At 43.3% G+C, this 144,179-nt stretch overlaps 1 protein-coding gene across 1 annotated transcript; it reads left to right on the forward strand.

Moving 5' to 3' along the window:
• The first annotated feature begins 5,718 nt into the window (after window positions 1-5,718).
• Window positions 5,719-92,881, forward strand: FAM83B (family with sequence similarity 83 member B). The gene is made up of 5 exons (XM_066603941.1): window positions 5,719-5,912; window positions 36,105-36,582; window positions 66,720-66,884; window positions 84,649-84,773; window positions 90,362-92,881. Exons 2-5 carry the CDS (start codon window positions 36,127-36,129, stop codon window positions 92,769-92,771), a joined length of 3,156 nt encoding a protein of 1,051 aa, XP_066460038.1. The 5' UTR covers window positions 5,719-5,912; window positions 36,105-36,126; the 3' UTR covers window positions 92,772-92,881.
• The last annotated feature ends 51,298 nt before the right edge of the window (window positions 92,882-144,179 follow it).

A 144,179-nucleotide genomic window follows, 5' to 3' on the forward strand; every position in this document is an offset into this window, starting at 1 on the left:
GGCCGTGTGCCTCTTCTCTCCTAAGCTGAGTAGTTTCAGCACGGCCTGCTGACGCTTGCCCACCGCTGTGCTGCCACGACGCGTGACACCGACTGCTGGCGACGTGCTGCTGCTGACACATCTTGATTGCGAGACAGAGGTTGCGGAGGAGGAGGAGGGTGGTTTAGTGGAGGAAGCATATACCGCCGCAGATACCACCACCGAGCTGGGGCCCGCAATTCTGGGTGTGGGTAGGATGTGAGCGGTCCCAGCCTCTGACTCTGTCCCAGCCTCCACTAAATTCACCCAATGTGCCGTCAGGGAGATATAGTGGCCCTGCCCGCCTGTGCTTGTCCACGTGTCCGTTGTTAAGTGGACCTTGGCAGTAACTGCCTTGGTGAGTGTGCGTACAATGTTGCGGGAGACGTGGTCGTGCAGGGCTGGGACGGCACATCGGGAAAAGTAGTGGCAACTGGGAACTGAGTAGCGCGGGGCCGCCGCCGCCATCATACCTTTGAAAGCCTCCGTTTCCACAACCCTATACGGCAGCATCTCCAGGCTGATAAATTTGGCTATGTGCACGTTTAACGCTTGAGCGTGCGGGTACGTGGCAGCGTACTTGCGCTCCAACACTTGCGCTAGCGACGGCTGGACGGTGCGCTGAGAGACATTGGTGGAGGGGGCTGAGGACAGCGGAGGTGAGGGTGTGGGTGCAGGCTAGGAGACGGTAGTGCCTGTGTCGTGAGAAGGGGGTTGGATCTCAGTGGCAGGTTGGGGCACAGGGGGAGAGGCAGCGGTGCAAACCGGAGGCGGTGAACGGCCTTCGTCCCACCTTGTGGGGTGCTTGGCCATCATATGTCTGCGCATGCTGGTGGTGGTGAGGCTGGTGGTGGTGGCTCTGCGGCTGATCTTGGCGCGACAAAGGTTGCACACTACTGTTCGTCGGTCGTCTGCACTGTCAGTGAAAAACTGCCAGACCTTTGAGCACCTCAGCCTCTGCAGGGTGGCATGGCGCGAGGGGGCGCTTTGGGAAACAGTTGGTGGATTATTCGGTCTGGCCCTGCCTCTACCCCTGGCCACCGCACTGCCTCTTCCAACCTGCCATGCTGCTGCACTTGCCTCCCCCTCTGAAGACCTGTCCTCAGTAGGCATAGCAAACCAGGTGGGGTCAGTCACCTCATCATCCTGCTGCTCTTCCTCCGAATCCTCTGTGCGCTCCTCCCTCGGACTTACTCCAATTACTACTACCTGAGTGATAGACAACTGTGTCTCATCGTCATCGTCCTCCTCACCCACTGAAAGCTCTTGAGACAGTTGCCGGAAGTCCCCAGCCTCATCCCCCGGACCCCGGGAACTTTCCAAAGGTTGGGCATCGGTCACGACAAACTCCTCCAGTGGGAGAGGATTCGGGACCATTGCTGCCCATTCTGGGCAGGGGCCCGAGAACAGTTCCTGGGAGTCTGCCTGCTCCTCAGAATGTGTCATTGTAATGGAGTGAGGAGGATGGGAGGAAGGAGGAGCAGCAGCCAGAGGATTCAGAGTTGCAGCAGGGGACGGCGCAGAATTCTGGGTGGTCGATAGATTGCTGGATGCACTTTCTGCCATCCACGACCTGACCTGCTCACACTGCTCATTTTCTAATAAAGGTCTACCGCGTGGACCCATTAATTGTGAGATGAATGTGGGGACACCAGAAACGTGCCTCTCTCCTAATCCCGCAGCAGTCGGCTGCGATACACCTGGATCAGAAGCTCGGCCTGTGCCCACACCCTGGATTGGGCCTCCGCGTCCTCGCCCGCGTCCACGTCCACGTCCTCTAGGCCTACCCCTACCCCTCAGCATGGTGTATTACCAGTAGTGCAGAAACAGAACGCTGTAATTAAATGTGCCGCTTATTGGCCTGTGGTTGGAGGCTGACTTCACTTACGGAACGCACCGCAGAGCCAGGAAAGAATTTTGCGCAAGCCTGCTGTAACACTTAGCTGGCTGCGTATTAATTAGGACTACTACCCCCAGCAGAGACGCAGTACACTCAGAACGGTCACAGGCAGCCCAAATAGAATTTTTTTTTTCCAAATTTTTTTGGAAAAGCCCACTGCCTATATACACAGTATATCTCTTTCACTGTCCCTGGCTCACCACTACTGGCCCTGGACTTTGTAAAATTACTGCAGACTGTTTCCCTCTGGACAGGATGACAGCGGTGATGTGTAACGCACAGCAGAGCCAGGAAAGAATTTTGCGCAAGCCTGCTGTAACACTTAGCTGGCTGCGTATTAATTAGGACTACTACCCCCAGCAGAGACGCAGTACACTCAGGACGGTCACAGGCAGCCCAAATAGAATGTTTTTTCCCAAATTTTTGGGGAAAAGCCCACTGCCTATATACACAGTATATCTCTTTCACTGTCCCTGGCTCACCACTACTGGTCCTGGACTATGTAAAATTACTGCAGACTGTTTCCCTCTGGACAGGATGACAGCGGTGATGTGTAACGCACAGCAGAGCCAGGAAAGAATTTTGCGCAAGCCTGCTGTAACACTTAGCTGGCTGCGTATTAATTAGGACTACTACCCCCAGCAGAGACGCAGTACACTCAGGACGGTCACAGGCAGCCCAAATGGAATGTTTTTTCCCAAATTTTTTTGGAAAAGCTCACTGCCTATATACACAGTATATCTCTTTCACTGTCCCTGGCTGACCACTACTGGCCCTGGACTATGTAAAATTACTGCAGACTGTTTCCCTCTGGACAGGATGACAGCGGTGATGTGTAACGCACAGCAGAGCCAGGAAAGAATTTTGCGCAAGCCTGCTGTAACACTTAGCTGGCTGCGTATTAATTAGGACTACTACCCCCAGCAGAGACGCAGTACACTCAGGACGGTCACAGGCAGCCCAAATAGAATGTTTTTTCCCAAATTTTTTGGAAAAAGCTCACTGCCTATATACACAGTATATCTCTTTCACTGTCCCTGGCTCACCACTACTGGCCCTGGACTATGTAAAATTACTGCAGACTGAGGACGCAATGCTCTGCACGGCCGATATACAAAAAAAAAAAAAGTGCAACTGCAAAAAGCAGCCTCAACAGTACTGCACACAGTCAGATGTGGCCCTAAGAAGGACCGTTGGGGTTCTTGAAGCCTAAAATCACTCCTAACACTCTCCCTATAGCAGCTCCACCATCAGCAGGACTTTCCCTGAGCTATGTCAGAATGCATCTGTGGCGAGCCGCGGGAGGGGCCGATTTATATACTCGGATGACACCTGATCTCGCCAGCCACTCACTGCAGGGGAGTGGTATAGGGCTTGAACGTCGCAGGGGGAAGTTGTAATGCCTTCCCTGTCTTTCTATTGGCCAGAAAAGCGCGCTAACGTCTCAGAGATGAAAGTGAAAGTAACTCGAACATCGCGTGGTGCTCGCCTCTAGTAACGAGCATCTCGAACACGCTAATACTCGAACGAGTATCAAGCTCGGACGAGTACGTTCGCTCATCTCTATACTTGACCAAACTGTCACGCTATTACTCACCTGCTAATGGCAGAATTCATAGACTGCCGGGCACTGGCCAGGCTGTAGTCAAACAGGTGAAAGGTGCTGAATCTGATGTATTTATGAAAAGGCTTTTCGCAGGTCAAAACTATATATATAAAAAACATTACTTTACTGAAAATTGGAAAATTGTGAATTAAAGCAATATCAAGAATAACTTGTGGACTCCAATTAAAAACAATGTGAACAGTTTTCTATAGTTGAATTCGCCATATATACATAAGGATATACCAAACATTCTTTTTAAGAACAGTCTCTTTAAGACAAGACCCTTTAAGAACAGGTACCTCCAGTAATAGGTGTATACCCTCGAGTGATAAAAGTCAATGTAAAGTCCACTCTGGCCAGGGGTTTGCACTGACTGATAGCTCCTTTAGTATACTGGAAGTATACTCTGGTTACATTTTAAGCAGTTCCTGGTAGATGCTGTCTGTACAGTAGCTTCCTATCTCTTGCAGATTGATACAATTTCCTTAGAGAAAGTCCCTATCTATATACTAACATGTGGGCACCATAGCTCAAACTGTACACTTTCCTTTATTGGTTACTCTCTATCCAAGAGTTTGGGGTACTGTAGCACAGCTTTATGCTCAGCCAGACACCCCCAAACTGGGTCTCCAGATGCTCCTATGATTAGTCTGTTTGGAAGTCACTTCGGTCTTTACGCAGAATGCGGTCCAATATTCCATATACAGTGTACCTGTAGTCTGTGCTGTCAGCTCTCGCCAGTATAGGTCTGTCTTTCTTAATCAGAAGCTGCAGCATCAGTTAGCGAGGCTCTCCTTCTCAGATACTTACAAAGTCTAGCTGGAGGTCTCTCTCTGCATTCTATAAAACTGCTGTGCCACACCAGAGCCCAGGGACAGGACCTATCTTTTATACCAAGTCTTTCAGCCAATCATTGTGCAGCCCAGGTCCTGTCAGTCCATAGTAACAAAAATCAGAATGAGTCATGTGACCTCTCTCTGAAGATACTGGCAGTGCCATATTCAAGGTACAACAGTACTATACACATATTCACACTAAACCTCTTAGAGAAGTCACAGGTAACCATATCCAGATGAAGGATGAATCAAAACAGTCAGATATCAAAGTCCAGGGAACATACCCAGGTGTAGAACCACAGGAACCAGACAATCTATCAGAAGGATTAGGGAGGTGCAATGTCAGGTACATGCCAAGGTAAGACTCCAGATAGAATAACAGATATCAGCAAACAATTCCAGAGGACAAGACAAAAGCAGAGTCCAGGAGCAAAGCAGAGTTCAAAATCAGATAAGCGTAATTATATCCAGATACGTGCTCTCAATAGTCATATATTGTTGGCTGTGCCTATATACAGTAAGTCTATGAGACCACCAAAAACAAAGGCCATCTCCATAAAGAATATATATGGACATATTCTACAAAGGATATGCTGTTATCTATCAACAACACATGCGCTAATACATAAATACATCGTTTCATAGTGGTATATATATATATATGTGATTATCCTGCAGTCGAAGCCAACTTGTGGTCACTTTCTGGATCATCATTCTCCATTTCCTATTCTCGACCGATTCTTTCAGTTCTTCCGTGTGCATGTTTGTATCTGCCTTGATTGCATCCAGCCAGTGTGTTCTTTGACATCCTCTTCTTCATGACACAGTAACTGTGCCGAGCATCAATGCTGTTTCCATTATTTATATATATATATATATATATATATATATATATATATATATATATATATATATCCCACTAAAACACAATTTCTGATCTGGAGGCCTTTATTCTTCATTATATTACTTTCTATACCTGGATTAGAAGTGACTGAGCAATCATGTGCTAAATGTCCCAGCTTCATATGAAGTAGGAGTTCACACACCACCATTAGCTACACAGTAATGCAGATTTCAACATGAAGGAAGAATATTTGCTCATTATACTATGTTGATGTTAACTTGCTTATGAAGGCAATAAAATGTAAGAAAGTACATGAGAAGCTATGTAGGACTTGACTAACACGCTAGTCATAAATGATGTCACAAGTCGTCTGGGCTTGTACTGTCATTACTTAGGAACATCTCCCTCCTCCATTATCACATCACTGACTTCCCTGTGCTCGGTGAAATCTCCAGCATTGAATTATGCTTGGGAAGGGATGGGCCTTGAGTTTAAACAGGTTTTGCACTGCTCCTACATTCAAGGCGGTTTCATATGACAAGTCATGTGCATGTTACAACAGGTAACACACCTGTCAGCCAAGCGCTCTATTCATGAGGACTAGCCAAACCCAAGCACGTTACTCTCATATCTCCACCATAGCACGTTTGATTGCTTTGAATCACACAAGCTTCTACCTGCCGGACCTTTCATTGCTTCCATTTCATGGTAAGTAACAGAACTTTATTCGCTGTGTTAACTTTATGTCTGCTAAGTTATAAGTTACATTGTATATGGACAGTGTAACAAAACTTTACAAAGTAACAAAACTTTATTCGCTGTGTTAGCTTCACATCTAATAAGGTATGTTACATTGTATATGGTACAGTACATTCATTCTGAACAGGCAAAGTACAGAGTGTTACAATGAGTATTAATCAGTTCCTCTAATCTGAGATGTTGCAAAGTGCTAAACACAAAGAAACATCTATATTCTTACCTGAAGCTGTGAAGTCACTTCTCTTCTATATACAAACTATGAGAAAAGTATTCTAAGGGGAAGTGCTATCTGTTCATTACAGATCGAAATGTCACTGGATGTCTCTGTTACATTATATGAAGACAAGAAGGCTTCTTGTTGTCACTGCAGGAATTACATGTTTTGTACATATTTTACTTTGTAAATCTGTGAAAGAACAAAATTGCAAACACTACAGAGAGATTCAAAGTGATACGCAATGTCAATACAAAAGGAAATATAGAAGATATATTTTTGTTGTGATTTTTTTAAAAGTAAGATTATTTGGAATTTAATTGTTTTCAAGCCTTTTTCAATGTAAGAGGGGTAAGAAAGTATTATATATTACGTCTGCTTTTATCAATCTTTTTAGAAATCTGCACTGTTGTGAATGTACAGTATGTGTTGTTTGTATGACCATAGCGCTTTCATGACTGGGTTATTTCGGCCTTAGTAACTAATTTAAGGACTTTAAGGACTTTCACTATATGCCAAAACAACTGGTAGAAGTTAATGAATTTTTTTCAGGCGCATGTACATTTTTACAAACAGCTAACAATGGTGGAAAATAGCAGTAATTCTCATTTTACTAATTCCCTGCCGCTCCTGTGTTAATGCTTCAGTGGTGCCCACAGCAGTCTCAGTTTACCAACTCCAGCAAGGACACATTGTGTTGACATATGACCCCTGCCACCAAGCACTGGCAGTAGCAGTGACCTGTCGACAAAACTGAGGTCCCTACTACTGAAGCCAATGACTGGTTGTAGCACCACATGTTGGGAAGAAACAACATTTCGGAGCCAAGTAAAGAGAAATGGGTGGCATACCAGGGAAGTGTCAATATGACAGCGGCAGGGAATTGATATTGATTGATTATATCATTTATGCTATTATAAGCTGTTGGTAAAAAAAAATAATGGGGTTTGAAAAACTCTAAAAACTTCTACTACGGGCAATCTCTTTTTATAAGAAGAGTCCTGGCACCAAGTTGATCACATTAAACGTTCAGTTATAATCTGATGGGGAAACTGGCAGTAAATTTCTCTACAGCACCAACGTGGGAAAATTACAATCAGTGTTATATATGTGCTTCTACTAATGCTCCAAATGTTGGCACATGTCTCTACTACATTTTCAACTCTTCTTAGCACCCCTTTCTTTTCACACTTTTCAAAGCTATCATGGTAGATTTATTTGGTGCATCCTGAATTTCATGTACTCCATCTTTTACTATAAATCTTGAGCATTTAGTAAATTCTTCACAAATGCTGTTCAATGAGACAAAACATGAAGGTTATCCCGGAGGGTACCTATCATATGTAGAGCTCTGTACATTCAAGGGCCCTCCAACTTTACTAGTACTTCCATTTCCTAGAGCAGATATTTAATAACAAATAGTTTCAACCAGATGCTCGAGTTAAGGCTCATATTTGGCTACTGTTTTTAGTTATGTAAAACGTCTTAAAAATGTACTCCTCAATATACCAACATTGCTTTAAAGTTTAATATCACAGTTAAGAACAGTACCGTTAACATTGGGGAATCGGATAATGGATAATTTGAAAAACATCTGTGTTTATTTTCATATATTTCTTTTTATATTTTTACCTCATTTTATATATAGTATTTCATTTTAGTTTTTTAGTATTACTATTTTAAAGCATATGCCACAAAAGATAAGGATAAACTTTTTATAGCTAGAGTAGCAGTGGTATTCTGTCATAAATTGAAATATTGTTAGTCCAGCTACTTTGTCTACAAATCACATTGTTAGTCTCACGGATAGCATAACACAGGCAGGAGCAAAATTCATGTCAAATAAAAAAATGTATCAATCTTTCTTAGGGACCTCCAGCTGTCTCTAAAGTTGGGCTCCTCTTGCCGTTGCATGGCTATTTGTACTGTGCATGCTGTAGAAATATAACACCATGGAATGTGGTGCTAGAGTTTCTAAATAGTCACTGTAAGGCATATTGGCGGTCAATCTTTTATAAATTAAGTAAGAAATCTATTTATTGATTTTAAACGTTTTCACTACAGTGTGCTGTAGTAATATATTAGAGTAATAAATTATTCTTATAACTGTATTTGCCGACTTGCCATTCCATCATTAGAAGCTTCAGAGAGTACGTCACACAGGGCATAACAGTAGCACCATAGTAACCCCCCAAAGAAAAAGTCAATTGTAACCTAAAGTATGGACAGAAATGTTTTGCATTCTGTTAACCAGAATATTTTCATATCTACACAGCTGTTTGAAGCCTTATTTTTTCGCTGGACGAGTTGTAGATTTTTTAGGCTCTATTTTGGTGTACATCAAAGATAGCATATAATGTATAGGAATTTTATATCATTACAGAATGGGGGGAAAAATCATTCATTATTTTTTCCAGAGGTTACCCTAATAGATGGTGTACCTATTTTTTGAGTTATTATAAAGTTTTTGAATTGTATTCATTTTTATTTGAAAAAAGGATGTTTATCGTATTTTTTTTTTCCATGGGCAGTGTTATTTTCACTAAAATGTACTCCTTTATGTCTATACATGACTGTGCATCATGCCTGTAATGTATGCAATAGTATACATGGGGATCTGTGGGGCACATCTAGAGTACAGACTCAGACCTCATTCTGTTATACAGTAACCTTTTAATGTTTGTATAATGGCCACAAATCCCAACACAACTGTGGGTCTACTGGCCAGAACGTAGAGCATCATAGATCAGTGTGAGACTGTTAGTTCACACCAGTAAACATGGACTTGTGAGCATAACGCTGGGTGTAAATGTGCTCAATTTACTGCTTTCTGAATGTGGCTTAACATATAATGTCAGAAAACAGTCTTGTGGACTTTACTTAGGATTCAGGCTATTAATCCCTTAAAGGGGTTGTCCCGCGAAAGCAAGTGGGGTTATACACTTCTGTATGGCCATATTAATGCACTTTGTAATGTACATTGTGCATTAATTATGAGCCATACAGAAGTTATCAGAAGTTATTCACTTACCTGTTCCATTGCTAGCGTCCTCGTCTCCATGGTGCCGTCTAATTTCAGCTTCTAATCTCCCGATTAGACGCGCTTGCGCAGTCCGGTCTTCTTTCTTCTGAATGGGGCCGCTCGTGCCGGAGAGCTGCTCCTTGTAGCTCCGCCCCGTCATGTGTGTCGATTCCAGCCAATCAGGAGGCTGGAATCGGCAATGGACCGCACAGAAGACCTGCGGTCCACCGAGGGTGAAGATCCCGGCGGCCATCTTAGCAAGGTAAGTACGAAGTCGCAGCAGCGCCGGGATTCGGGTAAGTACCGGACGTTTGTTTTTTTTTACCCCTGCATCGGGTTTGTCTCGCGCCGAACAGGGGGGCTATTGAAAAAAAAAAAAAAACGTTTCGGCGCGGGACAACCCCTTTAAGGACATGGCCCTTTTTTTTTTTCTTTTTTTTTTTACACTTTCGTTTTTTTCTTCCTTTCAGAAGGCCCCCCAGCTGCCATGACACCTGCATGGCTCTCTACGCTCTCACCCTGGGGGCTATACAGGACCCCGGAACATCGGCCAGGGGATTTAAATGCTGCTGTCAGAATTGACGGCAGCATTTAAAAGGTTAACAGCTCCGATGAGCCATGAGGCTTATTGGAGCTGCTGCGGGCTGAGGAGGGCTGTAAGATGCAGCTGGCACTCACATTGTATGGAGAGAGATCGCCCCGCGATCTCTCTTCATACATACCCCAACACTGCAGGACGTAACTGTATGTCCTATAGCGTTAAGGGGTTAATGCTGATGGTGAACCTGTCAATTGTGATGCCAGGGTTTACTGGAGGGGGTTAAAGGAGTGTCCTGGCTTTCTTAACACCACAATTATTATTGGTCACTTTATTTTATGGGTTTAAAAGGTTGGTCTGATTCTGGACAGTAGTGGCCGAGTGAAACTCTGAGTTACAGCTGGTTCTTCCCTGGAGATCACTGGGGCATACATATACACCTAAGGTCTCTTTGCACAGCTGTGATTTCACTGCGTATTATGCATGCGATGCATACCCACATAGTTTGTGGTGAATGAAGTCAATAAAAAGTACAGTAACTTTCATTGATCCATTCACATTATCATATATACAATGCATGGCGTATGCTCTATCACACACCAATAACCCTATTGTTCTCTATGAGTAGCGTATGCAACGCTGTCTTTATGCAATACATTGTGTATGGGCGATGTTGCATATGCAATACCGCTATGAGACAGAGTGTGGGATTTAAATAAATAAAGTCACACTGCATGATGGTGTGCGTGAGATATGCTATCATGCACAGTACACTCTCACTGCCATATGTGGCATTAGCTGGATCACCGTCGGCTCCCAGGGCGATAAAACAACTGTGTTCTATGCATTCGCTCATTGGAATGAGCGCTAAGACTATGTTTATACGGCAGAATCCACCTTGGAGTTTTTTCTCTGGAATCTGCCTTAAAATTTGTGAAAGAAATTCATGGCAGAGCAGCATATTTTGGTAACAAATTTGCTCTTCACTACTTGTGAATCTGTATGTTGATTTAGCCCTTTTCAATGAGCAAATCCACATGCGGCTTCTAGACTTGGATTATGCGTCAAGGAGTAACATGTCACTTTTTTTTTTATGCATTCGGATTTTAAATCCACATACAGAAAAAATCTGTGGCATATACGGTAGACTATGACATTAAAATCAATAGAATACTTTACTACACACGTTGCCACAGATTTAATACAGATTTTGTATGGATTCCACACAGGTTCTGTCTCAAATTTTTGATGAAATCCACCGTGAAGTATCCTAAATGCTGGGAATAATTACTTCTGAAGCAATACTTTGCAGTCTGTATGAAATGTCCTTCAGGAATATTTTTCATACTGCTTGTTCTGAAATGCAAAATCTGTATTATACAGGTGGCTACATTGTAACAGCAGATGCTGAAACCATTAAACTCATGTCTAGAGATACTGTATATCTATATATAGCAATATGCAGGTATTGCTGGAAACTCTAGCATTAGGTTCTCCAAATAATTTCAAAATACATCGTATGTGCAGATGGCAGGTCTTGTTCTGCTGAGCACAATGATGACACTCCCATTGCTGGGAGCCATTGTATTGCTACAATGCAGATGTGTGACATATACAGACCTTACTTGCTGTAGGTCATGCATGACAGGAATGAAGTTATCTCCCTTACTTCATATGGTATGTTTACTGCCGGAGGGTGCTTTGTTCAGGCCAGGATGTCTCTTTGTTTATAACAATGCAAAAATGTAATGTCAAAACTGGAGAAGGCAAGAGAAGTAGTCTAGCTGTCTGCAGACTCTAGATAACAGAAGGTATAAAGGTACCTTTACAAAAGGTGATTTTTAGCCGAATTATTGCTGGAAACAGCAAATTCAGGCAATAGTTGTCCTATGTACAAGCTGCTGCCAACAGGGCACTGAGCCAAAAATCGTGTGAACAGGCAGTTGTTCATCTCTGTTTACTGCCTGTTTACTGTGCATGGAGACGGGCTGCCAGAACGATCACCCGGCTTACTGCACCTCCATTCACAGAACAACTATCGCTCCTGTGTAAAAACACAGGAGCAATAATCGCTCGGACAGCTGTTGGGTGCTAATATGCCTGACAGTTGTCCCATGTAGAGGGAGCTTTAGCATCTGATAGAAAGGTAGAGTTCACATTTCCAATGGCATTCTCTGCTGTGCAGTATTAAAGCCCCTCTCACCACTACCAAAAGTTACTTAATATGAGAAAAGCTGCTTGCTTCTGCAGTACATCTCAGAGGAAGACATGATCAAGTTTATGTTAAGAACTCATGCACACTGCCATATAACAGAGTAAAAAGACGGTAATTTTTCACTCAGTTTATGCTCATCTAACAGTCTATGTGCATATCATTGATCTTGTAATGTACTTGCATTTAAAAAAATGTTGTTTTACCACTAGAGATGAGCGAACGTACTCGGTAAGGCCGATTTCGCAATCGAGCACCGCGATTTTCGAGTACTTCACTACTCGGGTGAAAAGTACTCAGGGGCGCTGTGGGTGAGCGGGGGGTTGCAGAGGGGAGTGGGGGGGAAAGGGAGAGAGAGCTCTCACCTGTTACGCGCTGCTACCCCCCGCTCCATCACGCCACGCCCCGCCCCACAGCGCCCCCGAGTACTTTTCACCCGAGTAGTGAAGTACTCGAAAATCGCGGTGCTCGATTGCGAAATCGGCCTTACCGAGTACGTTCGCTCATCTCTATTTACCACTGAAAATTAACTTTGAAGAGACTGCTACTAGACGTTTTCCAGCACCTTTGCAATCCACTGCCTGTTGTCAGGCATTTGGCTTCTTTAGTACCAGGGATATAGGGAAACAGCTAGTTACATCATACAACAAAGGGCTGGACATTCACATGCTGCCCTGCAGCTGATTAGAGGTGCAAGACAGCATTGTAACAGTGGGAGAGGAAGTCTCATCTGGTACAGTACTGGCAGAATGGCTGATTTACGATTTGTCCCCCACCTGTAAGTGGATTGCAAACAGCTAGGCAGAAGAAAAATAGGAAGATCTTCATGGAAAACTGAATTGACAGAGCTCAAATTGGGGGAAACAGCAGCAGAGCAGTGGCCAATGAAGCCCTAAGTTGTTTTTGAAAACACTTAAAAAAGTTAAGGGTCTTAAAATTAATAAAAAAATTGAATACTCACCCTTCGCATGGAAGCAGGAAGAAATGGCTGTCCATTGTAAACGCTCAGTCATACCCAGGCTTCCGCAGACATAGAAGAGTGGTTATAGGCACAATGACTGGTATGTAACTGCCTGATACTTTTTCTTGTTCTATGCATTGGGCATAGGGGGTACAGCGCTGGACGGGAAGCAGCCGGGTAAGTGAATATTCAATTTTCATTCATTTTAAGCCCTTTTAACTATTTTTAAGTCCTGAAAACCCCTTTAAGTAAAAATTCTACATTTAAATTCCATTAGATCACTAAGAAGACCTTCATCACTAGTTCTATGTTAATCCATTACACACTTCAGGTAAAAAATACCAGACTAAAGATGCCAATCAAATTACCGGAACTGATATATAATTGTACAACTTCAATAATCTGTGGCAAAGCTCTAAACCCCATTTTCTCCTTGTTACTAATTATATATGTAGTTTGATTTAATGCAGATCATACATGGTAATTATTTCTGCTGAATTTGTGATTATGGTGGTCCTTCTTTATTTGAACCACTATAGCACAACAAATAGAATGTTCTGCTTGCTATGTTATTGGCCCAAATCCAGTGCATGGCAAAAAGAACCAAATAAGCTCTAAGACTCATTGAAGTGTCTCCTCTCCTCCAAGCTAGAAAGACCCCGTGGCAGCTTCTCTGATTTGGTAGTTATGCCGATACTCTCAAAAGGATCTTTCTTCTTCCCAATGATTATTTTATAAAATTGGGAAATGTATCAGTTCATAAATTCCATTGGGCATCACCTGATTCATAGAAAGCTGTGAAGAAAAGCTAAAAATGGTTGCATCTGTCTCTTAAGGCTCATTCCCAAGGCCATATGCATAAAATGCTGTTTGGATCGCGCAACGTTTTTACCGCCATGGGTGGGGCGTATGGCAGCAATTGTGCACTACGCATGATAGCGTATCTCACGCACGTGGTCTTGCGCAGACTTAGTTTCTTTTCTTTTTTTAATTCTCCGCACTGTATTGCGTATCGACAGCATTGAATACACAACCCATAGAGAACAATTGGGCTGTACTATCCTTCTCGCAGATAGCAAATACTACCGAGAAAGATAGGGCAGGACCTAACCTCCTGTTTTGGTTTTTTTTCAAACTAGCGCATACTAGCGCAGAGCTTGAATAGTCAGAAAGAACCCCGATTCATGCGGTAATGTGCTATGTAGCGGCGAGTGTATTAGTGTATGCACCCATGTGTCTTTTCCCTTACACAGTGAAATCACGCTAATGGGAACGAGCCCTCAGGCTGACACTTGGAAAGTACTTATGATTGTCATTGCATTGGCAGTGCCAAACTTCAGCTTAGTACTCCTAGTATGAAGGAACTCTAGCTAATTCCATATACACATAATAAGAGTAAGGACAATACCTGGAGGCAGAAAAGTTTGAGTTCCGCCAAATGTGTACAGATAGAGAAGGGGTGAAGTCGATTCTGAAACTTGATGTAAGTACTCTGCTGACTACAGCTCTACCCAGACTTGTCAAACATTAATTGCTAGCACTGTGGTTGGAAGTTGACTTAAGCGCTATTAAACGTACCTTTGTACTTTACTGTTTGTTCTTCTTAGGAATAAAAAAAAAACTTTACCAAAAGGAGACAATGGAGTGATTTCTAGGATGATGAGTAAGGGAAGTGTTTCTGCTCTTTGCTGCTACTTGCCAATGAATTTGAAGATTAATAGTCTGTTGTGGACAACTCCCTGTCTGATGTAGCAATGCTGTGACCTGACAGACCTGAAATGTGTGTCTGTAAACTGGAAATTGATGCCACTTTCTTCCCAACACCACTAGTGCATCAAATCCCTAGTGATTACATAGATTTCTGAGAAGAATCTTGAAATTTCCCTTGTGATGTAATTCCGTATACATCAGAACTGTAGATCAAAGGCTCCAGAGCTTCATGTTGCAAAACTGTCTGACAGAAAAGTCTCCTTCTTGGATATAGCAACCCATCAGATTAAAGCCGGGTTCACACAGGGGACAAAATAGCGCAATTTTTTCACGATGCGACAGTGCTACAAATCGCATGTATGTGAAGCCCATGCTTTCCAATGGGTTCCTTCACATAAGCGATGTTTTGTAGGCTGCTACATTGTGAGAATACAAAATGGCTGTGATTGGTTCATTGAGCACTGCAGTGATTGGCATTCGAGGACCAATCACAGCCAGCCCTTGCTGGAGGCGGGGATTTTGAACCTCCAAACCCGGAAGCGCTGACTAAAAACTACAAGCAAGTATGCCGGAGCTGCAGAGGAGACGCACAGCGGAGTCAACAGCGTCTGTTAGGTAATGTATTGATTTTTTAAAATCCAGATAGGAATTATTTTGTGCAGGAAAATAAAGCATGCTCCAATTTATTTTGCGTAACTGGAAAAGATTGCGCATACGAATAGGTTCCATTCACTGCATATTGCATGGGAAAACTAAAAATACACACACGAATACACGAATGCCAGCAGTGAGCCCAGCGATGATCCTGCGTACGGTGATGTAATGTACTGCGTATGACCGTGTATTCACGCACGCGGTCATGCATAGTACACATTTTTGTTTGTTTATATTTCCTGCACCGCCCAGCGATGATGCGTGTACCCGCTGCAATGTAGGGCACAATGGGCTGTATGCCGTGCCTGCCGCTGTAAAATAGAGCATGCTGCATACTGTTTTCCGCAAGCAGATTATGGTATTCCAGTCCGCTAATGTGAGCAGAATTGTGTAATCCAATGCATTTGATTGAACAGCGTGTTACCGTGGATCATACAATCACAGAATCCGCAATGGGAGACCGGCCTAAGGTCTACCTTGCGGTCTCATGCACGACCTGAATGTCTAGCAGCTGCTACAACGTGGCGCCTTCTAGCATATCAGGCCAAGAGGCACATTCATTTTTATAGACAAAAAAAGAGGTCGGCATGCAAATAATCAATAAAAAGAACTTTTAAATTTAAATAAATAGAATAATATTAAAATATCACATTACAGAAGAGAGGAGTTCTCAAGCAAAAAGACATAATGCATCAAAAAAAGGAAGGCATTCAGCCTGTCATGTTCATAAAGTTATGTGTATGCAAGGAATATCCAATGTTATCACAATCATGTTTACAATAATGACAATTCTAAAACACAAGTATTAAATACTACATATTCACATGTAACCGCTGGAGGAGCTTGAGCGAAACGAGCAAAACACGCGTCGGGCGCAGGTTATAAGTTTGACACTATTGATATGTTCATGTTCTGATTATTGTCCTGTACATGTGAATATTGAGGCTTTTGCATGCCAGCCTCTATATTTGTCAATCCATTATGCAGCAGAGAATGTGCTGATGGTTGTAATTTATGCAAATTTGATTCATTGTATTACATTAATTTACATGTGGCTTTCACTGTAAAACAGCATCTTGACCCATTTGGTGACCTGTTTTTCAGCATGGGGAACAGCACTTAAGGCCCATTTACAATGAGCGCCGATCACTCAAAAATTGCTAAAAAGCGATCGTTTGAGCGATAATCGTTACGTCTAAACGTGCAGCCATCATGCACGTTTCGTGCACTGCTAGCTGATTGTTAAGTTCAGTCAAACCTAAAAATCGTCATTCAGCCTTATCAGCAATTCTTCACGGGTAGTGCTGATAGCATTGTTTCCCGCTGGAGAACAAAAGAACTAAAAGCAGATAAGAGCCCTCGGGCTATTAACTGCTTTCAGCTCAGGCTTCATTTACACACTTAATTGCTCTTAAGTAGCTGAGTAGCTACTTAACAGTTTATGCAAAATGATCGCTCAAAGCTGTCACTCAAACTGTCGTTTGAGCGAACTTGGAGCGATCATCGCTCCGTATAAATGGGCCTTTAGTTATTTATTTCCTGTACATATTTTTGCTTACTTAAAGGGGTCTGTCCCAAAGACAACGTTGCAGGATTATATTTCTTCTACATACTGTCGTCAGTGAAAAGTCACACTATTGTCACTCTTGCTACACTTGTAGTTTTCATCAATTTAATGGCTGTAATGAGTCACTACAAGACAGCATTATCATTTGACAACATACAGCAGACATGTTCTGGCAAGCTTAAAGAACAAGAACTTTTTATGCAATCATTTTAATGATTTAGTTTGCCATTTTTTAATTTCATCCTTATCGTTGGCTGCATTTATATAAACGCCAATTCTTTCTCTTGCATAAAACAATTGTGTTCTGCAATTTTTGACCAGTTATTACAAATTATTATTTTTCAAGCGCAATTCCAAGGCACTGTAAACTGAAGAATAGGGGTTAACTGCATTGCACTACATATAGGCAGTAACTACTACTATTACATGTATCGCCACACTACATATATAAAGTTGGAACAGTAAACATCTACTAAATAACTAACAGATTGATAGAAAGGCAGAGAGGAACCTGTGCGCAAGGGCTTACAGTGCACAGGGAAAGGGAGAGGAGAGAATAGGTATAGGTAGAAGGTGCTCATCGTATGGTGACAGCAGGGCCACTGCAGGTTGTAGGCTTGTCTAAAGACGTGGGTTTTGAGGTTCATTTTGAAGCTTTCCCAGGTTGTGGAAATCTTGATGGGTTGAGGCAGCCAGTTCAAAAGCATAGTTGATGTATGGGAGAAATCCTGGAGGTACTTACATGAGGAGTACACTGGGGGAGAGTAGAAGAGGAGGTCTTGCAAGGACCAAAGGTTACGAGTGGAGAGGTATCATGAGATTAGGTCAGAGAGGTATGGGAAGTGGGGGGGTGGGGGGGAGACATGTTGTGAACAGCCTTGTATGTCATTGATAATAATGTAAACTGGATTCTTTGGGTAGCATGCAACCAGTGATGGAATTGAGAGAGGGGAGCAGCAGGAGAGCAATGGGGAAGAAGTGGATAAACTGGGCAGAAGAGTTGAGGCTGGATTGCAGGTGTACATGGGCATTGGAAGGAAGGCCACAGAGGAGAATGTTGCAGTAATCTAGACAGGAGATGATCAGGGTATGCACCAGCATTTTTGTTGACTCGGGGTGGAGGAAAGATCATATCCAAGAGATGTTTTTGAGCTGGAGTCTACATAGTCATTTAATGAGTATTCTGGGCAGAGACTACAATTTTAAAATCTAATGTAAATCATCACAATAAGTCATTTTGTAATAGGATCACTATACCTGGTGTAGCTACTTTCTTCATTTTCTATCCATGTCACATGACGCCCCACCTGAAAAATTTCTCTACTTCCTCTGACATCTTGTCCAATTTTGCCACTCTTTCCCTTGTCCATAGCCTCAAACTTCCTGTGAGCAGTGCATGCTGGGAGGATAGGAGAGGAAGCACTTGCTGTTTTGCTCATGTGCAGTTCAGAGTGCCAGAGGATCCTGTCTGTCTGCTTCAACAGCTCTCTTCTGCACTCTGAATGAGAGGGAGGTTGGTGCTGGTAAGTTGCAGGACCTGTGGGCAGAGCTACACCATTCAAAGGTCCTGTAACTTACTATGATAATATTACTAAATATTTGCCCAAGTTATTATATAAACCAACATCTTAACAGCATTTAAAAGTGTACTTGTAACTTCAGAAAAATGTTTACATGTCATAATGACATGTCAGAAGTTTTGACGTGGTGGGGACCAGGCGCTAAGACCTCTGCCAATTACTGGAGAAAAGGGGTAGAAGCAATTATCTGAGCGCTATGTCCCTTTGGCTCTAATTGGCTTTGCTCGACTGTCTTCAGAAACCAGAGCAAAGTGGTGTACAATTTCCTAGGCTTTTTATTGATCTGTACACCACTTAGCTTTTATCTTCAAGAAGAGGCAAGAAAAAGTGATCACAGTTGAATGTGCACAGTGCTAAGATGAGCACTTCTATCCCTTTGCTTCAGCAATTGGTGGGGGTCTCAGCACCTGGACACAACTGATCAAAAGGTCTGATATATCACAACAACTTTGGAAGTTTTTTGAAGGTAGAGGTACACTTTAATATTATACTGTACAATTACATACACACACAAATTACAATGAATATACAGTGATCCCTCAAGTTACAATGGCCTCGGGATACAATATTTGCAGAACACAATGGTCTTTTCTTGGGCCATAGTAACTTGAAACCAGACCTATTATGTAATACCACAGACAGTCTGGATCGGCAGCACGTGGACTTTGCAGTAAAATCCAGGCAAAAAGCAAGGAGATTTCACTGGTAAAACCCCTGTATTATTTAGGACCCATTCAGATCTGCATCTCAGGTTCCGTTTGGTCCCTCTGGTGCAGATCCAGCAGAAAATCCTGGATGACATAGCACTGCATATGACGTTATGTCATTTGGTAAAATAACAGCCAGAATGCTGGAAGCAAAACAGATCCTGTTATAGTCAATTGGGTCAATTCGGTGCCTTTCAGCTCCATCATATCCCGGAAACGGAGGTACCAGTAGTTTTGTTGTTCAGCTATTAAGACAGAGGCGAACAATACAAACTACCCGAAACCCCAGGGCAGATGTGAATGGGGCCTTACCGAAGTATAGTGCAGCCAAAAGTTTTAGAGCACCTGCATTTTTCCAGTTATTTTTTTACATTATTACAGTTTGAATCCAGCAAATGCCATGGAATGGTTCAAAGGTTCAAAAGTAAGTTAAACATAAAAACATTATACATTTTTAACCTGAAATGCAACAATAGTCTGAATTTATGATTTTAAACACAGAGCTTATTTCAAGGAACACATCAAGGCCAGCTGCTCTGCAGCACAGAAAACAAATTATGGTTTGAAATTGTGTGAAAACTTTTCCTACAACTGTCCCAACTTTCATAGATTCTATAAAACCAATGTTGGAACAGACTGAATTACAACACTCTCCAGGGCAGGATTTGGACAGTTTTGCTCTTCAGGACAAAGCACATTGCTATCATAATGGCAAGAACAAGGCAATTAACCAAAAAAACAGACACTCAATAATAACCCTTAGAAGTGTAGGTCAGCCCTACAGAGAAATTGTCCGTACAACCAGTACAATTTTCCATATCAACAAAAGGCACTTGCAAACTGGAGGAAATTCTAACAGAAAGATATCTGTCAGAACAAAGGCCTCTACAGAATCAGATGACAAGTTTGTGAGCATCAACGGTTTGCGTAATTGGCAAACCCACAGCACAAAATCTACAAGCACAGCTTAATGAAGAAAAAAAAAAAAATAGTTTTCCTTTCAACTGTGAAGAAAAAATTTCCATTTGCATTTTTAACGGGTAGAGTATCAGTAAGGGCTCCCACCCACTGGCGTTTTTTTCTCCACTGCAATGCGATTCTAAAGTTAAAGTCTCGCATCGCAGTGCGAGAAAAACGCTGGCAGATAGCTGAAAATTGCTAGGAGATCGCTGCGACATCGCCAGCCTTTTCAATGGGGCCAGCGGCAGCAGCGCTAGCCCCATTGAAAAGATATGGAGAATGCCACGGACTTCTGCCACAGCTGTCATAGCTGTGACAGCTGTGGCAGGAGTTTCCTTCATCCCCGCGGGAATGAATACTCTGTCACAGCTGTGGCAGAAGTCCGCGGCATGCTATCCCATTGCTTTCAATGGGATCGGCACTGCTGCCGATCCCATTGAAAGCAGTAGTTTCTGGCAAGCCCCGCAGAATGATTATCGGAGAAGGGCTTGAAATATAAGCCCTTTGCCGATAATCATCAAAAAGTGGTTAAAAAAATAATAAAAAAATTACTCACCTCTCCGGCGCTCAGACGTGTCCTCCGGCTGGCTCCCCAGCACTGCTGTCCAGCACTTTCAGCAGACGGGGATTTAAAAATCCCCACCTCCTGAAAGGGCTATGCGGATTGGCTGAGGGCTCAGCCAATAGCAGCTACTGATTAGCTATTGGCTGAGCGCTCAGACAATCACACATAGCCCTTAGCTATTCATTCATGAATAGCAATATCTTAGCTATTCATGAATGAATAGCTAAGAGCTATCTGCCATTGGCTGAGCGCTCAGCCAATAGCTAAGGACTAGCTGCTATTGGCTGAGGCCTCAGCCCATCCGCACAGCCCTTTCAGGAGGCGGATCGATCTCCCAGCAATTTTCTCGCACTGCTCTGTGAGATTTTTCACTTACTCTCGCAGTGCAGTGGAGAAAAAAAACGCCAGTGGGTGGGAGCCCTGAAGGTCCTTTTAGACGGAATGATTATCGTTCAAAAAATCATTCAAATGAGCAAAAATGAATGATAATCACCCAATGTAAAGGCAGCCAACGATGAAACGCTGAACAATAAATCATTCATTTTTCGTTCATTGTTCATCTTATGCAGCATAATAATGGTTTACAGACCTTAACTTCCATTGAGCTTGTTTGGGATGAAGAGGACAGAAGGTTAAAAAGCAAAGCAACCGACAAGTGCAGCACATTTGTGGGAGCTTCTGCAACAATGTTGGGAAGAAATTTCAGAACAATATCTGAATGCACTTCTAGAACGAATGCCTCATTATTAGAGATGAGCGAACGTGTTCTTCCGAGCTTGATATTCGTGCGAATATTAGGGTGTTCGGGATGTTCGTTATTCGTAACGAACACCATGCGGTGTTCTGGTTATTTTCACTTCCTTCCCTGAGACGTTAGCGCGCTTTTCTGGCCAATTGAAAGACAGGGAAGGCATTACAACTTCCCCCTGTGACGTTCAAGCCCTATACCACCCCCCTGCTGTGAGTGGCTGGGAAGATCAGGTGTCACCCGAACATAAAAGTCGGCCCCTCCCGCGGTTCGCCTCAGATGCCGTGTGATTTAGATGAGGGACAGTGCTGTTTGTACCGGAGCTGCTGTAGGGAAAGAATTGGTAGTTAGTGTAGGCTTCAAGACCCCCCAAAGGTCCTTATTAGGGCCACTGATAGCTGTGTGTTGGCTGCTGTTAGCAGTGGCAATTTTTTTTTTCTCAAAATCGCCTCTGCAGACCGTTGCACCTGGCATTAGGGACAGAAGTGCTGCATAGGCAGGGAGAGTGTTAGGAGTGAGTGTAGCCTTCAAGAACCTCAACGGTCCTTTCTAGGGCCATATTTATCCGTGTGCAGTACTGTCCAGGCTGCTGTTAGCTGTGCTGCATTTTTTTTTGCTTCTCAAAATCGCTTCTGCAGAGCATTGCACCCTCCATTGATACTGCAGGGAAAGAATTGTATAGGCAGGGCCACAACACAGTTATTATTCATTGAATATATGCAGTGCTGCCTTTTGCTTGTAAAACAAGTGAAAATAATTCTATTTGTCCGGCCTCTGTCCGTCCTAAGGGCGGTGGACACGTGTCGGCTGCGTGTGACACCTTTAAAAATCATACGCACCCAGCTACGTTTTACTCCTGGCTTCGCCATTTGCTTTCCTTAATTGGGAAAAAAAATACCTGCTCTGCCACAGTTAATAAATCTGCTACCCTCACGTTCTGTGACACATTAGCAGGGACACAGCACAGTTATTAAACTTAGATTATTCATTCACTAGAGGCAGTGGGGCCTTTCGTTTTCAAAAAAGGGAAAAAATTATATTTGGCCTGCAGTCTTGCGCCAATTTATTTCCTGCCTGTGAAATCAAATCACTGGTAATACAGCATGCTGAGGGGTAGGGGTAGGCCTAGAGGACGTGGACGCGGCCGAGGACGCGGAGGGCCAAGTCAGGGTGTGGGCACAGGCCAAGCTCCTGATCCAGGTGTGTCGCAGCCGACTGCTGCGCGATTAGGAGAGAGGCACGTTTCTGGCGTCCCCACATTCATCGGCCAATTAATGGGTCCACGCGGGAGACGGTTATTAGAAAATGAGCAGTGTGAGCAGGTCCTGTCCTGGATGGCAGAAAGTGCTTCGAGCAACCTATCGTCTACCCGCAGTTCTGCGCCGTCCACTGCTGCCAATCCGAATCCTCTGTCTGCTGCTCCTCCTTCCTCCCAGCCTCCTCACTCCACTACAATAACACCTGCTCAGGAGCGGGAGCACTCCCAGGAACTGTTCTCGGGCCCCTGCTTAGATTGGGCAGCAGCGGTTCCTCTCCCACCAGAGGAGTTTATCGTCACTGATGCCCAACCATTCGAAAGTTCCCGGGGTCCGGGGGAAGAGGCTGGGGACTTCCGCCAACTGTCTCAACAACTTTCTGTGGGTGAGGAGGACGATGACGATCAGACACAGTTATCTTGCAGTGAGGTAGTAGTAAGGGCAGTAAGTCCGAGGGAGCAGCGCACAGAGGATTCGGAGGAAGAGCAGCAGGACGATGAGGTGACTGACCCCACCTGGTGTGCAACGCTTACTCAGGAGGACAGGTCTTCAGAGGGGGAGTCAAGGGCATCAGCAGGGCAGGTTGCAAGAGGCAGTGCGGTGGCCAGGGGTAGAGGCAGGGCCAGACCGAATAATCCACCAACTGTTTCCCAAAGGGCCCCCTCGCGCCATGCCACCCTGCAGAGGCCGAGGTGCTCTAAGGTCTGGCAGTTTTTCACAGAGACGCCTGACAACCGACGAACAGTGGTGTGCAACCTTTGTCGCGCAAAGCTCAGCCGGGGAGCCAACACCAACAGCCTCACCACCACCACCATGCGCAGACATATGATGGCCAAGCACCCCGCAAGGTGGGACGAAGGCCGTTCAGCGCCTCCGGTTTGCACCCCTGCCTCTCCCCCTGTGCCCCAACCTGCCACTGAGATGCAACCCCCCTCTCAGGACACAGGCACTACCGCCTCATGGCCTGCACCCACACCCTCACCTCCGCTGTCTTCGGCCCCATCCAGCAGTGTAGCTCAGCGCACCGTCCAGCCGTCGCTTGCGCAACTGTTGGAGCGCAAGCGCAAGTACGCCGCCACGCACCCGCACGCTCAAACGTTAACCGTCCGCATAGCAAAATTCATCAGCCTTGAGATGCTGCCGTATAGGGTTGTGGAAACGGAGTCCTTCAAAAGTATCATGGAGGCGGCGGCCCCGCGCTACTCAGTTCCCAGTCGCCACTACTTTTCCCGATGTGCCGTCCCAGCCCTGCACGACCACGTCTCCCGCAACATTGTACGCGCCCTCACCAATGCGGTTACTGCCACGGTCCACTTAACTACGGACACGTGGACAAGCACAGGCGGGCAGGGCCACTACATCTCCCTGATGGCACATTGGGTGAATTTAGTGGAGGCTGGGACAGAGTCAGAGCCCGGGACCGCTCACGTCCTACCCACCCCCAGAATTGCGGGCCCCAGCTCTGTGGTGGTATCTGCGGAGGTGTATGCTTCCTCCACTAAAGCACCCTCCTCCTCCTCCTCATCCTCCTCTGTCTCGCAATCAAGATGTGTTAGCAGCAGCATGTCGCCAGCAGTCGGTGTCGCGCGGTGTGGCAGCACAGCGGTGGGCAAGCGTCAGCAGGCCGTGCTGAAACTACTCAGCTTAGGCGATAAGAGGCACACGGCCCACGAACTGCTGCAGGGTCTGACACAGCAGACCGACCGCTGGCTTGCGCCGCTGAGCCTCCAACCGGGCATGGTCGTGTGTGACAACGGCCGTAACCTGGTGGCGGCTCTGCAGCTCGGCAGCCTCACGCACGTGCCATGCCTGGCCCACGTCTTTAATTTGGTGGTTCAGCACTTTCTGAAAAGCTACCCACGCTTGTCAGACCTGCTCGTAAAGGCGCGCTGGCTCTGCGCACATTTTCGCAAGTCCCACACGGACGCTGCCACCCTGCGCACCCTGCAACATCACTTTAAGCTGCCAGTGCACCGACTGCTGTGCGACGTGCCCACACGGTGGAACTCTACGCTCCACATGTTGGCCAGGCTCTATGAACAACGTAGAGCTATAGTCGAATACCAACTCCAACATGAGCGGCGCAGTGGGAGTCAGCCTCCTCAATTCCTTTCAGAAGAGTGGGCCTGGTTGGCAGACATCTGCCATGTCCTTGGTAATTTTGAGGAGTCTACCCAGGTGGTGAGCGGCGATGCTACAATCATTAGCGTCACCATTCCTCTGCTATGCATCTTGAGAAATTCCCTGCAAACCATAAAGGCAGCTGCTTTGCGCTCGGAAACGGGGGCGGGGGAAGACAGTATGCCGCTGGATAGTCAGGGCACCCTCCTGTCTATTTCTCAGCGCGTACAGGAGGAGGAGGAGGAGCATGAGGAGGATGAGGAGGAGGGGGAAGAGACAGCTTGGGCCGCTGCTGACGGTACACCGGCTGATTGCCTGTCATCCTTTCAGCGTGTATGGCCTGAGGAGGAGGAGGAGGAGGAGGAGGATCCTGAAAGTGATCTTCCTAGTGAAGACAGCCATGTGTTGCGTACAGGTACCCTGGCACACATGGCTGACTTCATGTTAGGATGCCTTTCTCGTGACCCTCGCGTTGCACGCATTCTGGCCACGACGGATTACTGGGTGTACACACTGCTCGATCCACGGTATAAGGAGAACCTGCCCACTCTGATTCCCGAAGAGGAAAGGGGTTCGAGAGTGTTGCTATACCACAGGACCCTTGCGGACAAGCTGATGGTAAAATTCCCAGCCGACAGCGCTAGTGGCAGAAGGCACAGTACCGAGGGCAAGGTAGCAGGGGATGTGCGTAGATCGAGCAGCATGTACATCCCAGGCAGTGCAACAGTCTTTAAGGGCCTGGCCAGCTTTATGGCTCCCCACCAAGACTGTGTCACCGCTCCCCAGTCACGGCTGAGTCGGCGGGAGCACTGTAAAAGGATGGTGAGGGAGTACGTAGCGGATCGCACGACCATCCTTGGTGACGCCTCTGCCCCCTACAACTACTGGGTGTCGAAGCTGGACACGTGGCCTGAACTCGCGCTGTATGCCCTGGAGGTGCTTGCTTGTCCTGCGGCTACCGTCTTGTCGGAGAGGGTGTTTAGTGCGGCTGAGGGAATCATCACAGATAAGCGTAGCCGCTTGTCAACCGACAGTGCCGACAGGCTAACACTCATCAAGATGAACAAAGGCTGGATTTCCCCAGACTTCTGTTCTCCACCAGCGGACAGCAGCAATACGTAAGCAATACGTAGGCTGCACCCGCGGATGGAAGCTACGTTCTCTCTCACCATCCAAAACGGGGACATTTCTGCTTCATCAATCTGTGTCTAATATTCCTCCTCCTCCTCCTGCTCCTCCTCCTGAAACCTCACGTAATCACGCTGAACGGGCAATTTTTCTTAGGGCCACAAGGCTCACTCAAATAATTTTTCTGAACAATTTTTATAAGTTTCAATGCGCTTAAAAGCGTTGGAACTTTAACTTGAACCAATTTTTCGTTACACTGGGCTGCCTCCAGGCCTAGTTACCACTTAAGCCACATTAACCAAAGCGATTCACCTGCCATCTTGGTTGGGCATGGCCAATTTTTACTGAGGTACATTAGTACTGTTGGTACACCAAATTTTTGGGGCCCTCACCTACAGTGTAATCATAGCAATTTGTATGTTCTTCGCCTGCACTCATGGTACAGAAAGGTGTGTGGGGTTGGCCTACACTTTAGCTACATAAATGTAACTTGGGCCTTGGCTATACTAAGGCTACTGAAATGGAACTAAGACTGCGCTCCCGCTATACTGCTGCTTCGGAATTGTTACTGGGGCCTGTCTTGAGTGCTACTATTGCTGACATGGAACGAAGACTGCGCTCCCGCTATACTGCTGCTTCGGAATTGTTACTGGGGCCTGTCTTGAGTGCTACTATTGCTGACATGGAACGAAGACTGCGTTCCCGCTATACTGCTGCTTCGGAATTGTTACTGGGGCCTGTCTTGAGTGCTACTATTGCTGACATGGAACGAAGACTGCGCTCCCGCTATACTGCTGCTAGTGATATGTTAGTGGGGCCTGTCCTAATGCTACGGCTGAAATGTTACGAATTCTGGCCTCTGCCTATACCGCTGCTAATGGTATGTCTCTGGGGTGTGGAAACAGAGGCTTCCCAAAGATATGATGGCAGCGAGGCCATTTCCCACCAACGCGGTTACTGTAAAGGTGCATATAACCATGGACACGTGGAGAGGACACGTAGTGCCTCAAAAACATCCCCCTCCTCCTCCAACAGGGAAAACATTCTTGGCAAATGTCTTTGCATTGGTTCGTCTGGTGGCAGTCCAAGAATTTCACCTTTACCGACACAACGAGAGCCCCCACACCATCCCCCCGCCACGGCCCACTTAATCCTGGCCGCATTCCGAAAACCAACAAAATACAACCGTGCTACTAGGTCCGCAGTCACCACCACATTACCACCAACGCGGTTACTGTAAAGGTGCATATAACCACGGACACGTGGAGAGGACACGTAGTGCCTCAAAAACATCCCCCTCCTCCTCCAACAGGGAAAACATTCTTGGCAAATGTCTTTGCATTGGTTCGTCTGGTGGCAGTCCAAGAATTTCACCTTTACCGACACAACGAGAGCCCCCACACCATCCCCCCGCCACGGCCCACTTAATCCTGGCCGCATTCCGAAAACCAACAAAATACAACCGTGCTACTAGGTCCGCAGTCACCACCACATTACCACCAACGCGGTTACTGTAAAGGTGCATATAACCACGGACACATGGAGAGGACACGTAGTGCCTCAAAAACATCCCCCTCCTCCTCCAACAGGGAAAACATTCTTGGCAAATGTCTTTGCATTGGTTCGTCTGGTGGCAGTCCAAGAATTTCACCTTTACCGACACAACGAGAGCCCCCACACCATCCCCCCGCCACGGCCCACTTAATCCTGGCCGCATTCCGAAAACCAACAAAATACAACCGTGCTACTAGGTCCGCAGTCACCACCACATTACCACCAACGCGGTTACTGTAAAGGTGCATATAACCACGGACACGTGGAGAGGACACGTAGTGCCTCAAAAACATCCCCCTCCTCCTCCAACAGGGAAAACATTCTTGGCAAATGTCTTTGCATTGGTTCGTCTGGTGGCAGTCCAAGAATTTCACCTTTACCGACACAACGAGAGCCCCCACACCATCCCCCCGCCACGGCCCACTTAATCCTGGCCGCATTCCGAAAACCAACAAAATACAACCGTGCTACTAGGTCCGCAGTCACCACCACATTACCACCAACGCGGTTACTGTAAAGGTGCATATAACCACGGACACGTGGAGAGGACACGTAGGGCCTCAAAAACATCCCCCTCCTCCTCCAACAGGGAAAACATTCTTGGCAAATGTCTTTGCATTGGTTCGTCTGGTGGCAGTCCAAGAATTTCACCTTTACCGACACAACGAGAGCCCCCACACCATCCCCCCGCCACGGCCCACTTAATCCTGGCCGCATTCCGAAAACCAACAAAATACAACCGTGCTACTAGGTCCTCAGTCACCACCACATTACCACCAACGCGGTTACTGTTAAGGTACATATTACCAGTCTGACTGGGGCATGCAGACACCTTGACAGAATGAATAGTGTGTGGCACATAGGTTCCCCATTGCTATGCCCACGTGTGCAGCTCCTGATGGCGGTGGCACAGGATTCTATTTCTCATTGCTTCTGTACAGCATTGTGGGCTATCGCCCCTCCCCTTTTAAAGAGGGCCGCTGCCTAGCCATGCCAACCCTCTGCAGTGTGTGCCAGCGGTTCCTCCTCATGGCAGACGCACTTCTAAATAGACATGAGTGTGGCGTGGCATGAGGGCAGCTGAAGGCTGCGCAGGGACACTTTGGTGTGCGCTGTGGGGGGGAGGGGGGGCGGTTGGTCAGCATGTAACCCAGGAGAAGTGGCAGCGGAGTGTCATCCAGGCAGTGATTGTGCTTTGTTGTAGCTAGTGTGGTGCTTAGCAAAGGTATGCCATGCTAATGAGGGCTTTTCAGAAGTAAAAGTTGTTGGGAGGGGGGGGGGCCCACTCTTGCCGGTATTGTGGCTTAATAGTGGGACCTGTGAACTTGAGATGCAGCCCAACATGTAGCCCCTCGCCTGCCCTATCCGTTTCTGTGTCATTCCCATCACTTTCTTGAATTGCCCAGATTTTCACACATGAAAACCTTAGCGAGCATCGGCGAAATACAAAAATGCTCTGGTCGCCCATTGACTTCAATGGGGTTCGTTGTTCGAAACGAACCCTCGAGCATCGCGGGTAGTTCGTTCCGAATAACGAACACCCGAACATTTTGGTGTTCGCTCATCTCTACTCATTATATCAGGCGGCTACTTTGAAGAGTCAAAAATCTAGATATAGTTTGGTGAAACAAAGTTAATCCATTATTTTCATCCTAACTTGTTTACTTGTTCTTTGCTTTCATTTCAACGTACTTTTGAGACATTAAACTGTTTAAACATCAATAAAAAAATAGAAAAATGTAGGTGTTCTAAAACTTTTGACCGGTAGTGTACATCTTCTGTACTGTTCTTTATCTGTGCTAGGATGAGCTGATTCTTTGGACACCAGGTGAGGCGTGTTCTGAAGCTTCTGTCCTCCACATAGAAAAAGCTTTACAGCTTCCAGCAGCTATTTCTGACTTTCTTTATAAGGATTACTTTTGTCTGTTTTAGTTATTGGCTTCTTTTTCTTTGATTTTCATTGTGTAACTTTTCACTGATAATTTGGAACCTTTTGAACATATTACCAGTTGGGAGCAGAGAAACAGAAAGCTCTTTCCATCACAAGGTAAAAAAAAATGGAACTGACCAGACCCCGTTGACTTTAACCTCTTCCCTCCCCATGATGTAAGGGTATGTCATGGGAGCGGGGTACTTCCTGCAAAATGACGTACCCTACCATCATTGGAATAGCGCGAGATCATGACTAATGTTGCGCTATTCCGCAGCGGGAACCCCGGCTGTCAGTCATAGCCGGCCTCCCGCTGCACCCCCCCCCTCCTTGCTGTTAACTCCTTGCCTGCCACGATCTATATAAATTGCGGCATGGGAAGGGTTCACAGAGGGAGCGCGCTCCCTCTGTGAAGTTGACAGGCTCTCACGATATAATCGCAGAGAGCCCTGCCTGTTGCCATGGCAACAGGACGCCACATACTGGCGTCCTGTATTGCCAGTGCCTGGGATCGCTGTATAAGCGATAAGGCATGGCAGGACAGAAGTCCTGCCATGCCTTATCACAGCGATCATAAGTGCTGTGCTTTAAGTCCCTTGAGGGACATTGATGGTGTAAAAAATGCTAATAAAAAAGGTACAAAAGAGAAAAATGTAAACAATAATGTAAAAAAAAACCCTTTTTTCATGCTTTTTCTCATATTAGCATAAAAAAAGGTAAAAAAAATTTAAATGGCACATATTTGGTATTGATGCGTCCGTAACGACATGTGCAAAAAACGTTTTAAAAAAATGCAAAAAACAGAGGCAAAATGCTAACTTTTAGTATTTTGCCTCCCAAAAAATGCAGTAAAAGTAATCAAAAAAGCCATATATTCCCCGAAATGGTACCAATAAAATCTATAGCTCGTCTCGCAAAAAATAAGCCCTCACAGAGCTCCGTACATAGAAAAAGAAAAACGTTACAGGACTTTGAATGCAGCGATATAGAAATAAAAAAGACTTTCAAAAAAAGGGTTTTTATTGCAAAAAAGTGGAAAAACCTAAAAAAAATATAATAATTTTGATATCGCTATAATCGTACGGACCTGCAGAAAAAATGTATTGTGTCATTTATGCCGCATGATTAACGCTGTAAAAAGAAAACCAAAAAATCTATGGCAGAATTGATGCGTTTTCTCTCCCTGTTATCATAAAAAAAATAATAAAAGTTTTACAATATAGTCAATGTACCCAAAAATGGCACCGATAAAAACTACAGTTCGCCACGCAAAAAACAAACCCTCATACGGCCGCGTCGACAAAAAAGTAAAAAAGTTATGACTTTCGAAAAATGGAGAAGAAAATCCGCCAAAAATTGTTGCGTCCTTAAGCCCAAAATAGGCCATGTCCTTAAGGGGTTAATGGGGTCTGTTCAGCTTCCATAACACTCTCTAGCACTTTCCTGGACAAATAGCCCAGCATGATGTACTATTTTGTCCTAGATTTTAATGGAAATCTGTGACAGAGGTTCCCAACAGAACTGCAGTCACAGATGTATAGTAAACCAGACCTTATAGTCTGGGCTTGGCATAGATTCTCACTTTGATGTCTGTAACAATTATCTTTTGTCTCCCTTCCTCTTTCAAGTGAATGCAAATAGCAATTAGTGCAACATTCTTGTGTAAATGCAAGTCAGATCCAGAAAACATTTCAGATACCTGTAAAGGGACAGTAAAAAAATATGAAAATACGCTTTTCAATTGAACAATATGTCATTGATCTAGAAGAGATTATACTTAGTACCAATTTTTTCACCTTGATTATAAAATAATTATCTCTATCCCATATATTTTTCTATATGCGGCTCATACTAACCACATATATTTTTGCTTTCATTTTCTAATGTGCATGCGCAACATGACAGCTTAAATTGGATTAGTTTCTATTTGTAAAACTCACTGTAGTTCTGCCCTACAAAGGTTGCTTGCCTGTCTGCTGACACTCTAGATTCTGCTCTAATGGTGTAGTGGAATTCGTTCCATGCAGAAAATCTGCAACAAAATCCATGTCAAATTCTACGTCAAAAGCTGTGTCAGGGCAAAAACATATGGGCTCATGTGCTATTATGCTCGCCACTACGGAGTGTATTAGTGCATGAACCAAGGATTTTTTTTTCTTTTAGACTATTCAGCGGGAGGGTAGGTCCTGCCTTGTCTTTCTCGTGTGAAGTATTAACTATGTGTGAGAAAGATAGGGCAAAGCCTATCTTTTCTTGCACGTAGTATTAATGCGCAAGAATCCTGAAAGTGGAAACAAAACCATTGAAGTCAATGATTTTGTTTCATCCTGTTTTGCCCCCATGTGTTTAAGCCATCAAAGTTCACTTATGCATATTTGAATGTAACTCTTAATGCGTATTCACAGCACACTTTACTCCTTTAATTGAAAGGGTGAAATCAGCTGTAGATCTGCATCAAAAACATCATCAAAAATACACAACGTACGGTGCAGGTTTTGACTTGCTCCTGTTGTTAGGGCAAAGTAACTGTCAACCTAACAATACCCTGTGCCAAATGACACAGAGAATAGTATATTGGCATACAGAAGTATGCTAATACGTTATACATTTAAAATAAAGATGTAAAACAGTAATTTCTTAATGGAATTAAAGGGCTACTCTGGTCATTTTTTTTCATTCATGATGTAATTATTCTCCTAGTATATATGGCCACCTGCAGACGGGCGAGTCGGATCCGGCGGCGAGAATTCTTGCTGCGGGACCCGACCCGAGCGCCTGCAGGGACCAGCGCGTACTCACCCGCGCCTGCCAGCTCCGGCTGTTTGATGTGCCAGCTTGCCGGGCAGCCGGGGCATGCGCAGACCGGAGCCGTCAGCCGGTGAGTGACGTTTCTGTCCGGGGCTCTGCGAGCCACCACAGAAATAGAGCATACCGCGATTTGTTTGCCGCGTGATATTTCACGCGGCCAAATCGCGGCCGTCTGCATAGGATTGCGTTTGTTAACGCAATCCTATGCATGCTTCCAGCAGCGGAAATTCCGTGGGAAATCCCGCTGCGGATTTCCGCTCGTGTGCAGGCGGCCTATAAGTGAGTTAGTGTTACTTTGTTTAGCTATTCCTTTCAATCTGAAACTCCCAGCCTCCTCCTCAGACGTTAAGTAATCTCAATTCTGATCAGCACAGATCTACTCGGGGTTTTGCTGTCTGAAACTGGACAATTTCGCAGTCTCTGTGACGCTGTTAAAAGGACTATCACAGAACTGCTTGGAGGGAGACACAGACAGACACTCCTACCAGTTACGGATGATGATAAAACAGTTACTGTCACGCATTTATAATAGAGGAGATCATAGCTCATTCTTCTGACTGTAGATTATTTAGGTCTTATGAAGAAGCTAATGATAAGAAAAGTACTATAGTTGTATCCTGCTGTGCTGATGCATCATAAAATTGATTTGAAACTTAAAGATAAAAAAATCTCACTATCAAGATGGTGTCTGATAAGTATCAGACAAGAGGCTCCACTGCATGGAAGAGGTTGCAATACCCAGAGGAGACCTCCACAGTGTGATAGGCCATCGGATGATTGGGGCATGGATGGAAAAATGTGTTTTTGCTGGAGTGGTCCTTTAAAGAGGTTGGCTGACAAAACAAGCTTAACGCCTATCTATAGAATTGAGGGAAAGTATCTGATTCATGAGGTTCTGAGTGCAGTACCATTCTATTCATTTTTATGTGATTATTCCCAGCAAGATAAATTAAGTAATCTTGTAGATATGATACCTTTTAATGGCTAACAAATATACATGATGTTATAGCAAGTTTTGAAACCTCTCAGGATTCTTCCTCCGGCTTAATGGAATAGATCCAAAGAGGCATGAATATATATACATACGTTCATTCATTTTTATGGAACTACCAGGGATAGCTGGGTACAAACGCATGGTTATCTCTGGAAGTTCCATTGAAGTGAACAGAGTGGTGGTGTGTATGTATGACCGCCATTCTATTGATTTTGGGACATGTGGGACCCCTATTTTCATAAACACTGGGTGTCCAAACAGTTGGAGCCTCACTAATAAGATATTGATAGATACTGTAAGAACCTCTGCCGTCTTGTGAGGTCAGAAATCCTAGTGTAAAGACTACTCAGAATTTTCATGTCATTGTTGAGAAAAATGTACAACTATTTATTTAACAGCAAAGATCATTCAAGAGGAGAGCCCACCTTACACCCCCCCAACGGAATCACCGATATATCTCACTGATACCGGCTATAACAGTGCAAACACTGAATTTCCACACTCCACTTTCTTATGTTCACTAATAAATTGATGTCCACCCTTATAACAATTGGATGCTTGAAATTATCCCTTACTATTGCCTTTCATGTATTCTGAGATGACATAATTGGAGAACGTCTGAAGCATTTTGTGACTTTTTTGTTTTTCTTTTCTTAAAACTTTCAGGCTGAAATAAGCTGAATCTCACAGCTTTTACAAAACAACAATTCAGATTTGCCAATGATGTCACATAACTGGCACTCCAAAGGAAAATGATGTTGCTGCTTTATCTTTCCCGTCTTTTAAACAATGCAGTCTGTTAATGAAATAGTTATCTACCATACACATTTCAAAGCTGCTTTGATTATTTATGATTTTAATATATAATGGCTTATTAAAATGATGCTTTGATGATTATGCTCTTTCTGAAGATTTACTTTGCTCCATTAGGGAAGGGTGCAATTAGGGTGAGGTTATCATCCCCATGTCATCATCATGTGTCATCGCCAGACTTTTAGATCAACATCTCACATTGTTGTATTCTGCTAGAAAGTAGAATATATTTTTGAAATCTATCTATCTATTTATCTACCGTATTTCCCCTAAAATAAGACAGTGTCTTATATTAATTTTTGTTCAAAAATGTTTAACTTTTTTACATGTATAGCTGCCTGGACACTATTTAAATTGACTTTTTTTAATTAACTGTTAGCAGGGCTTAATTTTGGAGTAGAGCTTATATTTCAAGCATCCTCAAAAAGCCTGAAAAATCATTTTGCATCCTCAAAAATTCTGGAAAATCATGCTATGTCTTTTTTTCAGGGTATGTCTTATTTTCAGGGAAACGGGGTATCTATCTCATATCTATCTATCTATCTATCTATCTATCTATCTATCTATCTATCTATCTATCTATCTATCTATCTCATATCTATCTGTTTCATATCTATCTATCTATCTATCTATCTAAAATATACAATATATAGACAAATTCAAAGATAGACAGATTGATTGCAATGCTGTATTCTCCCAGAATAGGCACAATAAATGGTGACAGCTGTTTTTAAGGCTTTTACATTTGTTGGGACATGATATCATACAATATATTGGACATCATTAGTCGCCTGCAGATTGTTAAGAATGTGTTTACCTGGCTATGGTATGTTGTGCTAGACATATGACACAGCGGCTAATTGACTGTCTGCCAGTGACTAGCTGCCATAGTCATGTGTAATGTACATCATGTCAAATACCAGCAAGAGAGCACAGAACTCAGTAAAAGTAAAGCAGATGTTTGCTGGATGAAAGGAACAAATATATCCGATTTGTAAATAATTATCAAATATTTAATACGGTCTCCAATAGAGATGAGCGAGCATACTCTCTAAGGCAAACTACTCGAGCGAGTAGTGCTTTATTCGAGTACCTGCCTGCTCGTCTCTAAAGATTCGGGTGCCGGCGGGGAAAGCGGTGAGTTGCAGGAGTGAGCAGGGGGGAGTGGGGGGGGGGGGGGAGAGAGTGAGGGAGAGATTTCCCCTCCATTCCTCCCCACTCTCCCCGCCGATCCCTGCCCCCCGCTGGCAGCCAAATCTTTAGAGATGAGTGGGCAGGTACTCGAATAGGGCACTACTCGCTCGAGTAGTTTGACTTAGCGAGTATGCTCGCTCATCTGTAGTCTCTAACCATATTTACTCATATTGTTTCTCATATTGTTTGTAAGAAGCAAGTCTCTGAGGTTCTCAGACAACATTTGAAAGTTGGCCTTGCTTTATAACCTAATAATATCCATTTTATGAGAATATTATATTGAACCTTGCTTCCTATGGAATCATAAAACTGGTACATGAGACTGCTTTACCATATGACTAATGAGTCTACAGTTACTGTTGATATCCAATTGTTAGAGAACCCTAGAAACTGTGTTCCTGCACATACCATCTGGAGCCATAATAGTTTATATAATGAAGCGGACTTAAAAGATTACGGCTGTTACCCTTGATTTTAGTGATAAAAATACCATAAAACTTTAGGTGTGATCAACATAAGAAATGCCTATATATTAATGAATATGAAAATAATCATTTCATGTAGCATCTACCTATAATTTATGTAAATTTTAGAATGAACTCATTATGCTGATATGCTGCCCTATATTTCAAATACGCTGTACTTATGTACTGTGTAATTACTATTAACATTAAAGTAATTCTGGTATTGATATGCCCTATAAACAAACTGCCTATTGTTTCTGCCACTTAACCACAAGCCTCTTTGAACAGGAAATAATCATGTTGTTTGAACGCATTTGTTCTCAATGAGACAGCTGCAAAGAATTTCCCACTGGCTAAAAATTAGACATAATAGCATCAATTGTCAAGTTAACAAAATACTGAAATCTGCATAATCTAATTATATTTTCTTGTATATCTCAGGTTATTGGTCTAATTTTTCAAAATGTCGGCAATAGTGGATACGCTGTCATTGCTTTCATCTTTACATGATGAAAGCCGAAGTGAAAATTTTATAGAGCCTCACTACAAAGAATGGTATCGGGTGGCCATTGATGCCCTAATTGAAGGAGGCATTGCTTCATATCAAGAGTGTCTTGTTAAGGAAAGAGCTACAGAATTTCTCGCAGAAGATGAACTCAGTTATATCACAAATCATATTAAGAAGCCGGTGGAGAGTGTGGACAATTCTCAGGGACTATCAACAGATGATAATTCATCCTCTGGAACGTATTGGCCTGTGGAGTCGGATGTAGAAGCGCCAAATCTTGACCTTGGCTGGCCATATATGTCATCGGGACAAACAGGAGCTACAGACATAAACTTATATTTTCATCCACCAAGAGGTCATCCACTCACAATCAAAGAAATGGTCAGAAAGAATATTAAGGAAGCTAGAAAGGTAAGGTATTCTTACGAATGTTACTTTAATTTTAATTAGAATTTCACTATATCTCATATACAATGGACTCCAAGTTCATAAGAAACTCTACCCACATTTGCAGCTCCAATGTTAGATGAATTACTGATTAAAGAGAATATATCATCCATTTTCATTATAATACAAGTTACTTGATAATAAATTCCCTTGAGAGAAATGAATTCATCTTTTCAGAATAAAGGATTGCCTTTTTTATGAAGGCTTAAGGGTTAGAGTTGGCTTTGAGCAATCATGTTCATTGTTAGCCAGCAGTGAATGTCAGTGAAAAGGTATATACACCTTTAACTATCTTCCACCAGAATCAATTAGACTATAATGCGGTGAGCTTAAATCATGAATACAACCATGTACCTGGATCCCAGAATGGTATGGAACTCATTAGATTAAATGGATGCTCCCTTATGACGGATATAGGCCTGGCTATGAAAATATCATTATTATATATTCATCCAAATCTCTACATTGAATATTCATATATTTCTGATTAGGTCACTGCAATTTTGTCTTCTTTAGACTAAATAAATGTAATTTTTAATTTTTGTACTTTGCTCTATCTGAAAGCTTAATTTGTATAGAAATAAAATTACATTCTATGCACACTGACCATGTGACTGATTGCCACATAAATTTAATTAAGAATCATTTTTTTTTGCATTTCAAACATTTATAAAAGAAGACTTCATGTGAATACAGCATTAGAAATTATTTATGGTGCAAAACTGAGGGCTAGGTTTGATCTATTGGCAGTTTTTGGCTGCCACAGGGGTCACACAACCAAAGATTATTGTATAGCCCTGTGACCTCGCATTGCTGCTGATGTCAATTAGAGTCATGGTGTGAATCACAGGTTGCTGCACCATGACCTACTAATTGCAAAAAATCCAATTTCATTTAACTTTTTGCTACAGATGCATTTTTTGGCTTGACTCTTAATGCAATTTGAGATGATGGTGTGCCAGGCTCTCAGGGTGGTTTATTTACACTATCAATTGCTTTAGGCTTCATGTCCATGGGCAGATCAGATTCCGCATGTGGAAGCCTGCAGCAGAATCCAACCCTGCCCGCGGTTAAGAACACTGTGGGTCTTCTGCTTACCCGTCTGGGTTTTCTATCTTCTTCACTCGGGATGTGTGTGGAAGCGCTGGCTGGCGTGCCGCCGCGCAGTGGAGTTTTTTTTCTAAACTCCTGCTTTCCCGCGGAATCCACGGCCCATCGACAATTGAATTGCAGATTGGCTGCAGATCGAACATCTTTCATTGACTTCAATGGAAGTCGTCTGTGCGGGATCCACACTGAAATGGAGCATGCTGCGACTTGTTTTCCATACCAAAAGGTCCACAAATCAAATCCGCATGCTTTATTACACCCATGTTTTCCTATGATTTGCGGATCTTCCATGCGGGTTCCCCAATTGACTTCAGTGACAAAGTACAAAGTTACTGGGCTACAGAGTCATCTTTGGTCATTCAGCCCTTGTCATGAGTAAAAGTCATCATGTAGTTCTAGCCTAATCCAGATAAACTGACAGATAGAACTATGAGCTTCTATGAGAAGTAAAAGCCATGAATGCAGTTCACTCCTTCAAAATATTTTTAGTACAAGTATCTTCTAGATTACAAAAACTTCTAATCAATACACTTACTTCAAATGATGCTGCATGTCTTTTTTTTAAAACGGACCAATTCTAAATGAACATCCATCAAGTTTCTATTTCCATATACCAGAACAATAAACATGAAATAGTCATTTATAGTTTCAACTGTTTTCAGTTGTTGCACATGTGTACTTATCCACAAACCAATAACTTTTATCATGGCACAACCACAACATCAACATGATTAACAAACATACACTAAGTTCACACTGCCATTGTTGGCTTCCTTTTGTTTGTCCCCATCCTCAGTGCCACATAACAGAAAAACTGGAAGTGCTCAGGCCAGATCTGAACAGCATAGAATGGAACCCACTGACTATAATGGAGTCCTTTTGGCTTCCAATCTGCAAGGAAAAATTCTTCCAGATGATATAGAGCAGAACGCTGCACTATTTTGTCAGGTATTTCATACTGGATCTGCTTCAGAGGATCTAAACATAGCGTCTAAAACATGTGAACCCAACCTTAGTTGGCCATATTCATATACATAATATGAGCATTAACTATGGATCCTTGGCTGAGGAATTTGTTCTATGCTGTCTGCTGATCCTGCTAACTACCTGTCCTCAAGTACAATCTTACCTAAGGATTTTCTGTAGTGTGTTTAAATACTTATGATGCATCCTGTATGACTGTGCGTCTTATTTTGCCCTATTTTGGGCCTTGTAATTTTTACTTGGCTCTGGTCATACTACCGTATAATCAGTTTCTGGTAAATTTAGTCCATATAGTAAGTCTCTCTTCATTGGCAGGTACATGCAGTTTGCCTTAGGAATAATATTTATCCACAAACTAACATGTAAGCATACTACCTTAGGCTGAATACTGTCCTTTAGGAGTCACCTCTATTCACTATTGCAGAGTAATGTTACTCCCAACCATGTACTATTTATCTGGATGCTTCAATGGTAGTTTACTTTCTAGTATTCCACACTCTGGGTCTCTCTTGGCAGTGCGCTCTGCCTGCTGATGGAGTTTGCACCTGTACACAACATACCTGTAATCCATGTTGCCAGCTCACCTTAGCACATCTTCCTTTCACAAAGCCACTAAGGCCTAATGACCACGTCCGGAAATCCGCGGCATTTCGCCACAGCTATTAGGTTCTATGGAACCTAATAGCTCAATGTACACGCTGCGGAATTCCACCGCGGAATTTCGCACGTGAAATTACCCATGGCATGTTCTTTTTGCCGCGGGCATACACATGGATGGCTTCCATTGCAGTCAATGGAAGCCGCCCATCACGCTATACTTCCGCTGCTGCGCCATATGACACTGCCGACACGCCATGCGCTGCACTGCGCATGCGCGCCGGAGCGTCATGTGGGACTTCATGCAGCAGATCTGGAGGTAAATATGGGGTCTTTGGGGGGGCGTCGTGATGGACTCCACTGCGGTATTCTGCTTGCGGAGCCCATCATGGACGTGTGCATAAGGCCCAAGTGATAGCTGTGTCACAATCCTAGCACAGGAAAAAGGGTGCCCTTTTCATAGGCTCAGGCTCTAGCCAATCAGCAGCGTGGCTTAGGTTCTAACAGTCCACAGCATCAAAATTAGAGTGAATCGAATCATATGGCTTTTCTTAAGGTCCTAGCAGGAACATATAGAAAATACAACAGTAATATATACATGGGGCATTTAACCCCTTACAGTTTTTATTTCTTGGTCTCTCAATGTGCTCTGTTCCATTTTTCACTGCTTCTCCCCATGTTTACTTGTGCAATCCATTTCCCTCTCAGTCCTAATCATCCCCAGATTATCACAAACTACACATAATCTCTTAGGCTTCTTTACCAGGGAACCAGTAAAGCCACTCAACTACTGGGCCCCATAGCATCTGCTAAGATGTTTCTTCTAGCAGTGACTCTCATGGACCTTCTTAACATTGCAAAAGGGTTTTCCTAGAGTATGAAATGGTATATGCTAGCATTGTGAGATACAAAATTGCATCAGATCAAAAAGATAATTTAGTGCAGAAAACTGAACACTTGAAGGGAGGCTCTAGCAGCCTTTTGGAATGCCTCTAGCTTGGATGCAAGATCTGGTATGGGTGGGCATGGAGGCATACAGGTTCCGTATGGTATCCTGCGGCATATAATGTAGGTCCACATTTTCTGTAACTCAGCCTCTAGATCATGTGAACTTGTAGGCTGTTGAAATTGACATCCAAGATGGTCCCATGCATGTTTTATTGGTGATAAATCTGGTGACCTGGCAGCCACGGAAGTGTGTTAGTGTTATCTAGACATTCCTGTGACATCTTTGCTGTGGGTGGCCGAGCATAATCCTGCTGAAAAATGTTTCTTGGAAGCCTGGCCATAAGAGGCAACACAGGATGTCCTAGGCATATTGCTGAGCTGGCATTGTCCCTCGTACCACTACTAGGGGTGTCTGACTGTCATATGTGATGGGTCTCAGACCATCCCACCATCAGTGGGGGCAGTGTGCCACTCCACAGCACAGGCAGGATTGAGGAGCTCCAGACACAAACACAGCAGTCAGTAATGACCAAACTAAACCTGGATTTATTGCTGAACACAAACTAGTTCCACTCTGTAACAGTCCAGTTTCTTCATTCACAACACCACTGCAAACAGAGACAATGGAGAAGAAGGAAGGTTTCCACATCAACAGAGAGGGGGGTTCTTTACTGTAGGAGCAATGAGATTATGGAACTCTCTGCCCGAGGAAGTGGTGATGGCAAACTCGCTGGCCTGGATGCCTTTCCTGAGTGTAATAATATTACATGTTATAGTCACTGATGATTTCACAGGGGTTGTTGATCGATGGATTATTCTGATTGTCAGATTAGAGTTGGGAAGGAATTGTTTTCCTCTATAATCAGGAAAATTGGTTTCTACTTTTTGTCTTTCTGTGCCTTCACATTGAGAGTGGGGGGATAGGCTGAACTAGATGGTCATATGTCTTCTTTTCAGCCTTACACACTATGTTACTATGTATGATGGTGGGTGTCAAAGGTAAAACTCGTAATTGACATCGTTAGACCAAATGTCTTTCAGCCAAGTGCCAGCAAATGGTTCCAACAGACACAGGGATCTGTACGATGGTGCCACCTGTGTCTAGATGGCAGACAACGAAACAGAGCTGCTTGTGCTTATTGGACAATCAGATGATCCACTCTATTGGTGGTTTGTCGAGGACATCCTGTGTCCTCACACATCCACTGGTTCCAACAGCTCCTAACTGTCTGGTCAGAACAGCCCAGGTGGTGAGCAATTCATCATTATGACCATCCAGCTTCTCTCATTTCAATAATGCACCCCCTCTAAAACTGGGCAAAATCACTTTAATTGCATTGTAGAGGCATATCTAGTGGTCAACCAGCTCTACACAAGTGGAAAAAGAGGTCCATTACACACATGCAGCCTCTGAGAGCCTTTTTAAAGGCCAAGAGTGGAACCACTTTTAGGGCCTCAGGTAGCAAGCATGCTCATCTAATCACACCACAACTCTTATCATTGGCATATCTGCTTGAGATGTAACTGCATACTGAGTTTTGCAGCAAAACAATTCCTTCTAGGTGCTTGATTTGAAAGAAATGTACTCATTGGAGCATTTAATTTATAGCTTAACAAGCCATACCTCCTTTATTGCAATGGTATATAACCAAATGAAACATCTACATGTAACAGTATACAGTAGTACTTGTGCCAAATTTAGCTAGTTTGCCATTACTATGAATTTCCTTCTGAAAGTTATTGGGTCTACACAGACACTTTAACAATTTATCACTCTAGATTGATGTATACTTGATGATGTTTATCTTGTCATTACAAGAGATTCTTTATATACATTATGCATTAAGGTGACTGAATGAACATATCCTTGAACTTTTAATATTATTCTCAGCTGAATTTTCTTACAACTCCATGAGAGTTATTGTCAAATGTCTCTTGTATGTTTTCTTTCTTTAAATCCATTTATGCCCTCGGAGGAATATTGTGGCACTTATGAAAGATCCTAATTATGCTCCAGCTTATTCAATCTATTGTTTACATATGTATATACTGCATCGTTACAAGGTTTGACCTTCAGTATGGAAAAAAGCAGAGGAACCCATAAAGATTAATCTACTTAATTAAATAGACAAAACTTTCTATTTAAGTTAGCTTCCCTGTATATAGTTCTAGAACTCTATTATAGATCAATGTTGTTCTCTTTTAGGTTCACAGATGTGTTCAGTCTTAACTTCGCTTGAATTTCATTAAGGAATTGTATACAAAAATAATATTTTTTTGCGCCATCCACTTAAAAACTATATTCTTAATATATTTTTAAGATGGGAGCCTAAGGGTGATGGACAGTATCTAACAGAAGCATTAGTCATAGGCTTCATTCACACGAGCGCATAAACGGCGAAGTTTTTACAGCCAACCAATATGCGCAACCATCTGAGTAATTGGTTTCCAATACATTCATTCACACGGGCGAATATACGACGCATAAATACGTTGGACCGTTAAAAATGAAACATATGCGAACAAAATACGGCCGGCGTTTATACAATGGCTAAAAAGATAGTTTTGAAACTATCTTTTGCCCAATATACGGCGGCAGCTCCCATACACTCCTATGGAAGCTGGAAAAAAAGGAGGTGGAGGCATTTTAGCAGAGTCCAACGTTGCAAAAAGCTTACAAGTGCCTCTATATAGGCATTGGAAGGTATCCAAAGGATTTTGTACTTTTTCGCTTAAAACTTTGCTCCTGGTCATGTGAATGGATGAGAAAACGCTGTCCGTGAGTGCGGAAAAACGTCCGTTCATGCAATTTTATGGTGCGGCTGAGAACACATAAAAATGCACATGGCCCAGTGAAAGAGCCCGTAGCCATGTTAAAAACTGCTTAGGTTAATCAAAATGAATGACTGTCCTCATCTTTTATTGTGAAAGGAGGCGAGCGCATGGAAGTAGTTTCTGGCTGCTTTGCCTCCATTCACCGAGCAATCATCGCTTCTGTGTGAAAGCACAGGAGAGAGAATTACTGTGATGACTGTCAGACATTTAAGCGCTCAACTGTCATCCAGTGTAAAAGGACCCTAATGCTGTGTTTAGACGTAACGATTATCAATCAAAAAAGCATTCAATCAAGTGAAAGTGAACGTAATCATTTGGTTTAAACTCGAGCCATAGACCGATCAATGAACGAGAATTGCGCATTTTTCGTTTTTCATCGTTCAGTTTCAACAGAAATAAAAATCAGTGTTGGCTCACTCACTTCTCATTGCGTTTAAACATCCGCCACTCAGTGTTTCATATAGCGAATGTTAAACACTGAACAAGAAGTGAACGATTCTCAATGATATCTGCCTGTCTGAACAGGACAAATGAGTTTGAATGAGTGTGAATGAGTTAGGGATGACCTCAGTCGCTCATTCAAACGAGAATCAGCTCGTCTAAAAGGAGCACAAGCTATTGCTTTTAATTAGTGCCTCAATTAGTCTTCAGAGACAACACACTGAGACACTAATCTCAGAGGAGATAACCATATGTTGGGAGTTTAGGATATAACATAAGCAGGAGTTGGCCATCAAGAGCCTGGACATGTCACTGCATGTAAGACTGGATACTAGGCATTTCAGCTATAGACAGTGCATTAATATATAGTAAATCATACTGCATTTAAATGAAAAGATGATGACAGATAGCAAGGTTTTTAGGCCATTGTAATACCAGACATAGGCCATGAAAAATAATGCTACTGTGTCTTAAGGTCCATTTACATGTAGCGATGATCGCTCAAAAATCGCAAAAAAGTGATCGTTTGAGCGATAATCGTTGTGTATAAACGCGTGACCATCGTGCACTTTTCATGCACTGCTGGCTGTTCGTTAAATTCAGGCTAACCTAGAAATCATTGTGCAGTCTTATCAGGATTGCCCGCTGAGTTCTTCGTGGGTAGTGCTGATAGCATTGTTTCCCGCTGGCGAACAAAGGAGCTGAAAGCAGATAAGAGCCCTCGGGCTATAAACTGCATTCGTCTAAAGGCTTCATTTGCACTCTAATAAGCTATTAAGAAGCTGAGTAGCTACTTAATAGTTTATGCAAAATGATCACTCAAAGCTGTCACTCAAACTGTCATTTGAGCGATCTATGAGCAATCATCACTCCATGTAAATGGGCCTTTAGGAGCGATTCACACAAGTGTATTTGCGCATGTATTGGCATACAAAAGATAGAACCCATTGATTTTGATGGGTTCGTTCACATGCGCCTATTTGCCGTGCGCAATTCGGTCATGCAAAAAATATGCAGCATGCTCTCTTTCAGGGCTCTTTCCTATGAGCGTATATATCAGCCCGCCGTTTTCACGGCTGGCTGCATCAGATCACATTGCCGTATTCCTGTGACGTAAAAGCGCCTGGTCGGCCAACATAGCGTTAGGCGTTTTTATGTCGGGCCCAATAGATAGTCCTGGAACTATCTTTTGAGCCAGAATACGTCGGCCACTGTATGGGCTCCTATGGGAGCGAATGACAGTGGATGGAAAAGCGAGGTGGGAGGGAGTTGAGCAGCGTGACTGCTAAACTCCCTACTTCTTCTCTTCTCACCTCTGTCTGATTCCAATGGGAGGGGGTGGAGCTAAGTGCTGCCCCCATCCCGCCTCCTCCTATTGCTGGCTGTGGACAAGGGGCATAGCTAGCTCCACCCCTCCCATTGGAATCAGCCAGAGGGGAGGAGAGAAGAGGTGAGTCGGCAATGGGGAGGGAAGGGGAAGCCTCAATGGCATGACAGCCTCGGCGTATATGCGCTGGGGCCCATGCCATGTGAACGGTCACACAAATGTTAGAGTCCATTCACAAGCTTTTATGCCCCAGATGGTAAAGTATATCGTGAAAAAGGCAGGTGATATACGCTTGTGGGAATGAAGCCTAACTGCATTTGTGCAAGGAAAAAGAACATTTTGAATTCTTGAAACCATTATCCAATTCAATAGCTGAGAGCCATGTTTTTTTTTGCAATTGCGTGCGATCCACAGGCAAATATGCAATGCCCATTCCGGAAAAACGCGAGCAAAAAACACTTACACTTGTGTAAATCTGGCCTTAGAAAAAGTCAGAGTACTTATGTATTTCATGGACACATTGGTTGCAATTATTTTGCTGGAATAAATATGTTATTCAGAAAGGATACGAATACATGCGTATGGCAATCCTTCTATTATTTTGTTCCCAGGCTGTGTTGAACAGGTCTGGTGACTAAACACTGAGAATATGAGAAAGCTAATAATGAGTGTTATATTATTGCACTCTGCAAATTCAGGGATGAATCATTAACTACACAAGCAAATTAAAAGCTAAACTAGCAATTATTCATTCCAACATTTTAATTAACAATCAGAAGTGTTTCAAAAATGTTGTGTTAGTGCCTCAACGAGTAAACATCCAGAGTGTATAGAGCAAAAGTAAGTGAACCCTTAGTTTTATTAGCTTGTAGAACCCCTTCAGCAGCAGTCATATCCACAAAACGTTTCTTGCAGCTTTAAATTAGGTTTACACAATGCTGAGGAGTTTTGAATCAACCCTACATGCAAATGTGTTTCAATTCATCAATACTTCCAGGATGTCTTGCATGCACAACCCTTTTCAGGTCATGTCATAGTATCTCAGGCTAACTTCACACGGGCGAGAGCAATATCGGGCCGTGAATCCTGCACCCATATCACACTCCCTACCATGTGAAATATAGCGCCAGGCGTTTTTATGTCGGCCCCAAAAGATAGTCCTGTAACTATCTTTTGGGCCAGTATATGTTGGCCGCTGCATGGGCTACTATGGGAGCCCATCACAGAGGACGGAGGTGGGAGGGACTTTAGCAGCGTGGCTGCTAAACTCCCTCCCTCTGCTCTCCTCCCCCCTCGCAGGCTCACCTCTGCTCTCCTCCCTGCTGGCTCTTTGCACTGGGAGAGGGCGGGGCGGAGCTACGTCCTGCCCCTCCTATGCAGCCAACAATGGGAGGAGGTGGGATGGGGCGGAGATCAGCTTTGCCATGTCCCGCCCCCCTCCCATTGCAAAGAACAAGCAGGGAGGAGAGCAGAGTTGAGCCTGTTTGGGGGATGGAGGAGAAAGGGGTAACGGCATGGTGACCTCGGCGTATATGCGCTGGGGCCTATGTCATATGAACGGGTGCACAAATGGTAGATTTGTGCGCCCAATTACCACCTTTTACGCCCCAGATGGTAGTGTATATCAACCAGACGTGAAAACGCCAGCTGATATATGATCGTGGGAAAGAAGCCCCAGAATGTGAAAATGTGTATTAAATATAATAATGCACCTTTACTTATATAGCACCAACATATTCTGCAGTGCATTTCAAGTCAGAGGTAACATACACAAAATAAGATATAAGATACAATTTGAAACTGGTAAACAGCTTCAATAATAGCGATGGACCTGCTAACGAGAGCTTACAGATTATAAGGAAATCGGGATGACACAAGAGGTTAAAACACTTGTTCTGTATAATCCAGGGAGAGAAGAAGAAAAAAAATTATATATATATATATATATATATATATATATACGGTGCTATGCAAATATATACATAAAGTTATGTGAGTTGATCACGAGATGTACTTGTGTATAAACAGGTAAGAGGTGCAATATGGTGCGTGAGTGAATAATGGGTCTGGTTAAGGGTGAGTATAGAAGCAGTGTAGATGAAGAACAGTTTAGATTAGGGAATATGGAAGGCCTCTCTAAAAAGATGTGTTTTTAGGACTCAATTAAAGCTCTGGGTGTTCAGAATTAATCAGATTGTTAGGGGTAGCACATTCCAGAGATCTGGAAAAATCTTGGAAATGAGAGTAGGAGGTTTGGGTTAAAGGGAAATTAAAGGGGTTGTCCCGTGGCAGCAAGTGGGGTTATACACTTCTGTATGGCCATATTAATGCACTTTGTAATATTAATCGTGCATTAAATATGAGCCATACAGAAGTTATTCACTTACCTGCTCCGTTGCTGGCGTCCTCGTCTCCATGGTGCCGTCTAATTTCAGCGTCTAATCGGGCGATTAGACGCGCTTGCGCAGATGGGTCTTTTCCCTTCGGCTCGGTCCGGCAGCAGCGGCGTTCTGGCTCCGCCCCCTTGTACGCGTCATCGCGTAGCTCTGCCCCGTCACGTGTGCCGATTCCAGCCAATCAGGAGGCGATTAGATGCTGAAATTAGACGGCACCATGGCGACGGGGACGCTAGCAACGGAGCAGGTAAGTGAATAACTTCTGTATGGCTCATATTTAATGCACGATGTATATTCCAAAGTGCATTAATATGGCCATACAGAAGTGCATACCCCCACTTGCTATCGCGGGACAACCCCTTTAATTCTAAGTCATTAGCAGAGCAGAGAACATGGGTTAGGGTGGAGACCTATCAGAGGCAGCTCTCAGCTGTCATTCAATAGCTGGGAGCTGCCTCTGATTGGTTACAGTGCTCAACCAAGCAGAGGCAGCCCATTCAGCAGGCGGGGATTTTAAATCCCCACCTGCTGAATACTACAGAGAGCAGTTCAGGAGAAGAGCCGGCTGGATGTGGCTGAGCCCCGGCTGCTGCAGAGAGGTGAGTATAGATTTTTTTTTATTTTTACACTCTTTTAGGATGGTTTTCAGGGAAGGGCTTATATTTTAAGCCCTTCCCCGAAAATTACTACAGCACTTGCTGGCAGCCCATTGCTTTCAATGTAGCCGGCTGTATTGCCGGCTCCATTGAATTCAAGGGGAGAACATCGCACTCCTCTGTGACAGCTGTGGCACAGCAGTGGCACAGAGGATAGCGGCAGTGCTCTTTTTGAGTGTACAAACGCCTGTGTGACCAAGCCCTCTGGGCGGATAAACGCTGCTAGTAGCGTTTTTTTCCACCTTGTCGCTGGCTTTGGTCACGCAACTTTCATACGCTCCCATAGGAGTCTATGGGACCGATTGTCATATTCCGGCAAAAGACAGGTCCAGACCCAGGGCCGTAACTATAGAGGATGCAGGGGATGCGGTTGCAGGAGCCTTAGGGGGCCCATAAGGCCTCTCTTCTCCATATAAGAAGCCCAGTACTATGAATAAAGCATTATAGTTGGGGGCCCTGTTACAGGTTTTGCATTAGGGTCTGGGAGCTTCAAGTTACGCCTCTGTCCAGACCTATCTTTTCCTGTCAGCGTAAAAGCGGCCGACCAATTCAATGCACCAAAAAATCGCCCATCTAAACAAGTGCATTGGAATCCAATACTTCAGATGGTCGCGATTTTCGGCCGCTGTCTTATCGCTGCAAAATAGTCCGATAAAACGCTTGTAATAATAAAGCCTTAATCGTACAGCATAAATGACCTGATAAATGTTTCTGTTGGTTGGTACAACTATGATGCTACCAAACAATTTTGCACAACATAAACCCTTTTTTGTAAATTATTATTTTTTACATCTTGGCATTCGAAGTCCAATAACTTTTCAATTTTTTCATGGATGGACTCTGTAAGGGCTTGTCTTTTGGGTAATGAGCTTTAGTTTTTATTGGTTTGTTATCACTTTTAGACCTTATTCACATGAGCACTATTTTGCAGCTAAGTTAGCTGCGCAATAAAATCGCAACATCAGAGCCAATGGTTTCATATGGATTCATTCAGATTAACAATTTTTTGGTGTGCAACAATATCGGACCAAAAAATAAAGCATATAAGCTCGTTATTTCCGTGACCAAAATTTCGTGCATAAATATAGGTCTTACATCAATATAGGTCTTGCCCTATCTTTGACCGCACAACATAGGAGACCCCATCGACTCCTATGGGAGTTTATGGGAGCTATCAGAAAAGGGAGTTTAGCAGCTAAACACTGACAGGTGCCTCTAGTGAGGCATTTAAAAGTGATTATTAGTAGTTCTGCCGAGCAAGGGATTTCGGGGCTATGGCATAATTTCTCTGCATTATGCTTCAGCCGGCCGTGTGAATGCCTGAAAAAAAATCGTGAATTCTTCATTCATGCGATTTTCTGCTCTGACGGTCGCGATTTTATTGCGCGGCTAACTTAGTTGTGATATAACGCTCATGTGAAGGAAGTCTTATTGCTTTTTTGCGGGGAAATGGACTAAATATGCATTTTGCCTGTTTTTGTTATTTTGTTTGCCATGCAGGATAAATAGTGTGTTTTTCATTTTACATTTTTATATTTCTTATGTCCCTGTAAGGGAACCAGAAAAGCTCTGATCGCTATGATAAATAGCATTCCAATAGTGATCACAGGCCATGGCAGGTCCGAACACCAGTGGACACCAGTCTAAAGGGCCCATGATATCACAGAGGGAGCGCATTCCCTCTGTGAAACCTTTGCATGCTGTTATCTACACTGGGGCATTGATCCCTGCTGTTGCAATGGGAGGCCGGCTTCAGTCACAGACTACTTCCACTGTGGGATGGCGCAGGCTCACATCTAAGCCTGTGCCATCCATGAAACGTAAGTTTGTGTCCTGTTGCATTAACCACCGCCCTGCCAGGATGTAAACTTATGTTCTGTGGCTTTAAGGGGTTAATAAAGTATTCTAGGAGATGGATACTAAAGGAGCAGCTAGAGAGACTAGTAGCTGCTCTAAATGAGGACACAAAAAAGCTACTCTGTGTGAGTGATGATCTGTAAGTAGAGTCTCTCACAATATTATTTTGCAGTTAGTAGAGAGCAAATATGTATTAGTCAGTGGTGGACAAGCCAGGCAGCTTGTTTGTTTTATTTTTTTTGCATCTGAGTTAATAAAGATGACTAAGTGTCAGACTTTAAACATACTCTTGGCTGTTAACTCTGTGATTTAGGGGAAGATACATGTCCTTTGACCCCAGCAAAGGTAATCACAAATTAATCCTGCTACAATATATATTTTTTGGCACTTGGCGGCACCTGAACATGCAGTCTCTTGATCGCTCTTGAGTGCTTGTGCAATACACTGCAACACTTCTGTTTTGCAGTGTATTGTGCATTGGCTATTATTTTAGTTGCAGTGTGCAATCCAGAAGGCCTTCAGTAGGCCTTCGGCTGCCCTGATAATATTCGGCACCATGCAATTGTATGATGGTTGGCCAACTAGAAGACAATGTATGTCTAACGACTTGGATGCTGTGGTCAGCATTGACTACAACATCTAAGCTATTAAATAATCAGACGGTCCTATCTGCTGCAGGTAGGTGTCAACTGTGTAACACAGCCAGCACCTAGTGCATATATAGCAGGCTCAGCTGCATACTATCCCTACCAATTTCTGCTGTATCTGTACATTGAATGTTGGGAAGGGTTTAAAATCTAAAAGCATTATGGAATGCACAGAAATGAATTTAACTTGACAATTGTGCTTATAAAATGGCAAAGGTTTTTATTCAGTGTTTGAAAACTCTTTCTAAAACATTTGGGGGGGAATAGTTTCACTCTCATATTGCTGCTTATAAAAAGTAAATTGCTATTACAGTGAAATGTGAGCTAGATGTCTAAACAGAATTATAAAGGGAGCATCTTGAAGAGTGCCTTGAAATAAAGCTGCCCATAGGCATTAAAGTACCTTTACTCGATTCCAACCCACTCGCTAGAATGAGCAACTGCTATTCACACTGAGCGAGATGTTGCTCAGCAGTCTTTCCTTTTCAGTGAGCTGAAACAAAACTACTAGCAACAGCTGAGCGACTTGTTGGGGCTATGAGTATACGGGCCAACAGTGGCATGAAATTGTCATTTAAACAATTATTCGGTCAACTATTGGCCCATGTATAGGAACCTTTAAATTTCTCTTGTTAAGTCTGCTGACAATCTAATGCAAGTGGGGTCAGTAAGATCCTTTATATTGAAAAAAAATTATTTGGAATTGTTGTATCTAAATGGGTTGCTCCAATTGGACAACTTTGTCTTGGGGTTTATTCACACAAGTGTATATCGGCCTATATACATGGCCATCCGACGCACTGTATTCCAATGCATCAGTTCAGATAAGCGATTTTCCTGTAAGTAAAAATAGGCATCTTGAAAAGATAGCACATGCGGTGCTCATTCTATTTTCCGTTTTTACGCCAGCCGGAAAAGATAGGTCTCCCCAGCCGGTCCCATGGACTCCTATGGGAGCCTATCAGAACTGCCAGAAAAGTGAGGTGGGAGAGAGTTTAGCAGTTTAGTCCTTTACTTTTAATCTCAATAGATATTTAAAAGCATTGATTAACAGTTAAATTATATACATAGAATATGCAAATCATTCGGGGTTTAAGCAGTTTGTTTAAATTTCCTGCAACTTATTTCTCTTTAAAGAAAATTGTGCAGGGCTAGAATAAAATGAATAGAAGAAAATCATCCACCCTGCGTCAATATTTACTGAGTCAAATATCTTGGCAGACCCAGCCCTCTTATATACTGTATAAGAAAATTCTAAGCATTTTTTTACAGTGGCTAAGAAGTGTAAATGTACATGGAGGGACGAACTGTAGTAGTGTTAAGTTTGGAGATACAGTATAATAGAAATGAGCTTGTCATTTGGTTGTGTTTGCTATTCTAGCACTATGATATGTTGTTTTCAATACGACTGCTAGTTAACTTAAAGTGATCAAACGATTTTAACAGCTGTCAGCTATTTCTCTCAGACTTCCCATACAAATGCATGCTGTGCCGAGCGTGCATGTGTTTTCATTGGGAGTAAGGGTATAAGCTACCACCAGACATATTTTGTAGCATCCCATCACCTATAAAAATAAAGGATTGCTCATATTAAGTATCCTAACTCTCCCCCTGAGATACTCAGTGCATAATGTCCAAGCTGAACAGAAAAAACACTTTGTACAAATTGGAGCATCCTAAAAAGGTATGGATATACTAATGCAAAGAACACAAAATATTTATAATTCAAGAAAAAACTGGGGGGACAGGAAATCTGACCCTAATCTACCAATGCGACGAGACCCTACCAATAGTTGGAACACTCATTCTGATGAGAGTGACCCCATGTCAGGCATTTGGTGACCCTGACTGTCCCTAGTCAGAAATGGGGATAATATGTGCTACAATAAATAATACATGCAGTATAGCTGTTAATTAACATACAATGAACCAGATGACATATTAATCAGAAATAGCAATAAGTCAGAAGAAAAATGTTACAACACCCCAAATATCCTGGAAACCCAAAAAACTTATTTGACAGTGGAAAAGAATAAGAGCCGCTGACTAGACCAGAAACACCTTCAGACTAGAAGTATAACTGGTGCCCTCCATGGGAGAATATATGTGTACAGACATGTGCTGATTGGTCAGCTGGGACACATACCTCCAAGGTGACCAATCCATCGACACATCAGTGGGGAAGTGCTCATGTCAGCATCCAATGCCAAAATGGCACTGAGCATGCATGAGTGTGCGGATCACATGCGCCAGGGCTGATCACATGACATCACTCTGGTCCCAATCAGACATAGCCGGAAAACTGCAACACAGTGGATTCAAATGAAATCAACAGGTTAGACAAATTTCCTGTAATGCGTATCAGTCCCTATTTAATATTCTTAGCTCAATGAATTACTATAACGTGCAATATAAACTGTTCAATGTTCAGCTCTGATACATGTGTGCATGTTTTCAGTAAAGATTTGGATTTTTGTTTATCTTACTAGCTACCAAAAATACAATTCTACTAGCTGCCAAAAATAATGCATTTTATTTATTTTGGTTTCTTTGACATAATAAAATATGGACATTTAAACACTGGGTCTAGTGCAAAGTAACAAGCAAAAGTTTCACTATGGGCTTCTACCGTGGGGAAAAACCCACAAAATTTCAACACTGACCCACATTGTCTAGGACTAGCATATCTTAGGACAGTCTTCGTAAAGGATATTGCTGGTGGAATTTGTACAAGGCAGAAAATCAAATTTACTGTATGCCTGCTATGAATTAAAGGGGTTGTCCCGCGGCCAAAACGAAAAAATTTTCACACCCCAGTCCCCCATGTTAAGCAAGCATCACAAACTACCCATGTAAATCGGTTTTTTTAGAGCGTTTCTACTCACCATGAAGCCGATTCATGAAGTTATAAAAATCTTCTTCCAAGATGGCCACCGTCATTTCCCAAGGTGCACCGCTGGTCTTCTCCCATGGTGCACTGCGGGTCTTCTCCCATGGTGCACCGTGGATGTTCTTCTCCAGTCTGAGCTCCACTGCCGATTACAGCCAGCGCATTGGCTAATCGGCACCACTTGACGGGGGCGGAGCTACGCGATGACGCTGAGAAGGGGGAGGAGCCAGGACGCAGATCGTGAGCCCGGACCCTCCAGAAGAGGATTCTTCTCTGCGCAAGCGCGACTGTTCTGGCGACCAGAGAAGAAGTTTGGTCGTCGCCATGGAGACGGGGACGCCAGCACCGGAGGGGGTAAGAATATAACTTCTGTATGGCCAATATTTAATGCACGATGTATATTACAAAGTGCATTAATATGGCCATACAGAAGTGCATAACTGCACTTGCTTCTGCGGGACAACCCCTTTAAAGGAGATGTCCCGCGCCGAAACGGGTTTTTTTTTTTTTAACCCCCCCCCCCCCGTTCGGCGCGAGACAACCCCGATGCAGGGGTTAAAAAAACCACCCGCACAGCGCTTACCTGAATCCCGGCGGTCCGGTGACTTCAATACTTACCGCTGAAGATGGCCGCCGGGATCCTCTGCTTCCGTGGACCGCAGCTCTTCTGTGCGGTCCACTGCCGATTCCAGCCTCCTGATTGGCTGGAATCGGCACGTGACGGGGCGGAGCTACACGGAGCCCCTCTCTGGCACGAGCGGCTCCATAGAAGAAAGCTGAAGACCCGGACTGCGCAAGCGCGGCTAATTTGGCCATCGGAGGCCAAAAATTAGTCGGCACCATGGAGACGAGGACGCCAGCAACGGAGCAGGTAAGTATAAAACTTCTTATAACTTCTGTATGGCTCATAATTAATGCACAATGTACATTACAAAGTGCATTATTATGGCCATACAGAAGTGTATAGACCCACTTGCTGCCTCGGGACATCTCCTTTAACATAGATTTGTGAAATTGGGCCAAACTTTGCACTATTTTCCACAACTCAAAAATAATGAGGACAGTTACAAATATTTGCACAAATGGGATCCTTGTTATCACTTGCAACATAATTTTTGTGCTGCATTTAAAATGAGATTCTAGCAAATGGCTTTGGAGGCACCTAATCCAATGCACATGGCTGGATTTGCATTGAGGAATTCGGAGCGGGTGTCTGCCTCCAGATTCCACAGCAAATACCTGCCATAGCAAGCAATGTAAAACCAAGTTTCCATGCCCATAAGCAGAAATCAATTACGATTTTCCACTCACGGGGAAAAAATCGCATTGAAGCCAATGGAAGCCATCTGTCCCGCAGCCATTCCGCAATCATCATTGCGGAAAGGCCGCGGGATCCTCGTCATTGCCTAGCAATGGCGCAGTCACATCTGTACTGCGCATGCGCGCCGGCACATCCTCAGTACAGAAGATAAAGCATCTGGACAGATACGCGGAATCCAACCCGGCCGTGTGCATTCGGTAAACTTATTTTTACCTGCTTTGCACTGATTTGGATCCCTGCCATTGACTTCTTGCAGGCCACTCCTGCAACCTAGTTGTATCACTTACATAGCACACATTCATATGTTGTCCTCTGAAAGCATTTTTCTTTGTCATTGCTTTAAGTAGATTTCAGTATAATTATATTTGAGATGTGCATTATAGTTCAACTAGGACCAGTTTACAGTAGGAGTTCTCTATTATTTTCAGTTAGTCATTTTTACTGTCTATTAAGTGGGTGAGGATACAAGCAAGCTCATAAATAATATGTCTAGTTGATTTGTGTATGCATGTTCTTGCAATGAGCAGTAACCAGAAAAATTTAATTAGGTAAGAAGTCAAAATGAAGATGAACAGAGAGAAAACTAAAGTCAATAAAATTGTCCTTGGAGGTTTTCATATTACTCTTTGGTGTTTAAACATAAATATTAGAACCACAAGTTAATTACTTAGCCTCCTAGAGTATAGTATTGTAATATTACTGGTGGGATTGAGTTGCCATATTATTACAGTGCTGACAATGCACGGGCACAGAAGCTTGGGGATCAGGAGTGGAAGTGCAATTGCCATTCATAGCCCACTCTACTGTTGGAGACCACAGAAACCTTCAATCTCCACCATTTAATGCATACTATGCAGCAGTCAGTGCTGACTTTGGCAATGAGAAAAGCGAACAAATGGACTATGACTACGGTATTCACAGAAAGCCCAGGGTTTATTTAGGGTCCTTTAATATTTACATTAATATACTAGCGTTTAAAAAAAATCACTTTATTAAATAAAACAATGGTAAAAAGAGATGTGAAAGAAATATGTGTACATTAAATAAATATAATTAAATATCGCTTGGAAGTCATCAAACAATATGTACGTACTTGATATTCCCAAAACTTAAAAAATCTAAACCTTTATAACATTACAATGATTGATGAGAGCTTTTAAAAGTACTGTAAAAACAAATTAATTTAACCATTATTATGTTAACAGAATAAAATAATCTTGCAATAATGTACTCAGTCCTTGTACGTGGTCCAGCAAATTATAATTGACTAAGTTTACAATATTTTCAGTTTAACACATCCGTTTTAGGGCAATTTTAACTTTAACTGCATTTAACTTATAATACCACAGGAAGTGTTGATGTGAGGCACATGCAATTGGTTGGAAGACTCAACCAATCAGCATGCTCGTTTTCCAGAAAATGCCTATGATTAGCCACAGTGAACAGCTAATTAGTGCATCACATTGGGGGCATTACAGTGGATGGGTTATTAGTGAAATCCATGTACAGATTGTGTAGTGGCACCCTTTCTGGATTACAGTCCAGTGCTATAATGTGATGTGCGGCTGTTGACTTGCACTACATGCACTGTATTGCTCACTACCTGTAACACATGTGCTGCACTAGTCTTTACATATTTTTTTATGTACCCTATTGTTATCTAATTATATTACATATACCTTATTGCCATCTACCTATCCTGTAGTGTGCTGCTTTCTCATCCAGTGTACATATTATTAATCAGATACCAGTCTTTTTCTTTTTAAATTCCCCACTCTGTCTTATAGTGGGGGTTGCATATGAATAGACGCCCATACGTAATGTATTGCGTATAGACAGTATTACATACACTGCCCATACAAAAGTGTAGTGGTACAATGTGTGGTACCTATAGAAATAGAGCATGCAGCAGTTTTTTTCTCATTCATATCCACACACAGTGTTTAAATGCTAATGTGAATAGATCAATGCAAGTCCACTTACTTTCACTGACTCCGTTCACTGCGAGTCATGTGACCATGCATCATGCACGTAATACGCGTAGAAATCACGGTTGTGTGAATGAGCCCTTACAAACTTTTTTTACACAGTCTCTCCATCTTCACAGACTCAAAGGTAAATGGATCATTTAATTAACGGCATTTCATGGCCTTAACGGCATTTTATGACAAATTAAAGGGGTTGTCTCGCGGCAGCAAGTGGGGTTATACACTTCTGTATGGCCATATTAATGCACTTTGTAATGTACATCGTGCATTAAATATGAGCCATACAGAAGTTATTCACTTACCTGCTCCGTTGCTAGCGTCCCCGTTGCCATGGTTCCGTCTAACTTCGGTGTCTTCTTGCTTTTTTAGACGCGCTTGCGCAGATGGATCTTCTCCCTTCGGCTGGTCTTGGAAGCATCGGCGTTTTGGCTCCGCCCCCTTGTACGCATCATCGCGTAGCTCCGCCCCATGACGTGTGCCAGTTCCAGCCTCCTGATTGGCTGGAATCAGCACATGACGGGGGCGGAGCTACGCGATGACGCGAAAAGGGGGCGGAGCCAAAACGCCGATGCTTCCAAGACCAGCCGAAGGGAGAAGATCCATCTGCGCAAGCGCGTCTAAAAAAGCAAGAAGACACCGAAGTTAGACGGAACCATGGCAACGGGGACGCTAGCAACGGAGCAGGTAAGTGAATAACTTCTGTATGGCTCATATTTAATGCACGATGTATATTACAAAGTGCATTAATATGGCCATACAGAAGTGTATAACCCCACTTGCTGCCGCGAGACAACCCCTTTAATGAGATAAAGGACTTGAGTTGATTCCAACAGCTGATTTTGCATTTGATAGCTGGTCATGGGAACTCTCAATATGTGGCCCAAAGAGATGTCAATGCAAGTGAAGGAGGCTGTCATTAGGCTGAAAAAAATAGGAATAGACAGTCAACAATTTGATACATTTTTAAAGAACTTGTAAGAATGTAAATGCATCATTGTCAAAGTTTATAATCAAGAGATGCAATGTAACTAAAGAGCGCAAATCACTGGCTATACTCAAGAACAGAAAGGCCAGATAAAACTTAGCCAATCAGTTCTGCAACAAGATTTTTTAGACAGACAAAATCAAGATGAACTTGTACCAGAAGAGAATAGCATGAAAGAAAGGAAAGGCTCAAGATTCAAAACACACCACACCATCAGTCAAACATGGTGGACACAGTGTTATGGCACGGGAAATTATGGCTGCTAATGGAATTAAGTCACTGGTGTTCATTGATGATGTGACTGTAAATACGTAGATGCAGCAGGATAAATTCTAAAGTGTGTAGAGTTACACATCTGTTCAGATTCAAGGAAATGTTGCAAAAAAGATAGGATGATGCCTGACAGTATAGACGAGTAACGACCCAAAACATACCGCTAAAGCAATCCAAGAGGTTCTCAATGCAAAAGAAATTGAACATTCTAGAATTGCTGAGTTTTCTATCTGAGCTTAACCTGATTTTGCATTTGGAAACAATAGACCAAAGTTAGCATTTAAGATAAAATTCTTCTCTTTACGTGTAACATTAAAAGCATGCCATGTCACAGGCTGCATGGAATATATGTGCACACCCTTAGGCATTTCTAACTATAAGTTCTTGTTTATAGCCTAGAGAGGCAATTGAAGGAACATATATTCCATACAGGTTGTGATATCTCCTAATTTTATGTGTTACAATTAAAGAGACAAATTTAATCCTAACTGCTAGATTTGGTCTACTGATTCGAGATATTGACAAAAGCTGATGGCATAGAAAATATGAATGGAGGGAAACTATTGGAATTGCCCTGGTAAGCATAACTATTTTGACAATGTTTAATACTGTTTACTTACTGAACACAAAACTAAAAGCAAAAAGACCCACAAACAAGTAGCCACCAAAGGTGGCTGCAGTAAAGGCCTGGCAAAGTATCTCAAATTAGCTGGATTTGGGTGTAGTCAGAGCTAAGAGCTGAAGGTCCTGTTAACCTCTATCTTCTAAAGCTAAGTACAGTGGTTTATCTTTTCATCTTGTTTGTTGGTTTCCTCCTATCCCATGCAGGGTCAGCTATTGGCTGAGGTACATGGCCAGGTTCATCCTTGTCAGGACGGATTCCTTGCATATAGGCAGGTCCCTTCCCTGGCTTAGGTTATTTAGGGACATTGCTTTCCATATTGCTGTTGTCTGTATTGCTTGTCACTGTTTGGTGTGTGTTTGTGTGAGATCTGCAGGTTTCAGATCCAGCGTGACCTGGGTGGATGTGACATATTAATGAGCCATACCATTTGCACAAGACCCTTATGTGCTATGTACCTGTGCTTTATTCCCATCCTACCTGACACATCTGCATCGGCACCAGGCACGTATGAATAAGTCCTATGTGACGTAATGTCAGTAGGAGTAGATATCATCTTTTTCCCCATTCTGGGTCTGTGCACTCTCTTTACAGGCTACTGTGACTGAGGCCATTTATGTAAGGCGCACTGGTTCTGCTTAACGGTGCACGATTGGTTACTCCCTCCTGTATGTTTGTATGTCATTCATGTGTTTGTGTCACGCCCGTATGGATAAGTTCTGTTTGACATGTGTTTGTTTGGGGTAGTTGCTAAGTTTTTTCTTCTTACACCCTAAGGGTCCAAAAGGGAGGTACTGTAAGGTTGTGCTGCTGGGACCTGTTGTTCTATGAGTTTCTAGAAGCACACCTTCACAGGTGTGGGATAATTAAGCTGCCTGTCTGTGGAGTTCTTAAGCCAGCCAAACCCCACTGGTCTGCTGTACATATATTCCAGCCCCTCTGGCTACAGGAAGCTAGTCTTCCTATAGCCTGAGGTTCTGCTTTCATGCATGATGTGTTGTGTACGTCTGAGCAGGTGGCTGGACATGTGTGTAAACAGTGGTGAATTCTGTGGGTCTTCACTGGCGGCCCGACATACGGTATGAGCAGTCCTGTTCTGTGTTGCATACAATCCCTAGTGTGTTGGTGTGATCTGTGTCCTGTCTTGCTTTGGACCTTTTTCTATCCTGGGTGAGTTAGGTACATAAATTCCAGAATGGGGCCATTCCTATTTGGATAATCACCCCACATAGAGGCAGGATTCATGTGGAAATTGTTTTGTGAGAGTAGGGACCCACAAGACAACAAAGACCCTTGTCAGTGGGCTTGTGGGCTTAAGTGTCTTTGCCAAAATACAAAAAACTGATACCTCGTACAACCTAAAGCTTTTTCATCTATTTATTCATGCACGTATGCTAGGTGAGTGTTTTGTCTGTTTGTCAGTTGTTGGTTTATGTCTGTCCATGAGTCCAGTCTGCAATTCACTTTCTGTCGGTGCTTAGTGTGTGTGAAGATTTATGGTTACAGAGCCAGAGTGTCCTGGGTGGACATGACACTATATTAGTTTTTAAGTCTTTAAAGCAGGTCTCAAACTTATTGGCCTGGTTGCTGTGGACTAAACCTCCAGTCGTTGTATGCAGAAGTCTTTAGAAAACTGGCAGCAAAATTATTTGGAGTATCTTGTTAATCTTTCACCACAACATTACTACGGTAAATCTCTTTGGTGCAAAGCATTTTTTTTCTTATCGACTCCATGTGCTGCTCTGTCATATTCAGTCAGATGTTACACTATCTGTACAGTATATAGTAACTCTCTCCTAGAATTAATCCTGAAGTGGTCTTCAGTGTATGCTATTTAACTTTTTGATGCTCTGCAGTGGCTAATGTAATCCTACATGTTTTCTTGAAAAGTGATGACTCCTTGATTTGTACCCTGATTTCAAATAATAACATTGTAAGTTGACCAAGGACTTTGGTGGCATAAAATTGCCCATTTTTAAAAATATTTTAAGCAATAGCATTACTTTTTATTAGAGGCATAGTAGCTTTAGATTTTCCTGAGTTAGAAATAATGATCAAGGTGTAGCAGTGCATAGAGGGCTATGAGGGGCTGATAATACAAAGAGCAGTTTTAGAATATGTTCTATCACTCAGCATTTTCCTAATTTCAACCTATTTCATATTCTAACAAAATATAAGAATCCATAAAATGAATAGAAAGGAGTGAAGCAATAGAGAAAAGAAGAGAGGCTTAATGTTAACATGTGCATTATTTCATTACACAGCTTTTTTATGTCATAATAATATGTGGCGACTAAAATGTAAAGCAAAGGGTGGAGAATTTTTTCTATAATGCCTCAGAGTATAATTATAAGCATAGAAATATAAAAGAAATGTTCTGCTTGTGAGTACATAAATGGCAGACTGATAAATCATGGATTACAAACAAGCTCACATAGTTTTATGCTTGGTGAACTTTGAATTACAGTATATTACTCTAGTAAAACTGCACTTATCTGTCTGAAGCAGATCAAAACATACTCTCATTGTCAAAAAAAATTGAGCATCTAGAAGCAGTTGTTGGAAATGAATTAAACTTTATATGTGTGATTGCAACGTTCATATAATTGATTACAATATTGGACCAAAAGGATAATTTATTGCAGAAAACTAAACACTTGAAGTGAGGCTCTAGAACCCTGTTGTACCGCCTCTAGCTTGGATACAAGATACAATACGGGCGGACATGGAGGCTCTAGTACCCTGTTGAGCTGCATCTAGCTTGGATACAAGATGTGATACGGGCGTGCATGGAGGCATACAGGTTCTGTACGGTATCCTGCAGCATATCGGTCCACATTTGCTGTAATCGAGCGTCTAGATCATGCAAACTCATAGGCTGTCAAAGTTGTTGTCCCAGATGAATGATAAAACTGGTGACTGGGAGGCCACAGATGTTTGGCAATGTTCTGTAGGAATTACTGTAACTCCCTGTGTGCTGCTGACTGTCATATACAATGTCCTCCCAAACCATCACACCAGCCATGAGGGCAGTGTGCCATACCACAGCAGAGGCAGGATTGAGGCACCCCAGTCAATGGCCAAACTAAACCTGGATTTGTCCCTGAAAACAATTCTGTAGCAGTCCAGTTTCATCTTTCACAACACCTCTGAAATGGGGATGACGTTGACGTTGGTAGGTGTCAAAGGGAGTGTATATAATGGGAGCTGTGAGACCAAATTTTCTTCAGCTAGGCACCTGGAAATGGTTCTGATAGACACAGGAACTGTAATGATTGTGCCGCCTGTCTCACGATTTTTAGAAAGATATATAGATGGACCCTGGTGAAAAATGCTGTATTCTGCCATGTTGTATGTTTTTCTTGTGATATCTTGCATGTTGGAGTTTAAATTGGGAGACATGTGGTATCCCCCACAAAGTGGCCATCTCTAGTGTGAAGCATACACTGTCTTTTATTTGCATAATTCCATGTTTGATATGTATAACTGTGATATCTGTGATCCTGTGTAAACACAGCACTCACAAGGTTAAATGCCTCCTTCCAGGGTTTTGTGCAGGACAGGATAGAGGTAAACTTTCCGACAGCAGGCAGCCAATGGCTCCAGCTGATGTTGCGTGGGAGTGGGAGGAGCCAAGGCTCACCATGCCAAATTTTAGCTAGACAATAAAGAACCAGCTCCCATGAAGAGAGGAAACACATGTAAAACCTTTGATTTCAGAGACAGGCTCTGCAGAGAAGACATAGGCTCAGCTCTGAGGGAAAGCAAGCAATAAAGCCAGGATTGGCCTCCAGGGGGTTATAGACTGGTTGAAGAGGAAATTAGCTTGGAAAGGGTTCAAATTATCTGTTTATAAACTGCCACTGACAAGAGAATCTACCTGTACATACTTCTACTCAACTTCCTCTAAGTAAAAAGGGACCAATCTATCAGGCAACAGATGCCTGATAGGTCATCTCAGTAATAATAATTCCTGTGCTAACTGAACAGAAGTAGAGTGGGCCACGGATTATTCCAGCCCGCCTCAATTCACAGTAAGCCGGCAGTCGTCCATAAGTGAATGACATATTGTTCCATGTAAACAGACAATCGTTCAGTTTTAGGCATGCAGAAACTGAACGACGAATGAGAAGTGAACAACTTTTCATCCATCATTTAGTCGATGCATGTTTTTACATTGGACAGTAATTATTCAGACTGTCACCGGATAGTGGGAATCCAAACCATAACCATATATATATGTATAAAAGAACCTTTAGTCCTTAAAATCACTTCTAACTCTGATTCTCTTGACTCTCCTTTTCTGGGGGCATACCATGTCAGCATACCAGTGAACAGATGCTACCTCCTTATCATCAACCGGAAATTTCATTATAGTGCAGCTGTTTGGGGAATGACTCACATTATATTGGCCACTGTGAAGCTAAATACCATCCACCCTAAATATCACCACTCATTCTGCCTTACTACATAAAGGAATTCAAGAGACTCTAACCAAAGATTTCTTGTGTCCACTACTCATACCTTTTGTCCAACCAGAATAAAAACATCATACTTAAGTTGCCTGGCTGCTAGCAGAGCTGGAATTCACATCAGAAAGCCAATGCAAACATGGAGAAGATTGTGATCCTTTTCCACAACTGTGGCACAGGAGGGCGATGTTCTCCTATTGCTTTCAATGGGGCAGGTCCTGCTGCCGCCCCATTGAAACCAACAGGATGAAGGTAAACCCTGCAGGGATTTTTGGGAAAGGGCTTGAAATACAAGCCCTTCCCTGAAAATCATCCCTAGCTGTAGAAGAAGAGGCACTAGAGGCACTGACCGGCTCTTCTCGGCCAATCAGAGGTAGCACTTTCTGGAGGTGGGGATGTTTCAATCCCCAGCCACCAGAGTACAGAAAAGACTGCCTGGGATGGAGAGAAGTGATGGACAATGCTTCTAGGCGAGTTATTTATTTTTTTTCTCTACAGCTATGGATGATTTCCCCACAAGAGTTGCCTTCTTACTGGACACTGTGACAATGCTGTCACGCTGTTCAGTGATGAGGGGACTCCCCAGTGAGATGCTGAAATCCTTCGCCACAGCTGTCACAGAAGTGTGATCTTTTCTGTATTTTTTCAATGGGGCCAGCACTGCAGCCGCTGGCCTCATTAACCACAAGGTGAAACCCCTGGATGTGACAGCATCCAGGGGTTTCACAACCAAGGAATCCCCTGCTGCAGCTTCACCGCAGCAACAGAGGATAGCGATGGAACAGCACTTTTATGTGCGAATTTTGCCATTGCATGACTGCACAACAAGTGCGAATTTCAAAACGCATCTGCTGCTTCAGTCACACAACAGTTTTTTTTTATCTAAATGCATGAAAAAAACGCTTGTCTGACTGAGCCATGGAACCATTTGGTAAGAAGATACCATTTTCCTGCTCCTCAAATTGAGCATGAAAACGGAACTCCCAAACACTGATACAAACGAGCCCTAAGTGTCCTAATAATACAGTTTATTCTAATCTCTGACAAAATGTTAACTTGTTCAAACACATTTAATTGAAGAAATCTAATTACAAATGTTTATCATGTAGCAAGATGAACTCATTACAAGCACAGCTGTGATAGCATTAACTTACATAAAACAAGTATGTGATTTCCTAAATCAAGTCGAATGGGCAGCTGTGAATGCTATTTGCATTTTCATTAACATTGTTTGATTTTGAAAATGTTATTCTATTAATCCTAAACGATATCTTCTTGCTTTTTAAGCATAGATTAGTTACATTTTTTATAATATGAGAATAAAATTTTATTTTGTATTAAAGACAGCAAACAAATAAACATCTATTAACATGTAAATGACCATAGGGACGTATGACATCAAATTCTAAGAGAAAATACAGCAGTGCACATTTTTTATATGTCTATTGTATAACATTGTCAATTTTTGATTACAGTTTTACTGAACAATAAGATTGAAGGTAACAAATATGAAGGAAATTATAAATCACCCATTTATAATAAATTATGGTATTTTTAAAAATCTGCAAGGTGAAGAATTACATTTGCTGGATTCTTAAAGGCAAATATGCCTTCATTTTTAAAATTTTATTTTATAGTCATAGTAAGGCATAGTTACTGTACATAGTTTAAGTATTAGTAAATTTAAAATGTGTGGAAGTGGCAAAAAAATGTGATTCTCACTTTTAAAAGCCTTTACTTTTTAGTAGCACAAAGCATAGTAGCCTAAAGTGACCCTAAAAAAGTAAATACATAAACAAGATTACCCGTTCTCATGTGTTCAGTGTGATATAGTGTATGAACAGAGTAGATTTGGAAGGTCATACAATGAAGAATATTACAGTCTGGATTAGCAACGATAAAAGTTTGTCAATTTTAGATTTTTTTATGTTAACTATTTTCTTTTTCATTTTTTACAAAATTGTCCTAATTCATCGTAATTATCCAACAATAAAATTGAGTTTTATTGCCTATACAACCAAATATAAATCAAAGTTTAGCTTTCATTTCTTTAGCTGCTCTTAAAAAAATAAAAGCTGCACTGTGGATGTTTTTTAGGGACCACAAGGTCTGTTTTTCTTTTAGACCACTGTGATAAATGGCTACCAATATATATTCCATAAGGTCAGGAGTTATCTTTGATGGGTGGGGATGTAGCAATGCCTGTAAAACCTAAGCCATGCACAGTTTATATTGTTATAGCTTTAAAGCTGGTTTCTAATTACTTGGGTAGTTTTAAGCTAACAGTGGAAACCTATAGAGAATAAGTCTTTCTAATACGCTTACAGTTAATACTCTTTCTTCATTTTCCAAATGACTAGACCGTAGTGATACTTGTCCATAGTAGTATTAGACATTAGTCTTTGAATGAAGTAGGATATTGTTTCACCATCAATGGCACAGTGGCCTATGTTACTGGATTACATTTCCATGTGTTATTATGTCCCTGTGAATGAAAGGTAACTGCAATGACGTCTTTACACTGCATTAACAGATACCAGCAACAGAGTAAAGAAGAATTTCTGTGATATGTACATTAAAGGGGTTTTCTGGGACTTAAAAGACAGTTTAAAGGGATTAAAATTAATAAAATTGAATACTCACCTATCCTGGCGGCTCCTTGTCCAGCGCTGCAGCCCTGGTTCCTGATGCACGGAACCTAGAAAAAGCAATGGGCGATCACCTGACATTCAATGTGCATGTGACTGCTCAGCCACTCACAGACTTCAATGCTGATTCTTCTTTGGCCTTTTGTTAAGTACCGGAAAAACCCTTTAAAAGTTTTTTCCTAATGTACTGTATTCACAACAGTTTTCCAAGCCAAGTCTTTAAATATCTCGATATATGTACCTTATATTTCATGATACATGGAGGGAAAAAGGTATATAGATTTCCGATATGAACCATTTAAAATGTACCATATATACTCGAGCATAAGCCGACTCTTTCAGTACATTTTTTATGCTGAAAAAAACCCCTTCAGCTGATACTCGAGGGTCCCAAAAAATTTTAAAAACTCTATACTTACCTCTCTGCCGCTGCCGGGGGCTCGGTGCATCTAGCCACTTGGGTCCCATCACTGTAATGAAGTTCTTTCAGCAGGCAAAGATTTAAAATCCCTGCCTGCCGAAAGGGCTGTGTCTGATTGGCTAAGCGCTTAGCCAATCACAGGCAGTGCTCAGCTGCCATTCGATGAATGGCTGAGCGCTGCCTGTGATTGGCTGAGCGCTGTGACCAATCACAGACAGTGCTCAGCTGTCATTCAATGAATGGCTAAGCCCTGCCTGTGATTGACTGAGCGCTCAGCCAATCAAATGCAGTCCTTTCAGCAGGCGGGGATTTAAAATTACAGTGACGGAACCCAAGCGGCTAGACGCGCCGATTTTTCAAAATTTTTGACTATAACTAGGGCCGATTTTCAGGGGGTGCTGGCTTATACTCAAGGCACCTAAGTTTTCCCAGTTTTGTGGCAGCAAAATTAGGTGCCTTGGCTTATATTTGGGTTGGCTTATACTCGACTATATACGGTATACTTAAATTAGTGTTTCTAGTTCATTTGGACAAAGTTCACGGCTTGATGACAATTCTAGCATTAAATAGTGTCTGTGTATGTTAGCACTGCTTATAAAAAAGAGTTTGTACTGTATTTTTAGAGTGTGCAGTTATAAAATCTGAAAGTTACAGATTAACATCACTAATATGTTATTCCTCAGGTTATAGCCATTGTCATGGATATTTTTACTGATGTTGATATATTCAAAGAACTTGTGGAGGCCTCAACTAGAGGAGTTCCAGTTTATTTACTACTTGATGATGTGAACTTTCCACATTTTATGACGATGGCAGAGAAACAGGGGTTACAAGTTCAAAGACTAAGGGTAAGTGATATACTATAATGTTTAAAATCATCTATCTAATTCATTTGTGTTTCTATTGACCTATACTGTATGTCCATTTATATTTTTTAAAATAATTAAAGGGATAGAGTGAAAATAATTGTACAAATCACCACTGCTATACTGTAGTGGGTCAACTTGCAGGTCTTTCTATTTTCTTGTTCTCTTAATAAATTAGTTGTATTTAATATTATTTTTACTACTTTTATATTTGCTCTAATTTATAAATATAATATAGAATACAATACTTGAAATGAAAATATGGATAAATATAAAATAGATGGCATAGCCCTACAGATGTAAATGTTTTATTCATTTCCAAAAAATGAGAGGAAATTCATGAGTAAAATTATTTCAGCTTGCACCACTTTTTGTCTGATATTTGGATCTAGATGTATTAAAAATGGAACTTTCTGCATTTTTAGATCCTTTAACCTATCCCCACTGCAGGCAATAGCTTTTGATTTTTCCATTGACATACCCAATTGAAGGTTTGTTTATTGCAGGGAGAGTTGTATTTTTAAAAGCCGCATTTAATTACAAAGAAAATGTGGGGTAGAAGGGGGAAAAAACAACTGTACTATTGTTTTTTGGCTTTCATGTTTGTTATATTCATTTTGCTGTTAAAAATGACATAATAACTTTATACTGCAGATAAGTATGATTACTGATAAATTGATACCGTATATACTGGCGTATAAGACGACTTTTGAACCCCCAAAAATCTGCTCTGAAGTCGGGGGTCGTCTTATACGCCGGTAATACAAAAAAAAAAAGTGTCAAAAAATTAAAAAATCATTACTCACCTCCCCCGGCATTCTGCGGCGCTGCTGCAGGCTGTCGCTCCCTCCTGGTCCCCGGCAGAGCATTGCTTTCTGAATGCGGGGCTTGAAATCCCCGCCTCCAGAAAGCTAATACTGTGATTGGCTAACACACGCCGTCAGCCAATCACAGCCATTCAATGACATCATTGAATGGCTGTGATTGGCTAAAACACACGTGCCTTCAGCGTCCAGAAAGCAATGCTCTGCCAGGGACCAGGAGGGAGCGACATCCTGCAGCAGTGCCGCAGAACGCCGGGGAAGGTGAGTAATGATTTTTTTTTTTGCTCCGCTGTATTCCCGACGTATAAGGTAAAAGTTGGGGGGTCGTCTTATACGCCCCGTCGCCTTATACGCCGGAATATACGGTATACCAAATTTTATATCTTTTTGTTATGTTCTTTGATGAAGATGAGATGACCAAAAAACAGCAATTTTAGCATTGTGCATTGTTTTTATGGCATTCACTGTACAGCATAAATAGCGAGATATTTTAAGAATTTAGTCTTTTACAGAGACAGCCAAACTAACTATATTTTTTGTTAAATTGCTTATCATTTTTTTCAGGTGATAATAGGGAAAAATATGATTATTTATTTTATTTATATTTTCTACCTACTCTGGAACTTTAGCATTTGATTACTTGCATGTACAAAATAGTGTCTGTTAGATAATTCTATTAAGTACTGTGGCTGCGCTCATTAGGAGTACTAATATTGTTCTGTTCTCCCTATGAGTGGAGCATACGTAAACAGGCAGATAACCTTCCCTGCAACACAATGACGTTGGAGCAATGTCTGCTTTCAACTTTATTGCAAGGTAGAGGTAAAACTGTAGTACAAAGAAAATAATGCACTTAGCAATGTGCACTAACATAGCAGTACAGAGAATACATTACATACATGTGAAAGGACAGGAAGCATGTAATACAGCCATGAGAGATGATAAGCACGCATGTGCATACACTAGGACACATGCTATGCTATCTGAATAACACACATAAAACTAGAAACTATAGAAGTGGTATAATCATGGAACTGGAAAGATAATACACACAGGATGTTAAGAGTATGACTTCAGGTAGAAGTTCTCACATACCGATGATGCCCCTGTGAGCCTGAATAATAAAGGCTTCCAGAGGGTCTCTAGAGCAGTCCAGACGTGGAGGGAATGTGCCAGAGAATTGCTACTATGGGCTGAGCTGATGATGTCACCGAGGTCATGGGTAAAAGATACAGCATCCCTCAGAGGACAAAATAGACTGAGGCTCAGTATATAAATGCGCACTAGATGGAGCCCTAACAGAAAGTCCATCTAGTAATGCCAGAAATAAAGCAATATCATATACCTTATACAGTACAGACAATCTTACTGAACAGAGACTGCCAAAGGCATGACAAATATAGCTGACCTGGGGGCCTTTACTGGGCCTCCAATAGTCATGAACAACTTAAATGAACAACTGTTCAGAATCTTGTGATTGCATTTTGGGTGGCGGTGCTTGGGAAACAGAGAGTTTACTCTCTCCATCTAAATGTTTAGATGCTGCACTCGCCATTGGTGCTGGCAACTGAGGGGTCAAATGGCAAAGAGCAGAGTTATTACTGATCCCAGTTGCTAAAAAACACAATACCCTACTCATATGAAGCAGACTGAGTTCTGAAGCACTCTTCCTTCTGGCTTTCACTCTACATATATCATGATTGTAAGATTGGACCTCTGAATTGGATAGTGTTTCTCACAGCAAGACAGCAGGGTAAGTACATTTCTTTATTATCTGATAGAAACACAATTAAAGTGTTTTAGAATCGACCCTTTGTTGGGTGCTACAGATAAAGTCCTCTTAAATATGACTTAAATTGCAACGAATTACGTCAAATACACTCCCTCTTGTAGATCAATGGGTAATCCTGGGGAGAAAGTAAATAAAACCCCATATGTTAATATATTTAGACAAAGCACCGTCTTATATTCTAGCAGTGTATCAGAAAGGAATAGAGTATTTGTGGCCTAATTACATCATTTAAAATATCAGTAAAAACTGAGTAGTTTCACCATAATAGATGGGATATTCAATTGTATTTTATTCTGTTCTAAATTTTTCGTACATTGCCGGAACACATGTTGCCTTTATTTATTATTTTATTTATCTTTTTATTTATGTGCAGTAAGGCCGGTTTTACATCTGCATGACAGATCAAGCTCAAAATACTGGAAGAAAAAAGCGCTGCATGTAGCGTTTTTTCTTCTATCCAAGAGCTAGGCAGATGGGCGGAAAGGGGATGGACTCCATTATAGTCAATGGGGTTCATCTGGTGCTATTCAGTTTCATCCAGAGTTGGAGCCTTTCGGCCATGGGGATTCCCCTTTCCTGCTCCCTGAGTGTCTAAGAAGTTGATCCGTATATATATAATATATACACAAACTATATAATTTTGGATTAATGTACTTCCTCTTTAAACCACAAAGGGGTATGTGTGTGTATTATTCATTGCTATTTAAGCTACGCTTAGGAGTAGTCTATGTGTAACACTTCACTGAAAAAAGATCGGTTCCTCACCTGAAATTAGTTACTTGTGTTTTTATCACTTAATAAAGAAAAAAAAATCTACTTATCCTGCCCTAGAAGTGCCATCCAGTTCAGAGGTCCTTTTTTACTACTGTGCTATTACCTGAAGGAGTCTCTGATCCCGGCACTTTGCACTGCGTTTTAAGAGTTGTGTATCACATGACTGTATCAGGTAAGTGCATCTACCTTTATGCATTTTCGCCCTCAATCAGCAATACTGCTCATGAGGTGCTTTTCTGTTGGTGTTTTCTTGCATGACTCTATATATATCTTTGATGTTAATAGGGGTTAATAAAGCCGATACTGACAAAGCTAGCATAATCATATATATTGTGTGCCAGAGACAAATGAGAATAATCAATGAATAACTTCATTTAGGTTTTTAACACAATACAGGACAAAAGACAATTCTAGTATGGACCTAATTTCACATATGTTCTGCTGTAGCAAACAAATGTGATGTAAGTCAAATGGTAAACTGTCTTCTCGCATAGTAGACATGGTTAAAAAAAGACTTTTTATAAACATTATCTATAATAATTCTGTTTGTGTAATATGTCTGTTGAAAAAGCAGGAGACAGCTTTATCGTACAACACCCTTCCAACCAGAATTTCAAAAATATGTAAGGATTTTCATTGGTGGGGGGTACACCCCTCTATGGATCTGCCCACATTTAGGTGATATACTAAGGGTACAACTCCTCCAGTGTTGTAGAATCAAGATAGCTGCAAGCTGTCCAGCTTCCTGGGGTTAATAAAGATGCATACACATGTTCAAGAAATCCATTCTGGGGTTAAACAGCAGGCTGTATTTCAACAGTGTTAACCTGATTTCAGAGAAGACTTGTGGCAAAACATAATCAAGCCAGCACTGTTGTTTTACCACAGACTCGGATTCCTTGCCATTTTTTCTGTGCACCACCCACTGTAGTTGTCGAGTTCTAATTTTAAAAAAGAAATATAAAAATATTCAAATACCCTATTTTTACTGATGCAAAAAAATCTAGTTTAAAAGTGCCTGCATCTTATAGTCCAAAGTTAGGGAGGTCTGGCAGCGCTTGTTTCCTTAAGATAAGCAGAGCACTAATTAGGTGTTCTTTTGGATCCATGACAAAACTTTGAAGCCGCACAGTCCTCTCTCCCCCTGCCAAGCTCCAATCTGTGTGATCCGCGTTGGCCAATAGAGAAAGCTTCTAGTCAGAAACTAAACTCCAATCCTGTAGGTTCTGATGACTTGCAGACAGCAAAACAGAGGGGAACAGTAAGGGCGACCTCACACGGGCGTATTTGCATGTGAGATACACAGAGAATAGAACCCATTGATTTCAACTACATGTGAGAAAGATAGGGCAAGTCCTATCTTTTCTCACACATAGTCACCACGAGTGAGAATCCCAACAGTGAAAATGAAACCATTGAAATCAATGCGGCTGTTGGTATAATGAGACACAATCACACCCATCTGCTTAAGGCCTCGGTCACACGGGTGATTTTTCGCGCGATTTGCGCATGCGTATGTGATCGGCGATTTTATAGAACCATTGCTTTGCAATGGTATCGGACACATGGGCGCTTGTAATGCGCTTGTCCGATAAATTATAGGACAAGAAATCGCAGATCGCGGCTATCTGCAATCTGCAATTCCTTGTGTTCTCTATATGCGCTCAATGGGGCCGGCGGCAGCAGCGCCCACCCCATTGAGAACATATACTACACAAATCATTCTCCTCTGCCCCAGCTGTAACAGCTGTGGCAGAGAAGAATGATGTTTGCCCATTGAATTCAATGGAGCCGGCAATACAGCCGGCTCTATTGAAAGCAATGGGCTGCCGGCGAGCGCGGGATGAATTTTCGGGAAGGGCTTAAAAATATAAGCCCTTCCCTGAAAATCATCCAAAAATGTGTAAAAATAAAAAAATATATATATATACTCACCTTGTCTGTGCAGCCGGAGTTCAGCTGCGGCCGGCCGGCAGTTCTCCTGAACTACTCTGAGTAGTATTCAGCAGGTGGGGATTTAAAATTGAATGACATCTGAGAGCTGCCCCTGATTGGTCCCTGCGCTGAGCCAATCAGAGGCAGGTCTCACTCACCCTTTCATGAATTCATGAATGGGTGAGTGAGAGCTGCCTCTGATTGGTGAGGGCTGTTATCAATCAGAGGCAGCCCATTCAGCAGGCGGGGATTTTAAATCCCCGCCTGCAGAATACTACTCACAGCAGTTAAGGAGAACTACTGGCCGGCCACGACTGAACTCCGGCTGCACGGACAAGGTGAGTATATATTTTTTTTTTATTTTCACACATTTTTGGATGATTTTCAGGGAAGGGCTTATATTTTTAAGCCCTTCCCGAAAATTCATCCTGCGCTCGCCGGCAGCCCATTGCTTTCAATGGAGCCAGCTGTATTGCCGGCTCCATTGAATTCAATGGGCTGAACAGCGCTCCTATGCTCCGGCCCGTTTCAAAGGAAACGCGGATAGGAGCAGATTTTTCCGGCAATTTTTCTGCCCCTGTCACGCGATTTGCGGATGCGAATCCATCATGCGATCCGCAAATCACGGCAAAAAACGCCCGTCTGACTGAGGCCTAAGCCCTTATTGTGTGTTTGTCACAGAGCTTTATTTGTAGTATATGCATTATACAAGCAGTAAAGCTGTGTGTATATGTACTATATATGCAGCAGAAATGCATGTTCATGTATACAGAGTGTGTGCAATGCAGAGGTGCGTGTGTATAATGTCATAGTGGGAGTAAATAAAAAATAAAAATCATAAGAAAGACATACATTAATACAAGATAATAAAGCAGGACAAGCAGACACAATACTGATTCATTTGCATAGATAGCAAATGGTGATGTGGTATCTACATGAACCATTGTAATTTGTTTCAGTGGTCAAAATACAATGTTAAAGCACATAAATATGTATATCCTGTTAATGTTCTTGGCAGGTAGTAAGACATGATGATTTCAGCATCTCTCAATTTGTATTCATGAAGTATTTCACCAGGAACCTAGCATTTTATCAGTAGCAGCCACATAGAGAAAACTAGAGGAAGTAGACCTCGATATTCATGGGCTACAAGCTAGCCCTGTCCACCCTCCAGCCATTAATGACATTTCTTTATGTTAATCAGTGGCTAGAAGGTGAAGAATACAAGGCTAGCCTGTAGCTAATGAATATCAAGAACTACAGATGAAGCAAAATTTAACCCAACACTGATAACTTGCTGAAACACATTATTACCCTTCTTCCTGTGTCAAGTTAAACTTTATTATACCCTTCTTCCTGTAGCCCTCTAAATGTGTGCTGCTACTGACAAAATGTCAGATTCTGACAAATTACTTCACGGATAGATGAGACAGACATATCATTGTAATCAGCATGGTAGTCACTATCTTAAGGTATCTTTATATGGCATGCCTGTCATCCCAACAGCCATCCCATGGACTACCAACCAACTATCACTACTATGCTTTCACACAAGAGCGACAGTCTGTTTTGAGAATGGAAATGGAGCGGGCCAGAGATCATTCTAGCTTGCCTTCATTCACAGTAAACAGGTAGTCATTCCTAGTTAAACAGCTGCCTGTTTATATAGCCTGACAGTTGTTTAGTAGAGATGAGCAAGCACCAAAATACTCGGGTGCTCGTTATTCAAGCCAAGCTTTTTGTAATGCTCGAGAGCTCTGTTCGAGTAACGAACCCCATTGAAGTCAATCAGAGTCTCGAGCATTTTTCAATGGACCCGCTGGGTCTCAAGCTTTTATCTCTCTCTCTCTCTCTCTCTCTCTCTCTCTCTCTCTCGCTCTCTCGCTCTCCGCAATGTGACATTGCCCTAGGAGTCAGTCATGACTCAGTGCATGCACCAAGGGACTTTATCTTTTTTATGTCTTGGTAAGGCGAGCGATTTTTTTAGCGCAGGTATAAAAAAATCACGACTATAAGAACCAATGCTTTGGAATGAAAGTGATCACATGTCTGATTTTTACAAGCGCAACAAAAAAAATTGCACCTGTAAAAGATAGAACAGCGTTTTTAAACACACATTGCATCACACTGAAGGAATCCCCTGCCACTGCTGTGACAGCTGTGGCAGGAGATTCCATCATCTCCACGGGGAGTCCCCTCATCACTGGACACTGTGGCAGCACTGTCATAATCTTCATTGATGAGGGGACTCTCCATGGGGGATGAAGGAATTCCCTGTCACAGCTGTGGCAGAGGAGCACGATTCTATCCCATTGCTTCCAATTGGGCCAGCACTGCTGTCGCCCCATTGAAAGCAATGGGATGAAGACAACTGTCACAGGGAGGATTTTTAGGGGGGAAGGCTTGAAATATAAGCCATAACCTTAAATAATCCCTAGCTGCAGAAAAATAAATAAATCATACATCACCTAGAAGTGCTGTCCGGCTTTTCTACATGATCCCTCACACTCTTCTTCTTTATTTCTTGTGGCCAGGGATTGAAAAATCCCTGCCTCCTGAAAGCACTGCCTCTGATTGGCTAAGTGCTGTGACCAATCAGAGGCACTGCACAGCAATTCATTGAAATGGTCACAGCGCTCAGTCAATCAGAGGCAGTGCTTTCAGGAGGCAGGGATTTTTTAATCCCTGGCCACAAGAAATAAAGAAAAAGAGTGCAGGGGCCCAAGGGGAAGAGTCGAACAGCGCTTCTAGGTGATGTATGATTTTCTTTTTTTCTGCAGCTAGGGATTATTTTTGGTCACTTTTTTTTAATTCATGCGTTGTGCGATTTTTTTTAGCGCACCTATACATGCGCTAAAAAATTGCTTGTGTGACCAAGACCTTAGTTCCTAACCAGTGTCACTTTAAAATATGGCAGGATTGCATGTCCTCAAAATGTTTTCTTTTAATTCATTTAGTATATACTGTAACGTTTTATTACTGAGTATATAACATAGCAATATATGTGCATATACAATTGTGAAGGAGATTTTCCAAACATGTATAATTATATATGGAAATGAATAGAAATATTCAGTAAGAAATCCATGGCTACTATATATATATATATATATATATATATATATATATTTATTTACCACTTAAAGATATACTTTGGAGAGGCCATACATATGGCATGTTAAATTTAGGATAATTGAATTTGAAGTAGAGCTTTGATTAGTTTTTAAGGAATGGTATTTATGTTTTCTTATTTTATTTTTTAATGTTCCGGTATAATAAGCCATTTATTCATTTCAGCCTCTGTTCATTTTCAAGGTAACATATTTTCTTTAATATCATTAAACTATTATTATATTGTTATTGTAAAAGCAGGAATACTTGATGCTTATCTCTTCGGGAAACAAAAGGATTGAATTAGAAAATCCGTTCTGCTGTTCCTTCAGTTAGTATACATTGAGGACTCTCAAACTGGTACATTAGCCATCAGATAATTACAGATGCTCCTGGAGTCATCGAGATCCTTCAGTAGAAATCAATGGGCTGCTTAGCTTGACTGAAAACTCAACAAAGCAAATATATTCTATACATAGCAATCTAGGAAGCTCATATCTAATTTACTGTATCTAAAACTATTCTGTCTATCTCAATGAACAGTTTAATACTAAGTTGTCTGCTACCTTCTTAATAGTATATTTAATGTACCTGGCTTGAAGGATAACAGGATCTATTTCTGTCATTTTCCATCACAAAGGTCAGAAATAGACCACAAAGACATAATTCACAATAGAAAAAGACTAAATGCAATGTTTTTTCTGTCCAGTGAAATCCATATCTATCATCATATCTGCCAACCCATCCATCATTTTAACAATGAAGTCAATGCAATGGCAAATATTATGGATTAAAAACAACAGTCCCTGTTTATTAACTTGTAACAGTCGATGTATCTAACTAGATTACCAATTTACGGAGCTTGCTGTTTAGACCATAGTATTCACTATTTCAATGTATGCATATCCATGTATTTCATTTCATTGAGCTGATTATTCATCAAAGCAATTATATGGCTCCTTTGACTCTGCATCTGTGACTTGACTGTTCCTGTGTAACCTTGGCCTTACTGTTTTACTCAAGTTGGCAACTCTATTATAAAATGAAATGGCAATTTACCAGGAAAAAACAAGGATACCTACCAGATTATTAGTTTCTCAGCATGTTGCATGGTTTCTATGGGAATTGCTCTCCACTTTAGATATTTTTATGCTAGTGTAAAGAAAACCTGTCAGTAGGTTCTATATTAGCACTATTCTTGTCTTTTGTTCATTGTAATTAGCTTAACAGAAAAAAACTCGTTCCTCTTTGACCCTATTTAATGAGAAGAGAGCAGGCAGTGCAATTTGTTTTGAAGAAAGCAGGCAGGCATTACCACCAGATTTCCTTTTCTGTATTTCAGTTTGGTTTGTTTTACATATTCTTTTGCAGGTTGAACACAGGTAACTACATTTTTGTTTTGTATTTCTGATCACATTGTATACAAGACAAGAAATCATAGCAAATAAACAATAAAGGTAAACACTAGTGATGTTTTATATGTTTTTTGTGTCTATTTGCTTGTCCACAATTTAATATTTTTAATTTTCTTACAAGTAACGCTACTGCACATCTGGAAAATCCCTTTTATATGCCATAACAAGACATTTAGATGTCACAGAGAGGCTGGGATAGTAGTGGGTTAGGGAGTGTTCACACAGCGTTAATTACAACTGTGAATATATAGTTACTGATGTCAGCTATCAACGGCAATTGAAGTAAGATATACGCGCAGTCTTTTTTGTATAGAGTTATATTGAATAATGTTCTTACTGCAAAATCCTGTCATATACTGGTTAAATGCATGCCAAAAGGGAAACTTTTTGGCATAATTTGTACCACTAACATCCATGGGCATGTTGTCCTTCCTTATCATTATTCATAGTAATTCATATGTACTTCACTGTATGATTATGTCAGGGAAATCTATCATAGCTGAAAAGAACAGCACTGTGACGGACCACCAAATGGAGCCAAACTGAACCATTCACTTGAATTAATAAAACAGACATGTCTTTGGTGCCTGTTTTACAAGGGATCCATTCATTTCTGCTAATTTTGGAGTATAGAATAGCACAGTCGGCTATTTTATTCTGTACTCCAAAGTAATGTCCATTTACCAATGCAATTGAATGGTACTGTTGGGTTCCGTTCAGTGCTGACGTAATCAAGCAGAGTATTAAATAATGCCGTGTGAACATAAAGAAGGGCAAAAAATGGGACAAAAAGTTTCCCTCTTGGCATACATTTAAGCAGTATATGACAGGATTTTGCAACCAAAACTATTATAGAAAGTAACAACATTTTTCAATACAGCAAAAGGTGCTTACTGTAGGTGTGTTACTTTTAATGGAGGTTGATGGCTGACATAAGCAGCTATATATTCATACAGTTGTAAGTATCTGGCTCAATATTTTATATAAGTGTACCACCAAACAGAAGCACTGAAGCTATGCGGACCTAACGTGTTTTAGCGCATTGGAAATACGTGGTCATATTTCTTTTCTTCCGGCAATTCAGTTGATCTGTGTGGTTAGAAAAACCCAGTTAGGACAACACTTTTAATATATGTGTGAAAAGAATAAGTAAAATCATTAGTATGATTTCTCTATTTTAGCACCTATTTACATAGCACTTCTTTACGTTTACACGAGAGAAGTGCAGGAATATAGATGTACAAAAATGTTTAATACTTTGAACACAGGACTAAATTTGTCAAAACGATTTATTGTAGGTTACATTATCTGAGAGGTGGTCCAGGAATAGTGGTCTCTGGTCCTACATTCCTACAGCAATGTTCTACTATTTTGTAGATAGATAGATAGATAGATATGTGTGGACTTTTAGGCCTTGGTCAAACGGGCGTTTTTTCGTGCGATTTGCGCATGCACATGCAAACTGCGCATATATAGAACCATTGCTTCGCAATGGGATCGGTCACATGGCCGCTTTTTATGCGGATGTCCGATAAATTATAGGACACTAAGAATCGCAGATCGCGCCTATCTGTGTTCTGCGATTCCTTGTGTTCTACATATGCGCTCAATGGGGCCGGCGGCTGCAGCGCCGACCCCATTGAGAACATATACTACAAAAATCATTCGCCTCTGCCACAGCTGTAACAGCTGTGGCAGAGAAGAACGATGTTCGCCCATTGAATTCAATAGAGCCGGCAATACAGCCGGCTCTATTGAAAGCAACGGGCTGCCGGCGAGCGCGGGATGAATTTTCGGGAAGGGCTTAAAAAAATAAGCCCTTCCCTGAAAATCATCCTAAAATGTGTAAAAATAAAAAAATATATATATACTCACCTTGTCCCTGCAGCTGGAGTTCAGCCGCGGCCGGCCGGCAGTTCTCCTGGACTACTCTGTGTAGTATTCAGCAGGCGGGGATTTAAAATCCCCGCCTGCTGAATGGGCTGCCTCTGATTGGTCACAGCCCTCACCAATCAGAGGCAGCTCTCATTCACCCATTCATGAATTCCTGAATGGGTGAGTGAGTGCTGCCTCTGATTGGCTGAGCGCAAGGACCAATCAGGGGCAGCTCTCAGCTATTGAATGACAGCTGAGAGCTGCCCTTGATTGATCCCTGCACTGAGCCAATCAGAGGCAGCACTCACTCACCAATCAGAGGCAGCCCATTCAGCAGGCAGGGATTTTAAATCCCCGCCTGCTGAATACTACACAGAGCAGTTCAGGAGAACTGCCAACCGGCCGCGGCTACACTCCGGCTGCAGGGACAAGGTGAGTATATATATTTTTTTATTTTTACACATTTTAGGATGATTTTCAGGGAAGGGCTTATATTTTTAAGCCCTTCCCAAAAATTCATCCCGCGCTCGCCGGCAGCCCATTGCTTTCAATGGAGCTGGTTGTATTGCTGGCTCCATTGAATTTCAATGGGTTGGACAGCGCTCCTTTGATCGGGCCCGTTTCGCCGAAAACCCTGCTAGCTGCAGATTTTTCGGCAAATCGTCGGCCCCGGTCACGCGATTTGTGGATGCGCATCCGTCATGCGATCCGCAAGTCGTGGCAAAAAACGGTAGTCTGACCAAGGCCTTAGGGTGGGTTTACATAAGCATGTTTTCGTGCGTACTTAGGTGTGTACATACGTGCGCACCTAGGTACGAGCAAAAACACTCGTGTATGCAGCTGCATGCAGTGTTTTCAATTCATTGAAAGCAATGGTCTGCCGACACCCCTGCATTCTTTTTCAGTGAAGGGCTTTACATGTAAGCTCTTCCCTGAAAAAGAATAATTTTATTGTAAAAAAAAAATATATAAAAAATATACTTACCTGTCCTTTTAACTAGCGGGGATGAAGGAAACATCTGTATGTGGCAGATGTATTCTTCATCCCCGCGCGGGACACTGCAGCGGCAGACAGGTAAGTATATTTTTTATATATATATATTTTTTACACTAAAATTTTTCTTTTTCAAGGAAGAGCTTATATGTAAAGCCCTTCCCTGAAAAACAGTGCAGGGGTGCCGGCAGACCATTGTTTTCAATGGAGCCGCCGGCAGCACCCACGGCTCCATTGAGAACAATGCATGCAATCCCTATGGTGCACGCATGTCCTATCTTTGCAGGCACACACCTGTAAAGTACGGACATGTGCACAAACCATAGGGAATGCATTGTTGCAAATAGAAGCGTGTTTTTGTGTGTGCGTATGCACACACAAAAACACGCTTGTGTGAAGCCACCCTAAAGATCTAATAAGGCATTTTATGACATCTATCTAGAATTTTTCCAGATCATCTGGTTGCTGAAGAATTAGAATCAATCTAAGAAAATGCGTCAAACCTTTATTCTTATAGTGGCAATTATTTATTTAACCACTAATTGCAATATCTTTCTGGGATTTACTCTTAGGCTGCATTCACACGAACGTATATCGGCTCGGTTTTTACGCCGAGCCGATATAGGTTGTCCTCGTGTGCAGGGGGGGGGAGGATGGAAGAGCCAGGAGCAGGAACTCAGCTCCCGCCCCCTCTCTGCCCCTCTGCACTATTTGCAATGGGGAGAGGCAGGCCAGGGGCGGGGCTAAGTTCCGAGAATTAGCCCCGCCCCATCCCCACCTCCTTTCATTGCAAATAGTGCAGAGGGGCGGAGAGGAGGCAGAGAGGGGGCGGGAGCTGAGTTCCTGCTCCTGGCTCTTCCATCCCCCCCCCTTCCTGCACACGAGGTCAACGTATATCGGCTCGGCGTGAAAACCAAGCCGATATACATTCGTCTGAATGCAGCCTTAGTATGTTATGTGACTTGCTTCTTGGATCTCTTTATGATGAGTGCATTCTAGATGATATATGTTGTTGCCACATCATTGGCCATCACTAAGATTTGGCACTAACTTATTATTTTGAATCTTGATGTCTATTCAGACTGGGCTTTTAGTTAGATGGTGCATTTTGCTTATCTGGTGCAGCCATTATTTTTCTCAGTCTGGGAATCTCATCCTTCAAATATATTGGCCTTCTTTTCAGTCCTTGTTTAGAGGCATTTAGCAGATATTTTGTTTTTTGCTCATCAACAAGAATAATCCCATTACTGTTTGAAATCAGTGGTTTTTCATTCCATTTATTTCCCTCAATGTTCTAAATCTTGGATTGGGAAGGATTTGTATTTTCTTTTTCCTCTCAAATTTCTGAGTAATCGACTGGGTATCCTTCTTTATATGTATGTGTTTGTTGGTTATTTGTAGCCCTCTTTTTCAATAAATGTGATAAAATTTAGGGAATTGACTCATTCTGTGAAGGTGTATCTCTTACTGGGAGCAATAACATTTTGATACATTTAATGCACCAAAAAACTTGTCATTAAAGCTAGATGGACTGATTCATAATATTATTGACTTCCTCAAAGGTCGGCATTTCACGATTTGCATGTAAACTAGCAAACTTATTTCATTTTTCAAATAATATGCATAATTTATACTAGCAAGAGAATCAGTCTGCACAGTGCATGAAACATAAATAAGCTCTTTTGCAAGCTTCAACATTGCTTTGCAGAAATCCTGTCGCCAATTGGTGTCTGAATATTGTGTAACCTTGTCAAAGCCTCTTGAGATGTTTTGCTGTTTTTTGAAATGTAAAGAAATGTGTTGAGTCGTATTTTCTATAGTATAACAGAATAAAAACGAAATAAGCATTATCTTTCTATATTAGATTTTGTATCCTCATGTTGGTATATGCTACATTTTATCAGTATTGAAACACAGTTAACTTATAACAAACTTCAGAAGCTCATCCTTTTTTTGACTGTGAGCCATAAAATAGGGTTTAACCATCAGATAATCCATGCAAGTACTATATTTTGTAAAGTAATAGTAATGTAATATGTGTATACCAGCACCCACTTACTAGATAGCTTGACAATAATCAAACTAATAATAAAAACTACTCCATTTAGAACAGTGTTTCCCAAACTTTAGTCCTCATGAGCCCAACAGGTCATGTTTGCAGGACTTCCTCCGTATTGCACAGGTGATGTAATTATTGTCGGTGCCTCAGACATTGCCACAGGGGTTCTTACTATAGGATATCCTGAAAACATGACCTGTTGGAAATACTGTTTTAGGCCCCCTATACACGAGCATTGTATCCGGCGGCGGAGATCCTCTGCGGGAGCCGCAGCCCGGGAGCAGGAGATGACAGACGGATCCTTGCTGTCAGCCTATCTGGCAGATAGGCTGACCGTGAAGAATCACGGCCATTTGCAGCATGCTGCGAATTGCCGTCCACAAGCGGAGAATCGCAATGATTCACTGCTCGTGGACACGGGGACGGCGCTTTCCATAGCAATGCTATGGAAAGCTTTAGACGGCGTGATTCGACGGCGATTTATCACCGGCGAAATCACACTCGTGGACAGGGGGCCTTAGAGTTTATTTTGAGGTCTCAAAAACCAAACCTATTTTCCTGAATGCCACAAAATATGCCATTCATAAATGTTTCTTGCTTTGATCACTAAGTTATGTTAAAACCGTTTCCTAATTTTTATATTTGCATTACTTTCATATACTCCTTGAAGTTGTTTAATATTATTATTGATACTTCCTCTTTGCTTGGAACAAGGTTTGCAATCTTTGCTAATCCAACAACATATTCTTTCACATCGATATCTTGAATAGTTATTTATAAAATGAAGGTTTTCACAAGGACACAGCTACAGCTTGAAATATTCCAATGCTTGCTTCTGAACAAAATAAATTTGGTTCTCCACAGAAGCACAGTTCTTCACGCATGGCTGAGTAGCAAATCATAGTTGAGTAGTAAATTGAGAAATGAGTCTTCCTTAAACAGAACATTCATACATGATAGTCTCCATTTATATCAGTTGCTACTGTGCATGCAGAGATCATCATTTTCTTTTAGCTTTTTCAAGCTTTTTCAAGCTTTAGCTTCCTGTAAAATGGTCCTAACACACTGTTGTGTCACTCACTACATACTATACCTAGCTTAGAGGTGCTTTTTGCTATTTGATATTACAAGTAAAATGATAATCCATTTTAACTAAATTGGATATGTGTAGGGAGGAGCTATTTATCTGCCCCACTGCTGCCACCTGCAGTCAGATAAGGGTACTGCCTGAAGCAGTGTTCTAACTCCATCACATGGATTTTACATCCTTAAAAGGGTTTTACGCAATTGAACTTTATCACCTACCCACAGGATAGGTTATACAAATCTAATTGGTGGGGTTCACACTACTGCAACACCAGTCATTCATGGAAATGCGAGTCCCATTGTTCCCCTCTCCTCCTCATTGCACTCCCTGTATGAGGAGGAGACTGAATGGAGTAGCAGTTGAGCCTGTGCACTGCTGCACCATTAGTTGTAAAGGGACAGCAGTGCACATGCTTGCAATGCTCCCCTTTTTATGCTCCTTCTTACTGTGAGGAGTAGAGAAAGACATGGGACCTCCAGCTTTATGATCAGTGTAGGTCCTAGCGGTGGAACTTCACTAATCAGACTTTCACCATCTATACTGGGAATAGATGCTAAATGTAGTTGTGGGATAATCCCTTTAGGATAACAATAGCTTGGCATATTGAAAATTTAGTTCCTGATTTTTAAGATATGTATTTCTCATGCCTGTCTTAAAATAAAAATATGCTAAATTAAGATCCACGAAAACTGTTCAGAGGCGCATGATGGAAGCACTTAAAACAAAATGTAAAAGAACTGCATAAACATTCCACTAATATATTATTGCCAGACCAACTCTACCTGGAAGCATGGGCTTCTAAAATAATCCAGGATAAAGGAAACTATTTTCTATCCAGGATGCTGACCAAGTACCAGTTGTCTCCAACTTGTGGCTTTTCAACTCATGTGAAACCTACAGCATGCCCGAATAGTCACAGTCATGTCAGACACTGTAGGTTTCACAACAGTTGGAAAGCTGCAGGTTTAAGAGTACTATTGTAGACCATGCTGAAACTGTCGAAAGTCTCATAGCTTGGCCGAGATTTAGATTCCCTGTGGCGTCATTGAAGTAGGCGAGTTTCTGAAACGTAATGTATGTATGTAATGTATCACAAATACTAAATATGAGGATTTTAACCCTCAGAGGAATGGTGTATGTACAAATGTACTAAAATTGTTACTCACCCATAACTTGCTTTGCATACTGTAACGTTTGGTATACTGTACTAATAAAATATAGAGTATGTAAGCTGGGATAGAATCAAATATATTAGTTATATCGAAAAACAAAAATAGTATGAATGTCTATATAGTAGTTGTTTTGCCCTTTTATGATCATATACAATACAATGACAATAAATCACTTTATTTTTATCTGTTCTTCAGTTCACGGATAAAGCCAACTCCTAATGGTATTATTCTGTTGTCATTTTTTTCTAGGTCATAAGATTTTCAATGCCTCCTGGACCAAAATTCAATTACTTTACTTCTGACTTCCCCATAGCTACATGTATCCAAAGAAACATCATATAGTATACAAAAAAAAGGTTTATATATATAATCATGCATCCTCCTATGTGAATCCAGAAGTACTGTACATATATTCTAAAACATATACATTAAACACATAACAGTGTATGAACAGTATGTACACCGGCTGATAATGTCACTCATGAATTCTGAGGTTTTTGATGATAAGCATACAGATTTACCAGCTCATATTTAATAGGTAACGTAAGAGAAGAGATGTAACCTACTGAGTTTGCTGTAAACGTTTCTTTTCAAATGGAAAAGGTAGACAGATTAAGACATTTGATCCAAAATATGCTTCACAATGTAGAATTGTGATTCCTTAACACCATGTATTATATTTGATACTATTATTCTTTTTTTACACAGAACATGAGAGTACGAACAGTCAAAGGACAGGAATATTTTTCTAAGTCAGGAGCGAAGTTCTGTGGGAAAATGGAACAGAAGTTTCTTTTACTTGACTGTGAGAAAGTTATGTATGGTACTTACAGGTAAAATGGATATCCGATACTTTTATTGTTGATGATGATGGAGATATGCTTCTCCTTCTATAAAAAGTTACATTTCTTGGTTACATCAAGCAAAGCATAACACTTATATTCAGTTGTGTATCTAGATATTGCTGTTTGATATGGTGCTCCTGATGTTTTTTTCAGTCCGTCTCAGAATGTCCACAAATTGCCCATCATCTCAGCCCCACCACACAAATTCTCTTGTATGCAGAAAGCAGAGTCATTCCTACTATTGTACAGGCCAGCCCATAATAATTAGCACACTACAAGTGGCTTATTCTTACTGGCCTTAAACACAATTGGTGGATGGCCTGAGAGGGAATTAGGAGAACTTCGGGAGGTGCTATGACAAGTACCGAACTTCAATGACCAGAAAAAAGGAGCGCTTTAAAAAAATAATTCCATTTGGAAAATTATGTTTTGCATCGTTTAACCCCTTAATGACGGCCCCATCGGGAAACTATGTCCTCAGAAAGTGAGCTTTAATCCTAGAGGACGTAGTTTTATGCATCCTCTTTGGATTGATGCCCACTTGCCTGAGGACGTGACAGCTCCATGCTGTCGGTGCCCGCAGGTAGCCGACAGCATGGAGCTGTCATCCCAGGATGCGGGCAGTCCCCCCCGGCATTGCGATCGGCGCTCTCCTGGCTCCCGGCTCCTGCAGGTAGCCAGGAACCAGGAGGTGTTACCGGGGACCCAGGGCCCGCGATCGCCGCTATCCATTGGATAGCGGCGATCGCGAAAAAGTAGAAAAAGTAAAAGAAAAGTAAAGTTTCACCTCCCCTCATGGATCGGATCCATGAGGGGAGGTGAAAATACTCACCCCCGGTCCTCTGCGATGTCCCGATGTCCCGTGACCCGAAATCCCCATCTGTGCATGCGCGCCTGATGATTGACATCGGGCGCGTGCACAGAGGGGCTCGAGCTCCGGGAAATTCAAAATTACTTTGCTCCTGGATGCCATGTGTAGCCAAGAGCAGAGGGATGTCCCTGGGGACATGATCACTGTCATCCAATGGATGACAGTCATCATGTATAGTAAAAAAAAAAGTGCAAAAAGTAAAAAAATAAAAATAAAAAAGGGGTAAAAAGTAAAAAAAAAAAAAGTGCAAAAAGTTAAAAAAAAAGTTAAAAAAAGTTTTAAAAAGTTAAAAAAGCTTGCGTTTCGTCTCCCCCCACGGATCATATCCGTGAGGGAGGATGAAATGACGTACCTAAGGCCCGCGGATTTATCCGCGGACCTTACCCCAGCTTCTGCGCACGTGCCCGTCGCCAATATGGCAGGCGCAGCGCAAAAGCCGTGGTAATTTAAAATCTCCCTGCTCCTGGCTACAAAACTTAGCCGAGAGCCTGGAGATTTCACAGGGGGCCGCGGTGAGTGGTTCCTGATCACGTGTTCGCTGTTATCCAATGGATAATGGTGATCACGTGAAAGTAAAAAAAAAGGTGAAGGTTCATCTCCCCTCCCCGATGCAATCGGTGAGGGGAGATGAAACTTTTTACCGGAGGCCTCTGTATTTGCACCCCGATGCGATCTTCTTCCATGAACTTTCCCGGATTCTGCGCATGCGACCGCCAGCAGAACACCGGACACATGCGCAGGAGGCGGGAAGCCCAGGAAATTTAAAATCTCCTTGCTCTCAGCGACCAACGGTCGCCGAGAGCCTGGAGCAGTGACGGGTGGCCTTGTTGAGTGGTCCCCGGTCACGTGATAAAAAGGTAGCGATCTACGTTTGACCGGTCTCACATGACCGGATACGAATTACGGATTCCGCATGCGACTGATCCGCAGTAATACGCAGATCAATCGCATTGGATTACACAATTCCGCTCACATTAGCGGGTTGGAATTGTGTAATCCACTCGCAGAAAAGAGAACGCAGCAGGTTCTATTTTACTGCGGATATCCGCAACATAGAGCCCATTGTGCTCCATGGTCATGGATATACCGGCAGCCCATACGCAACTACATTGTATACGGGCTGCGGGTATCCGCGTCATCGCTAAGCGACGGTGCGGGAAATACAAACAAAAAAGAAAGTGTACTGCGAATGACCGCCTATGTGAGTAGCCAGTTATGCGCTGTACATTACATGGCCGTACGCAGGGTCTCAGCCAGGATCCGCTGCGGGACTCTGCAAGCGGATTCCACCTACAGCTGCGTGAGCCCGGCGTTATTCAGACCGCTACCTGTAATACGCAATTTACAAGAAGCCCTGAGAACGCTCACCTTCCTGCAGTTCCAAGAGCAGCTTGTTGAGCGTCTTCTATGCGAGACTGCCGAACCTCATCAAGCTTACGGAGACTCACGGAACGCTACTTTTTACACCCCATACCCGCCACTAAGGTCAAGAAATACCCCCAAAAAGCATGAGAGGAGGGGGAATACACGGTTTTATTGCCCCATGTACCCATCCCAACCAGCCTCCGTAATTACCCGTCTTTGGAAATACCACACAGTTCACATTATTACTTTTATCTAAGATTTGGGGAATGCCGAAAAGGGCGCGGAGGAGGGGGGGATATTTTTAGGGAGTCAATTTTTATTCCGTACAAATGAGCAATGGGGCCTGGAATTTATTCCGTTGTACCCTGCAATCCAACGGGTGTTCCCTGCATTATAGGCCTTGCCATGTGACCTGTAAGTAGAAAGGGGCCACAATAGGTATGTTTTTGAACACGGGACAAACGGGGGTATCCATTTTGGGGTGAACGTCTTCACTCCTATGTACACTGTACAAAAAAAACCAGTTTTTAAATTGACAAAATTGCCAAAAAAATGAAAATCGTAATTTTTTCCTTCTGCTTTGCTTAGATTTATTCAAATACTGTGGGGTCAAAATACGCAATACACCCCTAAATGAATTCGTTAGGGGGTCTAGTTTTCAAAATGGGATCATTTGTGGGGGTTCTCTGTCGTTTTGGCCGCTCAACTGCTCTACAAGTGGGCAATGGGGCCTAAATCACCTTCATGCTAAATTTCTGTTCTGAAAGCCACCAACTACTCCTTACATTTTGGGCCCCGTTGTGCATCCAGACAAAAGATTAGGGCCACAATGGGTATGTCTCTGAACACGGGAAAAACAGGGGTATCCATTTTGGGGTGCAAGTCTTCGTTCATGTGTGTGCTGTACAAAAAAAAACCCAGTTTTTAAAATGACAGAATTGCCAACAAAACGAAAATCACAATTTTTTTCCTTTTGCTTTGCTTGAATTCATTCAAAAATTGTGGGGTCAAAATGGGCAATACACCCCTAGATAAATTTGTTAAGGGGTCTAGTTTTCAAAATGGGCTCACTTGTGGGGGTTCTCTTTGATTTTGGCCACTCAAGAGCTCCACAAATGTGCTATGGGGCCTAAAACGCCTTCAAGGAAAATCTATGTTCTGAAAGCCACCGACTACTCCTTTCGTTTTGGGCCCCGTTGTGCAGTCAGATGTAAAATTAGGGCCACAATGGGTATGTCTCTGAACACGGGACAAACAGGGCTATCCATTTTGGGGTGCAAGGCTTCATTCATGTGTGTGTTGTACAAAAAAAGCTATTTTTAAAATGACAGAATTGACAAAAAAACGAAAATCACAATTTTTTCCTTTTGCTTGGCTTGAATTCATTCAAAAACTGTGGGGTCAAAATGGGCAGTACACCCATAAATAAATTCGTTAAGGGGTCCAGTTTTCAAAATGGGGTCACTTGTGGGGGTTCTCTTTGGTTTTGGCCGCTCAAGAGCTCCACAAAAGTGCTATGGGGCCTAAAATGCCTTCAAGGAAAATTTATGTTCTGAAAGACACCGACTGCTCCTCTCATTTTGGGTCCCGTTGTGCATCCAGACATAAGATTAGGGCCACAATGGATATGTTTCTGAACACGGGACAAACAGGGGTATCAATCTTGGGGTGTAAATCCTCATTTTCATGGGCTCTATAGGAAAAAAGTTTGTCTTTAAAATGACATATTTGCAAAAATATGAAATTTTATTTTTTCTCCTCTAAATTAAATTAATTCCTGAAAAAAACTGGTGGGGTCAAAATACTCAGGACACCCCTCAGTGAATACATTAAGGGGTGTAGTTTTTAAAATGGAGTCATTTGTGGGGGTATCTATTATTCTGACACTTATGAGCCTTTGCAAACTTGGCTTGGTGCAGGAAAACAAAGTGTTCCTCAAAATGCTGGAAAGTAATGTTAAATTTGTACGTCCTCTAAATGGTTAAAAAAAACACAAAAGTTTTTCAAGTGTGCATTCAGAATAAAGTAAACAGATGGAAATACATATCTTATCAAAAATTTGTATAGTATGTTTGGACATATTTGAGATATTACGGTTAAAAATGTGAAAAAATGACAATTTTTTCAAAATGTTTCCAATATTGGTACTTTTAATAAATATACACAAATTATTTCGGTCTCTTTTTACAACCAAAATGAAGTACAACATGTGGCGAAAAAACAATGTCGGAATCACTTGGCTATGTAAAGCCTTTACGAAGTTATGCTACGTTGAACGACGCATGTCAGATTTCCAAAATTTGGCTCCGTCACTAAGGCGCAAACAGGCTTCGTCCCTAAGGGGTTAACAGAGAAATTAAATATTAAACCATTAGAACGACTCTTTCATAATACTATTTGACATTTTTATAAATATTTATCAATTTATGGGGATTGTCTGGTTACTGGACAACATTTCCGTAAATGGTCTAGCTGTGTTTAAATAACAAAAAGAGCAGAACTTACCCCTCCTCTGCTGTGGGGATCCAGTGCTCTAGCTCTGCTGTCCTCCTAGTGTTTGTTCTGGAAGATGATATCAAAAGAAATCACTTGACCGCTGTAGCCAATAAGAGGCTGCAGTGTCACCGTTCTGAACTCCTGGCATCGTGGTACCCAGGATGTGAGCACTTATACCAGGAGAACGGGCAGTGACACTGCAGCCTCTAATTGGCTGCAGAGGTCAGGTGACATCATCTTCCAGAACAAACACCAAGAGGATAGCAGGGCTATAGCACTGGATCCCTGTGACAGAGTAGGGGTAGGTTCTGCTCTTTTTGTTATTTTAGCACACTTTGCGCAATGTTGTCCAGTAATTGGACAGCCCTTTTGTGGACTTCTACTTCACCGAAATCTTATTGTTTTTGTAGGATTTCATTATGTGGAAGGCAATGGTGTTGAAAACAGTGCAGTTCTTTAACTTGAGTTCTAAAGCAATAGTATGCCTGGTCAGCATAGCATTAAAGTATAAAAGATTGTATCTTTAAAGTAACTACACTGTTCTCAGGTGTTGCACTTTTCTTTGTTGCCAAATCTAAAAGGACCTTGATTCCTAGTCAAATACTCTTTTGTTCTACAGTTCCCCAAAACAAATATATTTGATAAATGATAGCCATAAAACAATGTAACTATATTAATTTTTCAGTTTGCTGAAGACAAAAATAATTGAAGACTTATTGAAATTGTCTGTCCCTTGGGTTAAAAAGCGTTCTACAGTTTACAATTAGAAGTAAATGTAAATGTGTGAGTCACTCATTATTATTATTTAAATCATCATTATGTATTCATTTTTTTTATTTTGCAGCTTCATGTGGTCATATGAAAAAGTTCACTTAAGTATGATGCAAGTTATCACTGGAAAGCTAGTAGAGTGCTTTGATGAAGAATTTCGAACACTGTATGCTCGTTCCTCTATCCCTGAAGCATTTGGACCAGAAGTATCTGTGACTGGAAAATGCAAAAAAATTCCATGGGAAAATGGATCATACCAAAATTCATTATCTTCTTTACTCTCTGCTTCGAGTCAAAGGAGCCTCTTCGGAAGAAAAGAGCCAATGAGCATATTAGATTCTTCTTATTTAAAATCAAGGAATAGATTTCTTAACAATGAAGAAGACAGATACAGTAGGAGAAATTTATCATTTAGAGGATTCAATGTGCAAAATAAAATTAATCAGTTCCAGCAGTTTGATCGAAATGACAACTGGAAACGGCATAGTTATGCAGCAGGAGAAAAGACTGATGTGTCTCCTTATTTAATGCTTCACAGAGCTACAAACAGAATTAATCATCAACCTCTTCACTGGAATAGACTTCCAGATGTTACTAGTATAGGCTCATCAAGGGGTGGGTACTCAAGCAATTATACTGGATCTACAACTCAAAGTTTTGCCAATCGTTTGTCCCACAGACTAACAACAAATCTTTCTGAACGTAATTCAAGTGTACGAAGATCTTTTCATGGAACAGATAATCATGTGCGTTCAGTACAGCAGAGGATGCCCACTTTGGAGCACACTACCAAGTCATTTCTTCGAAACTGGAGAATTGAATCGTATTTAAATGACCACTCTGATATACCTCCAGAATCAAGTGAAACAGAGTTAAACAGAGGAGATAGCAATGAAGGAGTTGAAAATTCAATGGATAATTCATTGTACAACCAGTCCAAGCCACAGACATCAATTCTGTACAAGCCAACTTTGTCAGAGCAAAAAGAAGCCAGAAGCTGTACAACAAACTCCTCTCATTCAAATTCAACTATCATTGATTCTCAAGGAAGCCAAACTCCAAAGGCATATTCACCAGTACACGTTAGGAATTCAGAGACAAAAGAAGTCAAGCATATTCCAAGTTATGGTACATCACAGTCTTCTCAACAGCATGATGTATTGAAAAGGCATAGCCTGCAGGTTCCAGGCAACCCAGAACTCGTGAACCAAGGTCCCAGTTGCACTACTAATCCAGGGCCAGTAAATTATCTCTACACAACACTTCCTTCCAGTAAACCGACTGATAGTACTAGGAAACCAAATGACAACATTCTGAAAAGACGTAGCTTGCCACTCTTTGAAAGTCGAAAGGTAAACGTAGGCCACAGCAATAATGTGATTCCACCAAACTACATTTATACATCGCTAGTAAAAAAGCCACAAGAAAACCCTACAAGCCCTACCGATGCTCATAACACTAATAAACTAGGCAAAAATACAGCCAATCAAATTAAACCTGAGCAATCATTGTCCACAGAAACATTGGATGACGATGGCAGCAAAGACTCTCCAGGCAAGAAAGAAAATAAGGGTTCTCCAAGCTTTCTTAAAAAAGGATCAAATAAACTGAAATCATTGCTCAACTTAACACCAGATAAAAAAGAAAGTCTATCTAAAAACAAAGCACCAGCATTCTATAGAATGTGCAGCAGTTCTGACACATTGATCTCTGAAGATGATGATGAACAGTGTCCAAAAATATCTGACTCAAAAAATGATTCCATTCCCCGGAAGGAGAAGACACTCTCTGTGTCACAAATAAGTCTACATAAAAGTAGAGAAAATGTTACTCTTGGATCTAGTAGATCACACATACTTCTTTCAGATGATAGAAGATCTAATTGGTCCTCTACTATGAGTAGTGTTGAAAATAAATTTCTTGAAAACACAGGTGATGCATCTGCTCCTCGATTTAATACAGAACAAATTCAATTTCAAGACCCAAGGGCACAATTCAAAAGTAATACATATGGTAGAGTTGTACCTCCTTCAGTGCAGAGAGAAATCTCCTTAAGAAATCCAAAGCAAGGTATACACAGAGTATTGTCTCAGAGAGAGATACATCATAGTACCATTCCCCATATTATGCACAGAGATATGCATTTCAGACACTCACACAGGGATATACAGCACAAAGAGGTACCACGTAGGGATATGAATATGGTTCAACCAATGCATGACTTTTCAAAACCAAAGGAGGACTCAAGCATGTCTCGCTCAAGTGACAGAAGGCTTTATGGTCGGTTTGAGCAATATTCTAATACACCAAGTCTCCATACTCAGACATTAGACTATAAGAGTAAAGGAGTTATGCCTAATTATTCGAGACCACCACACACCTTAAGTTACAACTCAAGTGTTTATAACTCTGTCCAGCCAAATGAAAATAAATTTGGCAGATTCATGCAAAAATTTGGAAACTTCATTCACAAGAAACAATAAAGAACACCGACTAAAAGCATAATTGTAAATAGGACATTGTTTATTATTAGCTTATGTAATTGAATTGGATTGGATCTATCCATTTTGTAAAATATGTGTTGTTTTTTTTTTTAAATAAAACTATACTGTCAGTATTATTGCATGCTTTTTATTATATACAGATTTAAATCAGTAACTACCAGTATAGCACATATTTACCTGATCCTAACAGAATATGTAAAATGATAGGAACAAATACTAAAAGATTCTATGTGTGTACTGTGCATAGTCTCTCAAGTACTGTACAGCTACATCACACCTGATATTCTGGGAAGGCAAGAAACCGCAAGGTAGAAGCCAATTAGCCCATTCGGGGGAAAAATTCCTTCCCGACTCCATAATGGCAGTCAGAAAAATCCCTGGATCAACCTTTGATAGTTCCTACATAAATGTAAGACCCAGAACAACAACCCTGCTGGTCACCTAATGTCTATATCCTGTAATATCATAGTGCTCTAGAAAGACATCTTGTCCACAGTCTCACTGCTCTTATAGTAAAGTACCCCCTTCTGTGTTGGTCATGAAACCTGTTTTCTTCTAGACATAGAGGATTCCCTCTTGTTACCGTTGCAGTCCTGGGTATAAACAGATCATGGGAGAGATCCTTGTATTGTCTCCTAATGTATTTATGCATAGTTATTTGATTGCCCCTTAGCAGTCTTTTTTCCAGGGTGAATAATCCTAATTTTGATAGCCTTTCTGGGTATTCCAGTCCTCTCATTCCATTTATTAATTTAGTTGCCCTTCTTTAAACACCCTCAAGCACTGCAACATCTTTCCTGAGCACCGGTGTCCAGAACTGTACGGAGTATTCCATGTAGGGATTGACAAGTGCCTTATATAGTGGAAAAATAATGTTCTCAACCATATGCTTCTTTTGGTATTATAGGGTCAAGGCTGGAAGGTACTAGCAGCACAGTGTGTATTGATTTGTGTGTTCCCTGCAATCTTAGGATAAGGGTAACTTTTCTTTTTAGGCTTATACTATTAACTGCAAAGGCTTCCATGTTTCCGCTGTAACATGGCATCATTAACATCTAATAACGTTAGCCAAAGATTAAATGTTACCCTCACCCTAAGGCTGCAGGGAACGCACAAATCAATCCACACTCTGCAGCAATGAGTGTCAGTGGCAGTCGACTGTCAGCTCTGTGCCACCCGCCGCTTCTTTGCTCTCTGATGGCCGCTTACAGCTGGCAATGCTAGCCCACTCTCCGCTTGTGGTCCACCACCGGGGAAGCCCCTTCCAGCTGTGAATCCTTTGTGGGCTTCCAGGAACTACAGCCAAACCAGGTATGCAGCCTATCACATACAAGGGGCATCACCCCCTGTCAATTTTGGCTCCACCAGGATTTCCTGGTGGAGTCAAGATACAATAATGCCACCTCTTTTAATGCACCAAGATTTTATTTGCTTTTGCAGCAGAAGCCTGGCATTGGTTGCTCTGGTTAAATCTACAATCCACTAGTACCCCCAGGTCTTTTTCCTTATCACTTTTCCCCAGCTGTACCCTATTTAGTGTATATTGGTGGCATCCGTTCCTCCTGGCCATGTGCATAACCTTACATTTATCAACATTGAACTTCATTTGACATTTTTCTTTCCAAGCCCCCAGTTTGTCCAGCTCCTTTTGTAGTCGCATATTGCTCTCCATTGTATTAATTATCTTGCATAATTTTGTATTGATATTTTACTGTGTAGTCCTTCTATCAGGTCGTTGATAAATATATTGAGCAGAATAGGGCCTAGTCCTGAACCCTGTGGCACCCCACTAGCAACAGTGGCCCAGAGCAAGAACCATTTACTACCACCCTCTGTTTTCTATCTCCAAGCTAGTTCTTTACCCAGATACACACATTTTTGCCCAGACTGAGCTCTCATTTTATATATCAGCCTATTATGTGGCACGGTGTCAAATGCTTTAGAGAAATCCAGATATACGAGATCCATAGACTCTCCCAGGTCTAGCCTAGAGCTTACTTCATCGTAGAAACTGTTTAGATTGGTCTGACATAATCGACTCCTCATGAACCCGTGCTGATGAGGTTGTACTGCTGTTCTCCTTCAGGTATTTTAGGATGGCGTCTCTCAGAAACCCCTTGAATATTTTTCCAGTTATTGAAGTGAGACTTACTGGCCTGTAGTTACCAGGCTCTCTTTTGGACCCCTTTTTGTATATTGGAACCACATTGGCAATGTGACAATCCAATGGTACAACTCTAGTCTTGATAGTGTCCATAAATATTAGAAATAGCGGTCTAGCTATCACATCACTTGGTTCCTTTAGAACCCTTGGGTGTATTCCATCTGGGCCGAGTGATTTATCAATTTTAATCCTCTTTAACCAGCTCTGTACTTCCTCCTGTGTTAGGTATGCAATATTTAGCGGGGGGGGGGGGGGGGGGGGTTCGTCGTGGTTGCTCACAGAGAGCTACCATATGTTGCTTTCATATAACAGTGTAATATTATTACCACCAGCATATATCCAGATTAACCGCTGTGTTATGCACAGACAGCAGCTAGACAAGCTGGAATGACTGAAGAAGGTGCTGGGTGGTTGTATCAGGTATTTAAAGCCATGCTGACTGCAGTGCATCCCATAGTTACTGGAAGAGGGCAAACATGATGATGATCCCTAGAGCAAACATGATGATGTTCAAAGTGGTCTAAATTGGGCTCAAGTGTGGGGAATTAGAGAAACAGGGAAGTACTTGGAAGTCTTGGCCACTGTCGGACATTTTTAGCCTTGTGACATGTCGCATTGTCTTGCTGGAAGATTCCATCTGTCTCGGGGAAGACAAACAACATGTATGAATATACATGATCTGTAAGGATGGATTTATAATCAAACCAGTTAGGAGTGCCTTCCACTTTGATAACTGGGCCCAGAGAGTGCAACAAAATAATTACCGAGACTGTAATTTTTCCACCACTAGCTTGTGTTCTTCCAGCAATGCTTACAGGGTGTTCGATGAAGCAGAAAATGTGACTTATTAGAGAAGCCAATCATTTGTCAATCAGGGGTGGTCCAATTCTGATCCTCCCAAAGCCCTTTCTTCTGATGCAACTTTGTTAGCCTTGATGCGGTGACCATCCATCTACCTCCGTATGCGGTAGGGTTAGCTGAACTGTTGTTTTAGACAAACATCTTGTAGCCCACTGGTTCATTTTCATGGTGAGCTGCTCCACTGCATTATATCGTTCATCCCTTACCCACGTTTGTAGCTGACGTTCATCTCCGACATCATACCCACCAAGCCAGACCACCATACGTCACTTCCTTCATGAACTATGTGCTGATGACGTTGAAAGTAAGAGGTGGTCATAATAATAAGCTGTGTATATGGTATATTCTTCCTAAGAAGAGATTTCTTTTAGTAGGTAATAACTCAGTTATACGAAATCAAACATGCATTAAAGCATTTGGAGTTACAATATGGCTTCTGTGGATAATGTACAGTATTATGGCTCTGTACAACACGGATCTTGCACAGATCCACAATACTGCCATATATATGAGCCTGTAGGTACATTTTATTCCATAGTTTGAAGCCACCATAGTGGAAAAAAACAAGCCCTCCATGGTGCAGAACAACAATGGTGCACAAAGGATGACACAGAAAAATTAGCAATATTGGTACCTGATAGTATTGCGCTCAGGCACAACGCATTGTATAGCCTATCAAATTAGCAGCAACTGCCACAAATGGAACAGTTGAGCCTCCATGAATATTAGGTTAAGCTTGACAGAAAAGACAGGCCCTGGACAGCAGACTTCAATTCTTCATAAAGACCTCCAATTGACAATGCATTTATTGGCATCTTCATGTGCCCTTTAACAAGATGTGGTTAAAGGCCATTTGAAGATACCAAGACAGTATTTAAATACGTTGCCTAATGAAGCTCTTGACCCGGGTATGCTACAGTTACCTCCACTGTGACCTGACCACCTTTGCCACTTTACCATCGTATCTTCATTAGATATTTTGGCCACAACAGCCATTTTATTTAACAAAATAACAATATATATTAACTCTTTTTAGAATACAGAGAGGAGGTCCCAGGAGCCACAACAAAAAAGGTCTAGTGCTTCACACATAAAATGAAACCTTGCCTCCAACTGTACAACTGACTCGGAGACACCACTAGCCCCTCTCCCCACTTGTGGACTAGAATATCAAAAAATGATCCAGGCCACCTGGGATCCCTTCCCTGGCCTTGCCCAATGCACTACAATGAACTAAAATGGGTGAAAGTCTTAAAGGTAAGGTCGTACCCACCAAACTCTCTCCACCCAATATAAAAAAAACTCGGCTCCAAAGACCCCCCGCCACAGGCTGCCATGACAGAACATACAGAATTTCCACCATAAATACTCATATTACTTGAACTATTTGAAACTCATGGAATGATTTCCCATCACCTTTCACTTCTCCAGGTAGGGTGGGCAGGACTCTTCTCGCTTTTCTTTCCTAAAATAGCTCTCCAGCCTGACACTACCCCTTTTTTTCACTTTCTCTAGTTTACTCCCCTAATTCTATCTCCCTGAATCCCCATCTTTCCATTTCTTGACCTCCATGCCCCCCTTTACTTCCTACACTATCCAATTAACTCTTTCACCCCTTCCTGCTCCCTAGCAACACTGTCATGTGGGGCTTCCTATTAGGGCCACCTGGGCTCCGACCCGGCCCTGTACTTTATGAAGAATTTAAGTTTCCTTTCCAGCATGTCATGTAATACCCAGTTCATACTTAAAGGGGTTGTTTGAGATCTTTTTTTCCTACAAAACCCAGTTCCCCCTGTTCCCCTAACAAAGAGTGATATACTCACCTCTCCCTGCTGTGTGCTATGCAGCCACTCTGGGTCTTCCCTGTGACATCAAGTTTACAGGCAGCCTCAGCCAGTTTACAGGGCATTACAGGCTGCTGCAGACAATGACATGATGTCTCATAATAAGACTGGAATGCAGCTTTTAGACAAACAATGGGAAATAGGACTGAGCAGCTACATTGAAAACAGTGGGGAGCAGAGAGTCTTTGTTCTTTTATGGCAGGGGTAGCTGGATTTTATAGAAAAAAAAAAGATTTTTGACAACAGGTTTAACCCCTTAGTGACCATATAGTGTTTTTACATCCCGGCTTGCTGGGCTTCAACCCCCAGGGACGTAAAAGCATGCTCCGTGCAGAAATTAAAACCCTGCAAATTGTTGACGTGACAGCTCCATGCTGTTGGTTACTGAAGGTAGCCGACAACCTGGAGCTGTCATCCCGGGCTGCGGGACCTTCACCCCGGTAACATGATTGCCGGCATTTACCAAATGCTGGCGATCATATGAAAGTCAATTAAAAGTTAAAAAAGTTAAAGATTCGGCTGCTCTGATGAATTGGATCCATCAGGGCAGCGGAAAGTACTTTCTCCTGTCTTCCGTGATGTCCTGCGGTGTTCTGGCCTCCCAGTCCTGATGGCGCCTTCTGCACACCCTCGCCAGACATCATACATCGGGTGCGTGCTCAGAAGAGTGCGTAGCCCAGAAAATTTAAAATCTCTGCACACCCTCGCCAGACATCATACATCAGGTGCGTGCTCAGAAGAGTGCGTAGCCCAGAAAATTTAAAATCTCTCTGGCTTCCAGCTAACATAAAGGTAGGAGCAGAGCGATGTCACCGGAGACTGCTGTATGCGGTTCCTGGTCACATGATCACTGCTATTCAATGAATAACGGCAATCATGTAAAGTAAAAAAAAAAGTTGCAAAAAGGATTTTAAAAAAGTTTAAGTTTCATCTCCTCCCCTGGATTTAACTGCAGACCTCAACACGGCTACTTCGCACACGTCTGCCTCAAAATGGCGGACACCTGTGCAAAAGCCGCGGATTGCCAGGATTATTTAAAATCTCCCTGGTTCTGGCTACCAAATGTGTAATTTGTGGGGTCCTCCATTGTTTTTGCCACAAGAACTTTAGAAGTATGCAATGGGGCCTAAAACATCTTCAAGCAAAATGTTTGTTCTGAAAGCTGCCGGCTGCTCCTTTCGGTTTGGGCCCCCTTGTGCATACAGAAATATGATTAGGGACACAATGGGTTTCTGAACAGAGGACTAACAGGGGATCCATTTTGGGTGCAAATTCTTATTTGCATGTGCACTATAGAAAATAATACTGTCTTTAAATGACATATTAGCAAAAATATGAATTTTCATTTTTTCTCCTCTAAATTGCATTAGTTCCTGAAAAGGAACTGTGGGGTCAAAATACTCATGACAGCCCTCAGTAAATGCATTGAAATCTATCGGTCTTTTTTACCGCCTAAATGAAGTACAATATGGGGTGGAAAAACATTGTCAGAATCACTTTGCAGAGTTATTCTAAGTTAAAGTGACACATGACAGATTTCCAAAATTTGGCTTGGTCATGTCATGGAATATAAAGTGTTAAATTTCAGAATGCAATAAGTGTATGTTTCTTACCTTGTATTGGACTATTGACCCTTAAATAGAAGACTAAAACCTATGCTTTGTAATGCTGGTAACTAGGATTTTAAGATACGAAGTCAACAGACAAATTAAATAAGGCTAAGCTATGTTAACAGAGAAGTCACACAGCTATAGCAGAAATATTGTCTAATACAACAGCAATATCCTGACTTAGGTCATTTCTATGTCTGAGACGGGCCTTAAGAGCTTTGAGACTATTTGGTAGATGTCAATAAGCCTTATGATCAATCAGCTTTGTCACCTATGTAACACTAATCTTTGTACCAAGTAACTCTAGAATCCGCCTTCTTCTTTCTGTATAAGAGTTGGTAATGTTGATAATAAAGTAGAATTCATTGAGTTCTCATGGAGAAGTGTCTTGACATAACATGGAGTGATTTCATGCTATTGATAGATAATTGCTAGCAAATCTTCTCATCATGGGCTTCCACATCTACCAATTTGGCACCTGGCAACGAGGTCATCAGATCGGTACCGGTGTGGTCCGATAACAGCCATTAAGGGGTTAAATAGGCTAATTATATTTCTCTGATATTTTTATGCACAATTAAGCAATATTTCTTTTTTAGAAGAGAATATTTTTATATTGTGGGTTGGATTAAGATTAGCAGAACAACATGTTTCATTGTCATTTTTCTGCACATTAAGAAGCATAAAAAGTAATAAGCACAAAGAATATTAAAACTACGAGTAAATTAGTTTTAGTCTTATATTTGCTCGAGGCCATTACATGCAATATCACACCACTCAATAAATATATGCATTTATATTTTCTAAAACTTTCAGATGTTTAATTCCTTTTTAAGTGATTCATTTATTTAATTTTCTGTGTAAAGATGTTTGGTGAGTGCATTTATTTACCAGGCTCAGCTTTAACTGACACAAGGATGCTGAATCCTTGGAGAAATGAAATAAAGCTTCAGTGAAATTTCCACCTCTAACCCCATTGTTTCTTCAATTGTCTGGCACTGGAAAGTAAAGAAATATCCAAGGTCGCTCATCCATTTTTTCATGTTAAACACAATTTATTGCTAATCTAAATAACTTAATCTTAGCTGACTATACTCCCAGGGTACTAAAGAGCCAGTTTATTCAGGACTGTTAGATATTACACTCAGTGGAAAATATTTACTTTAAAAGAAACATTGGGCTTATTTATTAAATTGTTTATGCCAGTTTTTTGTTGTAATATTTAAAGCGCTTCTCCGAAAATCCCTGCAGGGCTTGTCGGCAGCCTATTGCTTTCAATTGGGCTGCAGAAGCCCGAGTAACGAACCCCATTGAAGTCAATGGGCGACTCGAGCATTTTTGTATATCGCCGATGCTCGCTAAGGTTTTCATTTGTGAAAATCTGGGCAATTCAAGAAAGTGATGGGAACGACACATATATGGATAGGGCAGGCGAGGTGCTACATGTTGGGCTGCATCTCAAGTTCCCAGGTCCACTATTAAGCCACAATAGCGCCAAGAGTGGGCCCCCCCTCCCAACAATTTTTACTTTTGAAAAACCCTCATTAGCAAGGCATACCTTAGCTAAGCACCACACTACCTCCAACAAAGCACAATCACCGCCTACATGACACTCCGCTGCCACTTCTCCTGGGTAACATGCTGCCCAACCTCCCCCCCACCCCCCGTATGACCCAGTGTCCACAGCGCACACCAAAGTGTCCCTGCGCAGCCTTCAGCTGCCCTCATGCCACACGCTGGCCTCATAGCCACACCACCCTCATGTCTATTTATAAGTGCGTCTGCCATGAGGAGGAACCGCAGGCACACACTGCAGAGTGTTGGCACGGCCAGGCAGCGACCCTCTTTAAAAGGGGCGGGGCGATAGCCCATAATGCTGTACAGAAGCAATGAGAAATCCAATCCTGTGCCACCTCCATCAGGAGCTGCAAACGTGGGCATAGCAATGGGGAACCCATGCGCCACACACTATTCATTCTGTCAAGGTGTCTGCATGCTCCAGTCAGACCGGGGTTTTTTATAAATAGTCACAGGCAGGTACAACTGGGAATTCCGTGTGCACCCACAGCATGGGTGGCTCCCTGGAACCCACAGGCTGTACATAAATGTATCCCATTGCAGTGCCCTGGACAGCAGAGCTAACGTCAGATTAAATGCAGGTGGGCTTCGGCCCACACTGCATGCCCCAGTCAGACTGGGGTTCTTTAGAAGTGGACACATGGAGTTACAACTCTGTGTGGACCGACAGCATGGGTGGATCCCTGGAACCCACCGGCTGTACATAAATGTATCCGATTGCAGTGCCCATCACAGCTGAGGTAACATCCGATTAAATGCAGGTGGTCTTCGGCCCAAACTGCATGCCCCAGTCAGACTGGGGTTCTATAGAAGTGGACACATGCAGTTACAACTCTGTGTAGACCGACAGCATGGGTGGCTCCCTGGAACCCACCGGCGGTACATAAATATATCCCATTGCAGTGCCCATCACAGCTGAGGTAACGTCAGGTTTAATGCAGGTGGGCTTCGGCCCACACTGCATGCCCCAGTCTGACCGGGGGTTTTATTACATAGACACTGGCAGGTACAAATCCCTAATGTGAAGTCCCTGTGGACCCACAGCATGGGTGGCTCCCTGGAACCCACCGGCGGTACATAAATATATCCCATTGCAGTGCCCAGCACAGCTGAGGTAACGTCAGCTTTAATGCAGGTGGGCTAAAAATTACTAGGATTACACTGTAGGCAAGGGCCCAAAAAATTGGTGTACCAACAGTACTAATGTACCTCAGAAAAATTGCCCATGCCCAATCAAGAGGGCGGGTGAATCCCATTAATCACTTTGGTTAATGTGGCTTAATTTGTAACTAGGCCTGTAGGCAGCCCAGTTAAAATAAAAATTGGTTCAGGTGCAAGTTTTAACGCTTTATTGAATTGAGAATTGAAACGTATAAACATTGTTTACAAAAGTTATATGACTGAGCCTTGTGGGCCTAAGAAAAATTGCCCGTTCGGTGTGATTACGTGAGGTTTCAAGAGGAGGAGGATGAATATAATACACAGATTGATGAAGCTACAAGGTCCACGTTTTTTATGGTGATAGAGAACGATGCTTCCATCCGCGGGTGAAGCCTACGTATTATTTAGGTATCGCTGCTGTCCGCTGGTGGAGAAGAGAACTCTGGGGAAATCCAGGCTTTGTTCATCTTTATGATTGTAAGCCTGTCGGCACTGTCGGTTGACAGGCGGGTACGCTTATCCGTGATTATTCCCCCAGCCGCACTAAACACCTTCTCTGACAAGACGCTAGCTGCAGGACAAGCAAGCACCTCCAGAGCATACAGCGCGAGTTCAGGCCACGTGTCCAGCTTCGACACCTAGTAGTTGTAGGGGGCAGAGGCGTCACGGAGGACGGTCGTGCGATCGGCTACGTACTCCCTCACCATCCTTTTACAGTGCTCCCGCCGACTCAGCCGTGGCTGGGGAGCAGTGACACAGTCTTGCTGGGGAGCCATAAAGCAGTCAAGGGCCTTAAAGAGTGTTGCCCTGCCTGTGCTGTACATGCTGCCTGATCTCCGCGCCTCCCATGCTACCTGGCCCTCGGAACTGCGCCTTCGGCCACTAGCGCTGTCGGATGGGAATTTTACCATCAGTTTGTCCGCCAGGGTTCTGTGGTATAGCAACACTCTCGAACCCCTTTCCTCTTCGGGTATGAGAGTGGAAAGGTTCTCCTTATACCGTGGGTCGAGCAGTGTGTACACCCAGTAATCCGTAGTGGCCATAATGCGTGTAACACGAGGGTCACGAGAAAGGCATCCCAACATGAAGTCAGCCATGTGTGCCAGGGTACCTGTACGCAACACATGGCTGTCCTCACTAGGAAGATCACTTTCAGGATCCTCCTCCTCCTCCGGCCATACACGCTGAAAGGATGACAGGCAAGCAGCATGGGTACCCTCAGCAGTGGGCCAAGCTCTCTCTTCCCCCTCCTCCTCATCCTCCTCATGCTCCTCCTCCTCCTCAATGCGCTGAGATATAGACAGGAGGGTGCTCTGACTATCCAGCGACATACTGTCTTCCCCCGCCTCTGTTTCTGAGCGCAAAGCGTCTGCCTTTATGCTTTGCAGGGAACTTCTCAAGAGGCATAGCAGAGGAATGGTGACGCTAATGATTGCAGCATCGCCGCTCACCATCTGGGTAGACTCCTCAAAGTTTCCAAGGACCTGGCAGATGTCTGCCAACCAGGCCCACTCTTCTGTAAAGAATTGAGGAGGCTGACTCCCACTACGCCGCCCATGTTGGAGTTGGTATTCCACTATAGCTCTACACTGCTCATAGAGTCTGGCCAACATGTGGAGCGTAGAGTTCCACCGTGTGGGCACGTCGCACAGCAGTCGGCGCACTGTCTGCCGATGTTGCAGGGTGTGTAGGGTGGCAGCGTCCGTCTTGGACTTGCGGAAAAGTGCGCAGAGCCGGCGCACCTTTCCGAGCAGGTCTGACAAGCGTGGGTAGCTTTTCAGAAACAGCTGAACCACCAAATTAAAGATGTGGGCCAGGCATGGCACGTGCGTGAGGCTGCCGAGCTGCAGAGCCGCCACCAGGTTACGGCCGTTGTCACACACGACCATGCCCGGTTGGAGGCTCAGCGGCGAAAGCTCGTGGTCGGTCTGCTGTCAGACCCTGCAGCAGTTCGTGGGCCGTGTGCCTCTTCTCTCCTAAGCTGAGTAGTTTCAGCACGGCCTGCTGACACTTGGCCACCGCTGTGCGGCCACGCCGCGCGACACCGACTGCTAGCGACGTGCTGCTGCTGACACATCTTGATTGCGAGACAGAGGTTGCGTAGGAGGAGGAGGAGGGTGGATTAGTGGAGGAAGCATACACCGCCGCAGATACCAGCACCGAGCTGGGGCCCGCAATTCTGGGGGTGGGAAGGACGTGAGCGGTCCCAGGCTCTGACTCGGTCCCAGCCTCCACTAAATTCACCCAATGTGCCGTCAGGGAGATATAGTGGCCCTGCCCGCCTGTGCTTGTCCACGTGTCCGTTGTTATGTGGACCTTGGCAGTAACCGCGTTGGTGAGGGCGCGTACAATGTTGCGGGAGACATGGTCGTGCAGGGCTGGGATGGCACATCAGGAAAAGTAGTGGCGACTGGGACCGAGTAGCGCGGGGCCGCCGCCGCCATCATGTTTTTGAAAGCCTCCATTTCCACAAGCCTATACGGCAGCATCTCCAGGCTGATCAATTTGGCTATGTGCACGTTTAACGCTTGAGCGTGCGGGTGTGTGGCTGCGAACTTGCGCTTACGCTCAAACACTTGCGCTAGCGACGGCTGGACGGTGCGCTGAGAGACATTGCTGGATGGGGCCGAGGACAGCGGAGGTGAGGGTGTGGGTGCAGGCCGGGAGACGGTCGTGCCTGTGTCCTGAGAGGGGGGTTGGATCTCAGTGGCAGGTTGGAGCACAGGGGGAGAGGCAGTGGTGCAAACCGGAGGCGGTGAACGGCCTTCGTCCCACCTTGTGGGGTGCTTGGCCAACATATGCCTGTGCACGCTGGTGGTGGTGAGGCTGATGGTGGTGGCTCCATGGCTGATCTTGGCGCGGGTAGCCTTTCAGAAACCGCTGAACCACCAAATCAAAGATGTGGGCCAGGCATGGCACGTGCGTGAGGCTGCCGAGCTGCAGAGCCGCCACCAGGTTACGGCCGTTGTCACACACGACCATGCCCGGTTGGAGGCTCAGCGGCAAAAGCCAGTGGTCGGTCTGCTCTGTCAGACCCTGCAGCAGTTCGTGGGCCGTGTGCCACTTCTCTCCTAAGCTGAGTAGTTTCAGCACGGCCTGCTGACACTTGGACACTGCTGTGCGGCCACGCCGCGCGACACCGACTGCTAGCGACGTGCTGCTGCTGACACATCTTGATTGCGAGACAGAGGTTGCGTAGGAGGAGGAGGAGGAGGGTGGATTAGTGAAGGAAGCATACACCGCCGCAGATACCAGCACCGAGCTGGGGCCCGCAATTCTGGGGGTGGGTAGGACGTGAGCGGTCCCAGGCTCTGACTCGGTCCCAGCCTCCACTAAATTCACCCAATGTGCCGTCAGGGAGATATAGTGGCCCTGCCCGCCTATGCTTGTCCACGTGTCCGTTGTTATGTGGACCTTGGCAGTAACCGCGTTGGTGAGGGCGCGTACAATGTTTTGGGAGACGTGGTCGTGCAGGGCTGGGACGGCACATCAGGAAAAGTAGTGGCGACTGGGAACCGAGTAGCGCGGGGCCGCCGCCGCCATCATGTTTTTGAAAGCCTCCGTTTCCACAAGCCTATACGGCAGCATCTCCAGGCTGATCAATTTGGCTATGTGCACGTTTAACGCTTGAGCGTGCGGGTGTGTGGCTGCGTACTTGCGCTTACGCTCAAACACTTGCGCTAGCGACGGCTGGACGGTGCGCTGAGAGACATTGCTGGATGGGGCCGAGGACAGCGGAGGTGAGGGTGTGGGTGCAGGCCGGGAGACGGTCGTGCCTGTGTCCTGAGAGGGGGGTTGGATCTCAGTGGCAGGTTGGGGCACAGGGGGAGAGGCAGTGGTGCAAACCGGAGGCGGTGAACGGCCTTCGTCCCACCTTGTGGAGTGCTTGGCCATCATATGCCTGTGCATGCTGGTGGTGGTGAGGCTGATGGTGGTGGCTCCACGGCTGATCTTGGCGCGACAAACCTTGCACAGCACAGTTCGTCGGTCGTCTGCACTCTTAGTGAAAAACTGCCACACCTTTGAGCACCTCGGCCTCTGCAGGGTGGCATGGCGCGAGGGGGCGCTTTGGGAAACAGTTAGTGGATTATTTGGTCTGGCCCTGCCTCTACCCCTGGCCACCGCACTGCCTCTTCCAACCTGCCCTGCTGCTGCACTTGCCTCCCCCTCTGAAGACCTGTCCTCAGTAGGCATAGCAAACCAGGTGGGGTCAGTCACCTCATCGTCCTGCTGCTCTTGCTCCGAATCCTCTGTGCGCTCCTCCCTCGGACTTACTGCAATTACTACTACCTGAGTGATAGACAACTGTGGCTCATCGTCGTCCTCCTCCTCACCCACTGAAAGCTCTTGAGACAGTTGCCGGAAGTCCCCAGCCTCATGCCCCGGACCCCGGGAACTTCCCAAAGGTTGGGCATCGGTCACGACAAACTCCTCCGGTGGGAGAGGAACCATTGCTGCCCATTCTGGACAGGGGCCCGAGAACAGTTCCTGGGAGTCTGCCTGCTCCTCAGAATGTGTCATTTTCATGGAGTGAGGAGGCTGGGAGGAAGGAGGAGCAGCAGCCAGAGGATTCAGAGTTGCAACAGTGGATGGTGTAGAACTCTGGGTGGTCGATGATTGCTGGATGCACTTTCTGCCATCCATGACAGGACCTGCTCACACTGCTCATTTTCTAATAAAGGTCTACCGCGTGGACCCATTAATTGTGAGATTAATCTGGGGACACCAGAAACGTGCCTCTCTCCTAATCCCGCAGCAGTCGGCTGCGATACACCTGGATCAGGAGCTCGGCCTGTGCCCATACCCTGACTTGGGCCTCCGCGTGCTCGCCCGCGTCCACATCCTCTAGGCCTACCCCTACCCTTCAGCATGGTGTATTACCCGTAGTGCATAAACAGAACGCTGTAATTAAATGTGCCGCTTATTGGCCTGTGGTTGGAGGCTGACTTCGCTTACGGAACGCACAGCAGAGCCAGGAAAGAATTTTGCGCAAGCCTGTAGTGAGACGTAGGTGCGTATGACTGAGCTAGTGGAATTCACAGCGCAGAAGCAGTCAAGTGTCCAAAGGCCACTAGTAGTGCTTAAGTATTTTGCTTCAATTTTTTTAAAGGCTGAGCTGAGACAACAGACAGATACTGTAGGCAATGTATATATGTATACTGTTTCCCTCTGGACGGGATGACGGCGGTGATGTAACTGGCAACGCAGAGCCAGGAAAGAATTTTGTGCAAGCCTGCTGTAACACTTAGCTGCGTATTAATTAGGACTACTACCCCCAGCAGAGACGCAGTACACTCAAGACGGTCACAGGCAGCCCAAAGATAGTATTTTTCCCAAATTTGTTTGAAAAAGCCCACTGCCTATATAGACAGTATATCTCTTTCACCTTTCCCACTGTCCCTGCCTCACCACTACTGGCCCTATACTGTGTAAAATTACTGCAGACTGTTTCCCTCTGGACAGGATGACGGCGGTGATGTAACGGGCAACGCAGAGCCAGGAAAGAATTTTGCGCAAGCCTGCTGTAACACTTAGCTGCGTATTAATTAGGACTACTACCCCCAGCAGAGACGCAGGACACTCAAGACGGTCACAGGCAGCCCAAAGATAGTATTTTTCCCAAATTTGTTTTAAAACGCCCACTGGCTATATAGACAGTATATCTCTTTCACCCTTCCCACTGTCCCTGCCTCACCACTACTGGCCCTATACTATGTAAAATTACTGCAGACTGTTTCCCTCTGGACGGGATGACGGCGGTGATGTAACGGGCAACGCAGAGCCAGGAAAGAATTTTGCGCAAGCCTGCTGTAACACTTAGCTGCGTATTAATTAGGACTACTACCCCCAGCAGAGACGCAGGACACTCAAGACGGTCACAGGCAGCCCAAAGATAGTATTTTTCCCAAATTTGTTTGAAAAAGCCCACTGGCTATATAGACAGTATATCTCTTTCACCTTTCCCACTGTCCCTGCCTCACCACTACTGGCCCTATACTATGTAAAATTACTGCAGACTGTTTCCATCTGGACGGGATGACGGCGGTGATGTAACGGGCAACGCAGAGCCAGGAAAGAATTTTGCGCAAGCCTGCTGTAACACTTAGCTGCGTATTAATTAGGACTACTACCCCCAGCAGAGACGCAGTACACTCAAGACGGTCACAGGCAGCCCAAAGATAGTATTTTTCCCAAATTTGTTTGAAAAAGCCCACTGGCTATATAGACAGTATATCTCTTTCCCTGCCTCACCAGTACTGGCCCTATACTATGTACAATGACTGCAGACTGAGGACGCAATGCTCTGCACGCCCGATATACAAAAAAAAAAAAAAGTGCAACACTGCTAAAAGCAGCCTCAACAGTACTGCACACGGTCAGATGTGGCCCTAAGAAGGACCGTTGGGGTTCTTCAAGCCTAAAATAACTCCTAACGCTCTCCCTATAGCAGCAGCAGCATCAGCAGCACTGTCCCTGATCTCTGTCAGAATGCATCTGTGGCGAGCCGCGGGCGGGGCAGATTTAAATACTCGGGTGACACCTGATCTCCCCAGCCACTCACTGCAGGGGGGTGGTATAGGGCTGGAACATCACAGGAGGAAGTTGTAATGCCTTCCATGTCTTTCTATTGGCCAGAAAAGCGCGCAAATTTCTCAGAGATGAAAGTGAAAGTAACTCACCATCGCGTGGTGCTCGTCTCGAGTAACGAGCATCTCGAATACCCTAATACTCGAACGAGCATCAAGCTCGGACGCGTACGTTCGCTCATCTCTAATCACGATCCTCTGCCACAGCTGTCACAGCTGTGGCAGGGGATTCTTTGCTCCACATGGAGAGTCCCCTTGTCACTGAACACAGTGACAGTGCTGTCACAGCTGTGGCAGGGGATTCTTTACTCCCTGCAGGGAGTTCCCTTGTCACTGAACACTGTGACAGTGCTGTCACAGTGTTCAGTGACAAGGAGACTCCCCGCTGGGGAATATTGACATGCACCACAGACCTATGGTCCACGCATGCCCTATATTTTGCAGGTATGTGCATTTGCACGCCTGTAAAACATGGACATGTGAACACACCATAGGGAACCAATGGTTCTAATAGACGCATGGTTTTGTGCGCACCTATGTACGCAGGTGCCCATTTGAAAGCTCCCTAAGTAATTCAGGGGACAACAGCAGTGCACAGCAAATTAGAAGGAAGAGAGTCCTTTATTGGCCAACATTTTGGAGTGATTTTTTAGCACAAAAAATGGAATCTTAGGTGTAGTGTTGCTCGATGTTATCAGTTGGGCAATGAAATTGACTGTGTGTGTGTAAACTTTGAAAAGCTCCATCCAAATGTTGTCCTTGGTTAGGTTTGAACCTACAACTCCAGCACTGCTAACAACTAGAAAGCATGGTGGCTCAATCATTAGCACTATGAAAATAAGTACTACGGTATATAAGCACAAGTTGCTTAAAAAGTTAGCAATCATTTATAATGATGAGATAGCCCCTACAATCCATTTTGTTATCTAAAAGGCTTATATTTTACATATTTTTTAGATTATCGGTCACAGTGCAATAGACAAGGAAAAAAACTGAATTCAGTGCAAAATGTAGCTTGAGAAAGAAAGGACACAGAAAGCAGAGAGAAGATAGAGCAGTCAATATGCATTATAAGAAGCCTGAGTGAGCTTGTAAATGAATAGCTTCATAGCAGCAAAAATGGATGCTTTATTCTGGACCCAGATCCAAGAAAAAAAGACAACAGTTTGATTATTAAAGAAAACTTTCCAGGACAGCAGAGTTGGGACCCAAAATGCTATTTGTAAAGCTTAAGTTTAAGGAACACCAAACTTTGAGACAATGTAATAGCCAAAGTCATAACAAGCAAAACTCCTTTGAACTAAAGCAGTATTTTGTGCTGAAAAATCCCTCAATAGTGCTGTCCACTAGGGGTCTCCATTTTTTTTGATTTGCTGTCCACTGACTGTTGTCATGTGGAATCCACCTCTAGTAACAGAAACACAGATAGATTACAGGAAATAGAAAAAGGTTTTGTCGCATGCTGCCCATAGACATCTATGGAGACCAAAGGGGGGGGGGGGGGGCACTTGCATAGATTCTCAAACAACTGAGAACTTCATATACAGCTTGTAGAAGGGAAATCTAGTGAAAATTTCAGGATACAAGTCATATATTGAAGAGATATAGTGTTATTCCTCATGTACAAATATGGCAGCTTATTCTGGGAAGTTTTTTGACATTGAGGGTGGATTAAGTTAGTTTTAATATAATATATACCATCTACTCTATGTATCATACAATAGCAATAAGGTGAGTTACACTAAATCACATGCTTTTGATGTTATTTGCCATTGATTTATCCAAGTGAACACAGGCACATTGCAAATGGTCTAATTGGAAAACCAGAAAAGCAGTTCTTTTGGTTTTGTTTCCTTTTTTGTGATTTGTGAGGTGTGTTATTAAGTTGGGATCCCATGAGCCATTTTCATTCATAGTATGCCATTTCATTTTTACATTTTGTATGGGTTTTTTATTGAGCTTCAGTCAACTTCAGAAACTGATATTACACAAGAGGCATTAGCTGAACTGATCAAATCAGAGTAATGTATGCTAAATAAAGCTAAAAAAATTCAAGAAGCTCTTCATTCATACTATATCTTCATGCTGGCCATGTTGAAATATATGTTTCAATAGACTGGAAGCAAGAGCGCGTAGCTGATGTCACCAAATGTGTCCTCGATCTTGAATATGGGCAGTAATATCATTGAACGCCTCCATCACATGAACTAGTCATATACTCTGTATATATATATATATATATATATATATATATATATATATATACATATATACAGGTTCACAGTAGCAGAAATATACCAGCTTCCAACGTACAGACCACATTTCCTATAGGCTTATATATATATATATATATATATATATATATATATATATATATATAATATACACATATACATATATACATATATCTATATATATATAAAGACGAAAGCCCTCACTGACTCACTGACTGACTCACTGACGGACTCACTGACTGACTCGCCAAAAGTTCTCCAACTTCCCGATGTCGTAGAAACATGAAATTTGGCAAAAGAATAGATTATCTTCAAAATAGGAAAAGTAATTAGGTCCCAACTCGATTATTTAATTCTAGCGCAAAAGAATTGGCGTCGAAATTTTACGTACATAATCTAAATCTGTCACTTCCCAATGCCATAGAAACTTAAAATTTGGCACGGGCATTGATTATGTCATAAATAGGAAAAATTAATGGGTCCCAACTAGAGATGAGCGAGCACCAAAATGCTCGGGTGCTCGTTACTTGAGATGAATTTTTCGCGATGCTCGAGGGTTCGTTTCGAGTAATGAACCCCATTGAAGTCAATGGGCGACTCGAGCATTTTTGTATATCGCCGATGCTCGCTAAGGTTTTCATTTGTGAAAATCTGGGCAATTCAACACAGCTGAGGTAGTAATGTCATGATTAATGCAGGTGGCCTTCGGCCCACACTGCATGCCCCAGTCAGACTGGGGTTCTTTAGAAGTGGAAACAGATGCATTTACAACTCCCTGTGGACCCACAGCATGGGTGGCTCCCTGGAACCCACCGGCGGTACATAAAAATATCCCATTGCATTGCCCAACACAGCTAAGGTAGTAATGTCGTGCTTAATGCAGGTGGGCTTCGGCCCACACTGCATGCCCCAGTCAGACTGGGGTTCTTTAGAAGTGGACACATGTAGTTACAACTCCCTGTGCACCCACAGCATGGGTGGCTCCCTGGAACCCACCGGCGGTACATAAATATATCCCATTGCATTGCCCAACACAGCTGAGGTAGTAATGTCGTGCTTAATGCAGGTGGGCTTCGGCCCACACTGCATGCCCCAGTCAGACTGGGGTTCTTTAGAAGTGGACACATGTAGTTACAACTCCCTGTGGACCCACAGCATGGGTGGGTGCCAGGAAGCCACCGGCGGTACATAAATATATCCCATTGCATTGCCCAACACAGCTGAGGTAGTAATGTCATGTTTAATGCAGGTGGGCTTCGGCCCACACTGCATGCCCCAGTCAGACTGGGGTTCTTTAGAAGTGGAAACAGATACATTTACAACTCCCTGTGGACCCACAGCATGGGTGGCTCCCTGGAACCCACCGGCGGTACATAAAAATATCCCATTGCATTGCCCAACACAGCAGATGTAACGTCAGCTGTAATGCAGGTGGGCTAAAAATTCATTTGATTACAGTGTAGGCGAGGGCCCACAAAAATTGCTGTATCAACAGTACTAATGTACATCAGAAAAATTGGCCATGGCCAACAAAGAGGGCAGGTGAAACCCATTAATCGCTTTGGTTAATGTGGCTTAATTGGTAACTAGGCCAGGAGGCAGCCCAGTTAAAATAAAAATTGGTGGAGGTGAAAGTTTCAACGCTTTAATGAGCATTGAAACGTATAAAAATTGTTTAGAAAAATTATATGACTGAGCCTTGTGCGCCTAAGAAAAATTGCCCGTTCGGCGTGATTATGTGAGGTTTCAGGAGGAGGAGCAGGAGGAAGAGGAGGAATATTATACACAGATTGATGAAGCGAAAAGGTCCCCGTTTTTGATGGGGATACAGAACGATGCTTCCATCCGCGGGTGCAGCCTACCTATTGCTTAGGTATCGCTGCTGTCCGCTGGTGGAGAAGAGAAATCTGGGGAAATCCATGGTTTGTTCATCTTGATGAGTGTTAGCCTGTCGGCACTGTCGGTTGACAGGCGGGTACGCTTATCTGTGATGATTCCCCCAGCCGCACTAAACACCCTCTCTGACAAGACGCTAGCCGCAGGACAAGCAACCACCTCCAGGGCATACAGCGCGAGTTCAGGCCACGTGTCCAGCTTCGACACCCAGTAGTTGTAGGGGGCAGAGGCGTCACGGAGGACGGTCGTGCGATCGGCTACGTACTCCCTCACCATCCTTTTACAGTGCTCCCGCCGACTCAGCCGTGACTGGGGAGCGGTGACACAGTCTTGCTGGGGAGCCATAAAGCTGTCAAGGGCCTTAAAGAGTGTTGGCCTGCCTGTGCTGTACATGCTGCCTGATCTCCGCGCCTCCCCTGTTACCTGGCCCTCGGAACTGCGCCTTCGGCCACTAGCGCTGTCGTATGGGAATTTTACCATCAGTTTGTCCGCCAGAGTCCTGTGGTATAGCAACACTCTCGAACCCCTTTCCTCTTCGAGTATGAGAGTGGAAAGGTTCTCCTTATACCGTGGGTTGAGCAGTGTGTACACTCTGTAATCCGTAGTGGCCAGAATGCGTGTAACGCGAGGGTCACGAGAAAGGCATCCTAACATGAAGTCAGCCATGTGTGCCAGGGTACCTGTACGCAACACATGGCTGTCCTCACTAGGAAGATCACTTTCAGTATCCTCCTCCTCCTCCTCCTCCTCAGGCCATACACGCTGAAAGGATGACAGGCCAGCAGCATGTGTACCCTCACCAGTGGGCCAAGCTGTCTCTTCCCCCTCCTCCTCATCTTCTTCCTCCTCCTCCTCCTCCTCCTCACTGCGCTGAGATATAGACAGGAGGGTGCTCTGACTATCCAGCGACATACTGTCTTCCCCCGACTCTGTTTCCGAGTGCAAAGCGTCTGCCTTTATGCTTTGCAGGGAACTTCTCAAGAGGCATAGCAGAGGAATGGTGACGCTAATGATTGCAGCATCGCCGCTCACCACCTGGGTAGACTCCTCAAACTTTCCAAGGACCTGGCAGATGTCTGCCAACCAGGCCCACTCTTCTGAAAATAATTGAGGAGGCTGACTCCCACTGCGCCGCCCATGTTGGAGTTAGTATTCCACTATAGCTCTACGCTGCTCATAGAGCCTGGCCAACATGTGGAGCGTAGAGTTCCACCGTGTGGGCACGTCGCACAGCAGTCGGTGCACTGGCAGATTAAACCGATGTTGCAGGGTGCGCAGGGTGGCAGCGTCCGTGTGGGACTTGCGGAAATGTGCGCAGAGCCGGCGCACCTTTCCGAGCAGGTCTGACAAGCGTGGGTAGCTTTTCAGAAAGCGCTGAACCACCAAATTAAAGATGTGGGCCAGGCATGGCACGTGCGTGAGGCTGCCGAGCTGCAGAGCCGCCACCAGGTTACGGCCGTTGTCACACACGACCATGCCTGGTTGGAGGCTCAGCGACGCAAGCCAGCGGTCGGTCTGCTCTGTCAGACCCTGCAGCAGTTCGTGGGCCGTGTGCCTCCTATCTCCTAAGCTGAGTAGTTTCAGCACGGCCTGCTGACGCTTGCCCACCGCTGTGCTGCCACGACGCGCGACACCGACTGCTGGCGACGTGCTGCTGCTGACACATCTTGATTGCGAGACAGAGGTTGCGTTCGAGGAGGAGGAGGAGGGTGGTTTAGTGGAGGAAGCATACACCGCCACAGATACCACCACCGAGCTGTGGCCCGCAATTCTGGGGGTGGGTAGGACGTGAGCGGTCCCAGGCTCTGACTCTGTCCCAGCCTCCACTAAATTCACCCAATGTGTCGTCAGGGAGATATAGTGGCCCTGCCCGCCTGTGCTTGTCCACGTGTCCGTTGTTAAGTGGACCTTGGCAGTAACCGCGTTGGTGAGGGCTCGTACAATGTTGCGGGAGACGTGGTCGTGCAGGGCTGGGACGGCACATCGGGAAAAGTAGTGGCGACTGGGAACTGAGTAGCGCGGGGCCGCCGCCGCCATCATACTTTTGAAGGACTCCGTTTCCACAACCCTATACAGCAGCATCTCCAGGCTGATAAATTTGGCTATGTGCACGTTTAACGCTTGAGCGTGCGGGTGCGTGGCGGCGTACTTGCGCTTGCGCTCAAACACTTGCGCTAGCGACGGCTGGACGCTGCGCTGACAGACATTGCTGGATGGGGCCGAGGACAGCGGAGGTGAGGGTGTGGGTGCAGGCCAGGAGACGGTAGTGCCTGTGTCCTCAGAGCGGGGTTGGATCTCAGTGGCAGGTTGGGGCACAGGGGGAGAGGCAGCGGTGCAAACCGGAGGTGGTGAACGGCCTTCGTCCCACCTTGTGGGGTGCTTGGCCATCATATGTCTGCGCATGCTGGTGGTGGTGAGGCTGGTGGTGGTGGCTCCCCGGCTGATCTTGGCGCGACAAAGGTTGCACACCACTGTTCGTCGGTCGTCTGCACTCTCAGTGAAAAACTGCCAGACCTTTGAGCACCTCGGCCTCTGCAGGGTGGCATGGCGCGAGGGGGCGCTTTGGGAAACAGTTGGTGGATTATTCGGTCTGGCCCTGCCTCTACCCCTGGACACCGCACTGCCTCTTGCAACCTGCCCTGCTGCTGCCCTTGCCTCCCCCTCTGAAGACCTGTCCTCAGTAGGCGTAGCAAACCAGGTGGGGTCAGTCAACTCATTGTCCTCCTGCTGCTCTTCCTCAGAATCCTCGGTGCGCTCCTCCCTCGGACTTAACCCTTTCCAATCCACTGTCTGACGTCTAAAGACATTCTGATTGAAGGCTGTACATCTCCGATGTCAGAAGCCGTCCGGCAGGGTATTCTTACTGTATATTACTGGCTGCTCTGTTGTCGGGGGCCTCTCCAGCATGTCACGTACTGCAGTACTGGCTCTAGCCAGCAGATGGTGCCATTGTATAATGGCAGAAAGAGAAAGCCCCCTAGGAAACCCTGGATCCAAAATTGGATTGCAAAGGGTTAATGCCCTTACTACTACCTCACTGATAGACAACTGTGTCTCATCGTCATCGGCCTCCTCACCCACTGAAAGGTCTTGAGACAGTTGCCGGAAGTCCCCAGTCTCATCCCCCGGACTCCGGGAACTTTGCAATGGTTGGGCATCAGTTACGATAAACTCCTCTGGTGGGAGAGGAACCACTGCTGCCCAATCTGAGCAGGGGCCCGAGAACAGTTCCTGGGAGTCTGCCCGCTCCTCAGAATGTCTCATTTTCATGGAGTGAGGAGGCTGGGAGGAAGGAGGAGCAGCAGCCAGAGGATTCTGAGTTGCAGCAGTGGACGGCGCAGAACTCTGGGTGGACGATAGGTTGCTGGAAGCACTTTCTGCCATCCACGACAGGACCTGCTCACACTGCTCATTTTCTAATAAGGGTCTACCGCGTGGACCCATTAAATGTGCTATGAATGTGGGGACGCCAGAAACGTGCCTCTCTCCTAATCCCGCAGCAGTCGGCTGCGATACACCAGGATCAGGAGCTCGGCCTGTGCCCACACCCGGACTAGGGCCTCCGCGTCCTCGGCCGCGCCCACGTCCTCTAGGCCTACCCCTACCCCTCAGCATGCTGTATTACCAGGAATGCAGAAACACAACACTGTAATTAAATGTGCCGCTTATTGGCCTGTGGTTTGAGGCTGAGTTCGCTTACGGAACGCCAGGAAATAATTTGGCGCAAGCCTGCTGTAACACTTAGCTGGCTGCGTATTTATTTGGAGAAATTTTACCCCCAGCACACACGGACCCACAACACTGAGCAGAGTGACAGGCAGGCCAAATAGATTTTTTTCAAGTCTTTTTTTGCAAAAGGACCACTGCGTATATTCAATCTATAAGATGTCTTCTGGCCCTGCCTACACAATTCTGTCCCTGTAGTATTACTGCAGGGCACAATGCTCTGCACGGCCGATATACCAAAAAAAAAAAAAGTGCAACACTGCTAACAGCAGCCTCCACAGTACTGCACACGGTTAGATGTGGCCCTAAGAAGGACCGTTGGGGTTCTTGAAGCCTACACTAACTCCTAACACTCTCCCTATAGCAGCTCCGGCACCAATAGCACTGTCCCTCAGCTATCTCACAACGCATCTGAGGCGAGCCGCGGGAGGGGCCGATTTTTATACTCGGGTGACACCTGATCTCCCCAGCCACTCACTGCAGGGGGGTGGTATAGGGCTTGAACGTCGCAGGGGGAAGTTGTAATGCCTTCCCTGTCTTTCAATTGGCCAGAAAAGCGCGCTAACGTCTCAGAGAGGAAACTGAAAGTAACCGGAACACCGCGTGGTACTCGTTACGAGTAACGAGCATCTCGAACACGCTAATACTCGAACGAGTATCAAGCTCGGACGAGTACGTTCGCTCATCTCTAGTCCCAACTCGATTATTCAATTCTATGCGCAAAAGAATTAGCGTCCAAATTTTGCGTGCGGAATCTAATTATCTCACTTTCTGGTGTCATAGAAACGTTAAATTTGGCACGAGCATTGATTATGTCATAAATAGGAAAAGCTAATGGGTCCCAACTCCATTATTCAATTCTATGCGCAAAAGAATTAGCGTCCAAATTTTACGTACGGAATGTAATTTCTTCACTTTCCGGTGTCATAGAAACAGGAAATTTGGCACGAGCATTGATTATGTCATAAATAGGAAGAGCTACTGGGTCCCAACTTGATTATTCAATTCTATGCGCAAAAGAATTAGCGTCCAAATTTTACGTACGGAATTTAATTTTCTCACTTTCCGGTGTCATAGAAACTTGAAATTTGGCACAAGCATTGATTATGTCATAAATAGGAAAAGTTAATGGGTCCCAACTCGATTATTCAATTCTAGCGCAAAAGAATTGGCGTCGAAATTTTACGTGCGGAATGTAATTTTTTCACTTTCCGGTGTCATAGAAACGGGAAATTTGGCACGAGCATTGATTATGTCATAAATAGGAAACGCTAATAGGTCCCAACTTGATTATTCAATTCTATGCGCAAAAGAATTAGCGTCCAAATTTTACGTGTTGAATGTAATTTTCTCACTTTCCGGTGTCATAGAAACAGGAAATTTGGCACGAGCATTGATTATGTCATAATTAGGAAAAGCTAGTGGGTCCCAACTCCATTATTCAATTCTATGCGCAAAAGAATTAGCGTCGAAATTTTATGCACGGAATGTAATTTCTTCACTTTCCAGTGTCATAGAAACGTGAAATTTGGCACGAGCATTGATTATGTCATAAATAGGAAAAGCTAATGGGTCCCAACTCCATTATTCAATTCTATGCGCAAAAGAATCAGCGTCCAAATTTTACGTACGGAATCTAATTTTCTCACTTTCCGGTGTCATAGAAACGTGAAATTTGCCCCGAGCATTGATTATGTCATAAATAGGAAAAGCTAATGGGTCCCAACTCCATTATTCAATTCCATGCGCAAAAGAATTAGCGTCCAAATTTTCGTGCGGAATGTAATTTTCTCACTTTCCGGTGTCATAGAAACAGGAAATTTGGCACGAGCATTGATTATGTCATAAATAGGAAAAGCTAATGGGTCCCAACTCCATTATACAATTCTATGCGCAAAAGACTTAGCGTCCAAATTTTACGTACATAATCTAAATCTCTCACTTCCCAATGTGATGGAAACATGAAATTTGGCACGGACATTGATTATGTCATAAATAGGAAAAGTTAATAGGTCCCAACTCGATTATTCAATTCTAGCGCAAAAGAATTGGCGTCGAAATTTTACGTGCGGAATGTAATTTTTTCACTTTCCGGTGTCATAGAAACGGGAAATTTGGCACGAGCATTGATTATGTCATAAATAGGAAAAGCTAACGGGTCCCAACTCCATTATTCAATTCTATGCGCAAAAGAATTAGCGTCCAAATTTTACGTGCGGAATGTAATTTTTTCACTTTCCGGTGTCATAGAAACAGGAAATTTGGCAGGAGCATTGATTGTCATAAATAGGAAAAGCTAATGGGTCCCAACTCGATTATTCAATTCTAAGCGCAAAAGAATTAGTGTCCAAATTTTATGTACGTAATCAAATTCTCTCATTTCCTGATGTCATTTTATATAAAGGAAACGTCGCATGGTTACCTCCCCCTGGTGTTTCCTGGGTAACGCAGAGAACTATGCAAAATGGTGAACATATGTTTTGCCTCGGTATCTCTAAAGTAACCACAACTTCATAAGATTTTCCGTGTGAACACCAGATAAACACCAGTACCAACTTAACTCGGGCAAAGCCGGGTATATCAGCTAGTATATATATAACGCTGAAAGCCCTCACTGACTGACTAACTGACTCGCCAAAATTTCTCCAACTTCCCGATGTCGTAGAAACATGAAATTTGCAGAAGCATAGATTATCTTCAAAATAGGAAAAGAAATTGGGTCCCAACTCGATTATTCAATTCTAGCGGAAAAGAATTCGCATCGAAATTTAACGTATATAATATAAATCACTCACTTCCCAATGTCATAGAAACGTGAAATTTGGCACAAGCATTGATTATGTCATAAATAGGAAAAGCTAATGGGTCCCAACTCGATTGTTCAATTCTATGCGCAAAAGAATTGGCGTCCAAATTTTACGTACGGAATATAATTTTCTCACTTTCCGGTGTCATAGAAACGTGAAATTTGGCACGAGCATTGATTATGTCATAAGTAGGAAAAGCTATTGGTTCCGAACTCGATTATTCAATTCTATGCGCAAAAGAATTGGCATCGAAATTTTACGTACATAATCTAAATCTCTCACTTCCCAATGTCATAGAAACGTGAAATTTGGCACAAGCATTGATTATGTCATAAATAGGAAAAGCTAATGGGTCCCAACTCGATTATTCAATTCTATGCGCAAAAGAATTAGCGTCCAAATTTTACGTGCGGAATGTAATTTTCTCACTTTCCGGTGTCATAGAAACGGGAAATTTGGCACGAGCATTGATTATGTCATAAATGGGAAAAACGGATGGGTCCCAACTCGATTATTCAATTTTACAGCAAAAAAATTGGCATCGAAATTTTACGTGCAGCATGTAATTTTCTCACTTTCCGGTGTCATAGAAACGTGAAATTTGGCAGGAGCATTGATCATGTCATAAGTAGGAAAAGCTAATGGGTCCCAACTCGATTATTCAATTCTAAGCGCAAAAGAATTAGTGTCCAAATTTTATGTACGTAATCAAATTCTCTCATTTCCTGATGTCATTTTATATAAAGGAAACGTCGCATGGTTACCTCCCCCTGGTGTTTCCTGGGTAACGCAGAGAACTATGCAAAATGGTGAACATATGTTTTGCCTCGGTATCTCTAAAGTAACCACAACTTCATAAGATTTTCCGTGTGAACACCAGATAAACACCAGTACCAACTTAACTCGGGCAAAGCCGGGTATATCAGCTAGTATATATATAACGCTGAAAGCCCTCACTGACTGACTAACTGACTCGCCAAAATTTCTCCAACTTCCCGATGTCGTAGAAACATGAAATTTGCAGAAGCATAGATTATCTTCAAAATAGGAAAAGAAATTGGGTCCCAACTCGATTATTCAATTCTAGCGGAAAAGAATTCGCATCGAAATTTAACGTATATAATATAAATCACTCACTTCCCAATGTCATAGAAACGTGAAATTTGGCACAAGCATTGATTATGTCATAAATAGGAAAAGCTAATGGGTCCCAACTCGATTGTTCAATTCTATGCGCAAAAGAATTGGCGTCCAAATTTTACGTACGGAATATAATTTTCTCACTTTCCGGTGTCATAGAAACGTGAAATTTGGCACGAGCATTGATTATGTCATAAGTAGGAAAAGCTATTGGTTCCGAACTCGATTATTCAATTCTATGCGCAAAAGAATTGGCATCGAAATTTTACGTACATAATCTAAATCTCTCACTTCCCAATGTCATAGAAACGTGAAATTTGGCACAAGCATTGATTATGTCATAAATAGGAAAAGCTAATGGGTCCCAACTCGATTATTCAATTCTATGCGCAAAAGAATTAGCGTCCAAATTTTACGTGCGGAATGTAATTTTCTCACTTTCCGGTGTCATAGAAACGGGAAATTTGGCACGAGCATTGATTATGTCATAAATGGGAAAAACGGATGGGTCCCAACTCGATTATTCAATTTTACAGCAAAAAAATTGGCATCGAAATTTTACGTGCAGCATGTAATTTTCTCACTTTCCGGTGTCATAGAAACGTGAAATTTGGCAGGAGCATTGATCATGTCATAAGTAGGAAAAGCTAATGGGTCCCAACTCGATTATTCAATTCTATGCGCAAAAGAATTAGCGTCCAAGTTTTTGTGCGGAATATAATTTCTTCACTTTCCGGTGTCATAGAAACAGGAAATTTGGCACGAGCATTGATTATGTCATAAATAGGAAAAGCTAATGGGTCCCAACTCGATTATTCAATTCTATGCGCAAACCAATTAGCGTCCAAATTTTACGTACGGAATCTAATTTTCTCACTTTCCGGTGTCATAGAAACATGAAATTTGGCACGAGCATTGATTATGTCATAAATAGGAAAAGTTAATAGGTCCCAACTCCATTATTCAATTCTAGCGCAAAAGAATTGGCGTTGAAATTTTACGTGCGGAATGTAATTTTCTCACTTTCTGGTGTCATAGAAACGGGAAATTTGGCACGAGCATTGATTATGTCATAAATAGGAAAAGCTAATGGGTCTCAACTCCATTATTCAATTCTATGCGCAAACGAATTAGCGTCCAAATTTTACGTGCAGAATTTAATTTTCTCACTTTCCGATATCATAGAAACGGGAAATTTGGCACGAGCATTGATTATGTCATAAATAGGAAAAGCTAATGGGTCCCAACTACATTATTCAATTCTCTGCGCAAAAGAATTATTAGCATCCAAATTTTACGTGCGGAATGTAATTTTCTCACTTTCCGATGTCCTAGAAACGGGAAATTTGGCACGAGCATTGATTATGTCATAAATAGTAAAAGCTAATGGGTCTCAACTCCTTTATTCAATTCTATGCGCAGAAGAATTAGCGTCCAAATTTTACGTGCGGAATGTAATTTTCTCACTTTCCGTTGTCATAGAAACATGAAATGTGGCACGAGCATTGATTATGTCATAAATATGAAAAGTTAATAGGTCCCAACTCGATTATTCAATTCTAAGCGCAAAAGAATTAGTGTCCAAATGTTATGTACGTAATCTAATTCTCTCACTTCCTGATGTCATTTTATATGAAGGAAATGTCGCATGGTTACCTCCACGTGGTGTTTCCTGGGTAACGCAGAGAACCATGCAAAATGGTGAACATATGTTTTTCCTCAGTATCTCTAAAGTAACCACGACTTCATAAGATTTTCCGTGTGAACAAAAGATAAACATCAGTACCAAATTAACTCGGGCGAAGCCGGGTATATCAGCTAGTATATATATATATATATATATATATATATATATATATGTAAAAAAGCCTATAGGAAATGTGGTCTGTACGTTGCAAGATGGTATATTTCTGCTACTGTGAACGTGTATAGCAGCAAAGCAAACAGATAAAATATGCTTTGGTATGGGGGATATAAACACTTCTCTGCATGTGGTCTCAGACATCTTTCAAAGCTGCCAGTCCAGCCACTCTGAATTATTTGCAGACCATATACAGTTAGCAGGGGGATTTGGGGGAATCAATTACGCTGCACCAAACAGGGACAGCACACACTGATGCAAGCTTCACTCTGTGGTCTTCTATTCTCACATATTGTGCCTCTTAGGGATTGTGGCTTACTTATTTAGTGGTGATTTTTTATTAAGCTAAAACCAAACCAAATAGGGAAATAGCAAATACATAGAGATTATGTAAGTAGCCTCAGACATCATTCCAAGTCACCAGTCTAGCCACTATGAATTATTTGCAGACCTTACGCAGCTAGCAGTGGTTTTCTGCAAACTACAAAGTTAGCTGATAAGTTATATGAAACTAACTATAAAATGCCCCCAAAAAATAAATAGCAAACATGAAAAATGCAAAAGGTAGGAGAGTGTCTGTAGTGAGGTGATGGAGGTGGTAGAGGACGGGACAAGTTTGCACTTCAATGGTTCAATGTTATACAGCAGGCGGGGCCAGCTTAATGTCATTTCTTAGAAGTGGTTCTGCCCATGCACTGCATTCTCAGCAGTTTTCTGCATTGGCAGTAGCGCACCTACTTCAGACCTCTCCTCCACAATTGACGATTGGGCTGCAGTCTACAGAGCCAGGAGTAGGACATGGAGAGCAGAAGAAGAGCTACCACCATCACCACCACCTTCATTGACATTGACATCTACCCCATATACCAGTGTGTGCCAGGTAAGCAGCAAGCCATCCATCTCCCAGCTTTGGAAATGTAAAAAAAAAAAAAAAATACCACCCAAACCATCCACAAGTACAGTACCACATGCACAGCTGCCATTTTTTTGTCTGTCCCTGCCATGCAAAGCCATGTAAGTGATAACATGTACCTGACATTGAAGAATGCTGTCAGTGGCAGATTACATCTGATCATGGACACGTGGTCAAGTTAAGCATTGCCAGGGTGCATGGCATATCCTTAACAGCACAGTGTCAATGTCCTGCAGGTTGGGCATAAACCCAAAAGTGGTGGTCCATCTTTTATGACACCCCCAGGAGTTGTGAAACATTCATCCTTGTCTGGCTCCACTTTACCCCCTCCTTCTTTTGCTCTTCCTCCACCTCTTCATACCTCCTTTTACCACCCTTCACATTGGCATCGATATCTGTATGTGACAAAATACGACCTCCACACATCAGTATACATGGTAAATGCCAAAATAATGTCCTAAAACTCATATGTCAAGGGGAGTGCAGCCACATTGCCAAAGAGCGGTTGATGGCTCTGTGATTCTAGGCTGACATATGGCTGACTCTGCACAATCCAAAGCCAGGCAAAGCCGTGTGCTACAATGAGGCCAACCTGCTGGCTGCTCTTTGTTTTGGAAATCTCACACACTGGCCCATGTGATGAACCTGATAGTACAGAACTTCCTAAACAATTATCAAGGTTTACATCCATTGCTGGAAAAGGCCAAAAAAACTGTTCTAACATTTTACCAGAAACAGATAGCGATCACAGAGTATCAGATGTGTATTAGCAGATTCTATATGGACATCAGTAACTTGACACCTGTGGAGTGGCTGCAGATCAAAGTAGTGTGTGCCATTGAGGAATCAACCAAAATGGTTAGTCACGATGAAGCACTGATCAGTATGAACATCCCTTATCAGTCTGCTGGAACAGATGCTACAAGGGTGACACAGAAGGAGGAGGGGTGTCCCAGAAGGGTTGTCACAGAAAGAGAAGGAAGGGATACCAATCTCCCAACTGTCTGTCTATTCTGCCATTAATCAGCACCATAGGGATGGTGGCTTTGGGCAAGAAGGGGGGCATCTTCTCCAACATATTTTTCAACCCACGAGACAAGTACAGAAGAGGAAGAAGAGAAGGAAGTGAAAGGGTGTAATATGGGTCCACAGGCAGGCAATAGGGCAATGTAGTATTACTTCCATCCATTACTAATTTCACCTATTCTACATGGATGGTGAGACCAGCCAGAGGACACTCTAAGGTCTGATCCCAAGAATTGTGGACCATTACACTTAGGCACTTTAAAGCATATAAGTGCTTTTATGCTAAAGTGCTTGCAGAAAGACCATTACATAACCCACATCAAAACATCAGATCATTACTGGGTGGTTAAAAAAACAAAAGCTTTTCAAATGTACATCCAAAATAAAGTAAACAGATGGAAAAATATATGTTATCAAAAATTTGTACAGTATGTTTGCACATATTTTATATATTACAATTCAAAATGTGAAAAAATTACAATTTTTTTTAGATTTTCCCAATTTTGGCGCTTTTAATAAATATACACAAATTCTATCAGGCTATTTTTACCACCTAAATGAAGTATAATATGTGGTGAAAAACAATGTCAGAATCACTTGGATATGCAAAACCTTTACAGAGCTATTCTATGTTAAAGTGACACATGTCAGATTTTCTAAATTTGGCGTGGTCATTAAGGCACAAGCAGGGGTTAATCACACCAAATAATTAGCTAATATTTCCAGCACCAGTTACCTATCATCTTACTGAAACTGGTGGTCCAAACTTCACTATGCCAAACAAGTGTGCTATATATTTTTTTTCTATGATAGAATTTGTGAATTCATGAATGGGTTAGTGCTGCCTCTGATTGGCTGAGCGCAGGGACCAATCAGAGGCAGCTCTCAGTTGTCCTTCAATAGCTGAGAGCTGCCTCTGATTGGTCACAGTGCTCAGCCAATCAGAGGTAGCCCTTTCAGCAGGCGGGGATTTTAAATCCCTGCCTGCTGAAAGCTCCTCATAGCAGTGCAGGAGAAGAGCCAGCTGGACGTGGCTGAGCCCCGGCAGCTGCAGAGAGTATAGAATTTTTTTAATTTTTTACACATTTTTAGATTGATTTTCAGGGAAGGGCTTATATTTTAAGCCCTTCCCTGAAAATCAATGCTGGGCTTGTTGGCAGCCCATTGCATTGTCGGCTTCATTGAATTCAATGGGAGAACTTTTCAATCCTCTGCCACAGCTGGGACATCTGTGGCAGAGGATTTCTTCATTTCCGCGGGGAGTTCCATTGTCACTGGACACTGTGACAATGCTGTAGCAGAGGATCGCGATGTTCTCTGTATTCTCTGTATGACAATTGGGCCGCTGCAGCTGCCGCTGGCCCCATTGACTACAGGTGAAACCCCTGGATGTAACACCATCCAGGGGTTTCACATCCAAGGAATCCCCTGTCCAGCTGTCACAGCTGCAGCGGGGGATAGCGGGCAGCGCTCTTTTTGAGCGGATAAACACTGCTAGATGCGGTTTTTCCACCGTGACGCCCGCTTTGGTCATGCAAATTTTTGAACGCATCAGTTATGCACACAAAAATTTGTGTGGCAAAATGCCCGTGTGACTGAGCCCAAATACAGATCCTCCATTCTTAATATTAGAATCATGGATTAGACCACTGCTTATATATAACGATTGTAGCAGTGATGATCAATAGATCAATAGACATTCACATATTCTACAACAAATGCTGTGTATTTGCATTTGTGCACTAAGTTCCTTATTAGGGCTCTCTAAACAGGACAATAACTTATTGCAAAGATTCTGTCTCATTAACACAAAATTAAAGATAAAGATTAAAGATAAAAATACACACTGACCTCTGGGCTTTGTATCCCAGGACACAACATAAAATATGAAAGTTGTAACATTAAAAGGCCATTTCAGATCCTAAATAGACAGTAGAATCTCAGAATACAAGTTCATGCTAGCCTTTGACAAACTTAACACAGGGCTAAATTTGTTGTAAAGATTTATATCATGCTACGAAATCTTCTCCACATGTAGCAAAGTCATCAAGTCTCTGAACTAACATCAGTTTACAAACAATGAAACTTTTTACATTGCTCATCGATGAACAAATTGCAGTGAAAAGAGCTTATCACCATTGAGCACAAGTTGTATTGCAGTAAGGAGGAAGTAAATATAACCAAACATGCAAGAAATTACTTTTGGAAGTACATATGCATCCTTTCTTACCTTTCCTCTTGGCTTTGACATGTCCCTCGATGAATGACTTGAGAAGATCAGCTTAAAGAAAAAACACAATCTTGCAACACTTTCTTCGGAGAGGCTTATGCTGTGTGTGTCTGTATGTGGCCACCCAGTGGTTGTGATGGAAGTTGCAGCTGGTTGATGGTTTTGCTAGCATATCATGATATGTTGAGTTTGAATCAAGCCAACATGTATTTTGCTGAAGAGGCTTACACTTACAACTGGTTCACAAGCTTTACGGTTACAATTGGTTCACATGCATAGCGGTTACATATCTATAAACCTGTGGCACAAACTTGTCAATTAACACGGTACAAGATATACAGTCCAATGAAAAAATACAGCTGTTATAAATATTAAATGTTAATGTTAAACATATTAATGTTAAAAATAAACTGTTACTAGCGCTGCTTCAATATTCCCCAGGTGGTGGGATGGTAGTACACAAATGTTTTATTCCAATAGCAGCACAATGAGTTTTGATACTTGACTAAATACTCGATAAAGATACTAGTGCAGTATTGAAACGTGTTGTGCCATTATTGTAATAAGACTTGTGTAACACCATCCTGCCATCTGATGCACCGAGAATGTTAAGAGGCATAAATCTCTTCACAAATTTAGTGCATCTTCAGGACATCCATGCTCCAAATCTAAAATCTATGCCAGCTACAAGCCAGCATAAATATCAATTAGAATTTATATCAGCTTTTGGAGTAAGCCAAGGCCACCACAGCTGACACCCCCTGCAAATAACCATGATTGGGGCTAGATCTGATCATAGCTGTTTGACATCTTACATGCATTGCTAATCTTGACTCTGGTATGTAAGTTGTCAGCCAGAGGGGGGACTCACTGCCTATTGGCCCTTTATGATGTGATTGCGAGGTGCTGATTATTGCCATTGTAGCCCATTGGAGCCTATTAAAGGCTCCTAGGGCTACCATGTATTAAACCAGGCTCTTAAGGCTACCATATACTTAACCATTTTAAGCCCTGTCTGTGTCAGGGCTTAATATGTGAACATTAAAGATGCAATACACTGCAATACTGAAGTACTGCAGTATATTGTAGAAGTGATCAAATGATCTTAAGTCAAAATCCGATGAGAGGACTAAAATGAAAAGATTTAAAAATTAAGACAAATAAAATAAAAAAATAATAATAATTTTCAAGAATATTCAAATAAAAATTGTACCCACAAAGCCGTAAAAAACAAACAATTGATATTGCTGCATATAAAGAAGTCTTAAATATCTAAGCATCACATTATTCATTTAACATGGTGAAGACAGTCAAGGAAAAATACATACTGCCAGAATTGCATTTTTTTTGGTCAGGCAACAAAAAAAACAAAAACAAAATAAATGAAATTGACGTGCAGCTTTAAAAGCTACCATCATCTTTGTGCAAGATATATTGTATGATTGGCACTATGTAAAGGCTTCCACCTGATGCATCTTCTTACCCTCCTCACCCAAGTCACAGTTAGTGGCATCTATTGTCAACTCTGTGTGGCAGATGCTGCATTCTTGCTTCTGCTGGACAACTCCCTGGTTATTTAAGGCACCCTCCCATAGTTCATGTCGTCTTAATGGCTTCTATTCAATGTATATGCAGAGAAAAGTTCCTCATGTATATATCTAGTGGAATCCTATGACAGATGCCGTACAGTTGCACCCATCATTAACCCTTTCCAATCCAATTTGTATCCTGGTTTTCCTAGGGGGCTTACTCTTTTTCTGTCATTATACAACAGCGCTATATGCTGGCTAAAGCCAGTACTGCATGAGGTGACACGTTGGATAGGCTCCGACAGCAGAGAGGCTGGCTATATACAATAAGAGAGCCCCGACGGATATCTTCCAACATCGGAGCTGTAAAGCCTTAAATCGTAATGTCTTCAGAGGTCAGACAGTGGATTGGAAAGGGTTAATAGGCTCTCATGTGTAAAAATGTATTCTGCATGATGTTTTTTATGCTGAATATTATTGTATGGAATAATGTTATCTACTATGCTATTTCATACTTTTTTTGCAATGTACACCAACATACACTAGTCAGAAACACACCCTAAGGGCGCCCACCCACTGGCGTTTGCGTTTTCCGCGGGAAAAAACGCAGCGTTTTCGCCGCGTTTACCGCGATTTTTCCGCGCGTTTTTCGCGGCGTTTTCACGGCTTTTACATTAATTTCCATTGACTTTCATGGGTGCATTAGGAGAAAAATAAGGACACATATGCAACTGACAGTTCCTATGTTAAAAACGCAAACGCAACGCAAAAAAACGCCAGTGGACAGGAACACATGTTATCTCTATGCCTGTGCAGGAAAAACGCAAAACGCAAAACGCAGGTAAAAAAACGCCAGTGGGTGGGCGCCCTAAGGCCGAAGTCAGATGAGCAATTTTTTGGGCGCACCTATGTGTGCAAAACAAATTGCGCCTATTAGAAGCATTGCTTCCCTATGAAGTGTTCACATGTCTGTTTTTTACAGGCAGAAAATACTCACACCTGCAAAAGATAGAACATGCATGCACAGGGAAAGTCTATGCTGCCCGTAACATTGTGTTGCTTTTCAGGGAGTTTCCTCATCACCAAACACTTTGACAGCACTGTCACAGTGTTCAGTGATGCAGGGACTCCCCGCAAGGGCGAAAAAATCATCTGCCACAGCTGTCGCAGCTGTGGCAGAGGATCAAGATGCTCTCCGTTTGCTTTCAATGGGGCTGGCGCTGCCTGTAATTGGCTGAGCACTGTGACCAATCACAGGCAGTGCTTAGCTGTCACTCAATGAATGGCTGAACGCTGCCTGTGATTGAGTGAGCTCTCAGCCAATCAGATCAGAAATTTCTGGAGACAGGGTATCAAATTTCAAGCCTTTCCCTGAAAATCACTGCGTGGGTTGGCTGTATCCCATTGCTTTCAATGGGGCCGGCTGCAGTAGTGACGGCCCCATTAAAAGCAATGGGCATGGAGCTTCGGTCACACGCATTTTTAACATGTGTGGAGCTGGGTTTTTTTGTGCACATAGGTGCACAAAAATATGCTTGTCTGACTGAGCCCTAAAATAAAGCTAAAAAAAAAGCTGAAATACTTTTTTTCGTTTATTTTGCTTAAAAAAAAACACAATAAGGCCTCTGTCAGCCGAGCGTGTTTTCAGCGCATGAATAGCGAGCAAAAAGACCGCATCTATTAGAATCAATGCTTTCCTATAAAAGTGTTCACATGAACATTCACATAGGGTTTTTATTGTACAAAAGTAGTAAAACTTAAAAATATATATAGAATTTCGGCATTGTTGTATTTGTTGTAACCCGCAGAAAAATATTATCATGTAATTTAGGTTGTACGATAAATATTGTAAAACAAAATAACAGAATTATTGTGTTTTTTCTCTCTGCCCTACCGGAAAAATTGATTAAAAGTTATATAATACATTATACGTATCCAAAAGCTGATACCAATTAACCACTTAATGATGGCGCCCCTTTTTTTTCCCCATTTTCGTTTTTTCCTTTCCCATTTAAAAAAAACCCCATAACTTCTTTATTTATCCATCGACATCACTGTATGAAGGCTTGTTTTTTGTGGAACGAGTTTTAGGTTTTAATAGTGCTATTTAAAGTACCATATAATGTACTGAAAACCTTTTAAAAAAATTATAGGTGGAGTAAAATGAGAAAAAAAAAAAACATTCCGCCATCTTTCAGTGCCCCCGGCTGCCATGACACCTGCACTGCAGGGGGGCCGTGCTGGACCCCTAAACATTGTTCGGGGGATTTAAATGCTGCGATCGGTTGAACAGCAGATCGCAGATATTGCCTGCGGGTGTCAGTTGTAGTAAACAGCTGATGCCTGCGCTGTATGCAGAGAGGTCGCCCCGCGACCTCTCTGCATACATACCCCGACCCTTCAGGACGTAAATAGAGTGGGAAGGGGTTAAAAAAACGGAAAAAAAAAAACAAGATCCCATACGACCATGTCGACGTAAAAATAAAACGTTATGGCTTTTGAAAAGTGCAGATGAAAATTCCCAAGAAATCATTGTGTGTTTAGGTTCAAAATAGGCCATGTCACAAAATAATAGCACACAAAGCCTGAGCCTGACAAAATTGTTCTTCTCAAGAAGGATTGGCTAGTGTAACAATGCCTTTGATGTAAACTACTTTCAGGAGACCTCAGAAAATGTGTTAAGTACCTTTCACAGAGGACGGAATATACCGTCCCTGAATTCCACACCAAAATCCGTACTGCTAAGGGCTTCTTCACATGGGCGTGATTTAGTCCAGTTATGCGGCCGTGATAATCTTAACGGCACGAAACAAAACCATTGATTTCAATGGTTTCATTTCCACAGCGGTATTCTTACTAGAGATGAGCGAGCACCAAAATGCTCGGGTGCTCGTTACTCGGGACGAAATTTTCGCGATGCTCGAGGGTTCGTTTCGAGTAACGAACCCCATTGAAGTCAATGGGCGACTCGAGCATTTTTGTATATCGCCGATGCTCGCTAAGGTTTCCATTTGTGAAAATCTGGGCAATTCAAGAAAGTGATGGGAACGACACAGCAACGGATAGGGCAGGCGAGGGGTTACATGTTGGGCTGCATCTCAAGTTCCCAGGTCCCACTATTAAGCCACAATAGCGGCAAGAGTGGGCCCCCCCCTCCCAACAATTTTTACTTCTGAAAAGCCCTCATTAGCAATGCATACCTTAGCTAAGCACCACACTACCTCCAACAAAGCACAATCACTGCCTGCATGACACTCCGCTGCCACTTCTCCTGGGTTACATGCTGCCCAACCCCCCCCCCCGCGCCGCACGACCCAGTGTCCACAACGCATACCAAAGTGTCCCTGCGCAGCCTTCAGCTGCCCTCATGCCACACCACCCTCATGTCTATTTATAAGTGCGTCTGTCATGAGGAGGGACCGCAGGCACACACTGCAGAGGGTTGGCACGGCTAGGCAGTGACCCTCTTTAAAAGGGGCTGGGCGATAGCCCACAATGCTGTACAGAAGCAATGAGAAATAATCCTGTGCCACCGCCATCAGGAGCTGCAAACGTGGGCATAGCAATGGGGAACCTATGTGCCACACACTATTCATTCTGTCAAGGTGTCTGCATGCCCAAGTTAGACCGCGTTTTTTTATAAATAGTCACAGGCAGGTACAACTCCGCAATGGGAATTCCGTGTGCACCCACAGCATGGGTGGCTCCCTGGAACCCACCGGCTGTACATAAATGTATCCCATTGAAGTGCCCTGGACAGCAGAGCTAACGTCAGATTAAATGCAGGTGGGCTTCGGCCCACACTGCATGCCCCAACCTATCCGGGGTTTTTAATTCATAGACAAAGGCGGGTACAACTCCCTATTGTGAAGTCCCTGTGGACCGACAGCATGGGTGGGTGCCAGGAAGCCACCGGCAGTACATAAATATATCCCATTGCAGTGCCCATCACAGCTGAGGTAATGTCATGTTTAATGCAGGTAGGCTTCGGCCCACACTGCATGCCCCAGTCAGACTGGGGTTCTTTATAAGTAGACACAGGCAGGTACAACTCCCTATTGTGAAGTCCGTGTGGACCGACAGCATGGGAGGGTCAAAGGAAGCCACAGGCGGTACATAAATAAATCCCATTACATTGCCCATCACAGCTGAGGTAATGTCATGTTTAATGCAGGTGGGCTTTGGCCCACACTGCATGCCCCAGTCAGACTGGGGTTCTTTAGAAGTGGACACATGCAGTTACAACTCCGTGTGGACCGACAGCATGGGTGGGTGCCAGGAAGCCACCGGCGGTACATAAATATATCCCATTGCAGTGCCCAGCACAGCTGATGTAACGTCAGCTTTAATGCAGGTTTGCAAAAAATTAATTGGATTACACTGTAGGCGAGGACCCCAAAAAATTGGTGGACCAACAGTACTAATATACGTCAGAAAAATTGCCCATGCCCAACCAAGAGGGCAGGTGAAACCCATTAATCGCTTTGGTTAATGTGGCTTAATTTGTAACTAGGCCTGGAGGCCGCCCAGTTAAAGGAGATGTCTCGAGGAAGCAGTTAAATTTTTTTTTTGCCCAGTCCCCCCCATTAAGTACACATTACTAAGCCCCCCTGTAAATGACATTTCTAGCTGGTTCGTACTTACCGTTCCAGCGTTTCAGCAACTTATAAAATTTTCTCAAGATGGCCGCCGGCTCTTTCCCCGTCGCTCGCTGCAGCCCGACGTGCGCGCTCCCGAGACGCCGCCAGCTGTGTCTCCATGGCAACCGGACGCATCGCAGCCGCCGACCAGACGCCCCGCAGCCGCCGACCAGACGCCCACCGCCAGGCAGCAGGTAACCGACGCTAGCCCCCGGCTCCCCAGCGCTAGACCCTCAGCCCAGGTGAAGGCCCCGGAGCCCAGCGCTAGGTTCCGGAGCCCAGCGCTAGTTCCCCCGGCCTGGCGGCAGCCCCCCCCGGCCTAGCGGCAGCCCCCCCGGCCTAGCGCTAGTTCCCCCATCACAGCGGCAGCCCCCCCCGGCCTAGCGACAGCCCCCCCATCGCAGCGGCAGCCCCCCCGGCCTAGCGCTAGTTCCCCCATCACAGCGGCAGCCCCCCCCCCCGGCGCAGCGACAGCCCCCCCGGCGCAGCGACAGCCCCCCCGGCGCAGCGCTAGCCCCCCCGGCGCAGCGCTAGTTCCCCCCCGACCCATCACTTACCTGGGACGCTTCTCGGGGCTGCTGGGCTGGGCTTCTCCGCTGGGCAGCTCCAGTTTCTGCACCTTCCTCTAACAGAAGGTGCAGAATGGCCGCTGCAGCGCGCTCCCGAGCAGTGACAGCTCGTCTGCGCATGCGCAGAAGAGCTGTAGCGGGGAGCACACTGAAGCGGCTCGTGCTGAATAGAGAAGACCGGACTGCGCAAGCGCGTCTAAAAAAGCAAGCTGCCAGCGAATTTAGACGGAACCATGGAGACGAGGACGCCAGCAACGGAGCAGGTAAGTGAATAACTTCTGTATGGCTCATATTTAATGCACAATGTACATTACAAAGTGCATTAATATGGCCATACGGAAGTGTATAACCCCACTTGGTTTCGCGAGACCACCCCTTTAAAATAAAAATTGGTTCAGGTGCAAGTTTCAACGCTTTAATGAGCATTGAAACGTATAAAAATTGTTTACAAAAATTATATGACTGAGCCTTGTGGGCCTAAGAAAAATTGCCCGTTCGGCGTGATTACGTCAGGTTTCAGGAGGAGGAGCAGGAGGAGGAGGATGAATATTATACACAGATTGATGAAGCTAAAAGGTCCACGTTTTTGATGGTGATAGAGAACAATGCTTCCATCCGCGGGTGCAGCCTACGTATTGTTTAGGTATCGCTGCTTTCCGCTGGTGGAGAAGAGAAGTCTGGGGAAATTCAGGCTTTGTTCATCTTGAGGAGTGTAAGCCTGCCGGCACTGTCGGTTGACAGGCGGGTACGCTTATCTGTGATGATTCCCCCAGCCGCACTAAACACCCTCTCTGACAAGACGCTAGCCGCAGGACAAGCAAGCACCTCCAGGGCATACAGCGCGAGTTCAGGCCGCGTGTCCAGCTTCGACACCCAGTAGTTGTAGGGGGCAGAGGCGTCACGGAGGACGGTCGTGCGATCGGCTACGTACTCCCTCACCATCCTTTTACAGTGCTCCCGCCGACTCAGCTTTGACTGGGGAGCGGTGACACAGTCTTGCTGGGGAGCCAGAAAGCTGTCAAAGGCCTTAGAGAATGTTCCCCTGCCTGTGCTGTACATGCTGCCTGATCTCCGCGCCTCCCCTGCTACCTGGCCCTCGGAACTGCGCCTTCGGCCACTAGCGCTGTCGGATGGGAATTTTACCATCAGTTTGTCCGCCAGGGTCCTGTGGTATAGCATCACTCTCGAACCCCTTTCCTCTTCGGGTATGAGAGTGGAAAGGTTCTCCTTATACCGTGGGTCGAGCAGTGTGTACACCCAGTAATCCGTAGTGGCCAGAATGCGTGTAACGTGAGGGTCACGAGAAAGGCATCCATGTGTCAGCCATGTGTGCCAGGGTACCTGTACGCAACACATGGCTGTCATCACTAGGAAGATCACTTTCAGGATCCTCCTCCTCCTCAGGCCATACACGCTGAAAGGATGACAGGCAAGCAGCATGGGTACCCTCAGCAGTGGGCCAAGCTGTCTCTTCCCCCTCCTCCTCATCCTCCTCATGCTCCTCCTCCTCCTCCTCAACGCGCTGAGATATAGACAGGAGGGTGCTCTGACTATCCAGCGACATACTGTCTTCCCTCGCCTCTGTTTCCGAGCGCAAAGCGTTTGCCTTTATGCTTTGCAGGGAACTTCTCAAGAGGCATAGCAGAGGAATGGTGACGCTAATGATTGCAGCATCGCCGCTCACCATCTGGGTAGACTCCTCAAAGTTTCCAAGGACCTGCCAGATGTCTGCCAACCAGGGCCACTCTTCTGTAAAGAATTGAGGAGGCTGACTCCCACTGCGCCGCCCATGTTGGAGTTGGCATTCCACTATAGGTCTACGCTGCTCATAGAGCCTGGCCAACATGTGGAGCGTAGAGTTCCACCGTGTGGGCACGTCGCACAGCAGTCGGTGCACTGGCAGATGAAACCGATGTTGCAGGGTGCGCAGGGTGGCAGCGTCCGTGTGGGACTTGCGGAAATGTGCGCAGAGCCGGCGCACCTTTCCGAGCAGGTCTGACAAGCGTGGGTAGCTTTTCAGAAAGCGCTGAACCACCAAATTAAAGACGTGAGCCAGGCATGGCACGTGCATGAGGCTGCCGAGCTGCAGAGCCGCAACCAGGTTACGGCCATTGTCACACACGACCATGCCTGTTTGGAGGCTCAGCGGTGCAAGCCAGCGGTCGGTCTGCTCTGTCAGACCCTGCAGCAGTTCTTGGGCCGTGTGCCTCTTCTCTCCTAAGCTGAGTAGTTTCAGCACGGCCTGCTGACGCTTGCCCACTGCTGTGCTGCCACGACGCGCGACACCGACTACTGGCGACGTGCTGCTGCTGACACATCTTGATTGCGAGACAGAGGTTGCATAGGAGGAGGAGGAGGAGGGTGGTTTAGTGGAGAAAGCATACACCGCCGCAAATACCACCACCGAGCTGGGGCCCGCAATTCTGGGGGTGGGTAGGACGTGAGCGGTCCCAGGCTCTGACTCTGTCCCAGCCTCCACTAAATTCACCCAATGTGCCGTCAGGGAGATATAGTGGCCCTGCCCGCCTGTGCTTGTCCACGTGTCCGTTGTTAAGTGGACCTTGCCAGTAACCGCGTTGGTGAGAGCGCGTACAATGTTGCGGGAGACGTGGTCGTGCAGGGCTGGGATGGCACATCAGGAAAAGTAGTGGCGACTGGGAACTGAGTAGCGCGGGGCCGCCGCCGCCATTAAACCTTTGAAAGCCTCCGTTTCCACAACCCTATACGGCAGCATCTCCAGGCTGATCAATTTGGCTATGTGCACGTTTAACGCTTGAGCGTGCGGGTGCGTGGCGGCGTACTTGCGCTTGCGCTCCAACACTTGCGCTAGCGACGGCTGGACGGTGCGCTGAGAGACATTGGTGGATGGGGCCGAGCACAGCGGAGGTGAGGGTGTGGGTGCAGACCAGGAGACGGTAGTGCCTGTGTCCTGAGAGGGGGGTTGAATCTCAGTGGCAGGTTGGGGCACAGGGGGAGAGGCAGCGGTGCAAACCGGAGGCGGTGAACAGCCTTCGTCCCACCTTGTGGGGTGCTTGGCCATCATATGTCTGCGCATGCTGGTGGTGGTGAGGCTGGTGGTGGTGGCTCCCCGGCTGATCTTGGCGTGACAAAGGTTGCGCACCACTGTTCGTCGGTCGTCTGCACTCTCAGTGAAAAACTGCTAGACCTTTGAGCACCTCGGCCTCTGCAGGGTGGCATGGCGCGAGGGGGCGCTTTGGGAAACAGTTGGTGGATTATTCGGTCTGGCCCTGCCTCTACCCCTGGCCACCGCACTGCCTCTTCCAACCTGCCCTGCTGCTGCACTTGCCTCCCCCTCTGAAGACCTGTCCTCAGTAGGCGTAGCAAACCAGGTGGGGTCAGTCACCTCATCGTCCTGCTGCTCTTCCTCCAAATCCTCTGTACGCTCCTCCCTTGGACTTACTCCAATTACTACTACCTGAGTGATAGACAACTGTGTCTCATCGTCATCGTCCTCCTCACCCACTGAAAGCTCTTGAGACAGTTGCCGGAAGTCCCCAGCCTCATCCCCCGGACCCCGGGAACTTTCCAAAGGTTAGGCATCGGTCACGACAAACTCCTCCGGAGGGAGAGGAACCATTGCTGGCCATTCTGGGCAGGGGCCCGGGAACAGTTCCTGGGAGTCTGCCTGCTCCTCAGAATGTGTCATTGTAATGGAGTGAGGAGGCTGGGAGGAAGGAGGAGCAGCAGCCAGAGGATTCAGAGTTGCAGCAGTGGACGGCGCAGAATTCTGGGTGGTCGATAGATTGCTGGATGCACTTTCTGCCATCCACGACAGGACCTGCTCACACTGCTCATTTTCTAATAAAGGTCGCTAACGTCTCAGAGATGAAAGTGAAAGTAACTCGAACATCGCGTGGTGCTCGCCTCTAGTAACGAGCATCTCGAACACGCTAATACTCGAACGAGTATCAAGCTCGGACGAGTACGTTCGCTGATCTCTAATAGTGACATTTAATGGTTATCAGGCGTGTTAAGATGATAGCCAGAGTAACACCATTATTTGGGACACTGGAATTGGTACAAAGACTCCAATACCAGCAGCAAACTGTTTGGGACTTTCACCAGGTTCAAGTGTTAAATGTGGCAAGAGTTGTTTCTATGTAAAAACTGTGCACGTTGAGGTGCAGTGATTTATTTGATCTCATGTGTGTGATACATGCAATGGTGCAATAAGCTATCAGACAGATGGAAGTTGAGAGGAGATGGCAAAGTAGAGCAGACCTCAGTGTCAGTCGACTTGCTGCAGCCAGATGTCGAATGTAAAGTTACTATATATTATTGTTTTGCAGCAGTATTCAAGTAGTTATTTGCCCTCCTATTTAGTGACAAGCAAACCTCCGTTAAGTTTCAGTTTTAAAAAAATGTATGCTGACTGCATCAGTCATGGCTGTGCAATAACATGCCACCAGCATAAAGAATAAAAGTTATATAATGTTTACAGCATCATGAATGGTGAAGATCAACAATAATTTTGAGGACTTCTTTCATCTATTATTTATTCCTCAGAAATGTCATACAGTAATGTTGACTGGCCAATTAATTACTTCATTATAGTGTTTGGTTCAAATTTTTAAAAAGCTAGCCTTATACAAAAAGCTCTTCATGGGTTCCATTCCTAAAATCAATACCTTAGGCCTCAGTCAGACGGGCGTTTTTTTGCGCGATTTGCACATGCGTCCGGCGATTTTATAAAACCATTGCTTTGCAATGGTATCGGACACATGAGCGCTTTTTATGCGCTCATCCGATAAATTATAGAACAAAAATCGCAGATCGCACCTATCTGCGATCTGCAATTCCTGTTCTCTTCTCTATATGCGCTCAATGTGGCCGACGGCAGCAGCGCCGACCCCATTGAGAACATATAGAAGACAAATCATTCTTCTCTGCCACAGCTGTAACAGCTGTGGCAGAGAAGAACGATGTTTGCCCATTGAATTCAATGGAGCCGGCAATACAGCCGGCTCCATTGAAAGCAATGGGCTGCCGGCGTGCGCGGGATGAATTGTCGGGAAGGGCTTAAATATATAAGCCCTTCCCTGCAATTCATCCAGAAATGTGTAAAAAAAAATATATATATATACTCACCTGGTCCCGGCAGACGCCTGCTGAATGAGCTGCCTCTGATTGGTCACAGCCTGACCAATCAGAGGCAGCTCTCACTCACACCCATTCATGAATTCATGAATGGGTGTGAGTGAGAGCTGCCTCTGATTGGCTCAGCGCAGGGAACAATCAGAGGCAGCTCATTCAGCAGGCGGAGATTTTAAATCCCCGGCTGCTGAATACTACAGAGAGCAGTTCAGGAGAACTGTCGCCGGCCGCGGCTGAACTCCGTCTGCCGGGACAAGGTGAGTATATATATTTTTTTTATTTTTACACATTTCTGGATGAATTGCAGGGAAGGGCTTATATATTTAAGCCCTTCCCGAAAATTCATCCCGCGCTCGCCCGCAGCGCATTGCTTTCAATGGAGCCGGCTGTATTGCCGGCTCCATTGAATTCAATGCGCTGGACAGCTCCGGCCCGTTTCTATTGAAACGCGGCTAGGAGCAGTATTTTCGCGCGATTTTTCGGCCCTGGTCACGTGATTTGCGGATGTGCATCCGTCATGCGATCCGCAAATCGCGGGAAAAAACGCCTGTGTGACTAAGGCCTAAAAAAGAAAATATATAAGCACACAAAATTCAAATGCGGTTTTAATCAGTATACACATTTTAAATTTAATCCAGCTGCAAAATTATGGGAATCACCAAAACAGTAGGGATTTTAAATCTAATTTCTTCACTGATTACCCTAAAATATGTATGTTAGTGTCTCCAGGTCAAGTAATTCAACATTTAGAGTCATGAACAAAACTATTGGTTTTAGTGGAGTGGCAATACACCCTCATATCAGTGAGAGGAGAAAGACTAGTTTTTCAAATATAGATTGGTCAGCCTTCTACATTGTTTTATGTGTTGTTTGTCTTTGGCCTTCTTAGGCTTATTTTACCAGAAAATACTAAAAGTAATACTTTAGGGTAATCGATGAATAACTGCAAAATTATAGACTAAACTCCAAGTCTCAGCTATTAACAATGTAGAAGTAGAATGAAATTACAAGTGGTTTTAATTTTGCTTTCGCTGTTATCAATTATTAACCAATGACTTTGTACTCTCTTTAATGTGGACTAGAAAATAAGTTAACTCCCTAATGAAAACAATATATTTTATCATTTAGATTAAATACTGAATAGACATGTGTAGCTTTACGGGTAATATTTAAACCAAACTGTTAGACTGGTCTTTCACCGTGGCAAAAAAGTATCCCAAAATTTTCTATCAGTTATTCACAGGTTAGGATTAAAAATTAACTTTTATTAATAAATGATAAAATTGACTTATTCAAAGGCACATTACACAAACACAGTGATAATCTAAATACATTTTTTGCTTAAGCCAATAGGGAACCCATTATGCGTTAATAGGGAATACAATATATTCACCATATATCAAAGTATGTTGATGCCTCTTTTTGTCTAACAGACGTAATAAACTTTTTAATAAAGATGTATCAAGTTTCACGTATTTGTGTTTATTTTACCTCTCTCATGCGTTAGACTTATTAGATACAGTATGCACAATCTAACATATCATTGTTATTTCTTTGTGACCAACTTCTTCCGTGATATATTGGGTTCCTATTAGGATAAATGGATAGATTGTGCACCAAATATTGATGACCATCCAAGAAAGTATCAAAGTGCACTCAAAGTGTTGTATATAATGACATAGGCTAGGAAAGAAATGTATTCACAATGTAGGACAGACGTATTAGTCTGTAGATAAAGTCCAACTACTAATGAGCAGGATAACAATTGAAGTTGGTTGTTGGTTGTTACATTTATCAACACCACAAAATCTTCAATTTTTATTCAATGTAATAGGTGCTTCTATTCTTATTCTTTCTGTTGCCTCAAACACTTAGTGCAATATAGTATAAATGGTACCACCATGCTCTATATTTAATTTTGCATATGGGGATTCACTGAATCAGAAATCAGTTCTTCAGAGGGGGAACTTTCGGGCACAGAAAACCCCGCAAAATATATTCAAAGAATAGAAAGAGGAAGAGGTAGGGGAAATGGCAGAAACAAAACAAGGGGTCGAGGTAGATACAACCGTCAAGATGGAAATACGTCTGCTCCTTTTTTAGGGACCCCCATCTCAAACTACATGCTGAGAGCGAGGAGAGGAGTAACGACGATGTTCTAGCTCAGAACATGGTCATAAATAATCCCTCAGATGAGCTCCAAGTGATTAACCTCTCTAAGAGAAGTCTATCGACAACAGAAATGAACCTGTTGAAGAAGGGACTTTCTTTTATTCCAACTAATAAATATGAAAGTTTTGAATGGACCAAAGACATTGCGCTTTTCCTCCGAAAACTTAAATGGAAGAAATTCTTCATGATCCAGGATCGCAAAAAATGTAATGAATTGGATATAGATTTGGAAGATATCGACTTTCTTAAGGACCTAGAGGAACTCTCAAGAGAAGGGCAAAAAGACCCAGGAGAAGGACCTTTCACGACTCTAAAAAATAAAAACATCAAGAATCCGCCAGCAGGCGATTATCCTCACATCGAAATCTTTGAGGCAATGGTGAATAAACAACTAAAAAACCTATCCCAGGAGTACAAAATAACCTATCCACAGAACCTATCAGCGGAAGAAAAAATGGCACTATTACAATTGGAGAAGGATAAGTCAGTGGTTATAAAACCCTCAGATAAAGGGGATAATATAGTGATTCTTGACTGCGAAACTTACAGGGAGATGTGTATAAATATACTCAAGGATGAGACGAACTATGCCACAATAAGAGACGATCCAACTGACATATTTCTTAAACAACTAAAAGGAATCTTAACATCTGCAAGAGATCAACATCTCATTGATGAAAATGAGTATCAATATCTTTATCCACAACATCCAAGGATAGCCACTTTTTATGGGCTACCTAAAGTCCACAAGGGCCTGACCCCCCTGAAGGGCAGGCCCATAGTATCGGGCATAGGCAACATCAGCAAGGGAGTGAATACATATCTTGATACTCTACTCCGACCCTTTGTGGAATCTTTGCCCTCATACGTGAAGGACACCACAGAGGTCCTGAAACGTTTAGAGGGTATACACATTCCACCAGGTGTAAAACTTGCGAGCCTGGATGTTGAATCCTTTTATGGCTCAATCCCACATAGCAGTGGGTTGGAAGCAGTCAAATACTATCTAAAACAGAGAGGAATTTTCTTCTCAAACCAGAATGACTTTGTAATAACGTTACTCCTATTTGTTCTGGAACACAACTATTTTCTCTTCGATGGGCGGATCTTCCACCAGCTCAGGGGGACAGCTATGGGGAGCCCGTGTGCTCCCACATATGCAAATCTCTCCCTGGGCTGGTGGGAGGAAAAAATCGTCTTTAATGAGGATAATGAAAAATGGCTCTCTATGGTGGATCTCCATATACAACACTTTGAGTGCACTTTGATACTTTCTTGGATGGTCATCAATATTTGGTGCACAATCTATCCATTTATCCTAATAGGAACCCAATATATCACGGAAGAAGTTTGTCACAAAGAAATAACAATGATATGTTAGATTGTGCATACTGTATCTAATAAGTCTAACGCATGAGAGAGATAAAATAAACACAAATACATGAAACTTGATACATCTTGATACTTTCTTGGATGGTCATCAATATTTGGTGCACAATCTATCCATTTATCCTAATAGGAACCCAATATATCACGGAAGAAGTTTGTCACAAAGAAATAACAATGATATGTTAGATTGTGCATACTGTATCTAATAAGCCTAACGCATGAGAGAGATAAAATAAACACAAATATGTGAAACTTGATACATCTTTATTAAAAAGTTTATTACGTCTGTTAGACAAAAAGAGGCATCAACATACTTTGATATATGGTGAATATTTTGTATTCCCTATTAACGCATAATGGGTTCCCTATTGGCTTAAGCAAAAAATTTATTTAGATTATCACTGTGTTTGTGTAATGTGCCTTTGACTAAGTCAATTTTATCATTTATTAATAAAAGTTAATTTTTAATCCTAACCTGTGAAAAACTGTTAGATTGGCAAATTAAAATCTTGTAGCAAAAAAGTATTTCCAATAATAGATATCAATTCTAAACATGTGGAGTGGAATGAACAATTTCATAGAAATAATCATAATAATAAATGTCTTTAGAGTGTATTTAAAGGGGTTTTCCAGCTTTCAACTATTGATCTTAGAACCTGCAGACGCAAGCAGTTCTTCTTTCTTGCGGATGCCAGTCCCACTGACAGTCATATGGAGGATGCGTATACCCGACTACGCTGTAAAAGGGCCAGTGTGCCTAAACAATATGTTCCTTCTTCAACGGCTATGGACACCAGACTATATTAGGTATTTTCTACACCATGGGGGGTGCCTGAAAATTTTGGTCTTCTCAAGTTGTGCTAGTAAGTTGTTTCTAATTCTCTGGTTTTCTGACTTTGGCTTGGCTATTTTGATTATGTTCCAGTCTCTGCTCATAATCATGGTATGTTATTCGAGTATGACACTTTTCACTGCCTAACCTGACCTTTGGCCTGATTTACCGTGTTGAACCTGCTCTTCATGAAAATACCTCTGCCTTGTTCTCCTTGATGAAATGTGTCACCTGCCCTGAGCCAAAATGTCTGACTATGTATATGTTCACACTCTCAAGTGCCATAACTAGGCCTTAAGTAGCATCAGCTGCTATAGTACTGAGACCACTTCCTGAGTAATGGCCTGGGATCCTGCAAAGAGCACATTCTAACTGGTAGGGCTAAAGGGTGAATATATGGTTTGTGTCATATGGTATTTTTTTGTTGAAAATAGCTGTTATGGTCAGCAACAGAGCCAGGACAAGGTGCAGGAAGCGTAGACTTAAAATAACATTATGTGCACAAATATAACACACATGTTCAGCAGAGTAAAACTTTAGTTCAGTCTAAAGTTTATGTCTATGATCACTACACCAAAGGTACGCCCTATCTTCCCACTGTTGAAAAGTATGTTAGATTCTTTTCAATTCTATTGGATAAAGTGCTACCAAATTAATTAATTAAAACTCATACTGCAAAAATAAAGTCCATGCTGTACGGTATGGCCATGTGCAGCATTGTTACAGAATAACATACAAAGGCTCAAGACTGCCACAGTAACCAGTTCTTTATTCAAAACAGAAGACAGCTGGATGGCAGACTCCTGCTTGAGTGGTTCTGTAGCCTCACCATTACAAAAATAAATACAATGCAAAAGGTCCAGCAGTGGGGTATGTTATTTGCTCCTGAATTGGCAGACCAGAATACAGCAATCCGCAGTGTACACAGGGACATCTCATTTTGGGTACAACTCTGGATCTGGAATCAAGGAAAATATATTTTTATGAGTGAGAGTTAACTCCTGCTATAAAGCACTCACATAACAAGTGAGATCCTCCTGCTGAGCCTGTTAAAAAAAGGGCTCAGGGTCTCACTGTAATCAAAACCAAAACCAATATATTTGCCAAAAGCAACAACCCTAAGTGGATTCCCTTAAAAGTAACCCTTTTTTATTCACAAATAAAATTTCACCAAAAAAAAAAATAGATACGCTTTAGCAGCAGAAAAGAATTAGTCAAAGAGTCTGAACATATAAACTACCTGCCTCACTAAATACAATAGGTATATATACTTTAAATAAAATAAATAAATCTTGGTATTTGTATAGCGCCAACTTATTACGCAGCGCTTTCACGTAATTATTACTTATTACCCCCCACCAAGTTGGGTTCTCATTTTACCGCCCTCGGAAAGATTGAAGGGCTGAGTCAACCTTGAGCCAGCTACCTGAATCATCTATGGATTGAACTTGCAACCTTCAGGTTGTAGGCGAGAGCTTACACTCTGCGCCACACAAGGCTCAT

This window comes from Eleutherodactylus coqui, chromosome 1, assembly GCF_035609145.1.
Source record: "Eleutherodactylus coqui strain aEleCoq1 chromosome 1, aEleCoq1.hap1, whole genome shotgun sequence".
In the NCBI taxonomy this organism is placed as follows: domain Eukaryota; kingdom Metazoa; phylum Chordata; class Amphibia; order Anura; family Eleutherodactylidae; genus Eleutherodactylus; species Eleutherodactylus coqui.

What these genes read in the sequence shown, in the direction of transcription:
- FAM83B (XM_066603941.1), top strand. Translation starts at nt 36,127, where the DNA reads ATGTCGGCAATAGTGGATACGCTGTCATTGCTTTCATCTTTACATGAT. An exon ending in TACAAGTTCAAAGACTAAGG is followed by an intron (nt 66,885 to 84,648) that starts GTAAGTGATATA and finishes TTTTTTACACAG; the next exon opens with AACATGAGAGTACGAACAGT. An exon ending in GTTATGTATGGTACTTACAG is followed by an intron (nt 84,774 to 90,361) that starts GTAAAATGGATA and finishes TTTATTTTGCAG; the next exon opens with CTTCATGTGGTCATATGAAA.